Source organism: Dermacentor silvarum, chromosome 9, assembly GCF_013339745.2.
Source record: "Dermacentor silvarum isolate Dsil-2018 chromosome 9, BIME_Dsil_1.4, whole genome shotgun sequence".
Classification (NCBI taxonomy): domain Eukaryota; kingdom Metazoa; phylum Arthropoda; class Arachnida; order Ixodida; family Ixodidae; genus Dermacentor; species Dermacentor silvarum.
The window spans coordinates 73,558,363-73,688,898 of NC_051162.1; the positions used below are offsets into that span (position 1 = coordinate 73,558,363).

At 44.8% G+C, this 130,536-nt stretch overlaps 1 protein-coding gene across 1 annotated transcript; it reads left to right on the forward strand.

Annotated features, from left to right (window-relative positions):
* Positions 1–12,745: 12,745 nt before the first annotated feature.
* LOC119465319 (sodium/iodide cotransporter-like) lies at positions 12,746–78,161 on the forward strand. Its single transcript, XM_037726120.2, has 16 exons — positions 12,746–13,098; positions 17,465–17,725; positions 31,059–31,124; positions 31,795–31,846; positions 32,965–33,032; positions 38,322–38,479; positions 39,960–40,100; positions 47,500–47,629; positions 50,140–50,228; positions 51,272–51,381; positions 54,466–54,534; positions 59,938–60,024; positions 62,051–62,234; positions 65,345–65,445; positions 70,541–70,635; positions 77,987–78,161. The coding sequence occupies exons 1-16, from the start codon at positions 12,988–12,990 to the stop codon at positions 78,140–78,142; spliced, it is 1,878 nt and encodes a 625-aa protein (XP_037582048.1). The 5' UTR covers positions 12,746–12,987; the 3' UTR covers positions 78,143–78,161.
* The last annotated feature ends 52,375 nt before the right edge of the window (positions 78,162–130,536 follow it).

Sequence of the window (130,536 nt, forward strand, 5' to 3'; positions counted from 1 at the left end):
GCCAGCGTTAACGTTCAACAACAGATTCGTTTCCAGTTCTCATCACTATATATAACCTCAAAACGTCATACAACATGTGTAAAAGCTCCGTAAACATGAACTAAAAAAAACGGGAACCACACCCATGCAGTTTTTTAGCCACACAGATTGAGAGACATGTAGACGTTAACGCCAACAAAGATCGCATCATCTTCCACATGTTTCTACTCATGATAACTGTTTTTTTGAATCTAGGTTTGCACTTGCATCTTTGGCAATGAAGGGCAAGAAAACCATCAGCAGCCAGGTACTACTTTGTTATTGTGTTCTCGTAGCCTGTCATTTATAGATTTACCAGTTTGACCAATGTAGGACTGTCCACACTCAAAGGAATGTCGTATACAACACACTGTGATGCAATCAATCAATTTGTTTTTATGTTCCTTTTTGCATGCAGTATCCGCAATTCTTTCTGGCCTTGTCTTCCTACACAGGCTCCCCAATTTATTAGGAGCCGAAAAAACAATGTTGATATCACACCTTCCAGCAATCTTTATTCTGTGGGAGAAACTATGTTTGTAGGGGATGACAGCAACCTTTCTTTTCTTTATGTCGGTGTTTGTACCATCCACTTGCTCGGAACCTTTTCCCACTTGGCTCGGGTAACGAGCGCCGCTTAAACGTGAGACTTGCAGTCCGAAGCTATTGTGCATTAGGTGCCGGCATGGCTTCTTCAGCGCTTCACTGAAACACTCCTTCGTGATTCAAAGTTTTGCATGCGCAGAATGAAATGGTAAAAGTGGCTTACTTGCCCTAGGTTCTTAACATCAGCAGGTGTGTTATCTGTGAGCACAACATTAATTTCAAGGAATCTAATCTGGCTATCCATGGCCATGGCTATCCTGCACCTAATGCACGATAGCTTCGAACGGCAAGCCTCACGTTTAAGCGGCTTTGGTTACCCGAGCCACGTGCTCGTGTCAGTCGCAGCAGGACTGCTTAAAAAGGCACAGCAAAAAGGTTCTGAACAGGTATATGGTACAAGTACCGACATAAAGAAAAAGATTGGTGCCATCCCCTACATACATAGTTTCTCCCACAGATTAAAGATTGCTGAAGTGAGTTACATCAATGTTGTTTTTTTGACGCCTAATAAAGTTATGAGCCTGTGTAGGAAGTCAAGGTCAAAAAGAATTTCGGATACTGCGTGCAAGAAGGATAAAAGCAAATTCATTAATTAAATCGTGTGTGTTGTATACCGCATTCCTCTTGGGTGTGGAGGGTCCTACATTGGCCAAACTGGTAGATGTATAAATGACAGGCTATGAGAACACAATAACAAATTAAATACCCTGGCTGCTGGCGGTTTTCTTGCCCTTCATTGCCAAAGATAGAAGTGCAAACCTAGATTCAAAAAGCAGTTATCATGAATAGAAGCAGGCGCAAGATAATGCGCTTAACTATAGACACTAGAAACATATCAACATTTGGTGATGCATGCATTAGTAAGCCTTCAATTTCATTATCCTCGAAAGAGCTTGATTATCTTTGTTCGCGTTAAACTATGTACATGTGTCAATCTGTGTGGCTAAAAAAAACTGCATGCGTGTGGTTCCGGGTCTTCTCTAGTTCCTGTTTACCGAGCCTTTACACGTGTTGTAAGACGTTTTGAGGGTATATATAGTGACGAGAACGGGAAATATATCTGTTGTTGGAAGTTAACACTGCGCATGTCAAATGTGCATTTCTGTTGTACCTGTTGTTCAGCCTTGCGCTACAACAAAATAAAAGATGCCATACAAACAAGCCCCTATAGCTACCCTCATTGTTAGTTTCGCAAGAAAAAGAATTGTCTTTGAAAATAAAATATACAAGCACTTGTTCAATTGGACGCATTTTTTCTGGATTTTGCCGAATCCGCATTTTGATTAATCCCAAAGAAAAAGTGTTGTGGCTATGGCTCTAAGAATATTTTGGCACAGACTGCAGGCAAATAGCATGAATTCTAAATAATTACCACGGAGCATCCCTGCTACGATATGAAGTAAACCTTTGAAAACACGTTGCACATATTTTAAGTTCAGTGTGTTTTTCTCTGCATCTATTAACAGCACGGAATTTAGCCGCCCTGTTGCCATTGAAGTCGCAGACATTTGGGGCAAATAGCTCTGCCCTCGCTCACTCTCAAAATCCACGAGAAGCGCTCATGTTAGGGCATTGCTTTAGTTTGAGCTTTACTTTAAAATTTCTTTAGGAGATGCGGGATTCTTAAAAAATTCCCAAAGTGAGCATGTGACGGAAGTAACGCTGTCTGGAACGACATGTTGCATCATTTGTTTGGTTGTGGGGTTGAAAGTCAAGGAATGGACAGAATAAACGGTACTGCCTGTAGCTGCCACATATGGGGTCCATGTGTACTTGTTGCAGGTTCCTTTATATCACGAAAGTGCTACAGTTTGCTTTTAAAAGCAGAGACTGACAAAACGGCAAATTTTTTGTGAACACAGCACATAAATATAATTTTTTAAGGAGATGGAGATAGTATGTTGACGCACTAACGAGCATAACTTTCAATTATCATTGCTTAAGAAAAAAGTATATTGCACATTGATACTTTCATGACAAAACAAACGAAATATGAAACAGGCTGAAAGGCACAGATGTTGTGGTGCAAGGCATGCTCTCTTCATATTGTTACTAATTTATAAGCTTGTCATCTCGACAGTACTTCTGACTTGGTTGTTTTGCATCGGAATTGTACAACATGAGTGGTTTGAGCTCGTTTCAAGAGTGCTTCATTGTTTTAGAAAAACAGTGGAATCTGCAAGGTTTTGTGTTGAAGCAGTGAAAGTTGAAAGCCGTGGTCCGCAGTATGTGGTTGTGGTAGCTCTATCTACATGCAGAAAATGTAATCTCTGAATGTCAATGTGCACGTGAGGGCTTTGCCTGTTCCGAGCGAGCAATCAAATGACTTGGGTAGGTTTCATCTGAAGTTTTTTTATGTTATAAGGCTAGGAACATATACCGACAAGGCAGAGTATGACATTTTTTAGAGCACTGGTAATTACATTTGTGACTTGGAAATCATTTATTGTTGATGTATCTGACTAAAAACGGTGATGATGGTGGTATAGCAAACCTTGTTAGAAGAGACACCCGAAGGACCCGGGAAACATGTCTCTTGTAACCAAGGTCTCTTGTAACCAAAAATTCTAAAAACACTGAGGATTCGGACTAGACCACTTTATTATACATCAGCACCAAAGTGTGTTTAAACACATCTTTGATGCGAACAGAGCTGTCTCATGGAGACCTGGCAATGGCTCTGGAGATTGACGAACAGCATACAAAGCGGCCAGCACTGCATACGCTGGGACGGAAATCCAACTCAATGGTGCTGTCGCAGAGTCAGTGTGGGCGGGCGACAACGATTATAGAAGGATAATGGCAGAAAATTCAGTGAAATTGGTAGTCTCAACCATGCGAGGAATGACAGCCGGTTGCGGAACGGAACAAAATCGAGCCAAGTGAGTGAAAATTGCAGCGCATAGAGGTTAGTACGACGTTAGCCGTGTTACGTGAGCCTGTTTGGGTTATCTCTCTTAAAAATAGCGAGGAATTTGCTATAGGGACATAAATAAAGTTGCCCTTAGTAACGAGTGTCTCTTGTATGCAATGTGGTTAACATGGTGAACATAGGAAAACCAACCAAACCATTTTGAAATGTCTCTCATAACCGAGTGTCTCTTGTAACAATGTCTCTTGTACCGAAATTTTACTACTAATAAAGAGTCTTAATTGATTGGTGATTTTTTCCCTTATCAGGCAAGGCAGGATGCATCTGCAAGCAACCAGTCATTCCGATTCTCAACCAATCCTTCTTCTAGTCAGCCCATTTCTAGTGTCTCATCTTGCTAGTTTTTTTCAGTAGAGCACAATAAACACGCAGTTTCGTTCAGATTCAGGTGGCTTGTTGCTTTTTGGGCACAAATTTGTATGTATGCTTTGTACACGTCATGTACAGAACTCAAATGCAACATGGCAACACTGACACGAAGATGAAGCGGTGTAGGAGACAGTTACACAAGGAGGAAACGTGATCACACAGCCTGTTCAGTGTGGTGTATGTCCGCTTTTGTGAATTGATTTCTGCGCCGTTTCAAGCTCTATCTGATGTGAGTTACTAATGTCGTAATGTACAAATTAGTGTAACTAATTTCAATGAAACAAACAATTTCTCATTTGCTGGAGATATGCACCTGCATCATCATTTACAAAACAAATTTTGCACTTGTTGATAGGAAGCAAGATAAAGCTGAATAAGTTCGTACAGATTCATGGTACAGGAACGCAAGCATAGAAAACATGGACACAAGACAAACAAAAAAAGGAGTTTCTGTCTTCCTTTTTGTTCTTTTTGTGTGTTTTATGCGCATACCTTTCCTCACCATGGTCTGTCCGTTTTTAATTAGGAAAGTACGGGGCTCAATTTACAAAATTTCCGTTCTACGGAGCTCACCGTTTTGTATTTGGAAAATACAGACAATTCCGTGATCCCAACTACGGAAATCACCATTTTCCATACGACGGAAATCACCGTTTTTCATTCGACGGAAATCACCGTTTTCCATTCGATGGAACTCTGTTTTCCATTCGACGGAACTCTCCTTTTCCCATTCGACGGAAAATGTTTTAACAGACTGTCCGTTTTAAGGAAACTCCGTTTTTCATTTACGGAAAAGTGTCCGGCGACTTTTTGCCTTCAACTTTCACCGTAAGCTGAAGAATTTTTTTACAGTGTAAGATACAACAATCAAATTTCTTGTCAAATGACCAACTGAGTAAAATCTGCTTGTTAAATGAATAAACATACCTAATAAGAATGCCGCTTACAGCTTTTGCAACTGAGCTATCACATTCTAGAGTCACATACAGCGAGCACATGCGAGCCAACTTAAGAACAGGACGTAATTGGCGAATCATAAGCTTCAATACAGATCACTAGGAATTAGAAGCACAGCCTTAATTAGCTGTCACTGCACAGTGCATAATCTGTTTTAGTACTTGAAAAAGTTCGTGAGATCTCATAAAAAGCGTGGTTGCAAAAAAGATATACTTGCAACTCTCACTGGCTGAAGTGCCAAGCACAAGCGTACGTGAGAATTGATACCACGTGAGAATTGATACCAGCTGTAAGCCTTTTGTTTTCAGGAGTTCACCTAATAAGGAAAGTGTTTGTGTTCTTGTTGGATGATGCACTCGAGAGGCCAAGAGAATAAATGTGCAAATTATATTATTTTTATGAGGATAACTGCATCGCATCAGCAGTATCTGCCTTTCGTACAAAGATTGAGAGAAGGCAGATGGCACCTAAGAAAACACCAGAAAACGTATAATTTATCCTAAGTTATGAGTGACCAAGCTTGAATTTAATGAGGGGCGAATGTTCCTTAGCTTTGAGACAACTGGAACAGTTTTGACAATACCAATACATGTGGATAAGGGACAGGAGTTGGCTCAGTGTGAAACCCATTTATGTCTCCTCTATAAACGCGAGTAGGAATGCGAATGCCATTCCCAGCTACTTATTTTCAGAGAGACGGAGAGGTAAATAAAAGGCATAGATCAGAACACTGAGACGAGCATGAATTCTGTTTATACATAGATGATGCCGCCCTTACCACAAATAAAACACTGCCATAGGTGTCTCTAGCTTGCTCATTTTAAATATTCAGAATATTGACTGAAACAGCATAAGACTTGACATCATACCTATGTCACTAAAGTCTGAAAATGAATCGGTTAGGCAACGTACGAGTACATTTACACATACGGGATGCACAAGAGGCATAAAAATGCACTCAGTCCTATTTTTCAACTGATATTATTCAGTCCACTGAGCAACCCACTTTAAACCTTTACCAGTGACTGTTTAAGTTACTGCGCATAATTTTGCCGAAATCCACTGCTGCTATATTTAGTTCTGTTTTACGAGTAGTCATGATGAATTAAATTGCATATTGCAAGTCAAGTTAAGTTAAACATTGGAGCCCATTGTAGTCAAAACAATAAGGCTTTAAAAATAGGCCGTCTAAGCAAAAGCAAAAAAAACCAACAAATTATTAGTTTGTTTGAAAACAGGCTAATAAACTTGTAACCAAGCATGGAGTGCACGGTATACGGGTGGTGTGGAGGTGGGGTGGCCTGAATGGTCGGCTCAGCAACAGGGACTAACCAGGCCTTTTGGAGGCAATGACACAACACCACTACCTTTTCACAGCCGTATTGATGGTGCCATGCTTGTTAATACACTATTAATGTGACAAAATCATCTATTCGGGAAATTTATTAAGTATTTCAAAAAATAATAAAGGCAAAATGCTACTCACTGAAAGATGCTTCGTTTGAAAGAACATTGGCTAGTTTTACACACGATGCTTTATTTAAGGTCGCATTCAGCGCAAGTGGATAGCACACTTAGACTTTTAATATCCTGTCTATAATGATCATTTGTACAGACTTGCTGTGAAACATTATTAAGGAAGCTACACTGACTCGCTACAACTGCAGAATATTACTACCTTCGTTCAAGCAGCAATTGCATTTCTTTCCATCCACTGGTCAATGAGTCAGAATCCCTGTGCTCGCATTGCTAAAGAACATGTTTCCTGATGGTAAATTGCCATTCAGAATACCTTGTACCTGACTGCTGGCAAACCTGATGCCGCTAGGGCTGCGAAATTTGGGCCTAAAAGCATGTCTGCCTCGCCGGAGCGATTTCTTTGGTAGGAAAATGGTAAGTGAGTCTGGTACAAGAATTGTAGGTAGATACATGTTCTTCATGTTGCCTGCTTTGTTATCGGCCATGGCATGCAGAGGGCCAGAGCTGTGTTCTTGTACCCAGTGCAGGCGAACTTTAAAAAGTGAGGTATTGTGAAGCTTGTGTATCTTCTTACAAAGTAATGCGGCTTTATTCAGTTGCTTCAGCTATTTAATAAAGGTCAAGTAATTAGTGTACGTCTATAATTGGGCGATGTTTGATAAATATGAGGCTGCCTCCTTGGCGTTATGTATGGCTGTACCATGTACCAGCCCTGTTCAGCACACTTGTATGGTATGGAGTTCAAGTAGAGTTGTAGACATACATCATATATTTCTTATTTTCATAAAGAAGAATCTGTGTAAGGCTGAACTATACCATGCTTCCACCGCCTGTAATAGCAGCATCTGTACATAATACATTCGTCCAAAGGAACATTTGTGTACAGCAGTACCAAGGCCTTAGGTCTGTTCTTGTAGCCAAGCAATGTCGTATATGTCGTGCAAGTGCACTTGCAGGGGGCAGCTAATCTATTTGAGGCACTGCAATAGTGATGTGCATGGTAAATATTCAAACTGCTCAGAAGCAACTGCAACACTAAATCTCCTTAATTGACATGGTCGTACATCTTTTAGAGCCAATGCTGCTATGGTGTTCAGCTAGGCGAGTTATTCAGTGAATAGAGGGGTAAGGTGAGGGAGAACAGCTGTTGCCCTAAACGGATTCTGAATAATGATCTCCCCCCCCCCCCAATCTGGTTCTACAACTTCAGTGGCAGCCAGTAAAACTGAGCCTGATAAATAATGCGGGGCTCAAGTACACACCAAGCAATGCTACCGGCTACCTCAGTATATGCTCCTCCACATTTAGGAGCAATCCTTCATATCAAGGGTCGACTTTGGTGTCTTCTTTATTTTATTGCGATAGCAATTATATGGACACTTCAACCGCATTTCTGCCGTCGGCGTCGCCGTTTCCGTGAGTTTCCGTATAAAGTCCAAGGGCGATAAAATCATCGCCGCGTGCCGTATACGCCAGTGAAAGCGCGCGGGGGACGTGCGCTATCGCGGAGAGCGAACGCACGGCCGAAAGCGAACGCGACCGTCGCGCAAAAGGCCGGGGGTATGGGAGGGAGGGAGGCGGGGCGACGATGTGCTGAGACACCGAATGCGTCGCCCAAAGCGAAAGCAAGAAAGCGGGAAGGCAGCGTGGGAGAGAGGCAGGGGGGCAGCTGCTACTCTGCCAACAAATGGGTTTGCACTTTGCCCGCTTGTGGCGGTCGCCCGCATCGTCTCTTATCTCTACACGGCTCTGACCTTTGTATGCGCTATGCATTCGCCGCTCAGTTTCCGTTGAAACGATAGACCGCACGAACCTTCGCCCGCTGCGGCGGCTGCGCTTGCTGCCAGCGTTTTGACAGTCGTCGTCTGTGGCCATTCAGTGTCATCTATTCATGTTTGCTTGTGCGCGCTGAGACCACGATTGTTAATTCAGTTAGTAAGCGAATGTGTCGAAGTTTACGCAGCCGATAAAATTACTCTCCCTACTCCGAATAGCTCTCTACTAATTTGCTATCGCAATTGATGCTTCGCCTTTCGTGTGAAACAGCGACATATTTTATTAGCCACTTTAATCCTGTTCCGGACTGGTGGATATCGAGACCAACGATCTGTACTTCTACTTCGTGTAACAATCACGAGTGCCATAGTCAGGTATTTCATGGTGTGTGCGCGTGTGTATGTGTGGCTCACATTTGATCTTGAGAGGAGTGTGTGGGGGTACGCGAGCATATGTCGGGTTTGGGGGCAAGGGTAACCCCTTCACCGGTGAGGTCTCCTGGCTACGCCACTGATGGGCATGCTCCAAGGCAATGCTGGCCTAGGCTAGCGCGAGTGGAAACGCCTCTCTCAACCAAATCGCCTAGAATTGTTAGAAGGCTATAGTGTGGCTCCTTTTTCTTCCAGCAAGGTGTGCAAGTGTCCTGATTGAGTGATGCGCGAATGATGGATGTAGCTGCGGCTGTTTCTGCCTGCAAATGTGAGCCAACATTCGGGAACACAACAGTATTGGACAGAAGTGCTAGCAAAATGACACAAGGCTTGCACAGTAATTAGTATGCATACACAGTAATTAAATGTAATTTTATTACGATAACAATTATACGGAGACTCCAAGCGGATTTCTGCCGTCAGCGCTGCCATCACCGTGAGGTTCCGTATGAAGTCCAACGGCGATGAAATCGTGGCTGCGCGCCGTATGCTGTATGTGCGAGTGAAAGCACGCGAGGGACGTGCGCTTTCACGGGGAGCGAATGCACGGCGGAGAGCAAACGCGACTTCTTGCGTCGCGCGAAGGACCGTGGGGGGATGGGAGGGAGGTATGGGAGGCGACGTTTAGCTGCGGCAGCAAATGCGTATTTATATAAAAAAACGTTGCGAGTCGAGAAGGGGGTAAAGACTTCCGACGCTGCTCGACGAGTGTCCCGTTCTGATCTCGTCCAAAAACTTCGAGTCGCCGCTAGAGGCACCGGCAACAGTCACCAACGCCACACGCGCTCGGCGCGAACGCGGGCAAAACGCCGACGGCGTCGGCAACAGTTCTGCGCGTTGCTGGTGCTGCTAGACGTCCAAGTTTATACAGCTGATAAAAGTACTAGCCTTACTCCGTATAGCTCTCTACTAATTTGCTATCGCAATTGATCACTAACTGTGACATTTCTTTATTAAATGACTGTGACATATGAGTATGATCTTTGTTTTTGTTGCTATTAACTGCCTTCCGTGCATCTCGTGGAAGGGATCTATTATTCTTGCATCCTTCTGACAATAAAGAGTTTCTTCTGAGTACTTGTTCTTGCTGCCTTTGTTATCGCATTCTTTATTGCGATAGCAACTATATGGACACTCCAAAGCAGATTTCTGCCGTCGGCGTCGCCGTCGCCGTGATGTTCCGTATGACGTCAACGGCGATGAAATCGTCGCCGCACTCCGGACGCTGTATGTGCGAGTGAAATGGTGCGAGGGACGCTCGCTTTCACGGGGAGCGAACGCACGTCGGAGAGCAAACGCGCGTTCTGCGCCGTGCTCCCTGAAGGGCTGCAGAATTATGCGTCTCTTTCCTCCTTTCCATATATACAAAGCAAACGCAACTTTTTCCGTCGCGCGGAAGACTGTGGGGGGACGGGAGGGAGGGAGGGGAGGCGTCGTTTAGCTGCGGCACCAAATACGTATTTATATAAGAACACCGCGCGCGTTCGGTGCGAACGCGGGCAAAACGCTGACGGCGTCGACAACAGTTCTGCGCGTTGCTGGTGCTGCTGCATGTCCAAGTTTATACCACTGATAAAACTACTATCCTTTCTCCGTACAGTTCTCTACTAATTGGCTATCGCAATGGGTGATTCGCCTTTCGGGTGAAACCACGACAAATTTTTTTTCTTGATGCTCAAGTCGCTGTATTAACAACGTGGCCTCTGGCTCTTTAATGTTTAGGCACGTAGACTTGTATGCTGTGAACACACCTGAAACTAAACAGCAAGCACTCAATACTAGACTTATCTACAGCTGCCGCTGAAACAGCTGAAGCCACAATCAGTGAGTTACTGAAGCTATATAAAAGCTGCTTTTTTGAACAACTTTTTAGACATATACCGCAACATGTGCGCCATAATTTGCAAGAATGCACATTTATCTGAAGCATACTTGCTTTGAGAAAATGTCGCAGGTACCACAAGCACGCTTAATGCAGAAGCTTTAAAGCAATACAATGACAGCCATACACCCATAGAACGTGTCAGCGAAAAAATCTCAAAAAGTAGGACACAACTCACTGAGCTAAAAAAGAACGAGGTTGTTCATTCAAACAGTTCTTTATTTCAGAAATTGTAATTCAGAACAAGTTACTTCACGGTGTCATATAGTTAAGTCGGTTTGCAATTACACCCCCTTCTTTTCTGCTGCAACACAATTACCCGTCGTGGTTGCTCATTGGCTATGGTGGTCGGCTGCTGAGCACGAGGTTGCGGGATCGAATCCCGGCCACGGCGGCCGCATTTCGATGGGGGCAAAATGCGAAAACACCCATGTACTTAGATTTAGGTGCACGTTAAAGAAACCCGGGTGGTCGAAGTTTCCGGAGTCCCCCACTACGGCGTGCCTCATAATCATATCGTGGTTTTGGCACGTAAAAGCCCATAATCATAATAAAAAATTTTGCACATACGCACTAATGATCCAGAGAGAACTTTCTGGATCAAAGTTGAGTGAATAAAATTGGATGTGGTACAATTCTAGCAGAACGCATCACATGCCGGCTAATAGCAATAATGGCCAGAAACAATAAGAAAAAAATGAGATTGGTTAGGCGATTTCCCTTAATGCAGTGAAACATAATTGCTGTATGAGTACGATTTCCTAAGACATCACCTGAAGAGGCCACACATGAACACGTCCCTAAAATACTTAAAAGCCTGACCAAGCAGACGAATGTGCAGGTCTTCTCAAATCTATTCAATTTGTCCTTTTCAGCACTGACCAACCATATACAATACACATGACTATAAAACGCAGTTACAGTGTTTGCATACAGAAGAAAAATTGTTGGCTGTAACTGCCTGAAAGGAGCAGATTGTACACCAAATAAATAATGAATATTTAATATTCAACCTACTGATTCCATAGAAAATTTGCTACAAGGAAATGCCTGTGCAGATTTCCCAATGAAAATGTATGCAGTTTGAAGTTTATTTCAGAAAATTGATTAAATGAATGCAATTATGTGCACAGACTGTGCTGCTCAATTTAGCATAGAAACAGGCTGTTCGAATTGCTCACGCCACATTAGAATAATTTTCCGCCTTAAATATTAGGTTGCTGTGCCACAAATCGTTCTGAGGGGCGTATTTTAGCGACACAACCTATACCGATACGCAGGGCGAAATGATCAGACGCACCTGAGGACCAACATCCAACATTCTTTGACTAATAAGCAAGCTGACAACACAAATCGCTGCACTTGGTAGATATGTGTGCCGCACAAGCTCCTTTTCGCAGAATCCGTCTGAGACAGCAGCGAACCGATGGGTCTGAATATGCAACATAAAATATACGCGCATTGCGCACTGAGTTTGCGCCATACGGAAACACACACCAACGCAGTTGAAAAAGCCGCGGAAAACAAAAGGCAAGTTGGGCAAGCGCTAATTAAAAACTTGAAGCTTCCGAAGCAGTACGCGCTTCGACTTTGGCAAGACTGCGGGTGAGGCTTCACTAGCCGCTTGCATGTCGTGGCGCAGTGTGGAATACCGTGAACTCGGCTGCGCGTAGAACCACAAAAGTGTATTGTAGTACGCAGATCACGAAAAGCCGATGTCATTGCGGCGACCGATCACGGCCGTCCTTCGCATGGGCCGTACAAGCGAACTACACTATACGAAACATTGTCCGATGGTCACCCTAATTCTCTCGCAAACACACACACAAAGACATACATTTGCATTTCGTACGAAATTTTTTTTAAATACTACTCTCAGTACAACCCACGCGGAGCTGCTTTCACTTTCCAAAATGTGTTGTAGCAACTCGAGAAGTGAAAACCGCCAGAATACAGAGAAGGAGTGTCGTGCTGCGTGGTGATGCGACAGCTGCTCAGGTTTTTTTTTCTAGAGATAGCGCTCGCACACCACTATATTACCTTTACACAGCCATTTCACTCGTGCTTGGCATAATTCCCACGTGGAACACATCTGCAGAGGAAAGGACAAACATTTATCGATGTGAATTGAGGCCGAGGTTTTCCTTTTCAACCAGAGGAAGTGACGGCAATGATTCACTGCTTCTACATCCGGAAAGGCCACGCGTACGGCCAAGGTTACTGAACAACACTGTAGTATGTTAATCGCTAGCCTATACCACCCCGCTAGTGTCGACTCTTTTACGTATGAAGTGCTTGATATAGACACAAGCTGAGAGACAGGGGCCCGAGTTCATTGAGATGCTATTTCATTCGGTCTGATCCCTTTTGCACTGAATATCATGCATGCACAGGAACATGTCGTTACCAGCTCAGTTTGATGGTCTGCTCGTGGGAAGTTGCAGCTCACTGCTTTGTAATTATTTTGTAGGATAGGAAAATTTATTTGTATCGAAGCGTCTCTATCGGTGGACGTGCCGGAATCAGCAGCGAGCAACATGTTTGTCGAGGAGACCCTTGGAATTGTTGACATTGTAGTGTTCTCTGTCCTGACGGCAGCAGGATACTTCACAGGACTCTACTTCTCCTTCAGAGGAAGTGGGCGTCAGGTATGTATGTTTTTATACTGAATGATCAGCTACAGTTTATGAGCTCACACCGGCTGTTGATAGGCCATCAGTATGGAAATGCTGAAAGCGAGGTAAAAAAATTGTCAAGTACTAGTGTTTTGTATGCATTTTCGTCACCCAAACATCACAAAACTGTGCAAACTCTCATTTGAAAAGCCTTCCGTGAAATTTGATACTCGTTGCCTCCCTGCCCGCTGATTCTGCATGCAATGTAAACATTCTCCATTATGCATGCGCAAAAGTGCGCTAATTCATCCAGAGGTATTCTTTTGCCAATTTACCGTAAGATGGTGGTGGATTCAGATCAGTTTTCGTCTATGCCACCACACAGCAAACCGCGGCCTTTACCAGCACTACAAAGCCCATACGAACGAGCTGCCGATGGCCTTCTCACAGAGGCACTGCACTCAAAACCCCTTGTGCCACTCGCAGGCCTGCTGATATTTATGTTATTCTTAATCGTATTGTGCCGCATTTTTTATGATATTCCTGAGTTCAAGGCTCTGGTTCTGCAATTATAAATATCGGGCGTACTTTTCTGGAAAAAAATAAAAATAAGGCAGAGCCTCTAAACATGAAAGACTATACAGGGTGTTTCAGCGAACACTTTCAAAAATTCTTAAAGGTTGCCTGTGGCAGATAGCACAATTCTAGTTCATGAGCTGGTCTACTCGAAGAGGCGGACATTACTTGCACAAGAATTTGAAATGCATAATCGAAAAATTAACAGAAATTCACTAATTAAGTGTTTAACTAATTACCTGATGGCCCATATTGCAATTTAAAAATTGTAGCCGTGGAGTTCGCAAGGCGGATCCACTTGGAACGAATTCTCAGGATGACACCAGTTTCGAGATATAAATTCCTGAACTTTGCGGAGAAATGCATTGGCGTTCCAGTTAGGTTCTCCACAAAACGTCGCTTTTTGCATTGAAGCACAAAATTAAGTGGAACGTCAATGCATTTCTCCGCAAAGTTCGGGCGTTAATATCTTGAAACAGGTGTCATCCTGAGAATTAATTCTAAGTGGACCCCTCTTGCGAACTCCACGGCTACAATTTGTAAATTGCAATATGGGCCATCAGGTAATTAGTTAAAAACTTAATTATTAATTTTTTTCTAATTAGTCGATTATGCATTTCAATGTTTGTGCAGGTAATGTCCGCCTCTTCAAGTAGACCAGCTCATTAACTAGAATCGGGCTATCTGCCACAGGCAACCTTAAATAAATTTTGAAAGTATTCGCTGAGACATGCCTGTATATACCAAATTTCATACGGGATTTTTTTTTGTCAATGGTTCCCTCCTGCGAAAAAAAAATCGAGAGTTTCATCGCGCAAGAATACCGGAAAAATATCTAACGTCTGCAAGCTTACACGCGGGATACGTGATAGACGCACGTGCTATGTGTGGACGGATATATTATATTTGCAGCTCCGGCTCACCGCCTATGGGATTCGTCATCTAGAAAATATGAATCTCAGCCAATTTCTACCTCACAGGGTTTTAGAGGCGTAGTAACCTATTTCTTCTGTTCGCCCCCAATGCGATAACGAGATGTAATAACGGTAAATGAATGGTATTAAATTTTTAAAGAACCTCAGCTGCCGCTATCTCACGATTAATGATGACGGTAATGCAATTAGCGTCGAAGCAATGTAGCAACACACTGTATTGTCAACGTCTAAACACGCATTGTATGAAGTGAGTACCGCAGAAGAGCTCATCTCTCGCTCTGCCATCTGGACCTCCTGTCCCACCAAGGACGATGACGCGAAATCCACGCGTGGCGCGTGTCTAACTTTAAGTTTAGACAAAATTTTGTTAGTACCATGACACGGGCTCAAAATTCTAACTCATTTTTTGTCATTGAAATGCGGCCCGAACCCAGACACCATGTTGGTGTCAAAAATGTTTGCGGATGAGCGGTACATCCCCAGTTGCGCATAACCTGTGACTCAAGATGGGGTCAGAACGTTTCATTGAACAGCACATACCTTTTGTCACGTACCCGGCGACTCAAGCCGCCCTGGTGGTTGCTTATAAGACCGGCTCCCTCAACACAGCAACGGGAATATATAGCTATAAGAGTCTAGACCTTGGACTACCAGCGAGGCAAGTTGGCGAGAAAGAGGCTACCGAGAACAGACACAGACACCGCAAACTGTGTCAAATTCCAAAATATTGGTGATCTGTTTAAAATTATAAGTACATTCAGGAATAATTCATTTTTTGTCGACTTTTCCCTAAAACATTTCACACACACCTTACCTCTCCGTCTCAAGATTTCTGTACACCTGACATGATAACACCGAACTGTGCGAGAGCATTGTTTTTTGTGTACACCGGTAAAAATAACCGCAATGGACTACCCGCAGACCACTGAATATGTGTTTTTTTCGAACGCAATCTATTAAGTTTTATTGTTATCCTTCTAATACACTTCCATTAGTTTCGAGTTACTGTTCAGTGTTGCTGCGCAGCTGCCAGCCTCTAGTTGATCGTAAATTTTTCGTGCCCGCGTCCGTCAGAAAAACGTAGGCCGATGCCGGCGGCAGTTTACGGCCAGGATCAGTGGCTCGTACGCACAGGGTTCAAGAAGTCAGCAAAGTGAAGCAAACAGTGCATACATTCTTTAGAATCACGCATACAACATACACAACAACACACGTTTCAATAAATAACAAGCGCAACAGAATAATCAAAACCACATAATTTATGATGAGGTGCTCGTGATCACAATGGGATGCAGATAGCGCTCCCCGCACACACTACCTGATAAACATTACTGTTGCACAAGCTGCGCACCGACGGCAGCTTGCGACCTGGGGAGTGACATCCATAGCATTTCGCATATAAAAGAACCAGCCTAGCAACTGATTTCACTGTTGTTGTGGCACCGCTATGGGTGGCGGCGTGCTCTCAAAATGTCATTACTCACATTACTACTATTAGTCTAAATTATCATTAGTATGATTTCTCTAAAGCAATTAAGCATTGCATACCTCCCTCAGCAGTAACCCAAGTTAATCCGATGTTTAGTTTCGCACCCTCTTACCTCAGCATAGCAGACGGGTGGGCTAACCACTAGTCCAAGTACGACCCAGCGACTCAGGCAGGCGCGAAAACTGTTAGATGGAAACATACAAACATATTTAGATACATAGATACAAACATACAAACGTAGATAGCCCGTGGAGAGCGCGCGAAGTACCCTAAGAATGGTAATGCATTCAAACAAGTTCGCGGAATGTGGAAGTGCTTAATGGTACCCGGGCCCACATTTTCAAATAAAGTAGCAGACGCAGTGTCAGATAACAATTGTAGCCTTGAAATTAGGAATATATCATTCGTTGAACATTTCAATTTTTGCCTCTTGCCCGAAAATGAACCAATCCGAGGATCAATGGGGTGCTCCACATGTGATGGAACTGCTCAGAAAAGCCAAGTGCATGGATGATGCGGCCAGTAGTGATTGAGTGGAACGTACGAAGTATTTAGTGAGGTTACTTATGCAGCCAGTTCAGTTGTGACCTACTGACCTCCCTGTTTCCCTGCCCTGCCAGCAGTTCTGATATGGCTACATGAACTCCATAACAGCTCTGACATTCACAGCTAATTATTTCAGTCGAACTCAAGATCTGAATGTTAACGATGCTTGGATACCACTTGACTAGGTGATGCGGGCCTTTTGTTCCCGCCTTTTCTTGCAATTTTGGAATCTGGGGTCGCGCCATTAGTGCCAAGCATGTGCTGTATGTCGAAAAACTGAGAAAAGACTTGCGGCAAAAACACCTTATTAAAAAAGCCATCCTTTATGACCATTGTGAAGCGGTGACGTCGCGTTTTAAGGAAATCTTTTTATGTTTCACAGTATGGCGTTTGCTTGTACAGGTGCGGGGAGTCGCGCTGTTTTATAGAATATGAGTTTAAATGATGTTTTTTTGTTAACAGTAATTTAGCTGTATCATTCTTGTGGCGTAAACTTCTGTTTGAGGTCTGCTCTAGTGCGAAGTGCTCAGGAGTTTCACCTTTTCAGCCATATATGATATCGTGCAACGTTGCACCAAATTTGAACCCACACATCTCGTCCAGATTGCTGTCCAGAACACTTCAGCGCATGACTGTCTAGCCATGACCGAGTAAAAGCGCACTTGTTGCTAGGTTCATGGCACCAGGCTTAACGTTGTGTTGACTGGACGTCCTTGTGTTGTCGATTGGGCCACGAGCATTGTCTCTTAACCCAGCCCGCAGCGCTCCGATATCAATTTCAATTCATCGTACATATTCATCGCAACAGACAATAGCATGGACGACAGTGCCCTCTAATTCTTTTCAACCACAGGTTAATGCTCGTGACAGAGGAACTTCATCTGCCGTTCTCGAGGCCTTCCTGGGTGGTCGCAGTCTACCGGCTACCGCATTGGCAGTGTCCGTGCTGGCGTCAGTGGCCACCGCCGTTGGCATTGTGAGCTTCGTAGGCCACTACTACGCATACGGCTTCCATCTTGACTGGGCATTGGCTGGCATACCATTGTCGGCTGCCGTGGTTTCACTCGTCATCGTCCCCCTGCTTTACGATCTGCGAGTAGCATCTGTTTTTCAGGTAAGCCCTCGTCGTGATGGCGTTCCCTGAAAGTATGTTCATGTTAGCGACAACAATGAATAAATGTTCAAATTTCTTTTCTTACTTTCGCCCTGGTTCTACGTTAGTCAATCAGCAAAAACGAAGGACTCGATTTTTTGAACCCTTAAGGAGGAAATTTACCAATAGTCGAGGGAAACGTTTTTTTTTTAATGGAAGTGTGCAAAATACACCGAGAATAGCGGCGCTCAGCCAAAGGGGAAACATTTTGCGGAAAATTTTTCAACAACTGGTTGGCAACACAACGCAAAACACTGAACGCAATTTCCACCTCATGCCATCTGTGGCTTTGTGTGGACCTTCTACAGACAACTGTGGTCCAATGGGAAGCAGAGTAATGCATTTCATATCCTCTTAGACTACCTTTGTCATACCACTGCAGCTGCGTATTTTGCACCGTGTCTTACACCTCTGACCATGCTTTCAAAAGAAAGTGATTCGTGTGCCAAACTTCTTTTTAACAGCGGAACTGTTTATGACGAGCGTAATCTGTCAATAAAAAATGTGGGCCGATCCTGGTGGCAGTGCAGAAAGGGTCCAAGCGAATTTGGACATACACCTGCGAATTAGCGAAGCTGAGCCTGGCTGTTTAGCTAAGCGTGGTTGGCACTACTTAAGCTTAGACAGTCAAAGATAGCCAATCAATAGCTAATCGAGCATCAATCAATAATCAATAAATTCCGGAAAATGCTGGGGACGACTTGGAGATGCTTAGCCTAGCCCAAATACGTGGCCAATACGTTGCGATAGCCAGTCGATAGCCAATCAATAGCTAATTGATAATCGACAAATAATCAATAAAGTCCGGGAAATTCTGCGGATGACTTGGTAGTGCTTAGTCTAGCCCATATATGTGGCCAATAGCTTGCGATAGCCTATCGATCGATAGGCAATCAATATCTATTCGTAATCAATAAATTCCGCGAAATGCTGGGACTGACTTGGTAGTGCTTAGCCTAGCCCAAAAGCCAGGAGTAGCTAGGTTCCCATCAGGTCCGCTGCCTCGCCAGCATTGCGCCTCCAGTGCAAGCTACGCTACGCTATTTTTTTATCCTCTGTTCCTGCTGTAAAACTACAAAATACGCTTGATGCCTGTCATTCAGTGTTGGGCAAAACATGAAGACAGAAACCCCGTACTCGGACACGAAACTCAGCAAAAAAAAAAATATCCGATATGTATTACCTAGTGGCAAGATGAAGACCGAACAATCGTTCCTGAAGGCTTCAAAATAATTCGATACATGGGGTAGAGCGGAAAATTCACTTGCGGGAAACCAGAGGTGTTGGTCTGTAGTGACAGTTGCCTAGTGTACCCTGCTTAGAAGCAAAGGCAGGAGAATATAAATATGAGTATTAGGAGTGATGGTAGGGATAGACACTTGGATATGAACATATACACATTTGTTTCAGATGGGCCCATTCGCAGCTGTGAATCCAAGCCTCCGTTGCTAATTATTTATAAGAGAGTCTTGATGGCTCACTTCGTTGTTAGGATGACTGATAGAGGACCGAGTAAAATTTCCGTAATTGATTACAAGCCTCCGTTGCTAATTATTTATAAGGGAGTCTTGATGGCTCACTTCGTTGTTAGGATGACCGATAGAGGACCGAGTAAAATTTCCGTAATTGATTACGTTTGGTCAATCGGCTAAAATGTCAATGACTGCCGTGCATAGTGATATTGGGGACGAACGAAAAGAATGGGCTCCATCGTCTAAGGCTCTTCGCAGAAATCACTATGTCGAGTCGCGCTTTGGATGTGACGCATGTGCTAGTGCACCAAGGCAACACACAGCGAAGCCTGTGGAAGAGCCTCGTATAAGTTCGCTGGATTTCACACGGACTCGAAACTACAATACACTAATTTCAAACTAAGCATCAGCATCGTTTCTTTAAACAAAATTTTCTGTGAATATTAAAAAAAGGAATAAATTTGTTATCAGCTTCACAATTCTAACAAAGCTTCAGGAAAATAATGTGGAAGTAGAAAAAACTTTTCCCTGGTCGTAGTCAAAACACACAACCCCCTCATGGCCTGTGGAATCCTCTTCGAGAGAGCTATCTTGCGGCTTTATAACAACTTCCATTTTCTTTGTCTTTTTTGGGTCCCTCATGACGCGTATGGAGCATTAGCCAGCGTTAAGCTTCTCATGTGACTCTATGTTCTACTTTCATATAATATATGATAAAGGAGAAGTGGCAGTGGCATCTATTTTCGGCTGCAATGTTGAGCTACAGGCTTCGTTTGGTTTTCCACTCTTATATTTGTGAATCCTGGCCATAGTCCATGATATTGGATACGACGTATTTAATGTTGGTACTTTAACTCATGTACGGTGGCTATGCTTAAAAAAAACGATATTTTAGGCGAGTATTCTTGTCTCTGAGTGGCAACGTGGAGCATAGAGATAAATATTGGGTCAACTTCGCGTGAACCTGCCTATCATATAACCGGATGTGCGAACGTTGTACGCTTATGTTTTACTGCAGCACAAGGAAATTGAAAGTATAAAGTTTTTTTCTTGTTTGCAACTCGCTCAAGTGTGCTAATTGGAACTTTACAATGCTTGTTGCAAGGGCTTGTAACGCGATGCAAAAAAGAGGGAAAGGGAACTTGTCTTCTTGAGGAACGTTCGCTAATATTGATCACTTTGAGCGAACATGTATGATAAAAATACATCTAAGATCCGCTCATCACACGTACGTGTTTGAATCGGCGGAAAGAGGAATTATCTCTGACTGGAGCATGCCAAGGTGAGGTGATACAGTGATGCTTATGCGTTGCATTAGGGGCATTAGTTAGGTTACATAGAATGTGGTGGATAGCGTGGTAGTGGGTGAGGTCTTGATCTAGAGTTGTCTCCAGGCAGAGCGGGAAAGGGCACAGAAAGCTTCGCTTGAAAATCAGAAGGCAAGTGAGAAGAAGGTGGAGTGGCCAAGTGCAAGAAAAAATTACATATTATAACTGCATGTCAGTATCTTCCTTCTTACTCTAGAAATGGCACACAAATGTACTTGAGTATGCTTTTGGTTGAGATTAAGGGTGCGCTGGCTGGACTTTTTTTTCTATTTTTCTAATAAAACTAACAGTTGTTATCCCGTGCCGACAAATACAATGTATTAAGTGTCGGAGCAGGGTATATTAAATAAACAACCTCTAATTAATTTCATGGGGCGCATGTTTAAATTGCGAATGATAACGTGAGCTGGTTGTAAAGCCCTTATTTGCCTTGCAGAAAGTGTAAGACTATTGCTCCTTCGAGATAGCGGTCTCCCGAAATCTGTTAAAATATTATTCGCGTTACAATTCCAATGATCCAAAACTGCATGACGCAGACTTTTAGTAAACTTTCAACTGAAACACCAATGTTTCTAGCAGGACACATTGGGGCCGGATATGTTGAAAGTTGTGCGCTTCTATATTTCAGCGAAATAAAAATAGCTTCACTACATCACGGCTTCAATTTTGCGGTTGGAACATGATGTGTAGAGGCAAGAAATGAAAAAAGTAATCAAGGAATGTTTTAAGTAGTCACCTCAACATCGCGGTTTATCACAAAAGTTTAACGCCCACCTGTTCAGGAAATCTACCTGAAACGACCAAGTTACGCGAAATGTCCGAAGCAATAACAAAATGTACAAGCTAAAGGGGAACAAGAGAACAGGTACTATACAATTTATGTATCAGCTGCAACAACATAAAAGTTGTTGCTGGCCTTGCTTGACATAATTATTTACGTACCGCAGCACAGGAGCAAGAGAGAAGGGGAAGAACTAGCGTTAGTTTTCACGCAAATATAACGTAAAATGATTCCTGTGTTCGAACAAATAAATGTCCGCTAGGAAATTACAAAAAACAAAATGCTGATTGCACATGGGGGGGGGGGGGACAATATTTTACGCAGGATCGTCAAATAATACATCAAATTGCATTGCGCTTCTCCCTGCTTCCACTTTATTTCCAAAACTGTCGACATTGCAGCACCAGCTAGGGACTGAGGCCCGTATTCATAAAGCAGTTTATTAAAGACGAATGTCTTTCTTCGGTTACCATAGCGCGAAAAACTTGGTCTGTCTGTCTGTCGATCACTCGATTCAACCGCCCGGTCAAACGAAGCACGAGGAGAGGAGGTGCAGAGAGAAAGAAAGAGAGACTGACAGAGACCAAGAGTAATAAATAAAAAAATAAAATAAACTTTCTTGGCACGACGGGAATCGAACCCGGTTACCCATGGTCCGAAAGCGATCGTCATACCCACTTTTTTTCCCTTCATGGTATTTAATAGATTAACATGTCATCCAATAAAACATTCATTAATTGTGCATAGTCATAGAAAGGTGAGTACAATGAGTCACACACAGAAAAACAGAAGAAGCACTGTTCCGCTTTAAAAGATCGTCATACCCACTAGGCTATACACCTACAATTTATGGAAAACATATGATTGCGTTTTACCTACGATTGTAGCAGAATTTGCTATGGGTGAGAGAAATAGAAAATGACAGCGAGAGAGAGAAAGAGACATTTAAAGAAATAGAGAGAGAAAGAAAGAGAAACGCAGATAGAGAGAAAGAGAAAGACGAAATTGACAATCGCTTTAAGGAATACGGCTGTTACCAGGCTTCGAAAGAAATGCTGCAAATTAAAAAAAGATCAACGCGCTAGAAATAGTATCGAAGATCCGCTATGCGTTAAAAACAAGCCGACTGAAGCCGCCGCTGTGTAGCCGGCTGTAAGCCAACAGTAATAAAAGGGCCCAACAGATGCTGCGAGAGCAGGGCGAATGCGGGAAATTTGAACTGAATTCAGCAAAACCATCATTGCTTCCATCATGGGAGGAGTGAGAGGGGAGGAGAAAAGCGTGAGCAGTGGGAGGGGGGAGAAGAGAGGGTGTTACGTATCAGGGGCGGCTGATTACTATCGTATTTCGACGTCATTTGCAGCGAAGCCAGTAGATATGCGGCAAATTTTTACGCTTGAGGGTACAATGGCTGTTCATTTTTACCACGTGACAAAGTGTCGACCTTTCCAAGTCATTTTTGAGTAGCCTGTCCCCTCGGTCAGCTTGCCGCTGGTGTATGCCATCCCCCCCCCCCCTCCTCGAGTGATCACAAGACCCAGCCACGTCTCTTCAAAAGAAAAATGCTTCTGTCGAAGCACACTGACGCAAAATTCGAACGGCAGAGGCGCGATCATAGCCGTACACGTCTCGCGCACCGCATACGTCGTCTCCTGCCGGTGAGGGGAGAGGCGCGTGGGCGGGTAAACCCCACTCTACAGGGAGACTAGTATAAAATATGCAGAAACCATCGATGATTATTCTCATTATAAGCGAGAGAAAATGAAACAATATATTAGTCAAAAATTAAAAGTCGTTTTTGTGGTCGGACCTCCTAGTCCGGAACACTATTGGATTTTGCCGCCGTCAGTGCTCGGTTGACCAGGGATTGGTGCTGTTCTGGGTTCGAGCTGGAAAGGGTCGCCTCCCACTCGACTATCGTCGGATTATGTTTGACCGATATTTTCGGATTCTGTGGGCAAGCCCAGACCATGTGGTATAACGCGCCCATCTGGGAACTGAATTTACATTGCGGATTGTACGCCATAGGATCTACCTCGGACAAGACATAAGGATTCGGAAAGAACAATGTAATCGTCGTCATGCGACCAGCGTTGCCTTATCTAATTTTATATCAGGCCGGGGTATAGTGCGTCTATACTAAGCCGAATGTGTTGAAGGATCTCAGAATATCAGAGGAAGAGCTGGGGGTCGTCCTGGTCAGCGAGAAGTTGCGCTGTGGTGGAATCGGCGGAGTCCCGGTGCAAAAGTTCTCGGGTGGAGGCATGTGCAATTTCATTGCCTCGAACTCCCGTGTGCCCTGATACCCATAACAGCTGTTTCCGCTGGCCCTCTTGACGATTGTCCGCAGCCCGTTGCAGTATTGAATGCGCGAGGTGACCGACTTGACTTCTTGCGAAGTTAAGATACGCTGCCTGGGAATCCGTGAGGACAAAGGTGGCTCTTGGATTACGCATAGTTAAGGCTATACCGGCCTCTTCCATGGTGATGATGTCTATACCGGTGGCCGAGGTGGAGTCTACCACCTGTCCCCTGTGTACAACGGTGGCGGTGGAGCGGTTGTGCAGGGGTCCGGCGGCATCTACAAAGAAGGCGCCTGCTTGATGCGAACATTTGTTGTAGGCTTTGGCTCTGGCAGCTCTCCTGTTTTCGTGGTGGACGGGGTACATATACGTGGCAACGGGCGAGCGATGACTTCCTGCTGTTATTGTGGTGGTAGTGATCGCTTGTTGGCGACCTGCGTGGGTGGGTTGATGTCCATTGCTTCTGGCGTGGCGGAAGAGAATATCCCAAACGACTGTACGAAGGAACGAGCCAACCATTGACAGATACCTCCCTGCTTGCCACTCATCCCCGCTACTCAGTAGCCCGAGACCACGCACCCATTTTTTGGCATCTTCCCTTCCCAGAGGTCTTTCGTGGTAGCCGTGGAGAACGAATGCGTTCACCTTATGTTCTTCTTGATGTGTCGGCGTCAACGCCATCAGCGTTCGATAGAACGCTCGCCTGCCCTTGCGGTGTTTACTTGGGGCGCTAGAATGCATGATGGATTCGCGTCCGCCGCATCTTGCACGATGGGCTGGCTACCACCGGTTGGCCAGCGAAGAGTGCGACAAATGAGCGCGCGTCAACTTCCATTTCTCCCGCCACTTCCTCCCCGCCGCATACTTGGCCCCGAACAGGCTTCTGTTCTCTCGCCTAGTCGCGATGAAAGAGCGAGTGCAGTAACGAGCGCATCCCTGCCCTTTTCCGCTCGAAAGCATGCGCCTTTTCATCCGGCGCCTGGAATTTTCGCCAAGGTAAAGCGACTCCGCGCAAATGAACACACCTGGAATGGGTATTCTGCCTAAGCCAGAATGGCCGAATGGGCATTTGGCCAATTCGGTCATCCCATTCGCCAATGAGTCCTGCAGCTTCGATAGTGCTCCGCACGGCTTGTGAGTTAAAGTATAGCTTGCCTTAGAGCTTGCCTTACCCCGGCGAGGGAGCAAAAAAAAAAAAAAAAGAGACAGTGCGCCCATCCCGTTTGTTCCCACCCCTCCTTACCAATTGGTTGCGCTAGCGGTCACGCGTGACGATCTCTTTCCCCGATTCCTCCAAAGACCCTCTCCACAAGTAGGTTGCCCGATAGCACGGACCTTGGCCGTCGGCATGTTCCATCACCTTCCCTCGCCCTATATTCACGCCCTCATCGTACCACCGGCCTGCCACGAAAATGACAGATGGAAAAAAAAGGAAAAAAAAGCTATTCACTCCAAAATATCACGTACTGCAGACGCCAATAAGAAAAAAATGAAATGAAGATGTATAGAAGATATTCGTTTGCGTTGCTAGGCGACACCTGGCTTGGCTGAGCACACACAGAACCCTCCCCTATAGAATTTACTGTCATGTCAGGAATATTTTTTGGCGTGTGCGAACCCGGCAAGAAGGCTCCCGGCGCTTACGGTGTAACATATCTTCAGACGTGGAGTCTGCGAGGGGGCTGTTATGAAATAACGGGCATCTTATTAGTGATGGCGACTGGCTAATTAGAAGCAGCCCTTACGAAAAGCAAAGCTTTGTGTGTTATTTTCTGCCTTCCGTAACTATTTAACCAAGAGACTAAGTATTACCCCCCAAAAGTGTCTGTGTTCTATCGAAATGTGCAAAACACCTCGATAATACGCATAATCAATAAAAATACATTGCGGAAACTTTTTCAGCTTAGGGGTAAACACCAGACAGGAAACTGGAAGTAAAACAGAAAAAATTGGTCGCCATTCCACCCTGCGAATGTGAATGTTCAGCGAAGCTGTATTAAGCACCACACATGGTCAAGCATTGTATTCACGCTGTTCTTCTGGTGTCTAATTTCCGTGGTCTACCTATGGCGCTCTTAGAATGGACGGAATTAGTTGCTAGACGGGTCTCCCTTTTATACGAGTATATGAAACCGTGGTGACGCGGCACCAAGTATATATATATATATATATATATATATATATATATATATATATATATGCCGTTTTCCTTCAATTGTTGAGCTGGCGTTTTGTGTTTCCGCAACGAAATTTTCCGACCAACGAGAGGCACACCGCTTTACTGTAAAAAATATGCGTGGCTCTGCCACCGCAAGCACCAGAGACCAGCGGAGCTGGGGAAAGCCTAGTAAAGTAGTGGCAAACCAGTTCACTTAGTTTCCTGACGCTCAGTATTTCTTCGTGATGTTCTGCGTAGTATCGCGATGAATTCAACCGGCCACGTTCACAAGCCTCCGGATCTTAATTACTTCACCTACGCGAAATCTCGGGTTCCCTCAATCTAAACTCGGGATGTTCTCTTCTGTGACGCTTGCTTTCCGCTTCCCTAGCTCTCGCTTCAGTCTTTCGGAAGCAACTAGTCTCCACTTCTCCGGTCAAAACCTGCCGAGCCGCCGTCAGAGGCATCCGCTGCAGTCACGGACACCGTGCGCGTTAACCGCCAACGTGGTCGGCGTCGGCAGTAAAGCGCCTCATTGTAAAAAGTAGCGACATGCTTTGAAGAATGCCGCCTCCTCCTCGCACGCCCTGTCCGAGGCGGACGCCGCTTCGGTATTGGCCTAATGACATCACGTGGCCTTCGCGCCGCGGGCGCAGGCTGCGTTTGTTTACGATCGTGCTCCATCGCCATTTTCGCCCGAGAAGCGTCTACCGATGGGCAAGGAGCGCAACTACAGCGGCGAACACAGTCGGCGATCGTCGAAATCTGATCAGCCGGCGAAAGATAAACGAGTGCACGTGTTTCAAGCGGTGTAGGCGGCGCCACGGTCGAGAAAGGAGCGCAGAAGACAGGAGATACGAGGAGGAGGGAAGGCGGAGGATGAGACTGTCGCTACTTTTTATGTAGAGGGGCTTTAGTCAGCAGCAACTCTATGCGTCTCACTACCACCTGCCTCACTCCTCCTCTCCACCTTACATTCGCTATGCTGCGTGATGCTATTTTTATACAATGCTTTCACTCTCTCTCTCCCCCAGCTCGGCGAAGCTATCGCACAGCTGGTATGGGGTATGGCGTATTTTGCTTACTCCGAAACGAAAATTTCCTTGGCTGGTAGAGGTACACAGCTTCGCTGTAAAAACCAGGAACGTCACTTCTTTTATTGCAGCCGTTTTTTTCGAGCCCCCTATGTGAGAGCATATGGTGCTGGGTTCCACTTGATGCGTACGCGGTAGAGGGTATCGGGGTGCTCTTACTGCTGAGCTTGCACCACTCCCTCTATCATTCGCACTTCACACGATCAGCGCGACGGTTTAGTGCTCCCCAACTGTCCAACTTATTCGAACTTATTGCTCAACTTAATAAGCGCTTAGAAATTGGGAATTATAGGCGAAAATTTAATTTTGTTGTTCTTTAGACCACGAAAACAGTCGAACGCTTTCTTTACAGACTTTTGCCTAGTGTTGTGCTTCATTAAATAAAGTTTACTTGAACATTCTGAATGACCAAGGCGGCGGCTGCATTCCACGTTCACCAGTCGCATAGTCCAATGTAAGCCACGGTTCATTGCGAGGTGCAGATACCGCAAACGCCATAATGATTCTTGCCACTGTAACCGTAGGCTTTGCCGCACAAAGTCAGTTTCGAGTTTTGGTGTCTTTATGCCCACGCGTGGAGGTCATGCCTCCAGCAAACACTCACAAATATTTGGTAGGCGCTCAAGGCAGATGCCGCCTGATCGGCCGCGGACCCAAACTACGCTTCCCGTTCGCCAGGCCTAATCACCACTGTGGAATTCTGCAAGAAACAATTTAAAGCAGAAGTTCTCGCAACAGCTTGCCACCCGACACACCATTTCTGCAGCATTTTGCGCACTCAGACTGCTTCTAGTGAGCGTCACTGCGTTGCTGCATTGGTCACCAAAGCTCTGAATTTATGCCGAGTATATGATGACAATACTGGCATCGCCGCTACGACAAAATAGTGCAGCATACTGGCCGTTCGCGGAAATGAACAAGCGAATGAAACCAGGAAATGAACCACGTTTCTGCGGGACGCTTAGCCAAGCTTTTTTTTTTCGAAAGTCTTGCATTTCAAAGAGGTAGGGGGTGCGGGCGTGACATAGGTGAATACAGTATATGCTGCGATATATGTATACACATAAATGCAGGTAAACGGTATATGCGCTTTAGACACTTGTTTCGGTAAACAGGCCTTTATAAGCACTGAATGCGTTCCTCCAAAAGAGTAGCAGTGAGGACACCTCTGTCATGTTTTTGAACAGGTTGTTATACTTTTTTTTTACATTTGGCCTACCCCTGTTCTCCGGACATCTTGTATGTAACACTGCATATCTGCACATTTCTGGTAGATTCCGCAGAACGAGTATGCGCAACTGACACGGAAAAACACGGAACCTTAAATGTTGTTACATATCTCTACTGTGACGCAAAAGGTATATGTATGACACAGAAGGTACGACGCAAAAGGTACCTGCGGCGCAAAACTTTGGAGGACGCTTAAGCTTCTCTTGAAGAGTTGAACGCGATAGCGTTATCGGCCCCGTTCGCATCGCAATTTTGTTGCACTGGGCTTCACTGCAACACAGAACGTGGTAAAGCCAGATTACAAAGACAAAGCTTTCACCGATCCGTTTAAAGTCGGCTTCACTTTTAAACAGAAATGCATTGCTGGGAAGACGTTTTTCCCGGGGCAATCTAAGTGGTCGTATATTAAAATGTGAACGCCCTAGCACCTTTAGGTATTTTATTACGATAGCAATTATATGACCACTTCAACCGGATTTCTGCCGTCGGCGTCGCCGTCGTCGTCGCCATCTTCGTCGCCGTCGCCGTGAGGTTCCGTATAGATTCCAAGGGCGATAAATTCGTCGCCGCGCGCCGTATACGCGAGCGAAAGCGCGCGGGGGACGCGCGCTATCACGGAGGGCGAACTCCCCCGCGCGCTATTACGGAGAGTGAACGCGACCGTCGCGTGGGGGTATGGGAGGGATGGAGGCGGGGCGGCGCTGTGCTCTGGGACCAAAGGTGTATCTTGCCACTCAATCTCCCACGCGAAAGCAACAAAGTGGGAAGGGAGGGGGGGGGGGGGTCAGCTTCTCCTCTGCCAACAACTTCTCCTTTGCAGTTTGCCCGGCGGTGCCCGTCGCCCGCACCGTCTATCTCCACACGGCTCTGACCTTTCTATGCGCTGTGCATTCGGCGCTCAGTTTCCGTGGAAGCGATAGACCGCGCGAACCTGCGCTTGCTGCCAGCGTTTTGACAGTCGTTGGTTGTGGTCATTCAGTGTGATCTATTCATGTTTGCTTGTGCGCGCTGACACCACGACTAATTCACTTAGTAAGCCAATGTGTCCAAGTTTATGCAGCCGATAAAACTACTATCCCTACTCCGAATAGCTCTCTACTAATTTGCTATCGCAATCGATGATTCGCCTTTCGGGCGAAACTGCGACATTTTTATTGTTAATTGTTTGCTATAGCCTTGATGCGCGCGCCTGTCCAAAATGCATTAGGCAGGTGATGTCCCAATTTGACCTGCCGAGGATGCGAGCGCCATCTGGATATCATTTTCGCAATTAAACTACCCGAGCGCGGAGCTATTGGTCTGGTAGAAACGCAGCAAAAGGGGTTGGTGTTTGAGTTTCCTCCTAACAGAATTATGTGTTCTCGTACATTAAAATTACAATCCGACACCACCTTGTCTGTAGGTTGTGGTTAAGTCGTACTTTACAATTTTCTGGCATATTTCATTGTGAGAAATTCAAATTTTGTTCACCGCAACCTTGCACCACGTGGAGCACCTGCGTGGTCAGGGTGGTTGGGGAGGATTTTCTCCTCCACGGACGCCAACATCGCACGCCGACGCCGCACGTCGACGCCGGAATTTCTGCGACACGGGATCCTTAACACTGTCACGTTAATATTAGCGCAACGTCTAGCATATCGTAGGCGAGTGATGGCTCTTGCCTCCGAGATTAGGTTCGCGCATATGCTTCTGTTTCTGCCTTTATGTGTCCTGCGTGCTGAGACATATCGCACATAAGGCGTGACAAAAAATGACGCGCACCAGTGCAAAGACAACAGCGCACTTGTCTGTCGCAGTCAAATATCTCCTAGTCACATATAAAAAACGTGAGGCCTCAGAGGAAGCTTAAGCTCGGGCCCAACTTCAATTCAGCCCATTGGAATGCATGGAAAATGCATAAACGCGTTTCAGAGATAGCCGCTTGGCCAACTTTAGAGAAAAAGTTTCCATTTGATATAGAAAGTTAAATAGCAGTGACCTTAGGACGCCAAATTCCGATACAAGGCCTAACATTCAAAAACAAATTTTAAAAAATTGGCAAATTGGAAAAATAGAAGCACGATGTTTGCAAATTTGTAGTTTGCACTTATCGCCGATATGTAAACTGCATCTATTAGAACATCCAAAGGAGACAAATTCGATACACGAATTTTATTTTATGCAGGTTTGTTAGATTGTTTACAATCGTTTTGTAAATGTCCTACACACATATTAAAAACCTATTTGAAAGCATTGTACAAAACATCAATTTCATGCGTTTTAGGTGTACCGTCAGATGCAGTTCATAGAATTGTAATATCGTTTCTTTAACATTGCTGAGTTACATACCTGTGAACTTGATAGTTCTGTTTTCTGAAATTTTTCGATTTTCAACGATGTTTTTTAAGAGATTGAAGACCCAATCAAAAATTATTTAATAATAGTCACTAGATTTTACCTTTTTTTAATGAAACATACCTCATCAGAATCGGTCAAAACGATTTCTCCTTTCCAAAGCGAGAAACAACTTCTCCTTTCCTGTGAACTTAGAAAGGAGCCGCGAGCTAAATCTTTCTCTTCAGTGCTGAATCTTCTAGTCTCAGGCTATATAGGTAGGAAAATGTTGTTGCACGTTGCCTAAAACAAAGAATCGTCTTTGAGATGTTAGTGTGACATCGAGTTTCTTCTGCACATAATATTAGTGATTAGTCAGCAGTTTGTGAAACTGCCAATGGCACTCTACTATTAAACATACTTAAAGGAAATGCATGGAAGGGCGTTATTTGCATTGAACTTGACGAGATATATTATGAAGCCAGACGTTCTTGCAAGAAAAAAGAATTAGAAGAATAATTTAGTCATTCATCAACAATGTCTAAGTATGTATGGAAGGAAAAAATGAAAATTTTTGTAACACTGAGTGGTTCCTCTTTCTTTTTTCAAAAACAGTACCTTCGCATGCGCTTCGACAACAAGGTTGGCATTACTGCCTGTGTCGTCTACTTCATCCTCAGTGTAAGTACGGAGGTCGGGTATTCTACTTACTTATTTACCCAAAGTACGCCCGTCAACACTTTTTCTACCTATGTGGACTAAAAAAGAAAAAAAACTACTGGAAATATTTTGTATCGTAGCGCATTACTCCTACTTTTGAAAATTTTCTAAGCAGATATGTGATGAGTAGTGATCAGTTTAAACTTCAGAATTGACGGTATCGGCCCTAAAGATTATAGGCACAAATATATAAGCGACTCGTTATTTACTTTTTTGTTGTCGCACAGGCAGAAAGACCGACACGCACAAATGTTCATTAGACAACACTCAGCTTTATGTGATGTTTAATGTGCCTTTCTAGGTGTCTGTCGTTCTCCGATGCGCTACAACACAGTAGAAGAGGCCCTACCAAAAAGCCTATATAGCAACCCTCATCCTTTTTTATTTGGTCGCATAGTTAATAAGATTTCTCATGCAGTATGTGTCCGCCTCTCTAAGTGATCTACCTGAACATGTTGATTTGTGGTAGATGCTCCCTGTTAATTTTAGAAATCTATTTGGTTTACAAAAAGAACAACGACAAGAACAGCAAGGAGCATATCCTACACCAAAGCCAGATTTTGTTTGTATGCAACGTTTTTATTTTATCACAAATATGAATACAGGACCTGTGAAATTCTGTTCATTACAGCAAAGCGTAGGTGCAGTGGGAATCTTCAGCTCTGCTATTGCGGTGTCTACAAGTGCGTATATTCAATCTCTAATAATGACAATGTATAAAGGAACAAAGTGCATAAAATATGAACTTGCTGTTAGTACATTGCTGTTGACATCTTGCTGTTAGTGCGTTTTGGTTGAGAAAACGGCGACCTTTTGGTTGAGAAAAAAAGCACTATAAACGCGAAATCAAATTGGGATATTTCCTATTCGTGTGCAATGTTGGGCACAGGAAAGCAGTCAAGCTATTCCATCCAGTGTGGCTGGCCTTGGGAACGGGATGATTTTTTTATCTAACCGCTTTCCGTTTCTAAAAAAGAGAAGGGTGCACCTAGATTTTGCACGACGTACATTCCCTAAAACTTACCTCCGTATTCATATGCATCCCTATGCCAAACCTTATTTTCGAGAAAACTTGAAAAGAATGCATTTACGCCGGATACTCTTGCATGTACCCGTTCGAAAACTAGTAGCGAATAATTTCCTATTGGACGGCGGATTTAACCTCATCTTTCCAGGTCTGACGCGAACTAAAAAAATACATTCTCTAAAAAATAACATATTCAATCATGAATACAGCTCCTTGCCATAGATGACTGAAATCAACATTTATAGTCTCCTCTGCCATATGCGATTTAAAGGAACATTATTCGTAGTCAAAAAAGAACATCCGCAACACTTCATCAGCAAAAGGACGACTAAGGGCATAGTGAACAACGCATTATCTGAGATTACGCAAGTTGCCAAGGAAGTTTATGCCAGCCTTAAAGCTAAATTTCACATATCTACCACGCATTGAATCACAGATCTGGGAAACGAGTTTTCGAATAAATGAATTAAACTTAAGAAGGCGAACGCGTGGGCCACAAGGTACAAGTACCATTTTATAGTTTACGCCGATGTTGCAAATGTTTTCACACAATACCTACGGGCTCCTCAAACTGTCAGAAAATGCTGCTATTTTAATGCTCGCCAAACGCCGATATAACTTTCGGTTTTTCTTTAATAGGAGACTGCTGTGGGCAGACTTGATCTCCTTGATCATAACACCCTGAAATTGTTATCATGCCGTATCTGTCACTCAGCGCATTAAGCACTGAACCGAATATTCCACACTACAACCAACCTCTCTCCCCCCTTTCAGTGTTTCCCATACCAGTTGTGTACTCCAACATCGCGATTGGCCTGGCAGGTACAATTTATACTGCAATGGTAAGCTTTCGTCGTACTATAACCTGTACTGGTGTGGTCTCCAAATGGAAATTGTACTTTGGTTTCTGTTTTGACAAAATCAAGAAAGAAAGTGAAGAGCACACAATCCGCCACATTACTGCACCAAAAATTACAGCCGATACGCGTGGCCTTGCAGAGTCTCAAGTCACTTTCCAGCAAAGTTACTGCATCTCACCTTCATCGAGGACCGAGTGCTGGAAGCACGCAAATTATCCCCCCCCAACCTCCACCAATTTCCCTCTTTCTTCTTCCATCTATCTATCGCACTATCGCCTCTATTTAGCTCGATATCTAAGTCTGCTTTTCCGGTATGCGTCCCTCTTAAGTGGTATGACCACATTAACGGAAGAATAGGTGCGAAAGGTTGGTGGTGGTAATACGTGCCAGAACGGGCCTATTCGCCATCACAGCATGCATGTTATAGTCTTGCTCTTAGTTGGAATCGCTGCAGCTGTCATCAGCGATGCAGAAAAAGGGTGGTAGCTACTCAGAAATTTTGCCCACGTGAGGCCACTCCTCACTTCTCTCCCTGACTGGCAGTGAGAGCCACGCGCTAAAATAGCACCAAGCCTTAGTCACTCAGTAGTAGCAAAATATTGCCGATCGACTATTCTCGTGGAGTGCTTTTTGTCGGTTGCAACTAGGGTTACCGGCTAGTGTTGCCCACAGTTATACCCAGGAAATAGGCAGCGGCGCCGATGTCAGTGGACGATTATTTGAACACGATAACATGACCTTGTATACGTGTGCAAAGTTTCAACCATGAGTGCCGGTTGGTGCGAATAAAGTGAAGGTTTAAAGGTAATTTCTGGAATGAAAGTGAGAGCATAGCAGACGTGATGGCAAATCACATTACTATACCGGCTCTGCAATCTGTATTTGCTACGAAACCACAAACGGTTCCGAAAAAGCTACAGAAATTCTGAGAATTGTTTACTAAAGCACAAGCATTGTATTGATCCGCGGTGACTTCGTTGTTGCTTAGTTTTGCTTACTTGCCTTTCCTCTCTTATGCACGTCTACCCATGGCCTATCCGGTGGCAAAGAATGCTTAGGCTTTAGAAGGCAATTGTTGCATTTTCGCGCCACATCCTACCCCTTCAATACAATTGTACCAACTGAGCCGGAACACCAGGCACGAGCGCGCATCGACAGGGGAGAAAGGGTGCCACAGTCGTGCGTGAGGTGGTGCCTGACGGGAGACTGTATCGTCGTGATGGCATGCACCCTTACTGTCACTCTCACAAGCCTGTTTAATGCGCGCGTTCCTTGTCCAAATCTTGTCTGCGTTTTTACTGCACCTCAGTAATGCTCAACGAAAACATGCGCAGTGTCTCAATGCACTGGCTTGCCCGCGAGGAGTTCCTTACTCGAAGGATGCTCAGCAGCGTTCAGTTGGACATTGAACCTGCCCCAAAATTTGGGGCAGGTTCAATTGGCCCGCCCCAAGGTTTTATTTGGCCTACGCCCAAATTTAAACTTGGCCCACCCCAAAATTTACGTTGGTCCATCCTAGAATTTCAACTTGCCCATCTGCAAAATTAAGTTGGCCCACCCCTAATATTAATCAAGCTTGCCCACCCCCCAATTTACATTGGCCCACCCAAAAATTTCAGGTTGGCATACTCCCAAATTTAATTTAGCCCATCCCCAGATTTAAACTTGCCCATCCACATTATTAAAATGGCCCACCCCAAAATTTCAATTTGGCATACCCCCAAATTTTTATTGGCTCACCCCAGAAGTTCAAGTTGGCATACTCCCAAACTTAAAGTTTGCCCACCCCAACCATAAGTTAGCCCACCCCCAGATTTCAACTTGCCCATCCACAAATTTGACGTCAAGTTGGCCGACCCCAAATTCAAATTGGCCCACCCCAACATTTCAATTTGGTGTACCCCTAAATTTAAATTACCCTACCCCCAGATTTGAAGTTGGCCACCTCAAAATTTAGGTTGACATACCCAAAATTTAGGCTGGCCAAACCCCACATTTCAGGTTACCCACATTCGATTTGACATTGGCCCACACCAAAATTGAAATAGAGCCAGCCTCAAGTTTTAGGTTGGCTCACTCCATAATTTAAGTTCGGTCCACCCCCAAATTCTGTTGGCTCGCCCCTAGATTTCGACTTGGCCCAGCCCCAAATTTTAATGTAGCCCAGCCCAAAATATACTTGGCCCATGTCCAAATTTGAAGTTGGCCCACCCATAAATTTTAAGTTGGTCCACCCTCTAATTTTAAGTTGGTCCATCCCCAATTTAAGTAAGCTCCCCGCATTTCAATTCACCAATGATTATGGATACTCCCTAATGCGAAATTTGAGTGCAGCTGTATACGTGTTTTCATTTCGTGATATATTGGCGGGTACAATCTGTCTCGTGCGGCATGTTGCGAATGGAGTGAAGTGTGGCGCGACTGCTTCGTTAATCTGGAGATCGCGAGAGCCAGGGCATGGGCCACCCGTGGGCGCGATTTGCAGCTACCACCGCCGACAGACCTCCCAGAGGACAAGCACGATGCGGGCGCCATCATCAATCGTCTCCGCACTATGCCTTTCTTCTCATGGTTTCACTATACCCTCCTCCACTTTCTGCCTCAATGTTGTGCTGCACCCTCCTCTCCGCTTTCCTCCTCGCGCTTGTTGCTCTCGCTGCTTTTTTCATTCCCCACATTGACTCTCCGCAGGAATGGGCGCGTAAGAGCAGAGCTAAAACAATTATGCAGAAATCATCACCGATGATTGTAAATGTTAGCGAATAGACTGAACAAATGGGTGAACAAACGAGTGAGAGAGTCAGTGCAACCCCACCCCACCACCTTTTGGCCGCCAATCCCCACAACTTGGTTGACTAAGATTCCTGGAAGCACGCGCCCTTTCTCTCTTGCTTTCGCGGACTTCCTTCGTAACAGCCACGAAGAGCCAGTATGTCCACCTATTTCTCTCATTGATGTGTCGATGTCAATGCCAGCCGCTTTCAATGGAATGCTGGTTAGCAGTTACGGTGTATTTTAAAGCATAGGCTTTCTTGGCGAGCTCCCCTGCCCTGTCACATGAAATGTGTAATGCTTTGTATCCACACAAAAATCCTTATGTTGCAAAGTTAGGACATATAAATATTGTGATAGCGTAAATGAAGATGATTTGTAGCTTTCTTAAGCAATAATGAACTATATAAAGCAATAATAAATAAAAAAGAAAATGCACATAGAGATATATAGGGCTCCTAAGAAAATGAATGGGGAAGCTGATAGTAGACGTGGGCCAAATGAAATTTGGTGGTGGGTCAACTTAAAATTTGGGGTCGGGTCAAATTCAAATGTGCATGGGCTACTTAAAATTAGGGGGTGGGCCAACATAATATTTTGTAGTCGGCCAACTTGAAATTTCGACATGGCGACTTCGACATGGCCGAAATTTCGACATAATAGAGGTGGGCAAACTTCAAATTTGAGGGTGGACCAAGCTAAAATCTAGGGGTGGGTCAGCCGAGTTTTGGGGTGGGGTAACCTAAATGAACTCAAATTATGGATTGGCCCAACGTAAAATTTTAGGGTGGCCTTAAATTTCGCCTTGGGCTAACGTAAAATTTGAATGTGGGTAAACAGATATTTGGGGATGGGCGAAGAATAAATTTTGGAGAGGGGGGGTCAACTTAAATTTTGGAATCGGGTCAACCTAAACTTGGGGGTGGCCAACTTGAAATCTGGGGGTAAGCGAAGCTGAATTTGGTGGTATACCAACTTGAAATTTGGGATTGAGCCAACTTAGATTTGTGGATGGGCAAGTATAAATTGGGGGATCAGCCAACGTAAATTGGGGGGTTGGCAAAATTGTATTTGGGGGTGGGCTTCACTTCACTTCACTTTTCGGTGTGGCACAAGGTCCTGCTACTAAGTGCTGCTGCTTAGCCCTGGTGAGCGTCGAGCAAGGAACTCCTCGCTGGCAAGCGTGCACATTGAGACGTTAGGCATGTATTATTTGAGCCTAACCCAGGCACATTTAGAACGCAGCGTGATCTTATGCAGACGAGGAACGCACGCATAGCACAGGCTTGCGAGAGTGACAGCGAGGGTTACATGCCACCGCGGCGATGCAATCGCCCCTCACGCATCACCTCACGCACGACTGTACCAGCTGGTGTGCCCTTTCGCCCACTCTCCCCTGGCGAGGTGCACTCGTGCCTCGAATTCCAGCTCAATTGGTACAATAGCATTAAAGGGGTCAGATGCGGCGAGTAAATCTGACCATTGTTTAATCCTAAGCACTCGGTCACTGGAAAGGCCATGGGTAAACGTGCATAAGCGAAGAAAGGCAAGTAAGAAAACCTAAGCAAGAACGAGGTCACAGCCGAGGCAGACATTCCTTACGCTTTAGTTGTGAGTTCTCAGAATTTCTGTAGCTTTTCTTCCGTGGGCGAGAATCCACTAGGGATTCTTGTCCGCCGCATCGTCCACAATGGACTCGACATCACCGGGTGCCCAGCGAGGCGTGCAATGAATAAGCCATCGACAGCCTCCCCTCCTCTCTCAGGTTCCTCCCCGGCACTCACTTGCTCAAGAGAATGTGTCCCATCCCTTGCTTTCCCGCGACGAATGAGCAAGTGAGCTAACGAGTGATAGTGTACCCTCCCACTTCTTCCAGCCCCTCACCAACGGGCGTGCTCATGCACTAAACTGCCCCCACTGTACGTCCCCCCCACATCGTGACTCTTTACAACTCGATAGTACGAGTGCACGTACCTTTCTCGCTGGTGCGTTTTCTAGCCTTCCCGCGCCCAAGTCCGAGCTTCAGTCGTTTCACCGATCTACCACGAAAACAGTGGAAAGAGGCAAAAAAGATCTTTTCGATTATATGTCCTTGCTGCAATAAACATACACCTTCAAGAACATAATTCTTTTAATAAAGGGATGCTTTCTATGATTTTTTTGGTTTGGCGCGTCCACGTGGTCAAAATCTTGCCGAGTGGATTGGTTTTAGAATTAGTGCAATAGCAAATTACGGCAATTGAGATGATGGTGCAGTGAAAGTGATCATAGGCCAGAGAGAGTGTAATCGATGACCCACGTGGAGGCCATTGGCCGGGTAAGCTCGTAATTGCTTCGCTGCAAAGTGCCTTGCAGAAAACGAACAGTTTTACAACCTTTAATTAGACGCTCGCCGAAATCTTTGCTTCACATTGAATAAAACATGGTTTTATATATGCATCAGTTTTTTTGCTGATTCTTCATTGTTGTTTTCATTCCTTCTGCTATCTTCTATGAAAGGGAGGTCTTCGTGGAGTTGTGTGGGCTGACTGTGCGCAAGCTTTCGTCATGTTCTTGTCACCCATCGTAATCATTGCAAAAGTACTCTACGATTCCCTTAGTGTAACACCACCACTCCGTCCTATGAGCAATGCCAACATCACGGACTTTGCATTCCGGTGAGTATCACTGCTGTGAAATAGATCACTATTGCCTTCGACGTCTTGTCTAGAAGTAGACAGAAGTGCGGGCGGAGAAGGGATACTTTCAATGCAGAGATGTAGCCCTATGAACGTCATTGTATTTGCCATCATTGTCTTATACAGAGGTCAATATTTTAGCGAAGGTAGCTATACTACATCTATTTGTACTAAGTATACATATCTAAACAAAAAAGAGAAACTGCCCATGCGCGACAACACAACCAATTTGATACTTGTTGCATTTAAAGGTATACTTGTTTCTCTTGTAACTTATGGCCTGTGAATCCTGTTTACTTTTAGGAATTTTAGAACATTTGGAAGTCTGCAATTTAACAGCAAATTGAAGTATACGAGTTCTGTGATAGTTTATACTGCAGTGTTCTTGAGGCTCATGAAAGTAACTAAAGAGTTTATTTTCCACAACTACAACAGGTTTCTGCCGGCGCGATGTAATTTCTGCGGAAAAATGTAGAAGGTTATAGAAAAACTGTGGCATCAATTGGTGTAATTGGTTTGTAGAGTGGTTTGTTTCGAGAGCCTGAAATTCTCTGTGAATATCTTTAAAAATCGCAAATGTTTTTAAGATGTAATACAAATGTTAAGTACGTAAAGACATGCTTTAGCAGAGCGTTAATCACGCTACAATTTATGTTTATTTATGTCATACGTCCAACTCGGTGAACCACTAATGAAATGAAAATACTCGCGAAGATGTATCGTTATAAAAAACGGCATACAAGTTAAAATGCAATTCACGCTTCCAGAAAAGACTACATGGATGAATAAAAATTTGTTTTCCGGGCCCGTATTCACAAAAATGTTCTTGAGCTGTAACACTTAGCAAAAACATAAACGAACAGCTTAGTGAATTCACCGTTGTAATATTGTATGCTCACCGAGGCCTCAGACCACTTAGCCTGTCAGGGAACTGAATTCTAAAATGTATTGAGTCACTGCCTCGACCTAAGGCTAGTCTATAACTGATTTGGCTCCGCCGCCAACAAAAACAATTTCCCAACCGTAAACGTTACGTTATCAACAGCAAAACCATTTTTTTTCTGCTGGACTTCGAATTCTGGCAATGTCTTCCTCGTTCAACATGACCCCAAGCATGTACACACACAAACAATTCAATTTGTGGACAATGATGCGAAACTGAAATTTCCTTTAACTTCGCGTGACTTCGTGACCTCGCTTGAGTAGATATTTTCGCTTTACATACCAAGCATAGAACACGTTTTAGTACAACAAAACCTAGTAAATGAAAATCACTTGTGTATGTCTTGTGTCCCTGTGTTGTCGTTTTTTTTTGTTGTTGTTCTAATATGTAGATCCCCAGACCATCAATAGGCTTCCTAGAGTGATGCCGCAACCTGGAAAAATTATTGAATGCAATGTTAAAAAAACATTCAGCTGTACTTCTGGTTTCTCCATATTTTCTCATGCTCGCGTTAAGCATGAACTTTGACATTACAACTGACGAGAACTTCTGGAGTGGAATGGCGGGCGCATTGCCGTTCAGCCTTGTACGAACAGGACTCGACCAGATGGCAGTGCAGCGGTTCATGGCGGCCAGGACATTACGTGATGCAAAAAGGTGGGAGTGTTTTTCGTGAAGGTCGCATTTATTTGAACAGCGAGAATACAATATGTGAGTGACGTAAAGAAGTTGACTATTTTTCTCTGATGTTTGTGATGGCCTAGGCACTAGAACGTATGATTGAGAAAGGTAGGTGATGAATGTTTATGTGATTAGTTTCAAGTTTGAGAAGAAAACTAGATGGCCTCTCCCGCTGGCTTATACTACGCTTTATTTAAGACCTCAACGTAAAAAAAATTTACAGACCAAAAGCAGATCTTTTATGATATGGCGGAACACTGCTGCGTCAGAGGTAGTTCAGAGTAGTCTTCACTAATTCATAGACATATCGCCTTGGGTGGTTGAGTCGCCAATGTGCGTTCACTTCAGATCTGAAGAGATTATATCGATCATCTCTCCTGCCATTTCACCGCTTTCACAAACAAAGCCTATCCCCTCAGTGTGCCTTGACTAGACTGAACAAACGGCCCTGCATTGAAGATAAAGTCCCTAGGAGACTCGTCTCAGAGCTCATACGCCCAGAAAGCCGCATGAATCTTTCTAAAGTACGGGACGGTAACATAATTGAGTGTCCGACTACATGCACGTGCTGTGCCTTGTCTAGCGCATGCCATTAGTCTAAATGCCTATTATCTCTCTGTTTCACTCACTCATGTCCCTCACGGTGTTTAGGGTAGCGAACTGCATGAAGCCTAGTTAACCTCTGAAACTTCTCTATATCCCTATCGTCCAAAAATGTGTGGGCTGATTGCTGAGCACGAGCCAGAAGAACATATTGTACATTACAGGGTTGCCGTAATCATGTCGTTTGAATTCAATGCAGCTATTTTACGGAAAAAGTATGTCAAACGAACCTCTATTAGATTGGTGGGGAGCTCGGGAGTGCAGCCATATGGCACGAAGAAAGAAAAATTCTGAAGAAATTCAGCGTGACAGCAAAACGGATGTGATATCCGTGCTAACTTTCGCTGATACACATTTAATAATCGGGCCGAAGCACTGTCACTGTCCAGTCGCGCTATCCTTCTAATTTGTAATGTCCTTACTAAACATCGCTGGGCTGTGGTGGTTTCTTAAAGCGAAGCTGTTAGCCTTTATTTGGTCGGAAGTTCTCGTGGGCTCGTTCTTTGGTCCCCAAAAAACAGTACCGCCACCTAGGGGTCACGACCACCCAGAGAGACCGCAAACGGCAGCTGGCAAAGGGCTTTCTTTTGAGTTTCCGCGTAGCAGAATTATGTTTTCTCCGATATTAGAACTACAATACTTAGCTACCATGTCTGAAGCTCGTGTGTAAGTCGTAGTTTACGAATTTCCTGACGCAATTTACTGAGTGAAATTCAATGAACTCAATAACGCACTTGCGCTTGGCGGAGGGCCCTCGGAAAATGATGATGTATGCTGCACTACCGGACGCGCGCGTGTGCGCTTGACGTACACGTGCGCACAATGTTTCTGTCAAGTTTCTGTGCTCTACCCATTGCATCTGTCGCACAGCGTCTGCTGCGACCGTAGTGCAGATTACGGGAAACACTGTCTAAAACAGATATATGTTTTCTCGCTTATTCGAATTGCAATACCAATCTATCATGTCTGCAGCTTGTGTGAAAGTTGTTTACGATTTCTCTCGGGCAATTTACTTTGAAAATTTCAATTCGTTCAACAAGGCACTTGCACTTGGCAGATCGCCTAGACAAATAAGGATGTGTGTTGCACGTCCGCACACGTGCTTGCGCGCGTTACGTACGCCGCTTGTTGTGGTCGTGCTTCCCTAACGTCGTCAACAGCGTTGCTGTACATCCGCTTTCACAGGCTGCAATGGAAGCTGATTTTTTTGCATATTTGCTTGCATTTCGCCCGTAAATACACGCATACCTCATACCTGACGTAAATGCCTATCACGCGTCACGGTGTTCTACAAAGAGCAACTTGGCATAGTGGCAATATTGCACGTTGCAGCGTAGGACCTTGCCAACATAATAAATGTATCCGAGCCTGTATATATTTTTGCGGACACTTTGGTGCCGGCTGGGGCCTAGTATTTCGAGACGCACCTTGGTCCTTCTTTATTGACTGTTGAACCTCTCGTATAGCAGGTTTTGGCAGGATGGGCACTAAGTGCCGTTACGCACACCATGTAGGAAATAGAGCAGGTACTCGCATAAATTCGAACACTAAGCCACAAGTCAAGTGAAGTTTATTTCCCTTTGCCATAAAAGAGGGAGCGGAGTCTCAAGGCTTAAATGCTTGACGGAGGCCTCGGCTCCCCTCTACAATTTAACATAACCGATAAAAACTATCATTGACAACAGGGAATAAACACACAAGTCGCAGATGCAGAGAAAGTGTTCAATATATGAGCAGCAAACAATCGCAATACAGAACAATGAAAATACTATGTTGCCACGGAAAACCTAATTTCGGAGTAGCTACAAACTGTGTAGTTGTTTTAATATTTTCCAAGAGATACCACAATGATTATTTTCTGGCACCTTAATAAGAGCAGCGAATATTTAAAATATGTATTTTAACTTGATATACTAAGTACAATATTCAGGAACTTGTAGAATGATTATGAACAGACTTCTGCCATTCACGTATATATACATTTGGCGTTTTGATGTATATGAACAATGTAATCCTAATCATGAAAACAATTCCTTAAAATAATTTTTCGAGCAATCGCCTCTGCGTAGGTTCGTAGCGATTATTTCTATTAGGTTCTGTATATATTATGCGCAGTGATTTTGTCATTCAGATAAGATATTGAGATGCCGGCTTACAAAAACGTCATATATAGTTGAACTCTGCTGTGCAAATAGTTGCCACGAGGATCTTACGTATAAAATTTGTTAATGGTCTTTAATCTTCTGTCTTGGTCTTCTATCGCACTATATGTTCCGGTAAATTCAGTGGAGCGCCAGACGATTCTGTTCGCGGTGGTTTTGTGCCATGTTGAAATGTTAAAATGTTTGGTGAGAAATCACGAGGCGCGCAGGTGTAATTTATGCAGCAGATGTGTGGCGCACTATTTTGGGAGTTAGTATGTAGCTGTATACACTCAGGCTTCGCATTCACTAGCGTTCAACGGTATATGAACGTTGTTATCGTGAAGGCATAGAGACGCGAGTTATATTTTCAGGGCTAATCCGCTCTTGTCAAGAATGTTTATCGGTTATTTAAAGCCAGTAGCAATAGGTTGATTTCTACAGCAGTAACGTTCGCCAGCGTGAAGTATAGCTCGCTATTCCCAATATAACAAATAAGATCGATTAGTAACGACTGACTGAGTTGACTGCAGCTGATATTGTTGAACTAGACATGCGCAGGTGGTTGACATATTTATGCCGATTGCTCGACCTAGCTTACCCGCTTCATAGCGGATGTTGTCATGCCAAGTGAAGTAGGTCACACCTACACTCAGGTTGTCGCTGCCAATGACATCCATGGGCGACAGAACTCGCAGCTGTAAATGCTCCTGTAGAGTGTAGGTCACGAGTGAACCAGCCTAATAATGGGTTAGGGTTTTATCTTGCTTGTAAGGTTGAAATGTGGAGCTATCATTTTCCTTCGCCGCCGAAACGATGCCTACAGCTGCTGTTCTATATAATATAAATGCTTCATCACAGAATGTCAAAACGTCTTCATCCGGTCGGTCCACTGGATGAAACGTTCACAGCGATAGAAAGGTAATGCGGTGCGCTAGATTTCCTCGAATGGTGTTTTAAGGAAAGTGGGAGCGACATGTTTGTTCTACGCAGCACGCGAGTCAACAGCTGCTTCACTGCAGCAACAGCACCCATATTTTTCAGAATGCTGGTGGGATGAGAATCCCGGACAGCTGCACAGTATTCGTTTGGCATTGAGGCAGCGCGAGATGAGAGTGGCGGAAAATAAACGGGGCTTGTCTGCTACCGATGAAAGTATTATATAGCTTTTGTTTGACTGTGACGTTCCATTCTGCTCAGGCCACTGTTCCACACAGTTGCTAAGCAAAAGCACTATTTCTCGTTGCCACGACGGTCGTGCCAGCCGCGGAAGGTAGAGTAGAGGCTTGATTCCGCCACTACGGTTGTTGAAAGACCCCAGGCACAGGTTCCACTTAGCTTTGTCGAACAAGTCACCAGTGTTCTTGACCTATGTGATTTGACCGATCTATGTGATTTGGCCAGTCACTATCACATAGCTCGCTCAAGTCTTCGCCCCAAAAGCCGAATAGGTGATTTCCAAAGCCGTCGATACCGGGATGGTTCGATGGTAGTGGCGCCGACAGCATGAACACCTCACCAGTGATACCATAACTGCTATCGCATGGGAACGGAATAATACCGTCTTTATGTGCCTTCCTGGTCTTTTTGCTATTCCGAGTAAAAACTTCGCACACGACGGCCAAAACGTTTCCAAATTCGTTGGAGAACGCGAACATGGCAGGAGAACTTTTTTGCTTGCCTGTACACAACGATTCCTACTTTTCAGAGTTCTACTTGTCTCTGTTGACGTTGTTACTGCTGCCAGTGCGAACTACCCTCTTCTGTTCGGATTCAATGCTACTGTACCACCTTATTGTTGGGAATGAAGTTATCATGTTATTTTCTGTATGTTGGTACAGCGGATAGTTGAACGTATAACCATAGTCTCTCAATACTTTTTCTAGTCACGAAACTCCGCCGTCACTCTATAGATATGTCGCCTGAAGCCGCCGTGCTGCAGCGCTACCACAGCTGAGAGGCCACTGCAGATGCGGCCAGCGTGGGCTGAAAGTTGGGACGCGTACTTTATATTTGTTTGTATGTGTGTGTGCGTGTGTGTGCATACGTGCGCGCGTGCTCATGCGTGCGTGCGTGTGTGTGTGCACATACATGCGTCTGTGCGCTTGCGCGTACATGCGCGCGCGCGCGCGTGTGTGTGTGCGTGCGTGCGTGCATGCGTGTGTGTGTATGTGTGTGTGTGTGCGCGTGCGTGTGTGTGTGTCTCTGTGTGTGTGCGTGCGTGCGTGCATGCGCGTGTGTGCGTGTGTGCGTGCGCGTGTGTGATTATACATTTGCTACATTTGCTTCAAAGAAAGCTCGCGATTCAAATACTATTATGCGTCGCAGTTCACCAAGGAAGTCTGGTACTGAATGCAGCGGACCGTCAATCCTCATCACTTCTGCTCGTTCGAGTTAGAGATTAGTAAGCGGGAGCTTACCACTGTCGTTGAAACGAAAAGTGTACAATCATTGCATTCTACCGGCGCTAACATATGGGGCAGAAACTTGGAGGTTAACAAAGAAGCTCGAGAACAAGTAAAGGACCGCACAAAGAGCGGTGGAACGAAAAATCTTAGGACTAGCGTTAAGAGACAGGGAGAGAGAGGTGTTAATCAGAGAACAAACGGGATAGCCGATATTCTAGTTGCCATTAGGCGGAAGAAATGGAGCTGGGGAAGAAGTTCGGAAATTTGCAGCGCAAGTTGGAATACGCTAGCGCAAGACAGGGAAAATTGAAGATCGCAGGGAGAGGCTTTCGTCCTGCAGTGGACATAAAATATAATCCGATGATGATGATGAAGCGCAGTACTGAGGAAATCGGGCATATTAATGCGTTTATCATTTTATTAGGTATATTGGCAATCAAAATCGCGTTTGAAGATTTTGTCGCACATTTCGAAAAATACGCACGAAATGTAATGCGTAGGATGGATAACCGGTGGACCATTAGGGTTACATAATGGATACCAAGAGAAGGGAAGTGCAGTCGAGGTCGGCAGAAAACCAGATGGGATGATGAAGTTAGGAAATTTGCAGCGCAAGTTGGAATACGCTAGCGCAAGACAGGGATAATTGAAGATCGCAGGGAGAGGCCTTCGGCCTGCAGTGGACATAAAATATAAGCTGATGATGATGATGAAGCGCAGTACTGAGGAAATCGGGCATATTAATGCGTTTGTCATTTTATTAGGTATATTGGCAATGAAAATCGCGTTTGAAGATTTTGTCGCACATTTCGATCAATACGCAGAAAACTAGCAAAGCTTGCGATACATGAAAAATGAAAATGACAATATTTTCCTTCAAGCAAGCCTGGTTATTCACGGCTACGATCTGCCGATCTCCCTGTTCCAAACTATTTTGACCACCCAGAACATTTCATGGTTCATGCGATTTGAATCTGTCAGCATCGCCTGAATGGCTCGAGTGCATTCGGAATTCGGTAACAGCATACGACCTTGAAGTCAGGTTGTCGTTTACTGGCAGCACCACGCCGCTAATGTCTTATTCGTTGCATAGCGCATAAAAGTCGCTTAAAGTTTTTATTCGAAGCAGGTTTGGCCTACTAACGACAGATTTCTGAGTAAGAAGAATTCTATATGCGTCGTCTGCTGACACACAGAGCCGCCAGCTGACTTTGAGATTGTTTACTTTTTGTACATGCTTTTATTTCAGTTATAAAACACTCTCAGATGCTCAAGTTTGGATACTCTAACTGCTACGACAAAATAGAATGTACATAATATCGAAAAGAAGCTGGGCTTTCGGGCGCAACGTGACCAGAGAAGAAAAAGTACCGCCGCTGCCCGCGGCGGCCGCTCGGCTATAGGTGGCCTTTATTTTACTATGGCGCCCCTAGCGGCAGGCGCTGGCTCTATAAAAAACTGAGGCGGGAGTTAATTGACCAGAAAAAGCTAATGAGGGACTATGATCTAACTTATGTGGATGTCAGGAAGCCATCTTCAACCTTTTATGCTCATGTCTTCAATTTTACATCCAATGGCCTTCTCTCCTGGCAACACTAACCGGTCAGTGCTCCATAATGATTTCTGGCACAAAGATTCCGAGGCCTCAACCACATTGTCAGCAAATGCAGTTTTTATAGTGTAGTGGCTTGGTGGCCGCCTATGCAGTCTGGCTGTGACTGTGTTGTGCGTGCGTCTTCCGTCCTTTCCCCCTTTTTCTCTTTTGTATCATTTACTTATCTATCCGACCCTTTTCCCTTTTTTATATTAAGAAGCTCTTATTTGGTGTACCATCCATAAAAAGACCGGATGGTTGTCTATGAGTATTTTCTGCTTTTGGGACAAATTTGAGTCATGTACGTTGGCGCTGGGGACATCTGCAAATGCAAATGGGAGAAGACTAAAATGGTAAGCAACGCAGATTTTAAATAAAATATTTTTGCAGTAAGCCTTTATGCCTGAGGTTTGCACAACCAAAAAACACATTTGATCAAAATGATCTTTTCCATAGTACCTTTTGAAAAGACGTTCTCGTAACGAGATTGCTAAATCTAAGGGCGTGTGACGTAAAGCATAGTTTGTATTATTCAATAGCCTAGGAAATGCATGAAATTCATGCATGAAGATCTACTCTAAGGAATTATTTTGTATGGCCAACAGAGATGACCTAATTTTCTTTTACAGGATAGCCCTTGCAGGTCCACTTCTAGTGCTTTTTTTCTTTTTCCTGGGAGAGTGTACAGCCATAGTCATTATGTACTGGTTCAGGGACTGCGACCCAGTCCTCCGTGGCGCCATCAAGAGTTATGACGAGGTAATTTTTCTGAATACGTGCCTTCAGCGAAAAAAAAACATTATTGTCACATAAACAGCAACAAGCGATATATAAAATTCTCAAGCGGGTTTTTTCCAAGTTTCTCCTTTGCCAAAACGAGGTATACATATAGTAGGTTTACTGAAGCTGAGATACACATTTCGACATAATTTATGACGGAGGAAGGGAGAGTGCTGAAAACAGTGGCTTCAGTTCCCCAAGGGAAGGTTCTTTTTCATGACTGTAGCCTTAGATGGAGCTTGGTTAGGTGAAATTGTATGTGCGGTGGAGCCAACTTTTAGATTTTGAATAATTGCTATGCTTCCTCGGCCACAGAAATAAACCTTCGCTGTTTTATATTTGTTCTAAAACGTTTGTACAATAACTAATATGTTTGCATGTCATTTTTCGAGTAGTACGGCATCACAATTCAATCACTGTTGTTTTCTAAGAAGCAGCACAATTCATTTGTAATTGCCCTGACAAAAAAATGGGCCAGCGTAAATAACTTGAAGGAAGATAGCGAGGTGGGCGAGTTGGCTAGCAATCATTCTGAACTAGTAACCTAGCGCAAACGAACGTGCACAGTATGAAAGAATAACGGGGTTGCCATGTCGCAATTTTGTTGTTGTGTTGTGTTACATGTTTAAGATAAACTGTACATGAGGTAGCTGCATTTCTATAGCGAACTGTTCCCGTTCTCTAGAAACGCAATGTTACCAGACTCCCATAGGCAGTGGCACTCGCGTACATTCCACACATAATTGTGTGTTCTGTAAGCGTACGAAATATAATCCGAAGGTAAGAACTAAAGATAAAGCGTACGGTCGGCGCCTAGGATTCGATAACATGACAAGAGAATACTGCACAACATACAATATTTTAGGTGAAATCTCCTGCACTTCATCTCAAAGTGGTGAATTAGTCATTTCGCACTCAATTTTGATTGAAAGTTGTAATTGGTATCGCGTTCTTGCTTGGGAATGATGAGATAGCCATGCTCTGACGCACAGACAGAGCGTAATAGTGGTTTTCAGATATGAGCTCTTTAGTTCAATTGAATAAGGGCTTTGCAAGAAGGGTTGAAGCTACCATCGAGCTAACTAAATGTAAAAAAGTGCATAAAATATGACAGAATGTGTGGAAAACATGGTAGGAAGAAACGATAGGTGAACGAACTCGTGCGTTAACAAACAATACCTTGCTGGAGTCCATCCGAAAACTTAAGCGTAGATCCACACCGTCAATTTAGATACCTCTAAACTCTGCATCGGTTGGACGCTCAGCAGCTAATGTGTTCTTCCTCAAGCCTCATGATCGTTGAACCATTTTCATCAGCCCGACATAGAATGACCTTTCTTTAGCAGCCACGCAGGATTGCAGAGCTTTCCGACTGTGACATGTCTATTCAAGATGGGTGCGTCTGTTAAAATACAAGCCATATTTATTTTACGTATAAGTATAGCCTGGTGCATTATTCTATCAGGCTTCTGAACGGATATCATGAACACATTTATGTTACCTATTATTGTACATTGTAGTGTCCGCTAATTTTATGTTGGACGATTCTTGTATAGAAGTATGGTAGCTAAAATTCATGATTCAAAATGTTAAATGGGGTAAAGTATTCGCATAGGATATATTTGCCCGAAAAACCTCGTGGATTTCATTTGCACCACTTTATAAAAGGACATGGTTTACTGAAGGCCTCTGATTTCGGGCTAAACATGGTAATGGTTCGAAAATGTGCATGACTTGCCTTAAGAACACCCTTATTATTTGAAAATATGTAGGTAGGCGCGGAGACGGTGCGTAGGCCCTCTTGTTGGAATAAATTCAGAGCAGTTCGCGGCAGCAACCGATACACCAAAGTGTAACAGGAGTCCTTGGCCGCAGCAGAACTATTCTTCTTTTTGTCCTAATTGTCGCTGCTATTGCTTTTAGCACTGTTTGCAGTTATTGATTCACCAGCAGTTTACACCAGCAAAATTCTAGATATTCTGTAGAAATAATTACCTGCTCACAGAAGATACTTGATGAGGGCTGCTTAAGTGTCTAAAAATGGATTTTTGGCAAGATTTATAAATGTTATTAAGTATAAGATTGCGTAATTAGAATATACCAGTGTCCTTACATATATTCTGGTGATTTCTGTGCGATGTTGGCTATCAAGCACTCTATTTTACTGGAATTTTGGCTCACTTCACAACAAAAGCTTATGTGCAACACTCAGCTTCACTACCGACAGTGTTTCGCCCCATAATTTTCCAAAGAATGCGAAGGAAAATGTGCGTGTATAGTTATATTATTGTACTTAGTGTACTTAGTATAGACCATAGTGTACTTTTTTCTTCGAAAAATAGACATCCGATGACAATATTCAGAGCGAGATGGTGTTTTACTGATTTCAATGTATAATTTCAGGGCAGTAATGTTTGTCATTCTCTGCAGCAATCAACTGTATTTAGTTTCTAGGCAAATCAGGCAACTATACGCATACCTTCCAACAGATTGTTCCACATTATATGATGACGAGGCTCGCTGACTTGCCCACGCTCAGAGGCTTGTTCTTGGCCGGACTCGTTGGGGCCTCTACGAGGTGAGACCCCTTATTTGCGCCTAATAATTGAAGTAAGAGCACGTTCTATTTACCCTTTACTGGACCTGCACTAATCTTGGAGTAAAATTCCAGCTATCTAGTCGGGAACTGCTGTCAAGACCAAAAATGAATCCCGGGACACTCGGGCGACAGTCCGCAGGCGTCTATACAGAACTTAGTGATTTCAACCTAGGCCAAGACCGTCTGGAAAAAATTTTAATGCCAACTATTTGCGTCTCTGTATTGCACAGATTCATTCTGTAAAAAAGAAGCTGGGTCACCTCAGGATGAAAATTTAGTGCGGTGCCCACTTCGATTTCCTTATTCTAATACATGTGAAGCGAAGAACTGCTATTACATTCAATAATATACATACCATTTGAATGAAATGCGTGAAAGCGAGAAATATTGAGAGAAAGAATAATTAAGTACCTCCTTAAACAAGAATTTTGATTTGGTAATTCGAATGTTTTACAAAAACGCCGAAAGTTTGTAACTATGAAAACAGTTTTTTAAAATGCATCTACCAGAGTACCCCCAATAAACAATAGTAATATAAAAATCTGCAGCTTGATTGGAACTGATAAAAAATGTATCAGAGCAAAATTTCCCCTCACAAATTAGTGATATACTTCAGACGGGTGTATAATGCACCGGTTCTGTCCACTTTAAATGAATTGTTAGGTGCAACTCATAAAATTCTGATTTATTTTTTACTGCAGAATTTCACGGTTGTTGCACACTTATCACATGTTTATTGTAAAGCTTTGCGATATTCAAGAATTTTTTAACAGGTTTGCGCAATAAATTGAAAATTCCATTTGCACAATTACGTCAAGGGACTGACAACTGACCACAATGAGTTGTGAGACTGATCAAAATGAAATGAACATTTATATTTAGAGAATCAAGCCAGCGGTTCAAGATCTAAGTAGGAAATGCGATTTTCAGTTCAAAATACTATTTGCCCTTATCAAGTACAGCCTAAGTAGTCACTCTTTGCAAAAAATTATAACACGTTTTCCTTCAATTTTCTTTCGCAGCACAATTTCCTCTATTGTGAACTCCCACGCAGCAATATTTTACATCGATGTGCTCTCACCATACACCAAGATAACTGAGAAGGAAGCCGTCACCGTAATGCGTCTTCTAGGTACATGCACAGCGTGCAGAATGGTATTGTGGAATGTAATTGTGCTGTTTTTTGTTTATTTTTTTTTCAAATGAGACGACTTCTATTTATATATAATAAAGAGTACTGCCTTGATCATTTATTATATTTGTAAAATTTTGAAGCTATACGAAGCGTATTTTATTGCGTTACCATTGCCTGTATTAATATTATTTACAATTCTGCCAGTGTCATTTTGAGACCATAGCAGGCGGGCATGTAATTTAATGATGTCGGATTTACTCAACGAAGAAAGGAGCATATACACATGTATAAATATAGCTGAATATGTGCAGGTTTACCAAACTGGTTGAATGTACATGTTAGCACCAATAATTCGGTCTACATACTATAAATGAAAAAAACAACAACAAAGTAGCATGCTCAGCGCATTTCTGATACTTTAGTGCGAAATTTGAAATTGATACAAAGAAAAAAAAAGAGAGTTCACAAGCATAAAAGATACACTTTAGCTAAGTGGAAATAGGATGAATATGGATGCAAAATGTTTTTTTCGTCATCACCAATTAAGTTTCTAAAATGAGATTGCTATACTGTATTAGTTTTCGCCACTACTAAATTGTTCCACTAGCGAACGTTATTACGACAGAACTCATTTAGTGGACGTATATGGATGTTTATGACGAGATATGCGGGATGTACAAAATGAAACGTATGCTGAGGCATCTATTTTTAGTCTCTTCTGTAGTATTCGGTGTAGGGGTTTTAGGCGAGCTCAATTTATCAAAGCGTCAATGTTGCAACTGCTGAGTCACAGCGTTAGAAAATGGCTAGATGAATCAATGCGCCTATATTTTTTGCGAATGAACCGAACGGCCTTTCTCTGTATGCTTTCCAGTTTACTTATGTTAGTTTTAGCGTCATGAGAACCTTACGAGTTTAGCATACTCAAGAACGCGTCTCACAAATGTATTCTAAGCCATAAGTTTGAGGTTAGTGGGCGCCAGCCGGAGACACCCTTTAAGAAAGAACTGTCTTTGTAATGCGCAATATGTGACGTTGTTAATATGTTGTGCACAGTTAAAGTCAGACATTATTGTTAAACCAAGATATTTGTGCTGTTGAACCAGATATGGGGTTGTCATTGGGGGTTGGGGGGGGGGATATGAAGGGCCCTTTTTGTCGTTACTGTCAAGCGAACCATCTTGTTTGTGTTAACGGCCGCCTGCCACTTACAGCACATTTAGCTATTTTTGCTAGTGTGCTATTGAGACAGACGGGGTACTCGTAATTCCTTATTTCCCGGTATATTATGCAGTCATCTGCAACAAATTATGCAGTCACCTTAATTTTACAATTAATGTTATTTGTAATGGTATTTATAAAAATAAAAAAATAACTACAGTCCAAATACTGAGCCCTGTGGGACTCCTGATGCAATGGGCACAGGATGAGATGGTATGTTTTCGATGACGACACATTGTGGCCGGTCTAATCGAAAGTTTTATCCATGCGTTGATAAGTCTATCTGCAGCCACAGCGGTAATGTTCGTAATTAGTGTACTATGACTTGCACAATCACATGCTTTACTGAAATGTAATAAAATTAAGTCAGTTTGATTCAGGTTCATAATTTTTAAAGCACGTTTGTGCACTACCTCTGTTAACTGAGTGATTGTAGATAGACCTCTTACAAAACCATGTTGGACAAGTACTAAGAAATGTCCTTAGAGAAATGTAAATAAATGTGTCAAAATGATCAGTTACAAAATTTTACATGATGTGCTGTGAAATTGGCCTGTAGTTAGAATGTATCTTATTATCCCCTGACTTCAGTACAACTTTAGCGCTTTGCCATTCTTCAGGTAAGTGTGACGTCAAGTGTGACTTGCGGTAAATGAGGCCAAGATATTTACTGTTCCAATGAGCATAACTCTTCAAGTTGATGGCACCGTTGCTTTCTTCACGTCGAGTGCAAGTAATTGACTAAATATTCCTGAGTCGTTTATTGTTATCGGATCGATAGAGGGAAAAGAACTGGATGGTACAAGGAAAGAGAAGTATGGCGTTATCTTTAGTGAACCCCAAGTGAAAATGTTTCTTAAACTTGTTAGGGAGTGCCTTTTTTCCTGGTGTAGCTCCTGGGCGTGCGCGACAGTTCACAAACCGATTAGGGCTCTTTTTCAGCAGGTCAGGCAATGTTTCATTGAGATACTTTATCGTGAGTTCGGCAGCAGCGCTAAGTAGTTGTGGTTTTTGGTGTGTTCCCTCCGCATTCACTTTATGTTACAGCGCAACCGTTTTATTCTGCACTTGGAATGAATAATTTCACCCGCCGTGGTTGCTTAGTTACTATTGTGTTGGGCTGCTAAGCACGAGGTTGTGGGATACGGCCACGACGGCCACATTTCAATGGAGGCGCAGTGCATAAAACACCCGTGTACTTGTATTTAGGTGCACGTTAAAGACCCCCAGGTGGTCCAAAATATTCCGGAGTGCCTCACTACGGTGTGCCTCATAATAAGATGGCGGTTTTCAGCATGTAAAAACCCGTTATTTTGTTATTTCATTAACATGAATTATTTCGCTTGTTATCCACGAAGTGTTTTTCCGTGATTGCTTACTCTTCATCGGAATTTATTGACGTATGCAGTATACCGCTCGACAGGTCTAAGATTCGAGGCTTTGACTCATCATGATATGAGCCTATCCAGCTGGCAGTGCAAACGGGTAGACGTGCTGATGTCAGTGCCGAATATGTGTTCTCGCGGTGATTTTAAGTGTAGCGGATTGGTGTGACTTACCGAGGCTCGTGATAAGAGTGGCGGTGATTTCGCGGACGCGCTACGCGTTGCTATCGCTAAGAATGTTCTATGAGGAGGAAGTTCTAATAAAAATATATCGAAGGAGAATCATTGAATGCTAGGCAAGTACCAATTAAACGGGTTACAGATGGCTAAAGTCTCGAGGTAATAATTGCAAATATGGATATCTCGTTCCATGCCCAGCTTTTGAAATGTCCTGCGTGGTTGCACATATGCCAATTTTTGGCCGTGATTTAGATCTTGCGCTAACTGCTCACACGCGCGAAAACTCTTCTTCCAGCTTTCACAAGTGGCACCATAATGACCTTGTGCGCAATCGCCTGTGCCTTACCTTGGTACCGCAGCACGGGTATGTACGCCCTTTCTCCAAGCTCCCGCCCCGCCCACATACCCTAACCATTGCACAGCCCTCAGTATAGATTAACAGAACATTTCTATTGATCACGAGAAGGTAGCGGTATACGAAGCGCACTAGTGACAACTAGAGGTGTATGCCTACTGGACACAGACTGTGCGCAAGCTAGCGCGTGTTTATCAAGGAGACGGAGGCTGCAGCCACTGACGGTTGCACCTGCGCAACAGTAGATTCCGAAGCCGGGTATTATGATAAAAATTGTATTACTCAAAGCTCATTGGAACCGTTATTTCAGTTATGAAAGATAATAATAACCATACAAGATGGGACAGAAAACAACGACACGTAATATACTAGCAATTATTCACAATCAAAATTTTAGGAAGAGATTTCAAGCCTACGAAAACTTAAAAAAAGTCACTCTTCTATACCAAAACACGTGCATTGTTTTTTTTTGTGCGGTTACCGCTTTCAATCGTTAGCCACTGTTAGCGGTCAAGTTATAGCCTTGCGTTTTCAGCGTGACACGCCGGCCACACAGAGAATATGTACAAGAGCGCGGCTAGCGAGCACTTTATATTATATGGACACCCCAAACTCATTTCTGCCGTTGGCGTCACCGTCGTCGTCGCCGTGAGGTTCCGTGTAAAGTCCAACGGCGATAAAATCGTTGCCTCGCGCCGTACGTGTGTGCGAGTGAAAGCGCGAACAAGGGTGAGCCGGCAATCGCGGCTCAATGTAGCGCACTCAAGGCAGGAAGGCCGGCCGGAAGCGCGCGGTCTTCTTTCGTGCGCGAGGCACGGGGGCGAGGCGAAGGAGAGCGAGAGGGAAGGGAGGGAGTTCTTCTCCGTCGGCTGCTGCTCACAGCATGGCCGCGCGGGCGTCTTGAAAGCGATCTGCGATGGGGACAAAGTGAATGCGCCGAGTGCCGGTAGCTTCGTATGTGATGTGCTTTCGACGTTCAGTTCGAGTTGAAGCGAGACAAGAGGCATCGAGGTCAATTTGCCCGCTGCGGCTGTTGCGCTTTCTCACTCCGACGTTTTCACAGCGAGTTCCCGCGCTTATTAAGCAAGATGTGTTCTTGTTTACCTATGCGCGCGCGACACTGTGCTTGTCCATTTAGTTAGTAAGCGAATGTTTACAACTTTATACGGCCCATTAAACTACTATCATAGCTACGTATAGCACTCTTCTAATTTCCTATCGCAATCGATGCTTCGATACTCGGTCTAACTAAGAGAGCTTCGCTGTTCGACCATCGTCAAGGAGTGGAAGGGGTGGTGATTTTTTTTTGTTGCTCTACAATTTTCTTATTTGCACTTTTCATCTAAGTACACTATTTGAGAAGCTGATAAATAATTAGGACTAATTATTTAATGAGACGAAATGCAAAAAAAATTGAGTATCTTCAAGCGACGGCAACCAACATTACCTTGGTTCTGTCCAGCTGCGTGAGATTTGCATGTTAAGGCGAAAGCCTTAGGTGTCTACTATGTTGGTGGTGCCCTTTCGTTGACCTTGCCGAGACTGTGCCGTGATGAAAAATGGCCGAAGCCTCAAAGAGTAAAAATTGTCTGAGGCTTAATTCACTTATGCCTGGTTATGCGTAGCGAGAGGTACGGTTAATCTCAGTGTTTAGCTTGGTTATCGTTTAGCTTCGTACGCCTGAGTGTTTAGGTTTGGTTGTTACCTCTCATTAAGCTGTGGTTACATTAAAGAGGAGACATTTTTAAAGTACAATGCATTTATTTTGAAAGTCTTCATCTTGTTGGTCGGTGAGGCGGGAGGATAAGGGGTTGTCGTCCAGTGACCTGAGCAAGTTTCAGGTGCTATCCTCATCTGAGAAATCACTCGCCTAGCCGCTTATACTTACGACGTTTCTCGAGGCGTGCGGCTCGTTCTTCCTCCGACTCCGCGGCTCGCTGCCTCCTCTTGGTTTCGTTCCGATGGCGAAGCCTGGCTTCTTTCAGTCTCTCCGACTCACTTTCCATATCTGCCGACGAAGCCCACCGAGCCGCCCCTTCTATATATATATATATATATACGATGGAAAGCCAGCTGTTCCTCTGTTGCAACGCGGTTTCGCCGGCTCCTCCTCTGCCGTCATGCCAGATGCAAGCGGCGAGCGCTTGCAACACAACCACGGCGGCGGCGCGACGCCGAGCCATGGTAACGCGAGCAGACGACGCCAGATGGTGCGGCGAGCGGCGCTGCCAGCTGCGGCGGTAGCTAGGCAACGGCTAAGCTCGCGGTGCGGCCACCGGCCACAGCAAAACGGCGAGATTGCGGCCAATGTAGCTCTCGCTACAAAACACATCTAAAAATACTCGGACTGACGTCACATTTCCCAGGGAGTTTCCTGTAAACAAAGTGAATTAGTGGCTTTGAAATGAAAATTTGGTTAATTTTGGTCTGGGTGGGAATCGAACCCCCCGCCTCCGTGGTGCGTGGCGAGCATGCTTCCCTGAAGCCATGTCTGCTCCACGGTTGTTGCATACTACAGGGCCGGTACGTTGTAGCGATGCCTTATGAATTATTCTATACTATAGTCTTATCGTCCACCGCTCACGGCCGGCTGATCCCGCTGATAACGCCAGCGGACCGTCGCTCTGACCACTGACAATGCGCGATAAGCGCGAAAAGGCATTAGCATCGGAAAGGCATCGCTACAAAATACCGGCCCAGGTGTGCATAGTGTGTGCCTGACTGCACACGTCAAGTGCTCATAGAGGCGCGCTTGTGCCACTGCTCACGCGTCCATCGTCGTCGTCGTCGTCTTCTACAGCTAGCTTCGATACCGCTGATCATGCCAGCGTTCCCAAATTCACCATCACGCTTGTCCCACTGGCAACACCACCTAGATAGCACAAGGCCTACACACTCCGATCCATGACTTAGATTCTATGGCGCTACACGGCCATAGAATCTAATGTGGATGCTCCCGCGTAAGCTACAGTGATTTTGATGTCACCGCTTTCGTCACGCTAGCCTTGGCAATGGAAATTTCGGGCCAGGTAGCATGACGTCATAGGTCGGAGTGCGTAGGCTTGTGCTATCTAGGTGGTGTTGCGACTGCTCGCGCGTTCGTTGAAAACGATTTAGTAGCGATACCGTCCGATAGCGATCGGTTCATTCCACGATAACGGGGGAAGACCGTCGCTCAGATCACTGGCATGTGCACCGAAAATGGAATCGCTGCATAATCACAGCCAACATTACAACTCACGATTGTGCTCGTGGCTATCGTCCGGCTGTGGGTGTTACTTGTTTTTCTTGGAACAAGTTCGCCCAAATAAGAGTTTGATTAGTGACTCACAATTTTGCCATTGTTTGGTTCATTCACGCCATTCGTCGTGTGACATGTGGCCATTGTAGTCATATTGCTTAGGAAACCTTGTATTCTAGTGCACATAATTGATTTGTTGCCAAGCGCACTCAGTCCAATGAAAGCGCTCTATTTTACATTTTGATGCCCCGAAACTTTTACCCGATTTTAATGACTCGTGTATCTCTAAGCATCTGTTTCATTGTTCTAGCATCTACATCAATAACTATCCCTCGGCGCATCATGGACCACACGCCTCCAGTTCCAATCTTAGCTTGCGCCAAATATATCTGTTACTGGATAATATAATATAAAATATTTCGATTGCCTTATTTAGGGCACGAACCTCAGCAAGTGAATTACCGCTACTCTAAGTGCATTATTTTTATTTATCTTTTTCTTGGTTTTGCCAGGAGACAGTTGTGAACCAGGTTATTGTAAGGCACAAAATATGCCAGTCAAACCCCCTTTTCCACCAATCCTTTAAGACTTCTCCTGTAAGCGATAAGGCCTGAGTCGGTTGAATTATGTCTTGGTCGCGGAAAGCTGATGTTAAGCTTAAAAGCAGGACGAAGGTGCCAAATTGCAAGTAAACTGTTGTTGCTTACAGCAAAACGTGCAGGTCGCCAACATTAGTTAATAAAATGTGTCTCTAGTAGCGATGCAGTTAGTGCGACTATAACTACTCAAGAGAGATGCAGGCACCCTTTACCGGTGTTTTCGAAGAACGGAATGTTACACAGCATTTAGGATGGAACGTAATATGTTACTAATACCGCACGGACAAGGTTTAAAGCATGTAGATTACGGGTAGTTTTTTAGAACATGGAAAAATAATCTATTTATCCGGCTTTATATACATTACACGATGCGATTAGCAAGTATTCGCGCTATTGAATGAGAAAAAAAATGTCAGCAAAATACATTCGCAGGGAATGGCGGTATATGAGGTGTATTAAGGGCACATTTTATAATAACGAAATGAGTGCCCTCAGATGGTACTCATCGCGTTGCTCCAATAAACCACTGGTTAACTGCTTAGCCCACTTGTACAATTTTTCCTGTTAATGTGGACTAGAATGTTATCTATCACGTTTTTTTTCTCTAATCCACATTGACGTATTCTTATCTCCAGTGGAAGCAACCAGAATTTTTTCTTTCATCAGTCCTAGCACGGTGCTCAGTTTCTTTGCACTCATTTTATATATTTTTTTCAATATTTTGCGAGATTCAGCGCGACAAGTCAGTGCTATTGGAATACAATGATTATATTTCACGCTCGTTCCTTGTTGGGCTTGTTGATTGTTCATCGTACAGGGGAACGGCACCGAAATCTCAGCAGAACGGAACAGAACAGCGGGTACAAATTGCACAAGCTGTGGACATGTAGCCCTGTGTGAAAAAGAGCTGACATTCTTAGAAGGTACCGCCAATGCTTAAAAGTGACATGCATTGTCTGCAGGTAGATCTGTGGTGGATTGAGTAAGCCACTTAGTTCTCTTTACGGCCTACTTGTCCTCACTATGCGTACATATATTTTTCCTGTTTGGTTGCGATGATCAGTATAAAAAGCTTTTCACTTGCAAAATAAACGTTTTGGGGAAAGTAAAGAGCTGTGTGCGTATTCGGTGTGCCTCTCTTCGTCATCGAATTTCTCCACTGTTCGCCTGTATCACAGTGAACATATGCTAGATTGTTCAACGAATGTCATTAAGTGGCCGTTCCTGATTTAGAAATTCTTGCCATGTGTTGCAAGAAGCGGATCCCCTATGACATACATCTGATTGCAAGATTAGGAAATTATTGTGGACAGGAGAAGTTTATTTCGACACTTCACCATCCGGAGCACTCCGTAGGCCCTTCTAAAATTTATATCCAACTCAGGTAGCCTGATGCCCAAAAATCTGTGCTCGTGATATTGTGAACCGCACTGCGCGTCGTCATAGGGCGTCAAGATCGTTTGCAGGACATGCGTGAAGCACACGCTCTTTGTGTGAGAATTTGGACGAGTGGTATTGATTCAGGTGTTTGTTCCTTGTCCTAATTTCTTTGCTTCTTATTTCTATGGGCAGCTGTACATGTCATTTTATTGCTCTGCGGCGGGTCCATTCGCTGGACTCTTCCTGCTTGCTGTGTCATCACCTTGGGTAAACTCAAAGGTTAGCACAGCTTCTCATGTTTTTAAATGTTTATACATCTCTGTACGTTCGTGCGTTTAGATCGACTAAAAAAACATTATCGTACGAGAAGGCACAGCGCACGCGTGAATGAATAAAATCATACAATGCTTTCAAAATGTGCACAACTATTACACAAGTGAAAAAGTTGAATAGCGAGCAGTGGCTATGTCGATTACGAACAGGTGTCTAATTACTAATTACATCGTCCGGTTCGGAACGCGAAACGTGATCCTATGGGTGCCTGAATTCCTGAATTATAACGTCAAAAACAGCATGTGCATAATTTTTTCAGTCAGCATGGTAAATTTTTTGTGTGTTCTAGCTTCTGTATGGCCTCTAAGGGGATTATTAGAAAAGTTTTACCAAATAAACGACAGTTGTCCTAATGCTAGTGCAGTTTTTAACCCATCAATCGCTATAAGGAGCTTAAAAAATCTCCCTTATACCCAACTCAATATACGTAATCGAAACGTGCCTCGTCTTTTTATCACCATCTGCACACCCGTCATCAGCCGTGTACTGTTGTCGGTGAATGATAGTTTAGCAGAATCAATGCAGGTTTTTGAGTATGGAGGCTCTTTTAACACAACAGATGTGATTGCCTTGAAAGTTGGTAATTAAAATCGGGTTAGATTTCTCTTTGCTAATAGCGTTACATTTAAATGTAATGGATGAAATTGACTGTGGCACCCTGTTTGCTTTGTTCACGGTTCGTTTTGGACGTTGGAACATGGCCAAGGTTTTATTCAGTTCCTGCTTCCAATCATTGTATTTTTTGCAAATTCTGCACACACATTTCAAGATATTGCACGCTGCGAACATTATTCGTGTCTTATAAAGTTATGGTTAAGACACGAGTTAAGTTATAAAGTTATGGTTGGTACATCTAAACTCCCTCCAACCCTTATGCGGGCTTTAGTTTGCGCAGAAAAACACACAGCAGGATTGAACGTCTGTAATGTGTAATATTGGGCGAGCGAGTGACCAATCGCCATACCTAATGGGTGAAGCAGCGCACTGAATAGGACAAAGCGGAGAGCGCACAAGGAAACACGACACTGGCGGCGAGTGTCTTGTTTTCTTGAGATATCTCTGCTTTGTCCTATTCAGCGCGCTACTTCACCCACACGGTACGGAATTGAGTAGGCGCTCTTATGAACTGGCTCCCTCGCTATAGAGCCCTTATGCTACCCGTGGTAGGCCCAAGGTCCCCACCACAGGGGTACTACCTGGCTGAATGAAAACTTAAAGTCAACAAAGCACTAGTTGGATGGTAATGCTCTATTTCAGCTGGTAGGGTTCTATGTGGCTAGGGTTCAACCCATATCATGACGGAGATAGAATATTTTGTTGTCTCTATGTACCAAAACTCTCGACCAGATGGAGTTTAGCCAGAACTTTAGTTTTGTTTTACTTAACATTATAAAATATTCTGACGTGGATACGTTATCTGAAAATAATACCAATGGCCGGTAAATATTTTCTCAGTAAAGAAAGGCGTACTTACAGAATTAAAACACTGGGGCATATCAATGTGCAGAGCGTCATGTAATTTGTGCTTACCTCTGTTTTTTTAAGCTAGTACACGCGCCGGAAACGTTAAGCTATAGCGTATATCTGGTACGTTCAGGTGAAGCTTCATGGTATATTCTAGCGCATACCATCTTTAATACTGAAAGCACACCAAGAACTGATGTGATATATTTTCACTAAGTGGATCGTTTAACAAATTCATAGGACGTACAGCTGCAGCGGTAAAAGATTAACACATGTGAACGATCACCCGATCGAATAAATTGCGGCACACAGCGCTGTTGTGCCCTAGCGCGCCGAAAACGAGAGTGACCCCCTCTCGGAAACCTGAATCATGTCGCACTTTATATACTAGTGTGCACGGGAACAAGAGCGCCGGGTACCGCAATTTGCCTGCTCCGGTCATCGACCACTTGTGCTAATCTTTTTTCCGCGGCAGCTGTACATTGAGCACGAGCGCTGTACTTTCCAGGGCGTGGGCAGCGCGACGCTGTTGGTCTGTTCGTTCCTGCTTTGGCATGCGATCGGAAGAAGCCTTTCGGATATAGCACCACCACCCATGCTTCCAAAGACACTCGACCGCTGCCCGCTGCCATTAAACTAAGTGACTGGATAGAAAAACCTTCATCTGGAATTGACCTCCAACCGGTTGCAAGGTTCGTTTATTTCTTATATCACTACGTACACTGCAAGTAGAACATTTTTTACCAGTGGCCGTTTGTGGTGCGTCAACAATTGCACACAGCTGAGTATAGCAAACCCAAAGGTTCCACCCATATCTCACTACAACATTCTCCTTAAGCAAGTTAAATTATCGAAAATGACTGAATATGTCGGGAAATAAAGCAAGCACTTCGGAAGAACAGGAAAAAAAAGATTCTGGGACAATTGAGTTGAAAAAGTTTATACACAGGAATACCACCACCACTCAAGAAAACCAGTGTTTGCAGCGTAGCTCAGGCCTGCGGGAATTGACGTCTTTTAAGTTTCAGTTCAGTTCTGTTTCAATTTACTTTATTACTTTAAAAGTCTCCCTTAGGGGCATTACATAAGGGCTGGGTTTTTGTAAAATCGCGCAAACATCGCGGTAAATAATCTTTTAACAAAATGGTATGCGACAAATTCTATAGACAAAGATGGGCAGGTAGTAGTAGCGATGTTGGGGGGAATGCCGCTCCAGTCTGTCGCGGTTAGGAAGAAAAATGAGGCAGTGAATGTGTTCGTCCGAGCACGTGGGCGCGCTACTTGAAGTGGGTGGCTGGTGCGGTGAGTTATGCGTTCTGCTGCTGTGGTCTAAGGTGCTTTGTTTGTAACACCTATCAGTTCCTTGCATGGATCATTGGAGCACTCCAAACGAAAGTTCAGCTGAGCTCTTGTAGACAAATTTCCGCCGACACCGACAGAACGCAGGATACGAGCCATAATTAGGTTGTGATTTGGCGACTTAACAAAAGCCGACAAGGTTTTTTTACAGGGAAGCTGTATAGCTCTGCCTCACAATGAGTCTGTCGCGACCGTGGGCAAACACAGCCGCAGGCGCATGCCGCATTCGCCGCTAGGTTCCTTGCAGCACCACGAGATGGCGCTTGCCTACCCGCATCCGCCGCGGTTGCGGCGGCCGTGTGGGGGTGACAAGCAAAAAGGACCAGAAAGGTCACCTTCGTCGTTAGCGTTTGCCGCAAGTGTTACACGGTAAAGACGATGGTTGCGTAAGATGCACTTGCCGGGAAGGATCAACTATAGCATACGAAGCAGGGAGTGACGTAAGCACGCTTGCGTATGTACAAGAACCCGCCCAGAAACTTATTTGGGCTATGGCAGTGCTATGCCAGGGCCAAGTGTAGTGATTACTCCTGAAGAGCGGACGGAGAAAACAATGTGAACAACGACGTCGTGCTCGTGTCACGGATGAACATCCCGGCCCGGGGAGCTCAGCGCAAGTGCCAGGGGCAGCCGGATGCTTAAGAATTTCGTGAAGCCGAGAAAGTGCCCAAGCTACGAAGATACAATAGAATCACTTGTTTCAAGGGAGAAAATTCTTAATTTATGAAGAAATTTCTCGACGCACTATTTGGATTTCGTTGCTCCGTCTGTGATCACTGGTCCACTCTTCCTAGGTGCACGAAGTTGCTGTGCAAGCCAAGTCGCAGGAGGTTCGAACCTCTTTCGGTAATAATTAGGTAGAGTCCATGCAAATGTTGCGATGTGATTAATTTGAAGTTACGTCGCAGTGGGTAGCCGTTCTAGGTGGCGCTCACAGATTCCATTTCCAACCACCTTTACAGCATGGATCGGAGACTAATTGTTGTATGTCATGAATTGCTTAAACATCGTGCTGCCTAAGCTTCTGTCAATAGCCACATTTGCTTAAATTGTAGTATGCATATACGATATAAGTATAAAACTTTCTTTTAAGCTTTGTGCTATGCAGTAAAGCAACTAGAAATGCCATCGTTGCCAATCTGGAACAGTCGCAGAAAAATAATTGGGCCCCGTACATTGCCATGGCTTAGGCAATAAACGTTCGAACAGGTGCGTTTGGTGAAGCAAGCGACCGTGAATCCGAGAGAGACCGGATGCATATCTTTCTTTAGTTTGATGTTCGAAAACACGCAGCACGGTGTTTCCGGTCATGATAACTCAATAAGCACACGGGCTAGGTGTGATTATTGGCGAGGCAGTCATTATAGAGCCGCATATTTGCTGAATCACAAATATACAGGTGCACAATTAGTGCTCAGCATCATTGCTATAATGTTCCCTCGTAAAACTGAAACAGTCTCCTAAAGTTAACATATACCTATGTGAGTGGCGTTAATGTGCTTCGCAGAGCACGCGTCTCTCACAGGTATTTAGCCTCAAAAGATGAATCGTGCACTTTTGTTTTTCGTTTACCGCTGAAAAAAAACACACACAGAATGAGAAAGAGAGACAGAGAGAGCAAGGTACAGCGATAGAAGTGTCCGTATAAAAACTCCGCGCCCGTACTGTGCAGCTGCCTAAAGAAGGGCCCGCCTTCTCACTTCCTTTTTTAAACACTCCTTGGCCAAACTCGAATATAAAAGTCACAAGTGCATCGGAGCTCACTGCCACCTGACACGCTCTCATGCCTGTTATAGGTCAGACATGCTTATCGCCGGAAGAACCACAACCGCAGTGCGTTAATATTGGAAAACAATGTTCCGCAGTTAAGAAATGTGAGACTGATGCATTATATACGTGATACTTTTCTGTTGGAAACGGTCACCACAATGACCTATGAGTGTTGTTGAAGTGCCGAGTTGAAGAGAAAAACGTTTCCTAAATTCCCTTAAAACGTGGAAATGTAGAATTTCTTTACACAATAAAATATTCTTCCGGATGAAACTTTCTGTTCTGTCTCGCAGCGAAAGAAAGTAACGCTTTCACTATGGACTTAAGTGATTGATTCCGCGTCAGTAGTGTGCTTGAGCAGCCCACCATGGTCATGTTGTTGTAACCCCGCGATTGCATCTTAAATTTTTTTTCTCGTTATTTTGTCGGAATGTCCCACCGTAGTGCTTTGCATAAGTACAAAGGCTTTCTGCGACTGTTTCGCTAAACCTATTCAAAATGAATGATGAAATGAATTCAATTAAATCACGGGAAGTATGGAGAAAAGTTGGTCAGAGCGATAGCCTGGTGGTTTCTGCCAACCATTCCACGTGTGCCTTATGATGTATATAATGCACCCCTTGAACGTCCAGACAGTACTTACCATTATCATACCGCATGTCTTAAAATGCAGTTCATCTGTATTCCCACTCTACTTGGTGTCTTTTTACTGGATATCCTTCATTGGTGCCCTATCGACGATCGTCTTGGGAACTGCTATAAGCCTGCTGACTGGTGAGTTCCAAGCATATATTGTGTTCCTGCGTAAAGACATGGTCGCAACGTTAGAGGACAGGCAAGGTAGAACAGCAGGTCAGGCACATTAGGTAACATTTCTGAAAGTAACGTTGCCTATTTGATCTCCATGGATATGAATCGAGGCGCATAAAGTAAACTTTGCCTGTCCTCTACGTTGCGAGCGTTACTTTCAGAAATAGAAATGCAAAAACGCCCGTGTGCTTGCGTTGTAGTGCACGTTAAAGAACCCCAAGTGGTCAAAATTTATCCGGAGCCCTCTACTACGGTGTGCCTCATAATCAGAACTGGTTTTGGCACGTAAAACCCCAGAAAGAAGAAGACCTTCAGAAATAAAATGCGTACAACTGAAAATCTAGCTACCATATCGCAGAAAACAAGATACAAGAGAAGGCCCTCAAGGGGCCAAAGTGCAAATCCCGCTGGCGTTGAGAACCCAGAGGCACCTCACGATTTTTGTTGTGCTGACTGGTTATTTAAGCATCCGTGGTTTTATAATATTGCCACATGACGCGTTTTTTAGCCTAATGCAACAATGCAGTACAAGCTGCGGTCAGTGGAGAGTTGTGTTCTCCGCGCCACAGCGTCATTCGCCTGTTCAGCATCGAACCCTGCTGTTATGCACTGTCTCATGCGCTGAAACATACATTGTTATCGGCTTACATTTTAGTGCAACACCAGAATATTGCGAAACTGCGAATACGCACAATAAAACTATCATCTAGCGCGCATTTGGAATATATGGGAAACATAGCTATCGGGAAGTGCTTGTTCATATGCCACGTTACTGTTCGTCATCCGCGAAACGTTTTACAGTATTGAATTTATATGGACATGCCCGGCAAATCAGCAAAACGCATAAACTCCCACCACGTGACCCACGTTATCCACGACGAAACATCGCCGGGATCGGCCCACTTCTTATTACGCTGCATCCATGATCAGCGCAGCTCACTTTAGCACTTTCTACATGATAGGCTTTTACCTGAGTCGGCTAGATACACACTGACTGGGCGCCCACCGCAGGACAGAAGACAGAAATATCCTCTTTTATAAAGGCGTTGTGCGCTAGAAGGTGCATATCTCTAGCAATGAGGATAATTAGGTACTATTTGTTAATTAATTACATAAAGCCGTAGCGAACAAAACCAGCAACCGGCGCATCGGCAAGTATAGGAGAGATGGCCGGGGCTACATATAAACTGGCATATTTGGTTATGAGTGCTTTCCTTAGTGAGATCTTCACGGGGAAGACACCAGCTGAAGCAGCAGTGGCCATGGCCAGCAAAACCTTCTGAGGTTGGCAAGAAAATCCTCCCTTTTAAAGGCATGTAGGTTCTCCATTGCACTCATTTAACTGGCTAATGCTATGAATGGGCATCAGTTCCATGTAAAATTGACTCTTATTTGTTTTATTACACCGAAGCTAATAAGGGCTCACCTTTCGATTGTCGCGTCCGGCAATAAAGAAAGATCACCGCATATCCACGACGTGAATGATGATGAGTGGGCGAAGCACCGGGGGATCATTCGGGTAAACCAGAGCTACGGACGAGAGAGAAAAAAAGCGCGCGACGGGAACGAACGCTCTTGTGCACCGCAGCGCCCCTAGCTACGGACGAGAGATAGAGAGAGCGCGCGTCGGGAATGAACGCCCTTGTGCACCGCAGCGCCCCAAGCTACGGGTGAGAGAGAGAGAGAGCACATCGGGAATGAATGCCCTTGTGCAGCGCAGCGCCCCAAGCTACGGACGAGAGAGAGAGAGAGAGAGAGCGTCGGGAACGATAAAGAAAGAGAAAGAGAAACGAACGCCCTTGTGCACCGCAGCGCCCCTAGCTACGGACGAGAGAGAGAGAGAGAGAGCGCGTCGGGAACGAGAGAGACAGAGAAAGAGAGCACAGCTGCGCCTCTAGCGGGAGCGGCGACTACTAGCGTGACTACGACGGCACGACGAGTGAGAAGGCTCGAACCTAAGGAGCTTCGCCCCTAAAACTCTCATTGGCCGTAGCGCGCGAAGGCGAGTGACGCGCTCTTTCACGGGGAGCGAACGCATGGCGGAGAGGAAGCGCGACTTCCCAGTGGAAGGGGAGTAGTGGGCAGGGAGGGCATCGAGGCACCCTAGACTGTGTGTGTGCGTGCCCGCTTTCGCATTGCAGCGCATGCGCGCAGCCCTGCCGGCCTCTGCCGCCGACTTTCTCTGGGCTCTCGCCCGCGTCCCGCCTCTCCCCTAACAGTGTCGACAACGACGTTTAGCCATTAGTCACGTAGCCAGCGTTTTGACAGCGGTTGTGTGCGGTCACACGAACAACGCACTCAACTGTTGTCTACGGCAGCGGCGTTTTTCCCGCGTTCGCACCGAACGCGCACGGCGTTGGTGACGTGTTTATGAAGAACGTGCCAGCCTTTGCCGTACACCCTATGGCAGTGTACCATAGCGACCGTAAGGCCATGGTCCCTGTGGTCACTAAATAAACGAAAACCACCAGATCATATATATTTCTCATTCTTTAATAGTTCAAATAACCAATTATTCACTCACATCTTAATAGTCATAATTGGAAATACATAATTCCCGCCATAGTATACAGCTTCGCTAGTCTTCCATCTCCAACACAGTCGAAGGGCTGACAGTTTTTTTTCCTGAAATTTGTCCTAGAGACGTTCTAAATAGCGGCCATTATGAAAACTAAGACTGCACGTAATATTTGTGGCCCTGATGGCCAGCTTGGGAATGCAGCAGGATGCGAAAAATTACGTTTAATGTTATATCAATGGTTGTTAGGACACCACAGGTAAGCGACGTGTGTTAGAATATGATTGCGGTCCGTATATTTCCTGCGGTACCTTACTGACGTAACATTTACAGAAAAAGAAAACACACCTTGATAATACTCAGAGCAGCAGTGAAAAAATATGAAAGTTTTAAACATAGTATGAAGAGATGGGAATGAGCCATTGTGAATTAGCCATCAACTAGGGTGTAGAATATATTCTATTTATGCTTATGTAAAGAAGTTTTGGTTGAGAAAGCATGTAATGAGTGGTAGATATTTCGTTAGGCTGTTACCGTGGCAGTATGGTGGAATATAAGGGAGCCTTCCTAAATGTTTGCAAAAGATTGCAAGTAGTGATGAAAATGAAAGGTATGTATGAAGAAGATACGCGCAGATGACATATAACAGGCATATGCGATAATTTTTTGCGTTTATATGCAAATAATGTGATAATATAGAACAATCCTATAGGTGGCTAAGAAATATCCGGATATTATTGCCGGAGTAATCGTTGAGTCTCTATCGTCACTAATCGCTGATGATATATTATATATTGACACGTGTAATTTTTTATCCCTTTCTCGGGGACTGCTTTTCACCAGCTAACAACTTTAACGTTATCGCTCGGCGCAGGGCACGCCTGCATGTATCGGAAGTTTCTCGAACGTTATCGATAGTTCTATCCGTTCTCTTTTGTAACCGAACCTTGAGTAATCTGATTGTATGAGCGACGCAAATTGTGTAGTACTTTTTGGGAAGAAACGCAGGCGCAAGAGCGACATACACCCAGTGACACAAGCTACCATCAATAACGGTCATTCAAGAGCATCTCATACCCGGAATTACATTCCCAGTGTCCCGAGGTGGTCCGACCGTCGGTATTGAACCCGGTTCCACCAGCACAACAGCCCGCTGCCCTAAACATTTGACCATGAACTACCTAGTGACCGAGTTGGTGGGAAAGAGGTTAGGCACATACATCCATAGAGACGTGCCTAAAACTGGGTGCAGTTCCCACATAATTCTAATTGCATTAAAATTATGTCTGGTCTATTGCTTTATGTGATGCTAGAACTAGATTAACTTGAGGGGCGCAACAGGGTAATCAATCTACAAGAAAGTGCAAAATCAGTTGACCGGCTGATTGCTCCCATCGTTTAATAAAAAAGGTAACGAATAAACAAGAGGTGCAATGTTTTTCAACACCCCGATGGCCCAAATATATCGGTAGAAACAGGACCGCACCGGTTTTGATAGTGAGTGCTTGGGAAAAAAAAGAAAGAAGAGAAAGGGGCTACTGCCTATAGAGGGCTGCGCCTACAGAAAGAAAATGTGTGTTCACCACTGACCAATATTGTAAGTATAAGCATGCAGTCGAACACTTTTGGAAAAGTTACTTGCCTAATGTAAAAAAAAAGGCATGATTGGCTTAAACGTGTATAGTTGTTGGCCGTTTAAATGCGGCTTGTTGTTTTTCTTTGGTTTCGTAATTTTGCAGAAAATAAATCTGTTAGCCCGCACATATGTAGCGGTAGTGTAGGTGGCCATTCATATAGGCCGCTTCGCCATAAATGTGCTATCTCCAGCTGTACCGGCGCTGACTTAGAAGGCAGTTGCAATCCTCTTTTACCGTTACCGTCACTGGCGCAGAGCGCAGCGGGATAGGAGACAGGCTTTTCTTTCCGAGTCCTACACGAGTATATCTACACCTTCAGACACCCCACCATCTACACCTTCAGTGCAATTGGTTGTCTTCATGAATAGAATCAATGAATGTTTCAGCTTATATAGCGTTAGTCTTACCGCTGCGTCTGTTTTCAGTAGTCGGTGGCTCTAAGAGCCATAATATTTGAAGTTCTGCGGTTAAGGCGCACTGCCACTCATTTGCGTGAGTGCATGTGCCCTTTTCAACCACAGCAAAAAAAAAAAATAAAGGCAGATCAAACAGGTGAGAGAGCCTTAGAAATGGAGCTATAGACTTTGTAAAGGAAATGGTACCGTTTACGGCAACCGGATTATATGTGCCATTATCAGGATGGCACAGGATTGTCTGCTTGCAAGAAAGAAGAAGAAGGAAGGACAGGCCAAATGCCTAAGCAAGGTGCTCTTATGTGAAATAATCAGAACGTGTTTCAATCAGTGCTAGCTCTTTTGAATGTTACAATGAAGCTTGAGCAGGAACCTCACCGTCACCTTAAAGAAACTGTGGATAATTGCTGCTACCTTCTTATGGCGTTTACAGGAATATGTACTGTGTATTGTGAAATAAATTGTACTTACGGCCGTTTTCGATGTTTCAGGTGGTCGCCGAAATGCAAAGAAAAACTTGCATTTGACTAGCGCAGCATTTCTGAATTTCTGGAAGCGGTTTGAGTTTATGCGCCGGACATTCTTGGTAAGCGATTACTGAAGTGTACCCTATGCCGAGTGATCATTCTTAAGATTCCGGTATTTAAGATTGCCGGTGTCAAATAGCATAATTCGGGTGCTTGAGGTGGATTATTCTGAGAGGGTGACATTACTTGTACGGGAAATCGAAACGCGTATTTAAATAATTACCAAACACTTAGTATGAAACGTCCTAAATAATTACTTTACAGCACATATTACAATTAGCGAATTCAAGCAAGCGAGTTCAAAAGACGTATCCACTTTTGGTGAATCTCCAGGATTACGCCAGCTTCCATATATAACTTCCCTAAGTGCCGGACGAATGACATGGGCGTTCCATTTACTTTTGTGCGTCATTACATAAAAGATGGTTTGTTAAAGAAATAAGTATAACAATAATGCATTTTACGGCGAGTTTGACGGCGCATGTATCGTAACTGGCGCCATTATACAAGTTCACTTCAAATGGATACGCCTTAGAAGCTCACCGGCTACAATCCGTAAATGGCAATAAGTGCCATAAAGTAATCATCGCGAGCTAAGAAGTTAATTTTTGTCAATTACTTGAATATGTGTTTCAATTTCTTGTGCAAGTAATGTCCGCCTCTACGAAAATTCAATTGCAAGGACTAAACTTGCGTTATCAGCAACCTGGCATTTTTAAAAATTCTAAAACATCTAAAATATTCACCCCGTAAATGTGACTAGGAAGTGCGTTAGCGACTTAGGCAGAAATTAAATCTCGATAGACTGACACAGCAATTTTAGGCAGGGTTAACTTTACCTTTGTGGTTCACATTCATTCCCTCTGTAAGCATGGTGCTATGTATATTTCTAAGTTAACTTATGCCGGCGGCCTACTAACATTAAGACAGTAAAGGAAGGGAGCTTCCTTACGTGACAATAAAGTGTTGCTCGCCTATGTCAAGATATATTAAGCTTAATATCGTTTTCAAAAACACTCCCAAATATTGTTGTCGTATGCGGTCAACCCAATGTGAGGTTATGAGATTCGACTTCCATGTGATTACGAAATCATTGTTACTGCTAAAGTTTTGATTGCATGGAACACTCGTCTAACTACTAGGTCATCTTGGAAAATTCATTGAAATCAGTCAATAGAGGCTAGAAAGAAGACAGCACAATCAGATGGTGTTGCATAAAAAAGTCGCAGTTTCGCCCGAAAGGCGAAGCATTGATTGCGATAGCAAATTACTAGAGATCTATACGAAGCAAGGATACTAGTGTAAGAGGCCGTATAAAGTTTTAAAGATTCACTTACTAACTAAATAGACAAGCACGGTGTCACGCGCGCACAGGTATACATGAACACATTTCGCTCGATGACCGCGGAAACTCACTGTGAAAACGCCGGAGTGAGAAAGCGCGTGAGCAGCAGCCGGAAAATTGACCTTCGCGCTGTGTCTCGTCGCGCTTCAACGCGAACTACACGTCGAAACCACAGCGCATATGAAGCTACCGCACTCGGCGCATGCACTTTGTCCCCATCACAGATCGCTTTGAAGATGAGGCCCGTGCGGGCAGTGCACTTCGCCCACATCGCAGATCGCTTTCAAGATACGGCGGAGCGCTGTGAGAAGCAGCCGACGGAGCAGAACGCAACCCCGCCCCCCATCCCTCTCCCTCTCGGTCGCCTCGCCCCCGTGCCTCGCGCGCGAAAAAAAGACCCGCACCTCCGTCTTGCCGTCCTCCTTTCCGTGGGCTACATTGAGGAGCGATTGTCGACTCACCTTGATACGCTTTCACTCGCACGCACAGCGTATGGCACGCAGTGACGATTTGATCACCGTTGGACTTTATACCGAACCTCACAGCAACGCCGACGGCAGAAATGCGTTTGGAATGTCCATATAATTGCTATAGCAATAAAAGGTTAGCCCTCAAGATGGCGAAGAAACAATGCGAACACAACGTGAGCTCGAGAGTTCCACGTGAACTTAGTTCAAGCATATTTGGGAATTGGTGCAGGTCAATATTCTATATTTTTGGCCAATCAAAGGGGATTCGGCGGCAATAAACTCCAGTGACGCTTATACGAATATCCCTAATAAACATTCCAGAATATTAAAATTATCATTTCGCAGCAATAGTCATTTCATTCGGCCACCATGAACCATAGTTTGGCAATAATACTCCAACATTCCACCACACCTTGCCACCCTACTGAATGCATGACTAGCTGAGGTAATTCTGCAAGGCAGAATACCGCTGTTTGCAAGTTGTTCTTAAAATATTTAGTCAACTCGATATGTAGGAAAATTTTCCAAAGCTATTTGAGCACATATTCTGCCGTGTTCTAAGTTGGATATAAGATGAAGATTGCAATATTTGGAGGTGAGTTACAAAGCTTTGTGCAGTTAGATTGCACTACAAAGCCTTTACACGCCAACGGGGTGTCAATGCATTCCGCAATAGCTGCTAGTATCAGAATTCGCACTGACAAGCTTGTCACTACAATGCGCTTCGTTTTTTCTCAGAATTAGTGTCCTTGTATATCCTCCCAAAGCGAGGAGAGTTGCGCCTACCTTTTCCATTCGCCGCTACACGCCGATTACAATAACGCTGTTTAAAATGACGTCATAAGTTCCGCCGCATTGCAGAGAGGCCAGCTTCACGGACACGACGCCGACTTTTGACTGCCTTGAATGTCGTCAACATTGCAATCCGTAAGACGCCTGACATGACATGAATGAGCATTTACTATAATGTATAGCATGACGTGAGATGTATAGCATGACGTGATAATGTATCGCATGACCGGGGAGGACCACGGACTGTGCGAAGGCTGAATGACACCATCATCTAGCATCTCCTTGACTTGGGCTTGAATTGCCTCACGTTCTTTCGGCGAGACACGATAGGCTTGATGGGGTGTGGGTCGTCGAATGTCGTTATTCGGTGCTTCGTGATTGGCGTTTAGCCCACCTTAGTAGACCGAGCGAAGCACGCGCGGAATTCATTCAAGAGTTCCTGCAGTGCGTTCTTTTGGTCATCTATAAGCTCAGAGTTCACATCGATGTCTCTGAGCTAACCGTCGTCTGTGTCCACTTTAGCAGTAAAACTCTCGACGATCTCCGTTGACTGTTCCGCGTAGGCGACGGCAGTGCCACGAAAGATGTGCCGATGCTCAAAAGTAAAGTTGGTAACGACGACCGCTGTCTGGCTATCACGAAGTTCCACAAGGCTTCGCGCTACACAAATACCTTGGGTCAGTTGCATAGAAATGTTGCCTTCTACAATGGTTTCACCGTCTTGTAGCTCGTCGGACTTGACCCGAACCATAACACTCGCACGCGGCGGTATCGTGATGCTGTCGTCCGAAACGCGAAGTGCAGATCTGCGTCCAATGGCGTCGGTCTGTGTTGTTGCCCTTTGTGTCGAGAAAGTGATGCAGCGCTCGCGGAGGTCAATAATGGCGCCATATTCCCGGAGAAAGTCCATCCCAAGAATTACATCGCGGGAACACTCGCGTAGAGCCAGACAAGTGGCGAGAAAAGCAGCACCGCGAATTTCTACTCTGGCGGTGCATAAGCCGAAGCGGTGTGACGACGTGGCCACCTTGCCGTACGAACTGGTGCCCCATTCTAGGGCAACGTAACTTTTTTCAGAACGCTCGCCAGTTTGCCACTAATAATAGAGTAATCGGCGCTGGTATCTACAAGTGCACTCATCTTTCTGCCGTCGATCAACACAGGTATGTCCAGTGAAATCTCTGTTCGCGGGAACTGGTTCTGGCGTCATCGTGTTTTCGTTGTTATGCGGTCGTCGGGACGATACGAGGTCTTCAGCGCGTCGAGTATCAGCGGCCCCGCCTCGGAAGGTCGCTGACGTCAGTTTTCCCGGCGTGGACTTGGTGATCTCCCTTGCGTCGCCCTCTAGGTGGTGTCACGAGCAGTGAAATATCGCCGCGGTGAGGGTGAGCGTGACTTCCGCTGCAATGTGTCCGGCCTGCGCTGCTGGTCGAGGAATTATGCGATGTCGGGAGGCCTTTGGCCGAACCTAGGTCGAGGCGAATCAATAGAAAAACGCCGCAGTCCGAGTCGTCGGTAGGGGCACTCCCGATACACATGGCCCGCTTTGCCGCAATGGTAGCACAGCGGTCGTCGGGTGCTCGCCAAACCTCGGTCGTCGAAGTACGGTAGCGGGGTTGTCGGAGCGGCTTGCGCTGCCTGCAACCCGACTGGCAACGCAACATAAGTAAGTGCGAAAGCTTGGGCAGGGCTCAGCAATGTTTCTGCATAAGTCTTGCGCCGGGACTCGCTTGGCAGAGGTGACGCTTCACTGCTGGAAATAGATGCCTGCAGTGCCTGCTGCACTTCGTTGCGTAAGACGCTGACGAGGGAGCTGACTGGAGGTGGTGACGTACCGTGGTGCTTCTTCAGCTCGTCGCGAACCACGGAGCGAATCAGCTCGCAGAGCAAGGCGACGTGGCACCCGAAGCCTACCGGCGTATCGGGAGTGCAGGCGGCATTGACTTGCCGGTTGTACATGGTCGACCGTTGCTGAAGCGTCTTCTCCATCGCGGTGGCTTCGGTGAGGAACTCCGCAACAGTCTTGGGCGTATTACGGACAAGACCGCCAAAGAGCTGCTCCTTTACGCCTCTCATCAGATGACGCACCTTCTTCTCTTCGGACATGCACGGGTCGGCACGCTGAAAGAGACGCGTCATGTCCTCCACGTACATCGTGACGCTCTCGTTGGGCTTTTGAACGCGTGATTGAAGGACTCGCTCCGCTTTTTCCCGGAGATCGGGGCTGGAGTAAGTCTCCAGTAGCCTGCGCTGGAACTCGGGCCTAGGATGACAGGGCACTTTCGCAGGTTCATAAACCACTGTGCGAGCAGCATCCTGGAGGCTGAAGTAGACGTGTCCTGAGTTTGGCGTTGTTGTCCCACTCGTTACACGCAGCCACGCGCTCGAACTCCGCCAGCCAGTCTTCCACGTCTTCAAATGTGTCACCATGAAAAGCCGTCCGAACTTGGGTGTTCAGAACCGTTAGGTAAGTCGGTGTCACCCTTTGCGTAGAACTCGCAGTGGTCGCAGTCATCACTTGTTCCTGGAGGTTACCAAATTCTGGGGCAAGGCCTCGGATTCGCCGGCTTGTGCGGTGAACTGGAGTCAGCTCCAATTGTGGGGTGAGGTTCTTGCTGCCCAGTGGGGTCTCCTGCATAAGTTGAGCGTACCCAGCACCTCCACCAAATTGTCGCGTATACCCTGTTGCAGAATACACGCTGAATGAGGATCCAGGCAAGCGTAAGCGTCGACGCGCGAATGCAGAGACGAACCTCGTTCTCTTCTTCTCCAGTCCCCTTGCTGTGCCACACCACGTGGCAATATGACATGAATGATATGTAATGACACGCATGATGAGCTAGCAATGACGAGCTAGTCATGCATGACGTGATAAGAATGACGTGAAATCCATAGCAAATAAAATTGGAGTTATGTGCGTTATGCAAGCAATGCCATAATATATATGTTATGTCATAAATACACGTCATAACATCTATACCATGTCACGAATGGATATCATGATATTATACAGGTAAAGAAGTGACCGCGATGGCATCACGACGGCGTGTGGGAATTTATATATATATATATATATATATATATCGATGGATAATTAGATAGATAGGTAGATAGATAGACGCAGACAGACAAGACCTAATTTGTCTAATGAAGGCAAAAAATGTTTCGCCATAATATAGCATGACAGCACTATCATAAAGACGGTGTCCCAAGTTTGGCTTCTGCGCACGGGATATCTGCCTTTACCGCATGGTGTTGCAACAAAATGACGGATATGTGCGCAAGTTTGCTCCCTTTGGGTGCATACAGAGGGACACCACTCGTGAGTATGCTGTGACGCAGAAGCAACAGAAGCTAGCTTCAGGCGTTCGAAGAGAAAACGTAGTCCCTGAACAGTCATACGTACACTAGTAAAAACGTAAACAAATAAGGTAGAACTGATTTACGATGCTAATCAAAATTAGTGATAGCTGTCTAGAATTATGTTCTATTACCATGGTACTTTCGCTTTCAAACATGTTGTGCCGTAGTAGTGCAAGGGTATCTTAGAAAGCTATCTTCGACCTTAATCATCGGAAATGACTTCTAGCAAAATTTTCTTCACTCATGTCTACTTCATTATTGCGACAACGCAAACGCATACAGAGAAAAATACGTTACCTCCTCATTTTCATTCATTGGTACTACACGTTTCTTGCGGGGTTCCTCTCGCACTCCTTAGCTTTCATATTCTTCACAGCATATTGACTACGACCTTCTACTGCATAATATTTCTTAATTTGCTATCACAGAAGATCTGTGTATGGGTTTAGGAAGGTATCTTCATAAGCTACGTCAAGGTCAAACGAATGAGAAGCGCCTGACACATCCGCAAAGCTGGTCACAGATGTTCAGAAAGGAATAAAAAAATTAAGGGAAATAAAAGAGGCGTTGGACATTATGCGCTGTTCTACTAACCGATATCTGGGCTGTAAAAGTTTGATGCGACGTTATATGTATAGATTTTCCTTTGTGAATCGATGTTTGTTACGGGGAAATTAAGTTACTCACCCTTACTATATTGTGGCTCAATACGACGCTAAAAAAGCCAGGCTATGGAAATTGCGTTGACGACGCCGATATCTACTGCGCCTGTCCTCCTTGCAATGCTGACGTGATCCCGCTCTCTCTACTAGTGACGCTAACCTACACTTTGCTCTTCGCTCCTCTTCAATCTACGATACCTTCTTCGCAATTCATCACCCTCTATACGCATCTTTCGTTCATTCAGTGGCTTCTGTAAGCGGTTAGAATGCAGCTGACGCACTGCGAAGAAATTACACTAGAGTGACAGAAAGAGCTATTATTTTCAACCAAAAGAACTAAATTCATCGTACCAATAACAGCATGAACGTTGTGGCCAACATGTACATATTCATAACGTGAGCCATTGGAATAGCAGGATGAAATCACTTGCAAGAGGTACGAATGAGATAATCCCCGTGAGCAATGAAATTACGGCGCCTGAAAAAGTAACGTTGCTGCCACCATTCATGTCCAACGCGCGATATAAAAGCTGCCAGAAGCGAACCATTTGTTTTGCTACGAAGACTTTCACCGGCTGTTTTTTAGTGCATTTCTTACGGCAAGGCCCTTTTTTCGTTGACCATATTTTGTCTTCCTACATGCACTTCCTCCTAACGTCAGGTTGCGAAATGAACTTGCGGTGGGGTAGACACAGTAGCCTTGCCTAATACTATTACTGTAATGTGTGGTATACTTGCAGATACTTTTAAATACCGCTTGATGTTTCTATTTTGACAGCTGCACGAAGATGAAATAAGACACGACGCCATCAAATTGCAGCAGAGGGATGGACATGAAGACGACGAGTACTCAAGCCTCCACAAAGAACTGTCACCGACATACAAAGGACAGGGAATGAATGCACTATGCGCAAGTGCGGAGCACGTCAGCTAGCCATAAAGCTTCTTTGTTGAAAATCTCATCTATTCAAAACGTTGCTTCTTATACGTTAAAGTACAATTGAAAAAATAATCACTTTGACTAGATGTGTTGTAAATGATTAAAATATACAACTGAACCAATCTTGTTAAAACCACAGAGCTGGTAATTGCATATATTGGTTAGCAGTCTTAACAAAGCACCTACGCAGACGACGGGTACACCTGGTGGTGTAGCTGTGACGTAAGTGACCATACGCCACTTTCGAGATTTTTCAGTGCACCGAAGGCAGTCGCGGGCGCATGGAGACCTTCTTTCTCGAATTTGCCAGAACGCCCAGTGCATGGGTGATTTGCGAGGAAGACATCTGGGGGCTTCCGCTTCTCGATATATTGGGGGGCTTTTGTAGATGCCCCATTAGTGGCCGCACACGAGTGAATATTGAAACCTTGTTGCTGCGAATTAGCTTTGTTTAAAATATTCATTTACAGATTATACTGAAGTTCTTGTGCATAGCTGGGTGGCGCACACGCCGGGCGTGCCCATATGGCGCATACTCCTCACGTTGCCGATGACCATGGCTTTGGCAAAACTCTGAAGACGCACTGCGAAGCTGCAAACGTTATGCTACGTATGCCACAGCGAAGGCCGCCAAGCACTGACGACTAACAACGGCCGCTTCGACTCTGTATCGGTTTTTATGATGGGGGCGAAATGCGAAAATAGCCGTGAATCACGCACTGGGTGTGTGTTAAAGGAGCCAATGCGGTGAAATATAATCCAGAGTCGCCCATTACGGCGTTCCTCATAACTAGATCGTGGTTTCGGCGCACAAGAACCTAGAATTTCAAAAGAGTATAGATTGTTTGCACTATCCAAGCAGCTCTGGTTTTCGTCCGCGTGGCGAAACCGTAGAAAACTGTTTAGTAAGTTACTCGAGCGCAGTGTTACTTGGAACACCCTCATAATGAGAGTTACAAAGGTCATCTAATAAGTACACGTTTTGATGCTTTCTACAATTAAAAAACGCTACACGCGAGCGCTATGAGATGGTGCTAACCAACTCGGCATTGGAGAATCAGCGAAAGCTGATCGCCACAGCCGAAAAATATGCCACCGCCACTGGCGCCCTGAGCTGAAGGCTCCACCCACCACGGAGATCCACCCCTCTCGGTGCTCCATCAAAATAAAGTTTTTTTTCTCCCTCTCCCTCCCTTTCTCTCTTAGCAATACCGTGGGGGTGCCATGTGCGCTAAATTTGTCACAAGTGTATATTTTTGGCAAATTGGATGCCCGACCAGCATGTACAAAGTTACAGGTGTACAATGTCACTTTTCTGTAAAAATGTACCGCACGTGCTTTGTATAGCGTTTGTGGCACAACAGCCACCATAAGAGATGGTTTTGTTCAGTGCAGTTACTTGTCTTCATGAATAGAGGTTTCAGCTTATATAGCGTTAGTCTTACCGCTGCGTCCATGTGTAGTGAGACATTTAGGTGATATCTCAGTTCTTCGCAACGACAGGTTGCCGAAACTTCACGTTCCTGTTAGTCCTGTGGCAAGTGCAATCCCCAGTAGCGTTGGTGCACAAAATTTAGTATGTTTTTTTTTGGCCACTGCGCCGTCTTTGCCATATGGTGAGGGTTGACATTTGAAATAAACTAGGGTTTTACGTGCCCAATCCATGATCTGATGTCGAGGCGTGCCAGATAAAGTTTAACCACACAGTGTTCGTTAACGTGCACCCATTGCGCGGTACACGGGCGCTTTTGTATTCTGACCCGATGGAAGGGTGGAATCCACGGCCGGGATCGAACCCTAAACTTCATGGTGAGCATTGCAACGCTATAAACACCGAGCTACCACAACGAGGTTACTGAGGGTCCCGATGATGATGAGGAAGTAAGCAACGATGAGAGCTCAGTAAAACTTTCGGCCGGCCGAGTTGGTTCATACTTGCAAAGGAAATGGTTATGCGCAAACAAAACACGGACACAGTAATAGACGCGGACGAGCGCAATATTTTTTCTTTTTTTTCAAACTTTCAACTGAAAATTTTTTCCTGTGTTGTCAATATATACTCTCAATGACGTATGTGAAACAGCGGTGGTCACATGACACACTTCAAAGATTACAAAGTGCCGCGCAAAAACATTATCTCAGTTTCTTTTAAAGAAATTGATGTAGCACTTATACAGCCATCTCCTTTAGACGAAATATAAAAGGCTTCCAACAGTTCACGGGCAGTACAATCACGCTTTTGCCCAAAATTTTGATGCCGCGGAAATTTGGTTCGACAGCTCATGTTCCCTTGCACGAACGTTGACGCACCGGCCAGTTTGCCCTACGTACGTCTTTCCACATGATAGCGGAATTTCGTGCACAACGCCAACCGCGCATTTTACGTAGGGCGGCTCGTGCTTTTCGCCGCATCCTCCAGGATTCTTCTTCTTAGCAGCACAAATACTCGGGCAGAGCCCAGCGAGCTTACGCGGGGCTGAAAAAACAATTGGCACAGTGTGCCTACTCGCAACCTTAAAATTATGAGAGGTGCGATGTATGTAGGGCAACACTTCAGGACGGCTCCGGCACTGCAGCCCAGTTTTTGCACCAGCGCGGGCTGCTTTTGACTCTCGCAGAAGAACCTCTGCAACTGCCGTAACTACCGTGCAAGGGTATCCGGCATCCAACACACGCCGAACCTGGACATTAAAACTATCCTGCATAGCATGTGGGCACAATTTCCTGAGTGCAGAACTCAGACAACGTTTCATGATCCCCCGCTCAATTGACGAGCTTAGACTGCGCAGAATCATATGTCAATAATGCCTTTTACGCTCGGGGATTATAAGACCAACAAACATGATCATTTAAAAAGCGAAGCCGTAGATCTAAAAACTGCAGCGAGTCATTAGAAGGGATTTCATGTGTGAAGGTCAATCCCTTCCCATACTGCCGAAAGGCGTCAAGAATAGCATCAACAGACTTGTCTAAGGTAAAAACAGGTGGTATCTTTAAAAGTATTAAAAAGTCGTCAACATACCTAAAAACTTTGATAACGTTGCTTTTCTCTAAGATTCTTGAAAAACAACTGATCCACGTCAGCTAAAAAAATGTTGCACAAGACAGGTGCCACACAAGACCCAATGCAAATTCCTTGACGCTGCAAATAAAAACTATTCTCAAAGGCCACAAAAGTTGACCGAAAGTCAAATTCAAGTAAACTCATAAAATCTTCTACCGACATGCCAGCAGAATTTTGAAAGGCAATGCAGTCTCAAACAGCAACGAATAAATGCCCATGAGGAATAGAATACAATAGATCCTCAACATCGACAGAGAACATAAAATAAAAAAAGTTCCCCCCTGCAAAAATCGCACCACATCATCTGAACTCTTGGTATCGAAGGGATCATTAACTGAAAGTACATTTAGTTTCTTAAGCAAGAATTGGCTGACCAAGTGCTGCCAAGATCCCTTCTCACTTATGATTGTGTGAAATGGTACTTCTGGCTTGTGCGTTTTTGCCGTAAAGAAAACACTGAGTGAATTGCCCTTAGAAGATCTAATATCCCTGGCCAATTTGAGAAGCTGAAGGTTGTTATACAAATTAGCTGCCTTTGTCTTTACACGGACGGCACTGCTTTTAACCGTTTGCGCTCGTCCGCGTCTATTGCTGTGTCCGTGTTGCTTTGCGCATAACCATTTCCTTCGCAACGATGAGAGCGTAATGAAAAAGAGAGATGAACATGCAAAGCGTTTCCGAGCTCCTAAATGTCGCATCAGAACAGCCTGCTTTGAACTAAGAAAGATGGTAATATTTATTGTTTCTCCCCGAGTGCAATGAAGAAACAACAAACGGAGGAAGCATTACACATTAAACAGTGTTGAACAACGAATTCCCTTCTTTGGTATAGACGCAAAATGAAGAAACTACAAGCGCACAATTATTACACCTAAAGGGTTCATTCGAAGTTGTTCTTGGCTGAAACGAAAAAGAAAACGAAGTCCGCTGTAGCGTATTTGTGGTTTAAGACAGAACTTTCCCTTACTGGACGATATTTTATGACCTCAGGGTTCTAAAGTATATATCGATAGCATTTTTTTTTCAAAATCAGGGAAAACAATCATTTAAAACAACAATGAGGTTATCAAAAATTGTATATCCCTATAAAAATGCAAGACCCACTGCGGCCGACGTGTCTCAGTAAATATAACACCAGAAACGCTTAACACCTCCTCTGGGACAGTGATAATAGTGTACCTCCTGCTGTTAAAAGAAAACTGAGACTGCGCAAACAAGCGTCGTTCAATCGGGGCAACCGCGCGTCGGTAGAATGCGAGTTATAAATAGTTACACGTCTTGCATTACATGGTGCAAAAGCAGTGGAAGTATTCGCGTGCTCTAAACATATTTTGCTATTTTGAAACTGAAAACTGTGGCCTTCTATAGATATAAGCTAGCATAATATAGTGTTTCACGTGAGGAGTAGCTGAAGCTGTAAAAGTTAGCGCAGGCACTCTGTAAATTACAATATCCTGTATCCCCCAAATCTTCCTTGTATTGCTGCAGAAACTTAATAAGATGGTGGGATTGATTCATCGGATCTAAATTTCCAAGTTACCACCTTGGCTTAGAGAGAGACCAGTAGACCGTATTGGAGGCCGTTAACGCCTTTCAAGGACACGGTTACAGAATAAATGAGGTTTATTGCACATCTGCAGTGTGAACAAAGTTGTAGAAAAATATCCGTTAATGGAGAAGCCGTAATGTCAAATGGTATGCAACCGTGCAAGTTCTGGAATTACATGCGAAACATTTACCGGTTACAAAGAGTACGCTGGCATACACCATAAATAAAGGTCTACAAGTAGACATTGTAGCTTGCTGGTTTCTTTCAATGAGCATTCCTAGGGGATGCTCTTGAAATATCCAGTATTTAGAAAGTCATTATTAGTATAAACATGAATAATCAAATTTTATTTGTGCAGCCATGTGTCTAGAACAATGTGTCCCGGACCCATTTTATTCCGGAAAGCGCGATGGCAGAATCTTCGGTAAAAATCTTGTGCGTCTTCGCACAGTTCTGAAACATGAATTGTTCTCAGTGCAAGTGAAAATAACACGTAGCGCCAGGAATACAAATAGCCACACATCGCGTCAAATTACTCTACGTAACTCTTGTAGCTTCTGCATTCTGCAAAAGCCCCATAGAGCACAATACAGGGCCGAGTCAGCCATGTCTGAAAGTCCCCACAGTAGGGCCCCGTGGTCACATTTATTAGGGAAGCGTCGGGGGTGGTGCGGCCCCGAATACCGCTTGTCCTTGGCCTCCGAGCAGTTTGGTGTTTGTTCGAGCATCTAATCTTCCATTAGCCCTCTGGCCCGCCCTCGACGGAGGTGACAGTAGCGACGCTGCATGCATAAACGGCAGCGCATTTTTTTTCTTGGTGGTGCCCCGTAGATGTGAACAAAACTCAATAAATGTTGAGTTGATTTTCGCGCTTTCGTTTTGCGACGTGCACAACATGGCGCGTTCTATTGGTTTAAAAAAAACACAGATCGAAACCCTAATATGACTCAGTTCCATCCATACTGCTAAAGGGGTGAAACCTGCATTTGTGTGGCTCTACAACATAAAAACTTTCAAACACTATTAGTGAACTTTGAAGCCAGAAACAAGTATGTCCGAGCCAAAGATGTGAAATCTGCTGGCTGCTAGTGAGTCGCTGAATAATCTAGCCTTTTCATTTATCAGCATTGAAATGCTTGTTCTGCTTTAGCTAAACTTGGTGAACATTTATTTGAGATTTAATAATGACCCTTGCTCCAACCCCATTATTTTCGTTATCACGGAGGTGCAGGATGACCATGGGACGCAAGAAACTGATATTTCGGAAACAACGGCTCACTAGCTGGGACGAAACATTTGTCTTTAGAAGGTTTTGAAATTGCGTCTCATTCAATTAGGCTTATATTTTAATGCGGAATAGAACAAAAACAAATAAAACAATTGTCGTCCTCCTCACTGAAATCAGGCGAAGCCTAAAACTCCAGAAAAAATAAAGGCAGAGCAAGGTGTATAAAATAGCAATAGTATCAGAAACACTAAAAAATTGACTACGGCGAGAAAATATGAGTGCGCCATAGCAAGTGCTCTAGAAAATTTCCTAATTACTAATTAGAGTGAAGCGTCCTCATCTCTGAAGGTTGATTGTTAGTGTTAACTTTTTACTTCGGCTTACCACACCATCGTAATACAGGCCCCTCGGATCTTCCAGATTCTTCGCATCTATCCACTCCTGAAGAAGCAAATAAAGAAGTACAAACTGTTAGAAGATTCAACAAAATTATACAGACCTGACTGTGTATCAAAAACATACGCACTACGAGTCGCATGCTTAAGGATTTTATTACGTAACGTGTGGCAAGCAGCAGGTAAAACAAAGATTATTTGTGAAAAAGACTGCCTTGTTATAGCAATCCGGGAAAGAGGGCTACGGATACTCACAGGGTTTAGAACAGCAGTCAATATTGATGCCATTTTGGCGACGCAATCTAACACCGCCTCACGATAGGCATCAGAACCCTGCGGAGGATAAGGTAACAAAAAACATTCAGTACCATCTTCAGGGTGCTGGTTGTGCTCGAGCAACACTCATTCGATGTCGAGATACATTTAAAGCTGAAGACATTAGTTGCACTGCCGCGAAAATCAGCATTGCATTCATGCTTGATTAACCACTCGAAAGCAAAAGTACACTGTAATTTCTCTCATTCGACCCTAAACATGCAAAACAACATAACGCAAAAAAGAGCTTCAAACGCTTGAAGTTTATTGCAAGCGGATATTAAATTAACCCACTTGTGTTTGGTTTTGGGGTGCTTGAAAACTGACTATCCGCTATTGCCAAGTAGAGCACAGTCATCGGAAGCAAGCTAATTGAAAGCAATCTATGCCAGCTGGCGCCCCATTGAAACAAATGGGTTCGAAATCAACATTTTGTTGAAACTATGACTCAAGGTACGAAGATGAACTATTCGTTGTCTATGATTTTTGCCTCGTAAAGGATTCTGTAGATATAAATTCCGGCGTAACTCATTTCACGGTGATTGTCTTGGAACGTCTTCGATATTTCGTACGGAAGACCAGTGCATTGAAGAAAATTCCAACACGAATACAAGAAACTATGCACGTCTTACCGATTCCCAGGAAGATGCGCCCAAACTTCCGCATCGGATGGCGACAAGTCCGAGCGCAGGCGCTCGCGAAAAAGTATAAGAACCATTCAAATGTATTGTATGCGGACGCGGGTAGCACCGCAAGAAGCATCGCATTCGTCACCAGCGTTGTCGACAATCACGGAACAAAAATAAATACATGGATCGTCGATTTCCAGAGCGAGTGCAGCGGAGGCAGAGGAACTAGCGATAGCGTTAGCCATCCCGACGAGACCGCATTGTGAGTGCGTCATAGTTCTGACGGACTCGCAGACGGCATGCAGAAATTTTTCCAGGGCCAAAAGTTCTAGGGCCGCACATGGCATTTTGAGTGGAGCTCACCAGCTCCCAACATACATACAAATCGTGTGGACTCCGGGGCATGAGCCATAGCGCGGCAATCTGCAGGCACGCGCTTACACCCGAGCGCACGCACACCGGGAGCCGCGAGAGGGCTTCACCGAGCAGTTGCATCCCGAGCCCATACCATTAACCTACACGCGCATCCTACAACATTGTCGCCTTTCACGAAGAAGACTACCGCCACCTCATAATGCTCTGACGCGAGAGGAAGCCGCAATATGGCGAAAACTCCAAACGAACACATATCGCCATTTGTGTCTCTACCACGCCATACACCCGGCGCTGTACTCCTATAAATGCCCAAACTGCGATCAATTCGCAGACGCTTTACCACATGGTATGAGCTTGCGCAAACACATTACAGCTCACACCCATAACACACCCCACCACACAGCAATGGTAGGCAGCGTTGTCCAGCTCCGGCTCAACGGACCAGCTCAACCTGTTCAACCGAGCGAGAAGGGCTGCTAAGGCCGCTGGACTGAGGGGACCACCCACTGCAAAGCGGAGGAGCTACCTACGCTCATGTACTCTTTTGCATGAAGTTTATTCTCTCTCTCTAAGTGCATGCGAAAGCATTTACAAACACACACACACACACGCACACACACACACACACACACACACACACACACACACACACACACACACACACACACACACACACACACACACACACACACACACACACACACACACACACACACACACGACCGAGCTAAGAAGTGAACAGCGATTCCCTGCCTGTTCTTCCCGCCCCACAATGACACTCATTTGCACGTGAGCTCTGGTGTGACGATCTACCCCCTCCGCCTCTCCTGCTCACTTCCCTCTTTGCACCTCGGTTGGCCTAGAGCACCTGCCCTTTCCACCGGCGTATTTTTTTTTGCCTTCCCTTGCACAAGTCCGACCACCATCGTATCTCCGAGCAACCTCAAGAACGGACGAAAGAGCAAAGAAGGCTATTCGCTTTAAAATCTGCGTTGTGATTCAGGGATTTACTGCAAACAACGACTGTGGCTTGGAAATTCGGTTGATTACGTTCGCTCATTTCATACGTTCATAAGCTCGTTCCGCACGCTGCCGCGGAGGCACGCAGCGGCGTGACGTCAGGAAGATACCCTATCTAAAGGATCGGACCAAGAGCCATGCGTCTTCACGCCGAGAATCCTCGCTTTACAATACAGATATATACTTTGCAGAAGCGAATAGAATACATTTCCTACAACCAAGTAAAGATACCGACGTTTGTCCCTCTGGTTTCACACCTGCCCCATACCACAACGTTTTGTTGCGTACAGCGTTTATGGAGGTGCAGTGCATTCCAATCTTCTTGAAGCATTCCACGACAATACGCGAGCCCTGCGGCGCGCGCTTCCTTTATCAGACTGATATTCGCATTGCACTCTTCGTGGTTTATAAAAATAGCTTTCTCAAAGGCCGGCTTTCTGTTTGTCCCGCCTAGCCAGGAGACGCGCCTTTTCTGTACTCGGTATAATATTGTTCCACTATGGCTTCTGCAGTGCACGACCTTTTTAAAGGAACGCTTTCCTTACGAATGCTCGCAGACTTTTTTGGCCGTGGCTGCTCGCTGGCCGGGTAGTGCTGCTGTCTTGCCGAAAAGTTGACACTTAAAAAGTCACAGTTTCGCCCTAAGGGTGAAGCAATGAATGCGATAGAAACACAGCAATGTCATACGAAGTAAGGTGAGCGGCTTTGGTAGCAATATGAATTGTAGTAAACATGAGCTGATTAAGTAAGCAGGTGTGCTGCGGCGTAAGTAGACCGACATGAAGAGAGACTCGATGACCACGAGAAGGCACGTGTGAAACGGTGGTGTTGAGAAGCGCTTCCCGTGGGCAGCGCGTGCGGAGGGACACACCTGTAGTGCTGCACTGCCGATCCGGGCAGCATTGCATGTGTAGCGTGCGTTGGAAAATGTGGCCCGACTATTACTAACTGAATGAACAAGCGTGGTGTGAGCGTGCACAAACAAACATGAATAGATTTCACTGAATGACTGCACACAACGACTGCCAAAACGCTGGCAGCGAGCCCATACGCCGCAGCGGGCGAAGGTAAGTGCGGTCTATCGCTTCAACGGAAACTGAGCGGCGAATGCACGGCGCATAAAGGTCAGAGCCGTGTGGAGATAAGAGACGCTGCGGGCGAGCGACGAGCGCGGTTGTTGGCAGAGTAGAAGTGTGCCCCCTCCTCCCCCCCCCCCCCCCCCCGCGCTCCCTCCGGCGCTGGCTTCCCGCTTCCTTGCTTGCGCGTGGGTGATTGAGTGCGTTCGCTCTCCGTGATAGCGCGCGTCCCCGCTCGCTTCCGCTCGGGCATACGGCGCGCGGCACAGATGTTATCTATAGGGAACCTCGCGGCGACGGCGACGACGACGGCTACGGCAGAAATCCGGTTGAAGTGTCCATATAATTGCTATCGCAATAAAACAAAAATTAATTGAAGTGCTCAATTGTTGACCCAAACGTCAGCCCACTAATTTATAGCATGTCATGAACCGCTTCATGAACGGTTCCCTTCACATACACTTAACAAAATTTTCGTTAGGTCAGCACACCTTTTTTTTGCTATGTTGCCTCACAAGACCTCACAAGACCGCAGTTCATGCACTGCGTGATGGATGGTTGGTCAGGCAGATGTCGCTTTAGCGGCCGCAGGTATTAGAATAACGACGCGTTGTTACTGGGATTTTTTAAAGTGAAATGTTCTGTGCGGTTTCCTCGACCACTACTTCCCCCTCTCTGGGTGCTGGCTGATGGCTATTGTTGTACTGGGGAGAATGCAACTGGGCACACGGGGTATGTGCAACTGGGTACATGACATTGGGTTCTTCACCAATACCTCAGAAATGTATGTGGGTATGTGTGACTGGATGGGTGCCCTTATATGCACGTAAAACAAGAGTGAAAAAGCGAAGACGGCAGAAGAAAATGTTGGAAGCCGACAACACATGCAGCCCAGTGGGGAGAGACATGTCGAAGGAAGAAAATGGAATTTGAGCCTGCGTTGAGAGAGGTGAGATGAGCTACCTAGAAGTAAAGAAGTCAAGTTTAAACATTCCACTCAACAATCACAAAGCTTCGTCTCTATTCGATTCCTATGCATTTGTAAGATCTACCAATTTTCTTCTTTGGAACATATTCGATTGGAAATGTTACAGAACTTCATGCTAATGGTTAGGCTGAGCGTGCACAGAACTGATCTTTCTGGAACGTGCTCTATAGTACGGGTGCCTATATTCAGATGGTTGGCGTTCAAATTGAAACAAAATAGAAAGGAAGTAACGGGCTACACATTAAAGGCTACACCACGCATGGCTCGCTAACCGGACATGCCGTGCATATCTCGAATGCGAATGGCTGGCGCCGTAGAAACAGCGCATTCTTGTTAGCATATGCTAGCGACATGTTTCTTTACAGAGCTTGGGAGCCTATATTAGCTACCCATAATTTTCAGGTCTGCAGGTGAAACTTGAATTCTTGCTAAGTTACATGCAACTCTACTGAAATGTTCCTCTTAAGAATCACACCAAATATTTCAACCGTAGTCCGGAGTCCGGTGGACATAATCACTGGTATGCATAATTAGGTTTGGAAAATGAAAATCACCTACCTTAGACTTCTTCAAGGGCACGTACTTGTGAAAGCAAAATCGAAATACGATGCACATTTTGGATGCTCCCTGTATAAACAGATGGGTTAAAGTATCATGTTCATTTATAAAGCATCATTTATTCAAGGTCACAATGAAACGGATGCAATGTTAGTTATATACCGTTTTTTTTTCTTTTCCAAGATGTGACGCTTGTTTTCATGATCATCTGGGCGTACTACATTAGAGAAAAAAAGTACTGTATTTCTCTTTTTTTTCTAAGGCTGTTCCTTGGAGGCGTCAATTCATTTGCTGCAGAGTTCTCTGTGCGTCGTTCTTTGTTCCACTCGTGGTGTCGCTTACTACGACGATTACTTCTTGAACCTAGGGTTATTTGAGCGTAGCTTTTAACAATTATGCACTGCCTAAGCGTTCTTACCCATATCCCGCAAAATACTTCGCACAGAGGCTAGCAGTGCGCATGTAATTATAATACATTTGATTGTCGCAACTGAGTAAAAAGTTGGGCCTAAAATAACGCTATGGTATGCGTGCATAGCAATAAAACGCGGTTCTATATGTGCAATTTTGGCAAATACTTATTCAAACAATTTTGCTACGATCCAATACGTATATTTTGACTTCTACGAGAAGTGCGTAGCACTTAGGAATAAAATATCCACTTGTTGCGAATGGCTCAATGTGGCCACCTAATGTTTGCCAAGCTATGCCTCTCAGTAAATATTCGTGTTGATCTTCGAAACAAAAACAGCTTTGCGGCATAATCTAAGTACGCTATTGACTAACAATGCAGCAAGCGCCTTGTTTTTGCTCGCGTCCCTTTCAAGGGAGAGCAGCCCAGCGCCAGCCAGTGAGCAAATGCTCTGAAAAACAATTTTTGCACAAGCCATGGTGCGCAAGATTCATTCTTATCGCAGGAAGAATAGCAGCATCGCTCTTAGCTTTCCCAGAGTTTTCCATGCACCGAAGTCCTGCTGCATCAAAAGTCTTTGGGCAGTGTGCGACTTTGGCTCTTTTCGGACACTGTATGCCAGAATAATTTTAAAAGTGGATAGTCATTTCCGTCTCCTGAATTGTTCAAAAGCTGCCAGGTATATATTGGAGCCAACATTCTAGCGGTATTTTCATAGAATGTCATAGTTATTGCTGTGGTGAATATGCCTACAGTAAATAATATCCGTACATTATGTCTTGGAGAGTGCACATCGATCTCACTGACAAGTACGCGCTTTGACCTTCGTGCTCTGCTTGTGGACACTACAGCAAAACGCTTGCTCATTTGCCGTTTCAATGCCCAACTTTCCCGAGTTGTCACTGCGTGCTGCTGAGCAAGTCCAAGCAGCTTAATCATGCTTGAAGAGCACGTGATGATTGCTTGTTTTCCGTAGGTTGTGTTTACACTCGATATGAGGCTGACGCAACTGCGCTTCAGTATATTTTTATCCTAGGGACAAAACTCTCCTCTATAACACTCGCACTCTGCGCCTGATTTCATGTGTTGTGGTGAGACTTCCTCTCCATTTTTTCCCGTTATAATGTCCTTTCTCTTGTTCTTTTTTCTCTCCTCTTCGAGCCGACGGGCGTGGTGCTCATTTGATAGCATGCGCTAGTCTCACTTTCCTTATTTATGATTTTTGTATTGTTCACACGAATGAAAGTAAATATAAGAGGTAAAGCTAATGAGGTGCGGATACCAGCTGAAATGTGGCAAATTTGAATTTTTGAAGCTACCAAACGCCTGTAAACACAAGAGTATCCAGCCTCGCAGAAACATCCGGTGAATTTTCAAGGGCTGCATCAGGTGGACGGAAAATCGTGATGCCGCCTAATCGCCACATCCCCATCAGGCATGCTCGACTTTGCCACTTTGCCAAACTCGTGCTTATGATAAAGCAAAGACATTACGGCAGTTGGTATATCGACAAACTATTTCGGATAACTTGCCGTGCATCATTAGGTGTGCACGTAAGAAAACTATTTTGTATAGCTGGAATTTATCAATAGTAGTCGGACGTTTGAAAGTAAGTAACCTGCAAATAGATCAGCACAAATTTATTTCAATCCTCACCAAGACCTAGTTAAACAATCGCTGCTGGCGTCACTTATATAGCACTCCCTACCTATCTCCTTTAAGCTACGTCCAAGTTGGTGGTATTGAAAGAACACTGTCTACTATATCCGTCCTTATGTCATGCCGAAATAACTGCTGGAGTCGACATCTTTGTAGCGTAAATAAAAGTTATGTTCGAGTATTTTAGGTACGAAAACCATGATATAAGCAAGAGGCACGCCGTAGGGGGGCCTCTGGATTTATGTTGACCACATGAGGTCCTCCAAAGTGCACCTAAATCTATGTACACAAGCGTTTTCACAATCCACCCCCCCCCCCCCCCCCACCACCACCAAAATGCGGCCGTTATTACTGGAATACAGCCGGTAGCCTTGAGCTCAGCAGGGCAACGCCATAGTGACTAAGCTGTCGTCTCAGGTTACCATGCTAGCATCACAGCAATGTAAAGCCTAACTAAACTTTATTCAAGTTTGGAGCTGTATAAGTGATACGGCATAAATGAACGCTTGAGGTTTCGCAATGTGGATTAGAGCACTGCAGGGGCTCGGGCTTACCCGCCGTGGGCCGGGTCGGGCCGGGTAGGGCAGATTTCTCACGGGCTCGGGCCGGGCTCGGGCACCGCATGTGCTTTTTGACCCGGGCCCGGGCCGGGCTCAAGTATTTTGACGCGGGCCCGGGCCGGGCTTGGACTTTCTGCTGGTGTGCCTGTAACGTGCACCCAGTATCCTCGCGCGTCTCGACTCTGAAAAACCTGTTCGCCCCGGCGCAGCTGGAAGCTAGCAGTGCTAATCCTGTGTACTTCCCTTTTCTTCTTCCGTCGTATTTTGCGCTGTTTGAACAGCATGTAAAAGTCCAGAAAGACCGAAGTCACCTCAAACCAAAGGATGCCATTGTATTCCTTACCTAAATCAATGTAATTAATGTTTTCAGCGCGGTGTAAGCGCGTTCGCGACTTGCTGATTCTTCAAAAGCGAATTGGTAAAACGATGACTGGTTAGATAAGATAATTCGTCAGGCGGCTGAAGTATGGCACTGCGTCCATCTATGATTACACGCATGTTCTCAACCGGTCGCCTAGCAGCAGCGGATTACGATGCGCCATGGCGGAACGAGAAGCTTTCTGTCTCCACTGACTCCATCCATGCGCTGCGCTCACGACCGGTCGTGGCTGCGCTTTGGCTAGAGTGTACTAGAATAGGGTTGAGTGGTACGAGCGGCTGGGGCGGCGCATGCTTTGCAGTGAGGCGCCCGACGTGGCAAAATGCTGTGGCGACGCTGCGATAGAAGTGGATTGGGCCGCATCAAGGTCGCGCCATTGGAAACTGCTGGTGATACTGCTCGGCAGGGTGATTCGTACTACTTTGCGCGCTGGCATTTGCGTTCCGACCACTCAAGCGCTGTTCGTAATTGCATATGACATGTATTTATGCCTTAAGAATAAATTCATTTCATTCTCTTCTTTACTTTCTTTTTTTAATGCCGCTCGGTGGTCTTTTTCGGTCTCGGGCCGGGTTCGGGCCGGTTTCGAGCCGGGCCGGGCCGGGCCCAGGCCTAAGGTAATGGGGTGGCGGGCCGGGCCGGGCGGGTAACGTAGATTATTTCCGGGCCCGGGCCGGGCCCGGGTCGCGTCATAAAACTTTTGGTCGGGCTCGGTCAGGCAGCCCAACGTAAAAACGGGCCCGGGCCGGGCCTGGGCTAAAAAAATCGGCCCGTGCAGTGCTCTAATGTGTATGCGCTGTCTTCCACGTATAAATAGTTGTCGTGTAAAAAGGTGCCGTTAATAAGATGGAGAAGTAAAAACTACTGTTTTTAAGGAACACGCGACTTTATAGAGTTGCGTGGACCCTGTAAAATAGACTCTAAGTGTACCACACCCGCTGCATCATCTTCGTAGAAAACTTGTACTTCGTAAGTATGGGAAGTGCGCACTTGTCCACCAGCTTCGCCGCAAGTTGTGTGGCCTTTGCTTTCTGCACTATTCCTATAAAACGAATGCAAAGAAAAAATAAATGACTTCATTCATCATCAATACTCACGTGTTACTAAAAAATGTTTATCAATATATTCCTACTAGGGAAAGTTAGCATCCATGAGAATTTCGCACAATCTAAAGAGGAAATATTCACGGCTTCCTGAAAAGGAAAGCATGGCCTTTAAAGAAATGAAAGCTTTCTTCCTTTTTTTTTCTTTCTTTCTCACATTTTATATTGTTTCCATAAAATAAAGAATGTTAGAAAAGAAAAGTCGCAGGAGCATCTTGAAGTACCCCTAACCCCAGACAAAATGGGGGTGACAACAATGAACTGCGTCCCATTCTGTTAAACACAAACAAAACAACAACTACGCTGTCACCATATCACATAGAATTATAAAAACACATATATAGCAAATTAGTATACTTATATTATGTTTACAAAAACCGTTAAAAATATCAATTGTTTCTCCGGATAGGCTCCAAGCTTACTTTCTGGTGAACCTGCAACCATTTCATTCTTAGCCTTCTGAGGCTTTCGAATGGATGCCAGGTTTGACCTTGGATGACACTGCCACCGTGGATATTTCCGCTGAGCACCTTTGCTTGCGCAGTATTTCTTTGCCTAATATGAACAATGAGCTTTCTCTCTACCTCCTGAGTGCTTCATGTTAGGCAAAATTGACACGATGACTGTTCTATATCGGTTCTTTCTGGTGCCTTATTCAATGATCGATGTTTACTCTCACAGAAGTGATAACGTATGGTGTATATCCAACTCTCTGGGGATAATGGAACATATGCTTGTAGGAGTATTTATAAAAGAATTAGTTCTCTATTGCACAATCTCATTCGCCACCCTTTTCTATTCTCGGTACTTGTTCCATCTGAAGAGCACCTGTTCTTAGAAAAATCCCAATGTTTGGCTTCTCGATGATCTACAGACGCCTGCTTACGCACTTCTATAGCTTGCTGTATTTGTATTTGCCTGTTCCGCCAACTGTGTCGGTTCCCTTTTCCATTCGAACAATTTTTTGCACCTGTCTCTCTCATCTCGTGCTGCATACCGTCTACCAGTTCCTTATGCACAGGGTGTCAAGCTAAGTGTGCCCAAGCTGTACCAGAAAAAAAAAGAATAAAAAACACGGTGCAAGATAGAGGTTAAGAACCATGGTTTTTGGCCGGCAGACCTCTGACCACCGAACAGCATAAGTCTTAAAATTCTGTCCGGCACCATGCTTTGGTTCCGCACTTGCAAATAAGCTAGGCTAAAGTTTACTTGGACGCTGTATATTTGCAGACTGCTGTAGGAAGCGCTCATTTTTTTGCCTTCTCTGCTATTTGCTTTCCATTCATTTTATTGCTATAGCAATTATATGGACACTCTAGGCGAATTTCTGCCATCGGCGTCGCCGTTGCCGTCGCCGTGAGGTTCCGTAAAAAGTCCAGGTGTGATAAAATCTTCGCGGTGCGCCGTATGCTGTGTGTTCGAACGAAAGCATGCGACGGTCTGCCGGCAATCGCGCCTCGCGCACACAAGGGCGGCAAGCGGGAAGGAAGCGCGCAGTCTTCCAGTCGCGCACAACGCACCGTAGGGAGGCTAGGGAGGTGGAGGGGCCGCGCCTTACTGCGGCCGTGCAGTCCCGCCGGGCCGGAAGTCACCGGGGGGGGGGGGGGGGGGTCCAGGTGGAGGGGCTGCGCTTTTCTGCGGCCACGTGGTCCCGCCGGGATGAAATACGCCGCCGGATGGAAGGCTCCAAGGAAGGGGGGGGGGGGGGACGTGCGTTCTGCGCCACGAGCGCTCGCCCGCGTGGCTGTATCTTGTAATACATCTGCGGCGGGGGAGAGTCCGTCCTCCCTGTGTTGTTGCGGCTAAGATAACGGTTGATGCGAGCGCCGGCACAAAGTGCAGCTCAGCACTGACTCTTTCCAGCGTTTTGACAGCGAGTTTCCGCGGTCATTGAGTGAGATACGTTCATGTTTGCTTGGGCGCGCGTGGCACCATGCTTGTTAATTTAGTGTGCCTATGTTTACAAGTTTACACGACAGATAAAACTATAACGCTTACTTTGTAGATCTGTCCACTAATACGCATCGTAATCGGTGCTTCTTCGGCTTTAGGGCGAAAGTGCCACTTCTTCTTTTCGCTGCCATTTTTTTTTTGTTAGTCACAATTTCAGACAGGAGGAAAAAAATGCTCTCATAGATACAGAAGCACGCTGGTAAAGCCAACGCCTTTTTTAAGTATTCTGCGGCTATTAGGGCATATTTGAGGTTAATAACCGTACCTCTCTAAAATGATAAGGTTAAAAATATACGATTACTACAGGCTAGCTTTTCCCTGTTCATCTACCGTCATTTGGTCTAGTCGTTCGTACACTGTTTCTGAGACTCAGGTGTAGTCGATATAAAGTTGCCAGCTTCCGTATCATGGCGCAACCTGGCAATGACACTTATTTCCCCCGTTAACTACTATAAGGTTCTGACCATGCCACAGATCCAGCAGCTGAGAGCCAGCTAAGGAGTATATACGTCCAAATCCCCACGTGCGCACTCATATCTACTACAAATATTTCCTGGCCCCATTTTCTGAGCTCGTTATATCAATTCTAATGCAATCAATCAATTCCCTATATTTACACCGGGTATCCCTACCTGTCCGTAGGTAAGCTACTCCCAGCTACGTGTTTTTTTTTTCTTCTCACGTGCTGCTAATTCATGAATGTTCCTTACATGTTTCTTTTACCCCTTGCCACTTTATGCCTCACCTTGTTAACATGCGTACGCCTGCACCTTTCATTGACCCACTCATTCTGTTGCACCGTTCCATATGAAACTGTCAAGAACGGATGGATACGCAACGGATGGTTGCGTATCTCGTAGATGCGTTTCTGTCAAGGCATACCCGCTCATTGCAACGTCATTCAGCTGTGTTTGAATTTACAGCCATTTTTACTGCCCGCGACCACCTAGCATATTTATGTTGCATATTTTACCGTCCCTATACTTATCGCTCATGCGCATTTTCCTAACCTAACCCACTCAGTATGAGTATGAGACACTCAGTGTCTGATACCCGGTGGTTCAAGCTTGCGTCAAAGAGGTTAGTTGAAGACCTGCCCATATGCAGTTGCCCTAGGCTGGTTTACTCGGATTCGCCGACAATGGAATATGTGGGCTGTGCAGGAAGCCATATCTACTAGGGCAGTGCAACTGCTCCAACTATGTGTACAATACTAAAGATAGACGAAACTCTATAGTGAACTTCAAGAAGGATCGGAAGCCCCAATTGTTTATCGATCACATCAAGGAGAATATTATGTTTAGAGAAATGGCTCGGGGCCTTTACTCACCTGTTTTTTCTTCACACACGTCAAAGTTTGCGCTATTGCAGTGTATTACAAAACATAGCAAAATGTAGGTGGATAAGCGCAGAGAGAAATACGCCATGGCGCCGCCTTCAAGTTTCGAATGCCAATGTCGCGAACACATCGAAAAATGCCTAGTATTATATTGTACAGAATATTGGAATAAAAAAAAGTGAAACACACGAGCATAGGGACCTGGAAGAGACACTGTGTATTTTGGACATGAATTTCATTTGGTTCCACATAAAGCCGGTGATACAACGGCTGGACACACATGGTGTCTCTCTGGAAAGAAAAATAAGGAATCAAGCTGCGATTCCGCGATGACATTTTGTGCTATAAATGATTCTAAGCTAAACAATGAATACAACGCGCCTGCTCCGCCAGCAATCGTCCACAATCGGGGTCAGAAGGAGTATATTTACTGGATGGATATGCCTTCTTGTCATTATTGGGACCTTGAAACTTTGAGTGGATTTGTTGTGGGGAAGGTAATAATACAAAAGATAGAGATAGCAAGAAGCGTCTCCGCAAGGAACTACTGAGAAAGCTCGCAGAAGATGCTTTCAGCGTAGACCTATTTGGTCGGGTCCAAAAGCCGATGTCTATGACGTATTTCGGGCTCTCGCAAACCATTTTGCCACATGCAACCAGCAATGAGCATAGCCTTTGAGATGCGCATCTTTAATCCAGAGGGCTCACAATCTGGGGAATGGGCTTAGATAACAACAATTCTTACAATATTCATTTTGTTCATTGGCCTACAGCTACTTAAAATGGCAACCTTTGGCGGGGTCTTTGCGTATGTGCTGAGAGTGAATATACAAACGGCGAAAAAGGACGGTAGGAATACAAGTTACGCTGTTATTTGTGAAAATCGAAGTAAATCAACAGGAATGGTCGACAGGGTTTCTAAGCTTAGGGTGACATGGTCGACGTACATGGTGGTTTAAATTGTTGGATGATTATATGTCGATGAAATTTATATTCGGGCTTTTTGCTTTGATTTTTTAAGTTCGGTATTCACTCTCTTTGTCTGTTGTTCGTATCATATTTCCCATGCATATACGTCAACTTTGTCTTTTTTATCGTCGGCACTTAGCTAACCCTTTTTTGTTTTAGCGTTTTGAACTCATTAATGGAACCATCTCCTTGGTTTTCATGCCGCTCTTTCGCGCTACCGCGATGCCTAGTGACTATTAGCCTGATTGTTTACGGCTTCTTTAGAACACAGCCGAAGGCTCGAGCGATGCACTAGAGCCGCTGGCGGCTCTCCACTCTTTCCGCATCTCCGACCTAGGTCTCTTCCATCCGGATCATTATGATGATGATGATGATAATTTATTGGCACCCCTTCGGAACGGAGTATGACAAATGGAATCCTACATTGCTTCAGCAAATCAGGTAATCCATATATATTTATCAGTTTAACTCTTTCTCTCCAATCGTCTCGCTTCTTAAAACCTCTATATGTACCTAGTGTAGATCGGGTTGACAGTTGACAAGATCTTTATTGAAAGGTCCTGAGGAAAAAGATTCGGCCCCCCAATCAAGTTGGGTTTGATCAATTTCTTTCCTATTTTTTCCAGCAATACTCAAATCGTCTCTTGCTTATCTCGAATACGGACCGGTTAATGCTTCAATTCGCTTTAAATCGCGGCACTTATGGAAGGACGACGTTGCCTATAAGTCTCGCTAGATTAATACCTTCGCTTTTGCATTAAAATATGTTGAGTTGTTTCCAGATTTTTGCTACCGCAGACGCACGCTTCATCCTGTTGCGAATAATATGGCTGCAGTATGTTGTTGTCCTAAGGCAACCGACTAGGGCTTCACATAGCAAGGCACTGCATTTTGAGTTATCATACAGATATTCCTGTCTAATTTGGTTCTTGTCATTCTTGTAAATTTTCATGCTCTTTTTTCATTCCGTCCTTTGCATTCAATTTACTATCTCTGTTTTTCGCAGTTTTTTATTGAGGACTCCTGTTTTTGCCCTGTACCTGGTTTCAATTGGTTATCACCGCTTTCTCAATTTTGTGTCTACGCTATCGAAGTACAGATATTTCTGCATATTGCCCCCCCCCCCCCCTCCGCACTTATATTCATCGATGCTCCTAAGCCTTTTCTCTATATATATGGCGGTGTACCGTAGCGACCATAAGGCCATGGCCCCTCTGGTCACTATATAAACGAAAACCACCGGATCATATATATTTCTCATTCTTTAATAGTTCAAATAACCAATTACACCATCGCATCTTAATAGTCGTAATTGGAAATACATAATTCCCGCCATAGTACAGCTTCGCTAGTCTTCCATCTCCAACCCAGTCGAAGGGCTGACAGTTTTTTTTCCTGAAATTTGTCCTAGAGACGTTCTAAATAGCGGCCATTCATGAAAACTAAGACTGCACGTAATATTTGTGGCCCTGATGGCCAGCTTGTGATTGCAACAGAAGGCAAAAATTACGTTTAATGTTATATCAATGGTTGTTACACCACAGGTAAGCGACGTGTGTTAGAATATGATTGCGGTCCGTATTTTTCCAGCGGTACCTTACTGACGTAACAATTACACAAAAAGAAAATACACCTTGATAATGCTCAGAGCAGCGTGAAAAAAGATGAAAGTTTTGAACATAGTATGAAGAGATGGGAATGAGCCATTGTGAATTAGCCATCAAATAGGGTGTAGAATATATTCTAGTTATGCTTATGTAAAGAAGTTTGGTTGAGAAAGCATGTAATGAGTGGTAGATATTTCGTTAGGCTGTTACCGTGGCAGTATGGTGGAAAATATAAGGGAGCCTTCATAAATGATTGCAAAAGATTGCAAGTAGTGATGAAAATGAAACGTATCTATGAAGAAGGTACGTGCAGATGACATATAAAACACGCATATGTGATAATTTTTGGTGTTTATATGCAAATAATGTGATAATATAAAAGAATCCTACAGGTGGCTAAGAAATATCCGGATTTTATTGCCGTAGTAATCGTTGAGTCTCTATCGTGACTAATCGCTGATGATATATTATATATTGACACATGTAATTTTTTATCCTTTTCTCAGGGACGGCATTTCACCCGCTTACGACTTTAGAGAGTAATAGTTGAGCGGCGCAGCGGGCCAGCGGGCCCAGCGATGGAGCGGAGGGGACAGCGGAGCGCAAGATGAAAAGAAGAGTAATAGCTGAGCGACGCCCCGCTCGTTTCAGCGGATAGTACTGCTGCGCCATCTGTTGAACAAGGTTGAAGTTACTCTCGATCAAGCAGAGACTTTGCTGCGTTACCTGCCGAATAAAATTGAAGTTACTGCGAAAAGAATATTATTTGAAATATTAAAAAAAGAAAAGAAAAATATTAAAAAAAGAAAAGAAATATTATGCGAAAAGAACGTTCGCGTTCGCTGCCGCTTCTTGAAAACGCTCGCACGCTCGTTCGCTGCGCACGCTCCGCTGAAGAGACGAAATGAGCGGGCGAGCGGCGCGCTCCGTGAACACGCTGGATGTCCCAGCGGGCCGCGCATGCGCAGTTGGCGTCTCCGCTCGTTCGCTGGGCCCGCTGGCCCGCTGAGCCGCTCAACTATTACTCTCTTTTAACGTTATCGCTCGGCGCAGGGCACGCCTGCATGTATCGGAAGTTTCTCGAACGTTATCGATAGTTCTACCCGTTCTCTGTTGTAACCGAACCTTGAGTAATCTTGAATGTATGAGCGACGCAAATTGTGTAGCACTTTTTGGAAAGAAACGCGGGAACAAGCGATTACGCAGGAACCTTGGACGACTCATGCATAAAAGCCGATGCGCTTGACGCGCTGATCAGATTCCGACGATCGCCGACAGTGCTCGTAGCTTTCGTTGTGCATTGAGTGTAGCCTGTTTTTCTGGGAACAAGTTCGCCCAATAAAGAGTTAGTTTCGTAATACAGTTTTTCCTATTGAGTTCTTTAGTCACTAAAGCGTGACAATATAGTCATCACTATGAAAAGCGGAACACATGCAGAGTCCTCAAGTGTATTTTTGAAGAGCGGCATATACCCAGTGACACAAGCTACCATCAATGAGGGTTATTCAAGAGCATCTCATACCCGGAATTACATTCCTAGTGTCCCGAGGTGGTCCGACCGTCGGTATTGAACCCGGTTCCACCAGAACAACAGCCCGCTGCCCTAAACATTTGACCATGAACTACCTAGTGACCGAGTTGGTGGGAAAGAGGTTAGGCACATACATCCATAGAGACGTGCCTAAAACTGGGTGCAGTTCCCACATAATTCTAATTGCATTAACATTATGTCTGGTCTATTGCTTTATGTGATGCTAGAACTAGATTAACTTGAGGGGCGCAAGAGGGTAATCAATCTACAAGAAAGTTCAAAATCAGTTGACCGGCTGATTGCTCCCATCGTTTAATAAAAAAGGTAACGAATAAACAAGAGATGCAATGTTTTGCAACACCCCGACTGCCCAATTATATCGGTAGCAAACAGGACCGCACCGGTTTTGATAGTGAGTGCTTGGGAAAAAAAAGAAAGAAGGAAAGGGTCTACTACCTATAGATGGCTGCGCCTATAGAAAGAAAATGTGTGTTCACCCGGGACCAATATTGTGAGCATAAGCATACAGTCGAACACTTTTGAACAAGTTACTCGACAAATGTAAAAAAAAAGACATGATTGGCTTACACGTAATAGTTGTTGAACGTTTAAATGCGGCTTCTTGTTTTTGTTTGGTTGTGTAATTTCACAGAAAACAAAGCTGTTAACCCGCACATATGTAGCGGTAGTATAGGTGGCCATTCATATAGGCCGCTTCGCCATAAGTGTGCTATCTCCAGCTGTACCGGCGCTGACTTAGAAGGCAGTTGCAATCCGCTATTTCCGTTACCGTCACTGGCGCAGAGGGCAGCGGGATAGGAGACAGGCTTTTCTTTCCGAGTCCTACACGAGTATATCTACACCTTCAGACACCCCAACACTCCACGCGTGAGTAGTCGGTGGCTCTAAGAGCTCTAATATTTGCAGTTCTGCGGTTAAGGCGCACTGCCACTCATTTGCGTGAGTGCATCTGCCCTTTTCAACCACTACAAAAAAAAAAAAAAGATGGATAAAACGGGTGAGAGAGCCTTAGAAATTGAGCTATAGACTTGGAAAGGTAATGGTACCGTTTACGGCAACCCGATTATCTGTGCCATTATCAGGATGGCACAGGATTGTCTGCTTGCAAGAAAAAAAAGGAAGGAAGGACAGGCCAAATGCCTAAGCAAGGCGCTCTTATGTGAAATTATCAGAACGTGTTTCAATCAGTGCTAGCTCTTTTGAATGTTACAATGAAGCTTGAGCAGGAACCTCACCGTCACCTTAAAGAAACTGTGGATAATTGCTGCTACCTTCTTATGGCGTTTACAGGATTATGTACTGTGTATTGTGAAATAAATCGTACTTACGGCCGTTTTCGATGTTCCAGGTGGTCGCCGAAATGCAAAGAAAAACTTGCGTTTGACTAGCGCAGCATTTCTGAATTTCTGGAAGCGGTTTGAGTTTATGCGCCGGACAATCTTGGTAAGCGATTACTGAAGTGTACACTATGTCGGGTGATCATTCTTAAGTTTCTGGAATTTAGGATTGCCGGTGTCGAATAGCATAATTCTTTTGCTTGAGGTGGATTATTCTGAGAGGCCGACATTACTTGCACGAGAAATCGAAACACGTATTTAAATAATTAACAAACACTTAGTATTAAACGTCCTAAATAATTACTTTACAGCATATATTACAATTAGCGAATTGAAGCAGGTGAGTTCAAAAGACGTATCCACTTTAAGCGAATCTCCAGGATTACGCCAACTTCCATATATAACTTCCCTAAGTGCAAGACGAATGACATGGGCGTTCCATTGACTTTTGTGCTTCAATACATAAAAGATGGTTTGTTAAAGAAATAAGTATAACAATAATGCATTTTACGGCGAGTTTGACGGCGCATGTATCGCAACTGGCGCCATTATACAAATTCACTTCAAGCGGATATGCCTTAGAAACTCACCGGCTACAATCCGTAAATGGCAATATGTGCCATAAAGTAATCATCGAGAGCTAAGAAGTTAATTTTTGTTAATTACTTGAATATGTGTTTCAATTTCTTGTGCAAGTAATGTCCGCCTCTCCGAAAATTCCATTGCAAGGACTAAACTTGCGTTATCAGCAGCCGGCATTTTTTTTAAATTCCAAAACATCTAAAAATATTCACCCCGTTAATGTGACTAGGAAGTGCGTTAGCGACTTAGGCAGAAATTAAATCTCGATAGACCGACACAGGAATTTTCAGCAGGGTTAACTTTATCTTTGTGGTTCACATTCATTCCCTCTGTAAGCATGGTGCTATGTATATTTCTAAGTTAACTTAGGCCGGCGGCCTACTAACATTAAGACAGTAAAGGAAGGGAGCTTCCTTACATGACAATAAAGTGGTGCTCGCCTATGTCAAGATATATTAAGCTTAATATCGTTTTGCAAACACTCCCAAATATTGTTGTCGTATGCGGTCAACCCCAATGTGAGGTTATGAGATTCGACTTCCATGTGATTACGAAATCATTGTTACTGCTAAAGTTTTGATTGCATGGAACACTCGTCTAACTACTAGGTCATCTTGGAAAATACATTGAAATCAGTCAATAGAGGCTAGAAAGAAGACAGCACAATGAGATGGTGTTGCATAAAAAATACGCAGTTTCGCCCGAAAGGCGAAGCATTGATTGCGAGAGCAAATTACTAGAGAGCTGTACGAAGCAAGGATACTAGTGTAAGAGGCCGTATAAAGTTTTAAAGATTCAGTTACTAACTAAATAGACAAGCACGGTGTCACGCGCGCACAGGTATACATGAACACATCTCGCTTGATGACCACGGAAACTCACTGTGAAAACGCCGGAGTGAGAAAGCGCGTGAGCAGCAGCCTGAAAATTCACCTTCGCGCTGTCTCTCGTCTCGCTTCAACGCGAACTACACGTCGAAACCACAGCGCATATGAAGCTACCGCACTCGGCGCATGCACTTTGTCCCCATCACAGATCGCTTTGAAGATGAGGCCCGTGCGGGCAGCGCACTTCGCCCACATCGCAGATCGCTTTCAAGATACGGTGGCCGCGCTGTGAGAAGCAGCCGACGGAGCAGAACGCAACCCCCCTCCCTCTCCCTCTCGGTCGCCTCGCCCCCATGCCTCGCGCGCGGAAAAAAAAAAGACCCGCACTTCCGGCTAGCCGTCCTCCTTTCCGTGCGCTACATTGAGGAGCGATTGCCGACTCACCTACATACGCTTTCACTCACACGCACAGCGTATGGCGCGCAGTGAAGATTTGATCGCCGTTGGAGTTTATACCGAACCTCACAGCAACGCCGACGGCAGAAATGCGCTTGGAATGTCCATATAATTGCTATAGCAATAAAATGTTATCCCTCAAGATCGCGAAGAAACAATGCGAACACAACGTGAGCTCGAGAGTTCCACGTGCACTTAGTTCAAACATATTTGAGCATTGGTGCAGGTCAATATTATATATTTTGGCCAATCCAAGGGGATTCGGCAGCGTTAATCTCCAGTGACACTTATATGAAAATGCCTAATAAATATTCTAGAATATAAAAATTATCATTTCGCAGCAATAGTCATTTCATTCGGCCACCATGAACCATAGTTTGGCAATAATACTCCAACATTCCTCCACACCTTGCCATCCTACTGAATGCATGACTAGCTGAGGTAATACTGCAAGTCAGAATACCGCTGTTTGCAAGTTGTTCTTAAAATTTAGTCAACTCGAAATGCAGGAAAATTTTCCAAAGCTCTTTGAGCACATATTCTGCCCTGTTCTAAATTGAATATAAGATGAACATTGCAATATTTGGAGGTGAGTTACAAAGCTTTGTGCGGTTAGATTACACTAAAAGCCTTTACTCGCCAACGCGGTGTCAATGCATTCCGCAATAGCTGCTAGCATCAAAAATTTGCACTGACAACCTTGTCACTACAGTGCGCTTCGTTTTTCTCAGGAGTCCTTGTATGTCCTTCCAAAGCGAGGAGAGTTGCGCCTGCCTTTTCCATTCGCCGCTACACGCCGATTACAATCACGCTGTTTAAAATGACGTCATAAGCTCCGCCGCATTGCAGAGAGGCCAGCTTCACGGATGCGACGCCGACTTTTGCCTAACTTGAATGTCAGCAACATTGCAATCCGTAAGACGCCTGACATGACATGAATGAACATTTACTATAATGTAAATGAAGTATTTGAAAAATGAAAAATGAAGTATTTTTTTCTGGGCACAGCGCCGTGTTTGCCATATGCTGCGGGTTGACATTTGGAATAAACTCTGGGGTTTTACGTACCGAAACCACGATCTGATAATGAGTCGTGCCGTAGTGATGGTCTCCAGATAAATTTTGACCACACAGTGTTCTTTATCGTGAACCCAAAGCGTAGTACGCGGGCGTTTTTGTATTCTGACCCCATGGAAGTGTGGATGCCACGGCCGGGATCCAACCCCAAACCTAATGCTGAGTTGTGCAACGCTATAAACATTGAGCTACCACAGCGAGGTTGGTGAGGGTCCAGGTGAAGGTGAGAGCGTAATGGGAAAGTGGGATGAACGCGCAAAGCGTTTCCGAGCTCCTAAATGTCGCATCAGAACAGCCTGGTTTGAACTAAGAAAGATGATACAATTAATCGTTTCTCCCCGAGTGCAATGAAGTAACAAAAAACAGAGAAAGATTCACACCCTAAAAAGTGTTGAACAGCTAATTTCCTGCTTTCGTATAGACGCAAAATGAAGAAATTACAAGCGCACCATTCTTACTTTTAATAGGGTTCATTTGAAGTTGTTCTTGGGTGAAAAAAAAAAACGAAGTCCGCTGTAGCGTGTTTGGGGTTTAAGACAGTACTTTCTCTTACTGAATGATATTTTATGACCTTGGTGTTCTGGCGTATAGTTAGCAATTTTTTTCAGATTCAGGGTAAGCAATCATTTAAAACAAAGTGAGGTTATCAAAGAATATATATATCCCTATAAAAATGCACCACCCACTGAGGCCGATGTGTCTAAGTAAATGTTATACTAGAAACGCTTAAAACTCCCTCTGGGACAGTCAGAGTTGTGTACCTCCTGCTGTGAAACGAAAAATGAGACTGCGCAAACAAGCGTCGTTCAACCGGGGCAACAGCGCGTCGGTAGAACGCGAGTGATAAATAGTTACACGTCTTGGGTTATATGGTGCAAAAGCACTGAAGTATTGGCGTGCTATGAACGTATTTTGTTATTTTGAAACTGAGAAGTGTGGTCTTCTATAGATATGAGATAGCTACTCCTCACGTGTTTCACGTGAGGAGTAGCTAAGGGTGTAAAAGTTAGCGCAAGCACTCTCTAAACTACAATACCCTGTATCCCCCAAATCTTCCTTATAGTGCTGCAGAACTTAATAAGATGGTGGGATTGATTCATCGGATCTAAAGTTCCAAGCTACCACCTTGGCTTAGAGACAGACCGTAGTAGACCGTATTGGAGGCCGTTAACGCTACTGAAGGACACGGCTACAAAATACATGAGGTTCATCGCACAACTGTAGTGTGAACAAAGTCGCCGAAAAATTAGTGTTATTTGAGAAGCCGTAATGTCACGTGTTATGCAACCGTCTCCATGCTTGAATTACATACGAAACGTTTAACAGTTCCAAAAAGTACGCTCACTTTACACCAGAAATAAGCGTTTAGAAGAACATATTGCAGCTTGCTGATTCGTTGCAGTGAGTATCCCTAGGGATCCTCTTGGAATATCCAGGTTGTTGAAAAACCCTATGCGTATAAACACGAATAATCAAAATTTTATTTGTGCAGCCGTGTCTAGAACAATGTGTCCCGGACCCATTTTATCCCGGAGAGGCCGATGGCAGCATCTTCGGTAAAAATGTTGTGCGTCCTCGTACAGTTCTGAAACATGAATTGTTCTCAGTTGAAGTGAAAATAATATTTACTAGTGAGAAAACACATCGCGGCCAATGAGTCTACGTAATTGCTGTAGCTGCTGTATAATTCAAACTTCCTACTGTGCACAATACAGGCCCGTGTCACCCATATGTAAACGTTACCCCTGTTGGGGACTGCGCTCAAACTTATTAGGGAAGCGTTGTTGGGGGTGCGGCCCCTAATATCGCTTGTCCTTGGCGGCCGAGCAGATAGGACGTTTGTTCGAGCATCTACACTTCCGTTATCCTCTTGCCCACTTTCGGCTAAGGTGATAGTAACGCTCCTACGCCCTTAAACTGCCCAACATTTTTTCTTGGTGGTGCCCCCAAGATGCAAACAAAACTCACAAAAAGTTCAGCTGATTCTCATGCTTTCGTTTTGCGACGCGCGCCCCATGGAGCATTCTACAGGAAGTCCTTAAAAACACACGTCAAAACCCTAACATGCCTTAGTTTCAACCATATTGCTATGGTTACGAAACCTGGGTTTGTGTGGCTCTACAACATAAAAACTTTCAAACACTGTTACTGAACGTTGAAGCCAGAAACAAGTATGTCCGAGTCAAAGATCTGGAATCCGCTGGCTGCTAGTGAGTCCTTCAATAATGTAGTCATTTCTTTGTTCAGGAATGAAATGCGTGTATTACTTTAGCTAACCTTGATGGATATTTATTTGTATTTGAATAATGCCCCTCTTTCCGACCCTATTGTTTTCTGTATCACGGAGGTGCAGGATGACCACATGACGCAAGAAAGTCATATTTCATAACCAACGGTTGACTAGCTGGGACAAAACATACGTCTCTAGAAGGTTATCAAATTGCGTCTCATTCAATTCTAGGCTTTATTTCCATCTGGGATAGAACAAAATAAAATAGCACAATTGTAGTCCACCTGAGTAAAATCAGACGAAGCCTACAACTCCAGCAAAAAGAAACACAAAGCACGGTGTATAAAATCGCATAACTATCAGGAACACTAAAAAGCCAACTACGCCGTAAAATATGACTGCGCCATAGCAAGTGCGCTAGAAAATTTCTTAATTACTAATTAGAATGAAGTGCCCATCTCTAAAGGTTCATTGTTAGTGTTTTCGGGAATAAACATTTTTCATCAACTTTTTCATTCGGCTTACCACACCATCGTAATACAGGCCCCTCGGGTCTTCCAGATTCTTGGCATCTATCCACTCCTAAAGAAGTAAATAAAGAAGTACAAATTATTAAAAGCTTAAGCAAAATTATACAAACCTGACTATGCATAAAAACATACGCACTGTGAGTAGCATGCTTAAAAATTTTACTACATCACGTGTGGCAAGCAGCAGGTAAAAACAATTATTTGCGAAAAGACTGCCTTGTTATAGCAATCCGGGTAAGAGGACTGCGGATACTCACAGGGTTTAGGACAGCAGTGAATATTGATGACATTTTGGCGATGCAATCTAACACCGCCTCACGGTAGGCATCAGAACCCTGTGGAGAATAAGGGGACAAAAAAGCTTCGCTACGATCTTCCTGGTGCTGGTTGTGCTCGCGCAACACTCATTCGACATCAGCATACATTTAAAAGTGAAGACATTAGTGGCACTGCCGCGAAAATTAGCATTGCATTCAAGCTTGATTACCCGCCCGAAAGCAAAAGTACATTGTAATTTCTTTCATTCGACCCTAAACCTGTGAAACAAAATAAAGCAAAAAAAAATAATAACTTCAAACACTCGAAGTTTATTGCAACCGGATAATAACTTAACCCACTTCTATTTGTTTATTTTCGAGTGCTTGAAAACTGACTACGCGCTTTCACCAAGTAGAGCAGTCATCGGAAGCAAGCTGATTGAAAGAGATCTATACCAGTTGGCGCCCCACTAAAACGAAATGGGCTCGAAATCAACATTTTGTTCAAACTGTGACTCAAGGTACGAAGATGAACCAAACAGTCTGTATGATTTTTGCCTCGTAAAGGACTCTGTAGATGAAAATTCTGGGGTAACCCATTTCACGATGATTGTCCCAGAACGTCTTGGATATCTCGTACAGAAACCAAGCGCACTGACAAAAATCCCAACAGGAATACAAGAAACTTTGCATGTCTCACCGATTGCCAGGAACGTGCACCCAAACTTCCACGTCGGACGGCGGCAAGCCCGCGTGCAGGCACTCGCGCGAAAGTATAAAACCCACCCTAATGTTTTGTACGTAGTCGACACGTAGTCAACAGTTTTGTACGTAGTAACCAGGGTAGTCGACAATCACGGGACCGAAATAAATGCGTCGTCGGTTTCGCTGCGGAGGCAGAGGAGCTAGCGATAGCATTAGCCATCACGACGAGACCGCACTGGGATTACGTCATAGTTCTGACGGACTCTCAAACGGCATGCAGAAATTATTCCAGGGCCAAAATTTCCAGGGCCAAACCAGCTGCCACCATACATACAATTCGTGTCGACTCCAGGGCATGAGTCCTTACGTGGCAATCAGCAGGCACACGCGTATACGCCCGAGCGCATGCACGCCGGGAGCCGCGAGAGGGCCGCGCAGTTCCATCTGGGCCCATGCAATTCAATTACACGCATATCCTACAACACTTTCGCCTATCACGAAGAGCATTACAGTGGCCTCACAATGCTCTGACGCAAGAGGAAGCCATAATATGGCGAAAACTCCAAACAAACACATATCCACATTTGAGTCTTTACCACGCCATACACCCTGCGCTGTATTCTATAAATGTCCACACTGCGATCAATGCGCAACGCTTTACCACACGGTATGGGCTTGCGCAAACACACCGCAGCTCACACTCATAACACATTCCACCACACGGCAATGTGAGGCAGCGCTCTCGAGCTCCGACTCGACGGACCAGCACAGCCCGGTCAACCGAGCGAGCAGGGCAGCTAAGGCCGCTGGACTGAGGGGACCACCCACTGCAGAGCGGAGGAGCTACCTACGTGCTTGTGCTCATTTGCATAAAGTTTATTCTCCCCCCCCCCTCTCTCTAAGTTCATGCGAGCGCACTCACACACACACACATATTCAACTTCCATTCTGTGAAGGTATTTGCCGGCACCCGAAGTCAACTGACGAACTTGCTTTTTAGCAGGGAGTCGCTGGCGTTATCCTTTGGGTTTCTGCTGCAACCGGTAGCCAAGTGCTTTAGCTGTTTGCTGTGTGTCTCACTGGCGATTTGCTCCTCAGATGTGGCGTAACCTAAAATTACGTTCTTGAGATGTTTCTTGTGCGAGTCGTTTTATTGCGATAGCAATTATATCGACACTCAAAAGCAGATTTCTGCCGTCGGCGTCGCCGTCGCCGTCGGCGTCGCCGTCGCCGTCGCCGTCGCCGTCGCCGTGAGGTTCCGTATGACGTCAATGGAGATGAAATCGTGGCCGCGCGCCGCCGAACGCTGTATGTGCGAGTGAAAGGGCGCGAGGGACGCGCTCTTTCACGGGGAGTGAACGCACGGCGGAGAACAAACGCGCGTTCTGCGCCGTGCTTCCTTAAGGGCTCTTGTGCGAGTCGTTGCTGTTGTGCCAGTGGCTGTTATTGGTGCCGCATTTTCTGACTTCCGCAGAGTTGGCGGCTTAACGAAGACATTCTGTTTTAGCACGCCATCGCATCCTATCTTCAACCTCTCCTGTTGACGGAGGTCTCTTCCATGGACCCAATTTAACTTTGGAACGTGTGTCGTCGTGTCTGGTTTTATTTGTAGCTGTGTGAATGAATGAATAAACTTTTATTTCCCTTTTTAAGAAAGGTGAGGGACCGGGGGGTAGGAGGGAGGTCTGCGTGCTACAGTCTCAGCACCTTATGTTGCTAGACGTCCGCCTACCAGTCGTGGTAGGCCTACGCTACCTCCTCAGCCCACCTCAGGACTGGGTCCTGTAGGGTGGGATCGGGGCTGCGCAGGGTAGTCTCCCACAGCTCCTTGCAACTAATTAATGGTTTGAGGGTGCGGGGGGGGGGGGTATTTGATGGGGCATTTCCACATGATGTGGAAGAGCTCTGCTGTGTGGACAGGGCAGAAGTGACACTTGGGTTGTAAAGGGGGAAGCCTTTCCAATTCTAAAAGCCGAATTTACTCATCCACGAAGAGCGCTCGCGCCTTTCATACTTCGCTTCCAAATGGGGAACACATCGGCGTATTTTCTGTACTTATCCGCCTAAGTGCGCGTATTACGCGCAGTAAGGCGGGTAATAGGGCCTTCAGCGACTTTTGGCATGCTACCGCCTGTCATTCGATTTATGGGATTTAATAATCTACGGAGAGCAGGAATGCTAGGTAGACAAGCCCAACCGCCTTGAGCAATGAAGAATATCTTCCAGAAAGAAATATTTCAAAATCGCGGGATATACGACCGTTCTAGAGAATCAGATTCACTTCTGTGACATGTGTTTTAGTATGCTTGATTGTCAACTTAAGATGTGTTTGCAGAAATACTACGCGTTTGCTTCCCTCTAATAAAGAAAGAAGAAAACATTGACGTGGTGCCAAGGAAACGTAATTGCTGACCACGCAGCAGGAACAGTTTCAATTCCTCGGAGGGGACTGAAACATTTCCTGCTCAATTCCTCTTGTCGATGGCTACAGGGTTTTTCTATTGAGGCGAGATACATGTATCTTGGCGCGCAAAGTAGGTAGGGGTAGGTAAAAAAATGCCCTCGCATTAAAATTGTGGAGACCGAACTCGTATTTCGCAATTTATTAGGAGGGCAGCTTTCAAGACAGTAATTTATTGATTATAAATGTGTTGTTCATCTTTTGCTACGCGTTTCGCAGTAAGCGAGTTCATGCCAGCCAGAAAAATCAGGAACATGCGGTACCTTCCCTCCGCATTCATTCTCCCTCCCCTGCGATCCACGTGATTTTCGCCACCACTTTATAGACTATCATGGGATCGCCGCATTTGTTATCGCGCTCTCTTTGGGGTCTGCGCAGTTTAACATTGCACTATGTCCAACACCGGCCTGCTTGCGTCGGCAAGAACCCGACTGAGAAGATGCGAAAACGTCGCGAAAGAAAGCGTAGAAAGCTTTGCTTTGATAAAGAAATTATGAGCACAAAGGCTCATATATGTTCCGATGATGGTGCCGTAGATTGATTCACTGGATAATACCGTCGAGAACAGACCCGTCCACGGGCACTCATGTAGGGGCTTTATACAAATGGGGCGCGAATAAGCTGCCGAATTCACAAAGCGTCTCGTTCCTAAGTGCTCGTTTGCATTGCCTGGCCGGTTCGCTAATGATGTGTGCACCATCAGGATTACCTGAAATGTTCTCTTGGGAACAATTCCCCACGTAGGATGTTTTTGGGAATATGGTCTCTGAATTGTTACACGGTTCATGTCACAGGTGCAAGCTACAAGATAGCGACAGCAGCATTGTTCAGATGGTTTTGCCTAGAAAGCTTCGCTACAAAAATATGATCAAATCATCGACTGATGATTGTACATGCAAGCGAAAAGTCCGAAAGAATAGACGATCGTGAAAACGAGGCGACAGTGTACCTCTGCTTGCCGCCCGTCCTTTGCGACTCGAATGCCCGAGAGCATATGCCCTTTCCCTCGGAGCCTTAGCTCGCCTTCCGGCACCTCTTGCTCTTCCTCGTGCATCGGTATCAACGCAATCAGAGTTCGACGGAACGCTCGCGTGTGTCAGAGAATCACCTGTAGTTCTTGTCCTCCCCATCATCCACGATGGGCTGGCCATTGCCGGGCGGCCAGCGATACGCGCCACAAACGGACGTGCGACCGCCTCCACTACTTGTAGCTCTGGCCCCTCCCCGCAAATTGCTTGCCCGATAGCACGCGCCCTTTCCCTCGACTTCGCGTGGCGAATGAGCGACCGAACTAATTAGTGAACAGAATTCCTCCCCGTTCTTCCTGCCTCTCCATGACAATCGTTTGCACGAGAGCTCACGCGTCACGATCTACCCCCTCCGCCACTCCTGCCCCCGTTCTTCGCAACTCGGTTGCCCTAGAGCACATCCCCTCTCTGTCGGCATGTCCTTTCGCCTTCCCTTGTCCAACTCCGACCACCATCGTACCTCCAAGCTGTATACCCCGAAAACGGACGAACTAGCCAAAGAAACCTATTCGCCTTAAAATCTAAGTTGTTATTGAGGGTTTTACCGTAAGCAATGACTGTAACTTGGAAATTGGGTTGATTATGTTCGTTCAGTTCAGCATACGTTCATAAGCTCGTTCCAAACGCTTCCGTGGAGACACGGAAGCGTTTGGAACGCTTCCGTGGAGACACGTCTTCACGCCGAAAATTGTGGCTTTACTATACGGATATATACCTTGGAGAAGCGAATAGACTATATTTTCTATAACCAATGAAAAACGCCGACCCTTGTCCCTCTCGGTTATCACCTGCCCCATACCACAAGGTTCTGACACGTGCAGCGTATATAGGGCCGCAGTGATTTCCAACCTTCTTGGAGCATTCCAGGACAATACGCGTGCGCTGCCGCGCGCACTTCCTTTACACTCGCGGCCACATTTTCCAACGCGAGTGTAATGGCAATGTCAGACTGACATTGCCATTACACTCTTCGTGGTTTCTAAAAATAACTTTCTGAAAGGCCGGCGCTGTGTGTCTCCCGCCTAGCCAGGAGATGCGCCTTTTTTGAATTCGGTATATAATTGTTCTTCTACGGCTTCTGAAGTGCATAACCTTTTAAAGCAAAGCTTTCTTTACGAATGCCCGTAGACATTTATCATGGCTGCTGGCTGGCCGGGTGGTGCTGCTGTATTGCCGAAACAGTTCACACTTAAAAAGAAAAAATAATTGAAGTGCCCGATTGTTGATTCAAACATCGTTCCCCCAATTTAGAGTATTTCATCAATCGCTTAATGAAAGTTTTCCTTCACGTATATTACAAAACGTTCCTTAGAATCCAATATTATTTTTTGCTTTGCTTCGCCACAAGACCTTGCACGGAGGGTGCCTGCACTGCGTGGTGGGTGGTTGGTTAGGTAGATGTCGCTTTAGCGGCCGCATGCATTTGAATAACGACGCGTTGTTACTGTGATTTTTTAAGCGAAGTGTTCTGTGGTGTCCCCCATCCCTACTTCCCCCTCTCTGGGTGCTGGCTGATGGCTATTGTACGGCCGGGAATACAACTTGGGCCACGAGGTATGTGCAATTGCGCACATGGCATTGGGTTTTTGGCCAGTACCCCAGAAATGGTATATGGGCTTGTGTCACTGGATGGGTTCCCTAAGAACAAGAGTGAAAAAGCAAAGACGGCAGAAGAAAATGTAGGAAGACGACAACGCCTGCAGCCCAGTGTGGAGAGAGACGTCGAGTGAAAAAAAATGGTATTTGAGCGTGCATTGCAAAATGTGGGTCTAGCTACCTAAATGCAAAGAAGTCAAGTTTAAACATTCCAATAAACAATAGAGAAAGCTTCGCCTATATCTGATTCCCACGCATTTGTGAGAACTACCAATTTTCTTCTTTGCTACATATCCGATTGATTGGAAGTTATACGGATGTTGATGGTAATGGTTAGGTGGAGCATACACAGAACTGGTACTTTTGGAAACTGCTGTATAGAACGGATCCCTATATTCTGGTAGTCGTACTGCAAATTGAAACAAAATGGAAAGTAGGTACGGGTCATCAAACTTAAGGCTACACCACGAATGGCTCGCTAACCGAACATGCCTTGGATATCTTGAATGCGAATTGATTGCGCTGTTGAGACAGCGGATTCTTGTTAGCACATTCAAGTGGCATGTTTTTTAACACGAAAGTGTTTTATGCCGGGGTCCACCAAGACTTCACTGACGTATTTCCGTCACGGAAATACGTCATAGAACATAATACAAAGAAAGAAACCAGAAGAAAAAGTTCCACAAACATGCAAAATTTCGAAATCGAACCCACGACTTCTCGGTCCGCGACGATAGATCGCCGAGCGTTTAACCCATTGCGCCACAAACGCATTTGCAGAGAGCTACACAGACGCGCCTTATATATCTAACACTCCTCCGTGTACCCGCGCTCTTGCTCGGGGCGGTGCCGCCGCCTACGAGCAGAAAAGAGAAGTACTGCATTATGACACTAACGCGCACCGACAGTGAACGCTTCGGTGGTCTCAGCACTACGACGCCTCGATGCCAGCATTCGAAGGGACGCTGGCATCAAGAAGCACTACCAACGCCACCTAGGTGGCGTTGGTAGTGGCGTTCACCGTACTCAGCACAGCGGAGCGTGGCCTCCGCAATTAGCTCTGAAAATGTTTCTGAAGTTGATCGCGGAGGCTGCAATTACGACGCGCTGTACGCGCTGATTTGACTCGGTGACGATTCAGTTACGTGCTTTGTCTTGCGCGTTGTATTAGTGTGTCAGTTACGTGCTTCGTCTTTCGCGTTGTGCTAGCGTGTGCAGCGTAGTGCAGCTTCCATATGCACGACGGTTGCTCATGGTCATCGACGTTGGTAGTCGTGATGGAGGAGACGTGCCACCAGGCGTCAGCGTGGGTGCATCAACGCCTAAGGGCGCTTTAGCCACAAAACACCAATAGACATTATATATCAATGTGCAATAAACATTAGACTACTTCTGTGAAGACACGTTTCACTTTCGTGTTCTATACCGATTCCTATATAAGAGGGATCAACCACATTTTTTAGAGAGCTGGGGAACCTATATTAGTTGCCCATAATTTTTCAGGGCGGCAATTGAAACTTGAATCCTTGCAAAGTGCTGCATGCAACACTACTGAAATGTTCCTATTTAAGGATAACACCAGATTTTTCAAGCGTAACGAGGAGTCCGGTGGTAATAATCTCTGGTATCCCTAATTAACATTGGAAAATAAAATTCACCTACCTTAGACTTCTTCAGGGGCACGTACTTGTGAAAGCAGAATCGGAATACGACGCACATTTTCGATGCTGCCTGTATAAAACAGACGCGTTAAAGTATCATGTTATTTATTCCAGGTCACAATGAAACGGATGCAGTGTTTCGTCATAGAAATTTTTTTTCAAGATGTGATGCCTGTTTTTCTGACCTTCTGAGCGTACTACATCTAAAAAAAGGTGCTCTGTTTCTCTTTTTTTCTAAGGCTGTTCCTTGGAGGCATCAATCTATTTGCTGCAGAGTTCTCTAGGCGTCGTTTTTTGTTGCACTCGTGGTATCCCTTACTACACTACAACGAATACTTCTTAGACCTAGGGTTATTTGGGCGAAGCTATTTAACAATCATGCACTGCCTATGCGTTTTTGCCCATATCCCGTGAAACATTTCGCATAGGGACCATTAGTATGTATGTGATAGCAATAATTTTGGCTGTTGCAACTGAGTAAAAAATTTTAGGAAAATATAGCTATGGTATGTGCGCATAGCACATACCATAGCTATACAAAGCTGCGATATGTGTACAGTCCTGCGAAATACTTACTCAAACAATCTTTCTACGTTCCGATACGTACTTCTTGATTTCTACCAGAAGTGTTTAGCATTTACGATTATGTAACACAATGATGTAATAGTTCAGTGGAAACCCGCTAGGTGGAGAGAAGTAATCAAGGGGAAAATGAGACATCCACCCAAATGTAGCAATTGCTACAAAATGTGCAATTCACTTTGTAGCAATTGCTACATTTGGGTGGATGTCTCATGTTCCCTTTGATGTAACACACTGGATAAAATATCCGCTCCATGTGATAAAAAATGGCTCCATGTGGCCACCTAATGTGGCACCGGCGTGCTGCTGAGCAGCTTATTCTTGCTTGAAGAGCACTTAATGATTTTTTTTTTGTTTTCAAAAGGTTGTGGTCAAACTCGATATGAGGCTCAGGCAACTGCGCTTGAATATATTTTTATTCTCGCGACAAAACTGTCGTCTATAACACTCGTACTCTGCGTCTGATTGCACGTGTTGTAGTGAGCCTTCCTCTTCATTTTCCGTTCTTAATTCCTTTTTCTTCTCTGCTTTTTTTTCTCTCATCTTCAAGCGGCAGAGCGTGGTGCTCAATTTATAGCACGCGATAACTTCACTTTCTGTAAATGTGACGTTTCTATTCACACGAATGAAAGTTAACATAAGCAGTAAAGCTAAATGAGGTGCACATACGAGCTGAAACTAAAGGAAATTTAAAATTTCCCAGGTAATAAACGACTGTAAACGAAAGAGTATCCTGTCTTGCAAAAACATCGGGCGAATTTTTAAAGGCCGCATTATGCGGAAGGAAAATCATGATGCCACCGTCAGGCATGCTCGACTTTGCCAAACTCGTTTTTATGAGACAGCAAAGACGTTACGCGAGTTCGTATGTCGACAAACCATTTCTGGCAACTTGGAGTGCATCCTTAGGTGTGCACGTAAGGAAACAATTTTGTAGAGTTGGAATTTATCAATAGATTTTGGAGGCTTGAGGATAAGTAGCATGAAAGTAGATGGGCACGAATTTGATTATTTGAACACTCATCAAGACTTAGTTAAACACTCGCTGTTGGTTTAAGCTATATTGCACTCCCTATTTATTGCATTCAAGCTACGTCCAAGGTTGTGGTATAGAAAGAGCACTTCCTACTCTATCTGTGCGTGCTTCATGCCGAAACGAACTGCTGAATTCGACATCTTCGCGGCGTAAATGAGGGCTAAATTCCAGTATTTTAGGTGAGAAAATCATGATATGAGTAAGAAGCACGCCGTAAGGGGGACTCCGGATTTGTGTTCACCACTTGAGGTCCTTTGACGTGCACCTAAATCTAGGCTCACGAGGGTTTTCACAATTCACCCCCATGAAAATGCGGTTGCCGTTACTGGGGTATAACCGGTGACCTTGAACACAGCAGGGCTACGCCATAGTCACTAAGCTGCCGCGACAGGTTACCTTGCTAGCGTCACAGCAAGGTAAAGGCAAACCAACTTTATCCAAATTTGGAGCTGCGTAAATGGTACGGCATAAATCAGCACTTCAGGTTTCGCAGTGTGTATGCGCTGCCTTCCACGCAGAAATTGGTCTCGTGTAAAAAGATATTGTTACTAAGAAGGAGAAGTAAAAACTATTGTTTTTTAGGAACACGCGACTTTATAGAGTTGCGTGGACCCAGTAAAGTAGAGGGAGAAACGACGAAGGAAAAGTATGGAGGTTAACCAAAGACGTTTTTGGTTGGCTACCCTACACTTGGGGAGGGGGAAAGGGGAACAATAGACCCCAGTAAAGTAGGCTTTAAGTGTACTATACCCGCTGGATCATCTTCGTAGAAAACTTGTACTTCGAAACTATGGAAAGAGCGCACTTGTCCACCAGCTTCGCGGCAAGTTGTGTGGCCTTTGCTTTCTGCACTATTCCTATAGAACGAAGCAAAAAAATGACTTTATTTATCATCATTACCCACGTGTTACCAAAAATATATATCAAAATATTCATACACGCGAAAGTTAGTACACATGGAAATTTCGCATGAATGTAAAGGGGAAATATACACGTCTTACTGCGAAGGAAAGCATCTCCTTAAAAAAAAGCTTTCTTTCTTCCTTTCTATATTCTTTCCGTAAAATGGAAAATTTTAGGGGAAAAAATTCTAACAGAGCAGCTTAAAGGACCCCTAACCCATGACAAAATGTAGGTGACAACAATGCAGCGTGTCACATTCTGTTGAACACAAACATAATATGTACGCTGTCACCCTATCACATAGAAACTTAAAAAACATATCAATGCAAGTATATTCATTTTAGGTCTACAAAAATTGCTACAACTATCAAAATTTTGATGATGAGTTGTAATTCACAGGCATGAAACATTCATTCAGATGAACCTGTAACCATTTCCTTCGTAGCCTTCTCGGGTTTCGAATGGATACCTGGTCTGCATATTGCATATTTCCACTGAGCACCTTTGCTAAGACAGTATTGCTTTGCTTATAATGAACTATGAATTTTCCCTGTCGTCGCCGTCCAGCAGGCAAGGACTGCGACGCTATCGAAATCTGAAAGCCCTCAACGAAGCCCATCAAATGTTCTAGATGTGTCGGTGGATGTTGTTCACGCTTCAGCGAGTGTTGACACTGGAGCCGCCGTATCCATTATGGCCGGAAAATTTAGCCGTTTGCTTTCAAACCTGACGATGCCACTTACTGGAATATCCCTCCATACAGCACAGCGTATTCACCCCATAGTGGAGTGCACCGCTCGTGTTGTCATTGAGGACGTTCTATACGCGATCTGAATTTCCTCATAATTTCCTCATGCTCGGACGACCTTATCTTATGCTTGGATTTTCTTTCCCGCACAATGCCGTGATTTATTGCGCACGCGCCGAAATAGAACTCTCGCCGTTGTCAGACTTGACACTGGCCGACAGTCCTTCGGATTCGAACAAGCTACTCGTCAAAGACGACATCAAAGTCCCCCCAAACTCGTCAATGGTTGCGTCCGTCTGCTGCAGCAGCCTCGCTGACGCCGCTGCACTATTTTCTCCGTCTGCCCGCCTTTGCACTCAAAAAGGTCTGCTGCTATCTTTTGCGACCATAGAAATCACTGACTCCGGCGCTCTCTTTGTTAGCAACTCGTCCCCATACACTGTGATACTGTTGCGAGAGGAATGTATTGGCAACGTGGCAACCATCGAAACCGCGCAAGTTATGGACGCGCAGGATGACATGCACTGTGCCACTTAGAGTACGCTTAGTGATATATTTCTACGTCTGATCCATCGCTCCAGTTATGTATTTGGTTCCTCCATTGCTGATAACCTTACGCTGGTCCAATGTTTCCTGCTTCCGTGTCTGCTAGAAGAGTTTCGTTCTTTCGATGTCAGGCAACCTTCCCTGGGCCTCACGACACTGGCTCCCAGCCGCCACTGCGGCAACGCGCGTATCGCGTCTTCCCCGCAGAACGTCGTGTAATTAATGACCAAGTCGACGACATGCTTCGTAGCGAAGTGATTAGACCTTCGAAGAGACCATAGGCATCCCCTGTCGTCCTTGTTGCGAAAAAAATAAGAGTCAGCTTCACACTAGTGATGCGAAGACTGGGCAAACAGCGAAGCTGGCGACCCCACCTAGCTTTCTCTCGGTTCGGCCAAGTCTTTGCGAGGTTATGGCAAGGTCGATCTAAATGGTCGCGAAGCTTCGGGCGAAAAGTGGTTCAGAATCGAATTGTCACCGACATCAGCAAGGGTGGTTATGGGAGCAGCGATTGAAGCGCGACTATGTTTGGAGGGAACCAACATTGGGAAAGAAAAAAGCGTTGTTTCATGAAAGCGAGACATAGTTAGATTCATTCGACGAAAATAAAATTCCTAATAAATTTTATGTACGCATGGCGAAAAAAGAACAACTCTGATCATTATCAATAAATACCTTTTTTCAGCGCCCACCGTAAGAGCGCCCACCGATAGCGGCGGGCGTTGACGCCGCTATCACTTGCAATGCAATGCAGCTGTTGAAGTCGACAGAAAGGTGCGCTCGTAAAGTTCACGCCCCCCTCACATGTTGTGTTGCTTTGCTTGTCGACGTTTGTCTCAATTTGGTGACGCGGGTAGTTCCATTGTTTCTTAACCTGTTCAGTCAAAAGTAGTGAGTTGCGACCGCCAGATAGTTGTTTACTTTAGTTGTTTTCGTGAGACAGCGCTGGCCGACGGGCTTGGCGTCCAACGAAAGGACCATCACTCTACGCCCAAAGCGTTCGTCGGCCTCCAAAGAAAGTATGTTACGTGCAGAACTTTTCCTGCATCGCTTTCAGAGCTGAAAGCTCGAAACGCCCATCAAGTCGAATGGCGTTGCATTTGAATATACAGCTCCTAATGGCCAGCCTTCGAAAACAAATTTCGCGCCTTTGAGAACAAAATGACGTCACTTCTGCTTATAACGGATATGACGTCAAATTATTTTTCCTACCGCCAGGAAGTGTTCCCTCCTCACACAGATGGCGCTAAGCCCCATGAACCGCAGATGAACCGCCATGTTTTGAAAGTATGGGCTTCTATGAAAGCTTCGCTACCAGATATATTTACCTCTGTTATGGTTCGAGACTCGGCCACGTTTTGTGCAAGATCACCCCGGAATCATCTACAGCCCAAAGAGCAACTAACACTCGGTCATTAAAATATCTGGACGCTTCTTCTGCGAATCAGCGACTTCTGCGAATCAGCGCATGTTCTGCGAATCAGCGACACTTCGCCGCCGCTTCGGCGGCGGGATACTCGGGATCAGGCCGAAGGCGTCTCACTAACTCCCGAGTACCGGCTGCTGATGATGATGACGATGATGATGACCTTATCATGTTTGGCGCATACCCACTCACGGGGATCGGCCAAGAGTCGGGCAGATTATATATATATATGTGCTAAGTGTATAAATTTAGCAAATGTCTAACAGTACCGGTGCGGCGCCTTTCGCGCTGCGCTTCCTCTTTTTCTGGAGTTGCGCTCTTGTTTATAAATCTTCTTCGTAATTGTTCTACCGAACTACCCGGTTCTTGGCCAATCTCCCATAGTGGGTATGTACCACTACGTTAAGGCTCTACATCTACATGTCTGCTCTACATCTCAGATCTACATCTCTGCTCTACATCTACATCTACGCCGAGCACATCGCCTTCGCGGCGATGTGCTCGGCGCGGAGACGGCGGGGCTTTGGTGTCGCCGCAGCGGCAACGTGGAGCTATATATCCCGAGAGTCGGTTCGGTGACGTCACAGCTTAAATTTGTGTCTGCGCAACCACAGTAACCACTCTGCGTGGCACAGTGACGTCAGGGCTCGGCAAAGCTAAGGTGAAGCGATGCGGCGCGCGCGATGACGTCACGGCTCACGCAGCTGTGGCGAGGGTCGACGTGGTCGGCTCAGCTGCGGCAAAGCGTTGTTAGGCGACACATGGTGACGTCGTCGCCAGACGGAGGTGTTGCGACGTACACTAGACGGACCATCCTCGAGCTTAAACAGCTTCGCTAGTTCACAGGGGTATGTGTCACTGCGCTTGCACACATTCTGCACTACCTCCATCATCGGCCCAGAATTTTTGTGCGCACTACACGGCTTACAAAGAGCTTAAACAGCTCCGCTGTTAAAAAAACCATATCCTGTACGGTTCTGTGTGCACTGTCGGCGCCTCAACAAGATTACTCGCAAGGACGTTTACCCGCTACCGCGAATTGACGTCGATATTGACAACCTACAAGGTGCAGAATTATATTCATCTCTTGATCTGCGATCAGGGTATTGGCAAGTACCCATGGCAGACGACGATCGACCGAAGACAGCTTTTTTCACGCCCGATGGCTTTTACGAATCTAACGTCATGTCAGCCTTCATAATGCGCCCGCAAGATTTGAGCGCATAATGGATACCGTTCTGCGCAACTTGAAATGGCATACATGCTTGTGCTACCTTGATGATCATAACTATCTCCCTTACCTTTTCACCTCCGCCACTTCCCAAATCAATTCACCGGAGCCCTTTAAGGGCCAAAATGTGAATAAAGACGTGTAAACAACAACAGCTTGATGATGTCGTTGTTTTCGCTCCTGACTTCCCCACGCACATTCAACGCCTCCGGCGTGTTCTGACGTGCTTGCGAAACGCCGGCCTACAACTAAATTTGAAGAAGTGCCAGTCTAGGCGGGGCATGCACTCCGAGAGCGAGCAGCGTTCCCAAGCAAAGCGCTTAAGAGGACGACCCACTAGAATACGCTGGACAGGACGACCTACTATACCGTTCCTATCCTTCACTACAATACCAACCGCGAAGAAAAAGAGAGCCACCTGGCGTAATTGTACTGAAGGCTTGGAACGCTATTGTGGGTCGTCCTCTACAGCGCATTCTAGTGGATCGTCTTCTTCAGCGCTTTGCTCGGGGACGCCGCTCGCGCTCGGAGTCCATGCCCTGTCTAGACTGTCGCCGCTGAGCTGCTCCTACTTTGATCAAATAAACACCTTAACAATAGAAATGGCTCGAGGCCTTTCCTCACCTGTTTTTTCCTCACAGACGTCAAATTTTGCGCTATTGCAGTGTATTACAAGATATAGCAAAATGCAGATGGAAAAGCACAGAGAGAAGTACGCCATCGCGCCGCCTTCAGGCTTCGAAAGGTAATGTCGCGAACACATTGAAAAATTCCTATTTATATATTGTACAGAATATTGCAAAAAAGAAAAAAGTGCACCAAACGACAATAGAGACCTGGGAGCGGCACTACGTACTTCGGATACGAGTTTCATTTCGTTTCACATGAAGCTGCCGATACACCTGCTGGACACACATGGCGTCTCTCTGGAAAGACAAATAAGGAATCAAGCTGTTGATTCCACGATGACATGTTGCGCTATAAATGATTCTAAGCTAAACAAGAATGTCCGCCACCAATCATCCGGAATTGGGGTCAGAAGGAGTATTTTTACTGGATAGATGTTTCTACCTGTCATTAATGGGACTAATGGGACCTTGAAATTTTTGAGTGAACTTCTTGTAGGGAAGCAAGATAGAGATAGGAAAAACGTCTCCACAAGGAGCTACTGAGAAAGCTCAACGAAGATTCCTTCAGCGTAGACCCAAGAAGTGGGGTCGAAAACCCGATGTATTTGACGTGTTTCGGGCTCTCGCAAACCCTTGTGCCCATGCAATCAGCAATAAGCATAGTCCTTTGAGATGCGCATTTTTTTTATCCAACCGGCTCAACATCTGGGGCATGGGCTTTGATAGGAACAATTCTTACAATATTCATTTGGTTCTCTAGTCTACCGCTGCTTAAAATGACAACATTTGGCGGTGTCCCAGCAGATCTGCTCAGAGTGAAGATTGGCAGCCGAGTGAAAACAAACAACGGCGAGCGAAAAAGACGGTAAGAATACAAATTATCCTGTTATTTGTGAAAACAGAAGTAAATATAAAGGAGTAGTGGATAGGGTTTCTAATGTTAGGGGACATAGTCGAGCCTACATGGTTGTGTAAATTATTGGTGATTAGATGTTGATTAAATTTCAATTCTAGCTCTTTCTGTATATTTTTTCATGTTGGCTATTCATTCACTTTGTTTGTTATTCGTATCGTATTTCCCACACATATGAGTTTAAATATTGCAGTGTATTACAAGAAATAGCAAAATGTAGATGGATAAGCGCAGAGAGGATTACGGCCTTCCCGTCGCCTTCATGCTTTTTGATATTTGATATTTGATATTTGCCTTATTTCACTATTATGGCACATAAGTACAGACAAAAGTGTACATATATGGTGAGGATAGCCAGTAAAAAGCTGCTTTTTAGCAGCTTGACTAGCCCCGCCACCCGCTGCTTACAACGACAGCAACGGAAACAAGCTCACAGAGAACAATTTCAAGCAATGGTTTTTTTTTGTGAGCGTATACAGACTAATTCAAAACAATTTTCATGTTTAAAGCACAAAGAATTCAGGATATAATAATCAAAATAGCGTTTTTCGATAACGTGCGTAAACCTTCATCTGTTAGTTTAAACTTATTTAATGTGCTCGGAGGACAATACTGTAATAGATGCAGTCCATAATTTGTTCGCGGCCGGGGGATATACCAATGGTTGGTGTGTCTGGTTAAGCGTGAGGAGGGATTAAGAGTTAAATTTGCTAAATTGCGAATGTGGCTGCCTTTCTGAATTAATTCGGACCTAAAAGCTGTCAAGAGGTGATATTCGTATAGGGTTGTAACTTCTAAAACATTGAACTTAGCAAATAATTCGGACGTGTGCGCAGTGTACGACAAACCGGCAATGCAACGCAAGGCATTTTTTTCAATGTGATTAAGTTGTGCAACGAGTTCTTGGTACCAGTAGCCCAGCCTAGATGGCAGTAACGCATATGAGGAGAGAAGAGAGCGTTATATAACATAAGCTTTTGTGGCTCGGGCAGTATGCGCTGACATTTTCACAGGATACCTACGGTTTTACTGAGTTTATTTCTTATGTAGTCTGTGTGGTGTTCCCAAGACATATACTCGTGAAACACAACACCCAGTGTCTTTGCAGACGACGAAATTTCTATTCTAAGATTATTTATACTTAGGGAATTAAGCATTTTGCATGATGTAGATTTGGCCCGAAAAAGAACAGCTTTTGTTTTAGCACAGTTAACACATAGTGAATTGTTTACTGTCCAAGTGTGTAGTCTGTTTAATGTGTCATTTGCTGATGCTATGATGGTGTCCGCATTTGTTCCTGCAAAAAATAAACTCGTATCGTCTGCAGAAATTACGTATTGTGCTGAGGTATCTATACTTACAATATCATCTATGAAAATAAATGATATTTAATTGATATTTAAATAATATTCGAATGGAAATGTCGCCAACATGTCCAAAAAGGCCTATGAATATAACGTATGGAATATTGTAAAAAAGAAAAAGTGAGCCACGACAATAGACACCTAAAAGCGGCAGTAAGTATTTCGGGCATTTGTTGCATTTCCTTTCACATAAAGCCGGCGACACACCTGCTGTACACACATGGCGTCTCGCTGAAAAGACCAATAAAAATTAGGCTGCTGTTTCGGCGATGACATTTCCAGCTATGAATGATTCTAAGCCAAACAATGAATACAAGGTGCCCGTACGCCGCCAATCGTCAAAAATTGGGGTCAAATTTAGTATGTTTGCAGGATAGATATTTCTTCCTGCCAATAATGTGACCTTGAAATTTCGAGTGTGCTTCTTGTGGGCAAGGTTATAATACGGAAGCTAGAGATACGACAACAGTCTCCGCAAGGGGCTGCTGTCAAGGCTCACAGAAGGTGCCTTCAGCGTAGACGCAATTGGTGGGGTCCGAAACCCGATGTTTATTACGTGTTTCGGGCTCTCGCAAACCCGTGTGCCGCATGCAATCAGCAATAAACCTAGCCTAGGTGAGCATTTTAACAGCGGAGCTGCTTAAGCTTTTCGTTTCCCCCCGTAGTGTTCGCGAAAACTCGCCTTGCGATGACGTCACTGCGCACAGCTGCGCCTCGCTTCATCTTGCGATAGCCAATCGATAGTCAATCAATAACTTATCGGTAATCGATCAATAATCAATAAATATGCAAAATGCTGAGGATTACTTGTATTGTTTAGCCTAGCCCACATACGTGGCCAATACATTGCGATAGCCAATCAGACCAACAATCAAGACATTCGGGCAAATGCTGGCGATGAATTGGTACTGCTTCATCATCATAATCATCATCATCATCATCATTATCAGCCTACATTTTATGTCCACTGCAGGACGAAGGCCTCTCCCTGCGATCTCCAATTACCCCTGTCTTGCACTAGCGTATTCCAACTTGCGCCAGCACATTTCCTAACTTCATCACCCCATCTGGTTTTCAGCCGACCTCTACTGGGCTTCTCTTCTCTTGGTATCCATTCTGTAACCCTAATGGTCCACCAGTACGCATTACATGGCCTGCCCAGCTCCATTTATTCTGCCTGATGTCAACTAGAATATCGGCTATCCCCGTTTGTTCTCTCATCCACACCGCTCTCTTCCTGTCTCGTAAGGTTAGTTCTAAGATTTTTCGTTCCATCGCTCTTTGTGCGGTCCTTAACTTATTCTCGAGCTTCTTTGTTAACCTCCAAGTTTCTGCCCCATATGTTAGCACCGGCAGAATGCAATGATTGTACACTTTTCTTTTCAACGCCAGTGGTAAGCTCCCAGTCAGGATTTGGCAATGCCGGCCGTATGCACTCCAACCCAATTTTATTCTTCTGTAAATTTCTTTCTCGGTACTGCTTAGCCTAGCCCAATGCACGGCCAATACCTTGAGATAGCCAATTGATAGCCAGTCAATAGATAATCAATAATCGATCAATAATCAATAAATTACGGAAAAACATCGCCAGTAAGACCAGGATCTGCTAGGCGCCCATAAACTCCGCTGTTTCTTTAGTCTTGCGCCACTAGTGCAAGCCACGCAATTTTTTTTCCAGAGGGCCCAACATCTGTGGCATGGATTTTGATAGCAACGATTCTCACAATATTCATTTTGTTCATTTGTCTATAACTACTTTAATGACAACATTCGGTGGTGTCCCGGCGTATGTCCTGAGAGCGAAGATTGACAGCTGAGTGGCGAGAAACAACGGCCAAAAAGGAACGTGGTAATAAAAATTATCTTGTTACCTGCCAAATCAAATTAAATAAAAATTATTTAAATTGAAGTAAAGTATGGGGTTTTAAAGCAAAAGGAATAGCCTAGGGTGACAGGGTCAACCTACGTTGTGGTTTAAATTATTGGATGATTAGATGTTGATGAAATTTCTATTCTGCCTTTTTTGTCTATTTTTCAAGTTCGCTATTCACTCACTTTGTGTGTTATTCGTATAGTATTTCCCATGCGTATACGTCAACATTGTCCAATATTACCTGAGTGTATACGGCTTTAAAATACACTCCCAAGGCTCGTGCGATGCACTCACGCGGCCAGTGGCTCCACACTCTTTCTGCTTCTACGACCCAGGTCTCCACCATCCAGACCATAATGATGATGATCACGATTTATTGGCACGCCTTCGGAAGGGGGCATGGCAAATGGTATCCTAACGTGCTTGATCAAATCAAGTAACCCAAAGAGCTTTATCAGTCTAACAGTTTGTCTCTTTCTCTCCAATCGTTTATCCCTTCACAGAACCTCCATATGAACCTTGTGTTGATCGGGTCTCATCGATTTCCTCATCAATACTCTAATTGTCACTTGCTTATCTCGAATACGGTCCGGTTAATGCTTCTATTCGCTTTAAATAGCAGCGCTTCTGGAAGGTCGCCGTTGCCTACAATGCCTTCGCATTGCATTAGAAAATGTGGAGTTGTTTTCAGCTTTTTGCTGGAGCCTACACATGCCTCTTCCTGTTGCGCATAATTGGATCCGGTATGTTCTTGTCCTAAGGCAACTGCCTAAGGTCCTCACATAGCAAGGAAATGTACTTTGTGTTATCATATAGATATTCCTTTCTACTTTCATTCTTGTAAATCTCAATGCCCTCTTTGTTTCCCTCCTTTGCATTCAATTTACTGTCTCTGTCTATTGCACTTTCTTTTACTAGACTCCTGGTTTTATCTTGTAGCTGGTTTTTATATTTCTGAACCACTTTCTCGATGTTGTGTCCACGCTTCAAAAGTACAGATATTACTGCACTTTGTCCCCCCTCCTCCCCCCTTTTATTGATCGATGATCATAATCCATTCCTCTGTCTAAATTTTGCTCTTGGATTCTCTGACTTCAAATCACGCCCAACGAATGTATGTCTGCACTGGCGTATGTGCGGTTTGACCATGGTTCCCCTACTGACGTTTGGGTAACCTCCCACGCAGACACGCTATCTGAATTTAAGGCATAGCATTGAATTTGCGTGTGTAACGGCTGGCACAATTACTCCTTTCCAGGCTTCTCGCACCTCCTGATATTTATTGTAGCTCCAAAGTGCTGTATCTTTTATTAGTGCTGCATTCTGCATACCTTTCGTTCTTAGAAAACTTAACTGGGTGCTTGAGTAGGTCTTTCATTCGTTTATGTAGATATGAAGGTAGTTAAGTATATTGGTTGCCTATGGGAATGACTTGCTGTTGACATACCATGCCATTGCTCGTCTGTTCATGAAATATGACATGTCATGATTTCTGTCTAAGGAAACTAAGGCCTAACCTTGTCGCTGCATTTCAAGAGATACTCGCAAGTCTATTTAAGTTTCTTGCATAGTCCGCCGATATCATGACGCCGTCCGCATGCATCAGCTCAGGCATCTTTTTTGTACCCTTTACCAATTACGGATGTAAGTCCAAACAAAATTGTAATTCGTCTTTCTGCGCACACAGAATAAAGCATGAACAATATTGGAGATAGAGGGAATTCTAAATTCAGTCGTTCGTAATTTTCAGTACGTCATTGCATTTTCAGCATTTTCCATGCAAGTTGCTCTATTCAACCTTGTATATATTTCTCAGCAAATTCACAAAATTGTCATCTATGCACTCATGCTTGAGGATATCCCATCGCAACTACCTGTCCACGTTGTCGTAAGCACCCTGAATATCTAGACAAGTCATCCTTAATGGTTCCGTCTGACGTATTGAAGTATATGTGCAATGACTCCATATGTTACACGCACAAATGGACAAGTAATTGCTTACGAAACAAAACACCGCTTCCTTGGAGTCATCATCGAGCGTGATTTGTCTTGGGCGCCCCATATTTCATGTATAAAAAGAGGTTGACTGCAATAGCACATGTATTCAAATTTGTCAGCGGAAAGTCTTGGGGCGCATCTGTGCAATCGATGCTGCAGCTTTACAATGCATTATTTATGGGCTTCCTAAGATACAGCGTGCCCGCGCTGGGAAGCACCAGTAAAACGAACCTTCGAACAGTCCAGAGTATGCAAGTCCAAGTTCTACGGACGTGCCTCGGCCTACGTAAGTGTGCATCAACAGCGGCTACAATCGCCATAGCACATGACCTACCTATATCAACGTACCCTGCAGTCGACGCCCTAAGAGTGCACATTCGACATGTCGCAAGGACGCCCTTTCATCGTCTTGCTTGCCTGCCAACAACTAGGCCGCATACGAGTTTTAGCCGTCTCCTAACTACTGACGGAACATCGCTACCATCTAATTACGTCCCAGCAGCATGGCCTTCGGTGCCACTGTGGTCTCTGCATTCACCTCGAGTATGCCTTACCATTCCAGGCGTCAAGAAGAAGGCACAAATGCTGTCAACAGCATCGAATCAGGCAGCATTATTGCTACTACATCAGGTCCACAGTGACCGCTTACATGTTTACACTGATGGGTCGGTCATGTACTCATGTTAAGCAGTTGCAGTATTTGTCCCAGCAAAATCTACACTGATAAAATTCTGGAGATCGCACTTGACATCGACGACGGCTGTCGAACTTACAGTTGAGCTCGGTGTGCAGCAATGAAATTTATCGATCAGGAACCACCCCAGAAATGTTCTATCTTCCGCGATTCCAAGGCCACACTCGAGAGTTTGCTCTCTGCACTACGCCGTGGACCACACGAACGACTTGTCACGGACACACGCGAAATTTACCATCTGGCAATTGACAAAGGACATGACATCGTCTTTCAATGGCTGCCAAGTCATTGTGGTATCTTTGGAAACGAGCAAGCAGACGCAGCCGCTCGATATCCACATACCAGTGCCTATTGCGTCGCTATCCCTATGTCCAGAACAGACGCAGTAGGAAAGCTCTATGCGCTTGCTCGCGAGCTTACGTTAGCCCACTAGAATTCAATGGAATTTAAAAACCAGTGCCTCTGTTCCCTGTATCCTAATCTGAAGCTCCGCCTTCCACGTGGCTTGCCACGATGGGACGTAACTCTCATTTGTCGCCTGTGGTTTGGAGTAGCGTTTACCAATGCGTACTCCTACCTTATCGGAACGGCCACAAGTCCAGATTGTGAAACTTGCAGGTGCAAAGAGACGATAGAACATCTTCTGTTTGACTGTCGTTTTTTTTGTGCACAAAGGAAAGTCCTCAGCCCCACGTTCGACAAGATAGACAGCCGTCCCCTTACAGAAGCCAGATTTAAATTGGTCCCTGGTGCTAGCCAACGCCGGAACGAACTGCTTTAAAAGCGCTAATAGGATTTTTAAAAGAAACAGGACTTAGTGAAAAACTATAGAATGTGCCGACTGATGCGTTTTTTTTCTTTTCTTTTTAATCTTATCTTGTTTTCTAATCGTTTCTGCCCTTACCTCATCCCTCTGTGCAGAGTAGCCAACCGGACACTTAATCTGGTTAACCTCTCTGCCTTTCACC

Excerpts from the sequence above, each read along its gene's own strand:
- LOC119465319 (XM_037726120.2), top strand. The coding sequence starts at position 12,988 with ATGTTTGTCGAGGAGACCCTTGGAATTGTTGACATTGTAGTGTTCTCT. Across the intron at positions 13,099-17,464 it reads TCAGAGGAAGTGGGCGTCAG|GTTAATGCTCGTGACAGAGG; the intron begins GTATGTATGTTT and ends TTTCAACCACAG. Across the intron at positions 54,535-59,937 it reads ACCTTGGTACCGCAGCACGG|CTGTACATGTCATTTTATTG; the intron begins GTATGTACGCCC and ends TTCTATGGGCAG.